Source organism: Triturus cristatus, chromosome 1_1, assembly GCF_964204655.1.
Source record: "Triturus cristatus chromosome 1_1, aTriCri1.1, whole genome shotgun sequence".
NCBI classification, from domain to species: domain Eukaryota; kingdom Metazoa; phylum Chordata; class Amphibia; order Caudata; family Salamandridae; genus Triturus; species Triturus cristatus.
In genome coordinates, this window is record NC_140579.1 from 654,066,992 (window position 1) to 654,211,170 (window position 144,179).

A 144,179-nucleotide genomic window follows, 5' to 3' on the forward strand; every position below is an offset into this window, starting at 1 on the left:
CTTTTTAGCTTGGACCTTCGGCACTGTGTGCGCACAGGACGGGAGGATTACCTCCTCCCCTCTAGGAGCATCTAAAACGAAAGCCGGGGGCCAATCTGCCTTCGCCAACAGAATATCATAGGAAGTGGTCAGATTATCCTAAAAAAAACCTTGAATTGTACGTTGTATGTCACCTTCAATTTGAATGACTATATTATACAGTCTATCAGGTGGAGACACCCGAGTATCAGCAGTTTCAATATTCACGAATATATCAGTTGCTGTCGCCACCAGATATGGACGCAGTGCTAGTCGCACTACTGTAACTTCCGCCGCGCTGTCTAGCAGCGTTAGTGCCCATGTCAGGTTCTGAAGCTGCGTCCGTACCATCTGAGGCATACCTCGCTGTCAGCGCAGCAACTTTCTTCTTTTGAAACGGGGGTCTTTGACACGCAGATTCGTCCTGCTTGCCTTTGTCGTCAGACTGGCGGGGCTGCTCACGACTTTGGGCACCCCTTCCTTTCCCACGGTCTCCGCCACCGGATTGTGAAGCCGATGTTTCCTGTGAAGAACGAGGAGAGCGTTGTTCAGAAACCTGAAACCTATCAGGTGACTTAATACGAGATCGATCGCGCAGATCATATGTGCGTTCGGTAGACGACTGTACCGGTGAGGCAGGACGTGACCCCTGTTTCTGTTGCTGTTTCCCCTGTTTCTTAGCTCTCCAACTTTGCTTTGGAAAGTTGGGGCGTTCGTCTTTTGTAGACGAGCTCACCTTAGTTTGCTGTACTATATCAGGAATGATCACAGTCGGTTTCACACCCAAGGCACTACGACCCACGGTCCTATATGCCTTCGTAATTACTTTAGCGAACTCTTTGGGCTTGTCGGCGTCATCCACGCGGTCCATCATATTTGCAACTTGGAACTGCATGGCATCTCCTTTGAGGTTGCCCATCACCATGGAGCATACCACATCGAAGCTGTCGACAAGCCTCATTCCCAATTCAATAGCAGCCTCCGCACCATGATTCTCCTGAACCTTTTTGATGACGGATGGTAGTACAGACATAGACGGAGTGCCATAGCACTTCGAATAGGTCGCGGCAAAGACCTTACCCCAGTTGTCACAATCGGCCATATCCGGGACCAGGTCTTTAGGCAAAGTAATGGTGAGCATCCTGTGCTTCTCCACAGGAGTGGTATTTGGGAAAACCGCTTCCAGCTGGTCAAATTTCTCAGCAACCCAATAAGGAAATTCATCCTTACTTTGCGGGCGCTTGCCGACCACCGAATTAACCATAACAGGACTAATAACCACCGCGTGGTGGTCCGTAGGTTGTCCCGCAACAGCAGGTGCCCCCACCTGCACATTGCGTGACACGTACTGCACTAAAGCCATATGTACTGTGACCAGGGCTGTGTGTAGTACCCGCAACTCAGCCACCGTGAGATAGCGGGGATGAGGCGTAAAGCCGGCCAGCACCGGCCATGTGGCCCCTGCAATAGACAACGGGCCCATTCTCGCCGGTGCAACCGCATGGGGAAGGGTGCCATTAAACCAAATAGTATGCTGCCAGGCAGAGATTGGAATTTCTTGTGTCCTATATGGGGTATAGACCGCAGGCGGCTGTGTGGCTGTATCGGTGTGAAACGTATCATCGTCATCCACCGCCGGAAAAGTCTCCCATGAGTAAAACAACTCATAAGGGTAAGACGCATCAGCGCTCACCACAAAAATAACAGCCATCCCATCATCTGGCACCCCATACGTCGTCAAATGACTGCGCAGAGGCGCACGACTATGCGCGGCTATATCAACCGCCATTAGGACACACTAAAGAGTATCAACGATATCAACAGTAGCACTGGGGATCAGAAAAAATAACCTTTTAAACAGAGACACAGTAAAGTTTAAAGAGTTTATTTTATAAACCTCGTGTCCTAAGATGCAGCAGTTTGGCTAACATAAGCCAACAAACAATTAAAATCAAAACCATCAGCATAGTTACAATACCATAGAAAATGAAAGGAGTAATCATACTAAAATGACAGTGGATCTAAGCCACCTTCCTTTCGCTAGCAAACTAATATTATTATTATTAGACTAGTAAAAGGTCTCTAGGCTTGAATGGGGAACCCCATACCGTAAAGATCAGCTCAGTGAGATCACATCACAGGATCAGCTAGGTTCTGCTCCTGGTAAAGCTCTTCTTCTGAATGTAATGAAAACATGTAACACTGCAATATTAAAAACACCCGACTTTCAGGATTTGCAGCTGAGTGCGTGTTATGGCTAAATAGTGGGCCGATCAACCTGAACCCAACAACATGCACCGTCTAGCGACCCAGACTGTTTCTTTACACTGTGTACAGACCAAGGTCGCTGCTCACTGTTTGGGATGTGAACAACAGACAGTTCTCATGTGAAGCAAAGTCGAGCAAGCATTTCTCGAATTAATAACATGTGACTACAGTGTCGTGTGCAAAAGCAGCAAAAGCAGCAAGATGGCTTTCTAACATCTAACGCGGTTGTGCTAACGTAGCATTGTACATATATAGATAACGATCTTCACTACAACACTACCCCAGCAAGACCCATTACACTACACAAACACCACTGCAATACCCTAAAACCCTAAAACACTCCCCCTACACTACACAAACACCACTGCACTACCTGAAACCCTAAAACACTACCCCCAGCATGACCCCCTAAACTACACAAACACCACTGCACTACCCTATACCCTTAAACACTACACCAGCACGACTCCCTACACTACCCAAACATCACTGCACTACCTTAAACCCTAAAACACTACCCCCATTGCTTTCCCCTACACTACCCAAACACCACTGCACTACCGCAATCCCTAAAACACTACCTCAGCACGACTCCCTACACTACACAAGCACCACTGCACTACCCTAAACCCTAAAAAACTACCCCAGCATGACACCCTACACTACCCAAACATATCTGCACTACCCTAAACCCTAAAACACTACCACCACCACGACTCCCAAAACTACCCAAACACCACTGCACTACGCTAAACCCTAAAACACTACTCCCAGCACAACCCCCAACACTACCCAAACACCACCTCACTACCGTAATCCCTAAAACACTACCCCAGCACGACCCCCTACACTACACAAGCACCACTGCGCTACCCTAAACCCTAAAAAACGATCCCAAGCACGACACCCTACACTACCCAAACATATCGGCACTACCCTAAACCCTAAAACACTACCACCACCACGACTCCCAAAACTACCCAAACACCACTCCACTACCCTAAACCCTAAATCTACCCCCAGCACAACCCCATACACTACATGAACACCACTGCACTACCCTAAACCCTAAAACACTACTCCCAGTACAACCCCCAACACTACACAAACACCACTGTACTGCACAAAACCCTAACACACAACCCCCAGCACGACACCCTACACAACACAAACACAACTGCACTACCCTAAACCCTAAAACACTACCCCCAGCATTACCCCCTTCACTATCCAAACACAACTGCACTACCCTAAACCCTAAAACACTATCCCTAGTACAACCCCCTACACTACCCAAACACCACTGCACTACCATAAACCCTAAAACACGACCCCCTAAACTACCCAAACACCACTGCACTACCCTAAACCCTAAAACACTGCCCCCAGCACGACCCCCTACACAACACAAACACCACTGCACTACCCTAAACCCTAAAACACTACCCCCAGCATGACCCCTTCACTATCCAAACACAACTGCACTACCCTAAACCCTAAAACACTATCTCTAGTACAACACCCTACACTACCCAAACACCACTAAACTACCCGAAAGCCTAAAACACTACCCCCAACACAACCCCCTACACTGTACAAACACCACTGCAATACCCTAAACCCTAAAACTATCCCCAGCATGACCCCATACACTACCCAAACACCACTGCATTACCCTAAACCCTAAAACACTACCCCCACCATGACCCCCTTCACTATCCAAACACAACTGCACTACCCTAAACCCCAAAACACTATCCCTAGTACAACCCCCTACACTACCCAAACACCACTGCACTACCATAAACCCTAAAACACGACCACCTAAACTACCCAAACACCACTGCACTACCCTAAACCCTAAAACATTACCCCCAGCACAACCCCCTACACAACACAAACACCACTGCACTACCCTAATCCCTAAAACACTACCCCCAGCATGACCCCCTTCACTATCCAAACACAACTGCACTACCCTAAACCCTAAAACACTATCTCTAGTACAACACCCTACACTACCCAAACACCACTACACTACCCGAAACCCTAAAACACTACCCCCAACACAACCCCCTACACTGTACAAACACCACTGCACTACCCTAAACCCTAAAACTATCCCCAGCATGACCTCATACACTACGCAAACACCACTGCACTACCCTAAACCCTAAAACACTACCCCAGCAAGACCCATTACACTACACAAACACCACTGCAATACCCTAAACCCTAAAACACTATCTCTAGTACAACACCCTACACTACCCAAACACCACTGCACTACCCGAAACCCTAAAACACTACCCCCAGCACGACCACCTAAACTACACAAACACCACTACACTACCTTATACCATTAAACACTACCCCAGCACCACTCCCTATACTACCCAAACATCACTGCACTACCCTAAACTCTAAAACACTACACCAGCACGACCCCCTACACTACACAAGCACCAATGCACTACCCTAAACCCTAAAAAACTACCCCCAGCATGATGCCCTACACTAACCAAACATATCTGCACTACCCTAAACCCTAAAACACTACCACCGCCACGACTCCCAAAACTATCCAAACACCACAGCACTACCCTAAACCCTAAAACACTATCCCTAGTACAACCCCCTACACTACCCAAACACCACTGCACTACCATAAACCCTAAAACACGACCCCCTAAACTACCCAAACACCACTGCACTACCCTAAACCCTAAAACACTACCCCCAGCACGACCCCCTACACAACACAAACACCACTGCACTTCCCTAAACCCTAAAACACTACCCCCAGCATGACCCCCTTCACTATCCAAACACAACTGCACTACCCTAAACCCTAAAACACTATCTCTAGTACAATACCCTACACTACCCAAACACCACTACACTACCCGAAACCTTAAAACACTACCCCCAACACAACCCCCTACACTGTACAAACACCACTGCACTACCCTAAATCCTAAAACTATCCCCAGCATGACCACATACACTACGCAAACACCACTGCACTACCCTAAACCCTAAAACACTACCCCAGCAAGACCCATTACACTACACAAACACCACTGCAATACCCTAAAACCCTAAAACACTACCCCTACACTACACAAACACCACTGCACTACCCGAAACCCTAAAACACTACCCCCAGCACGACCACCTAAACGACACAAACACCACTGCACTACCTTATACCCTTAAACACTACCCCAGCACCACTCCCTACACTACCCAAACATCACTGCACTACCCTAAACTCTAAAACACTACACCAGCATGACCCCCTACACTACACAAGCACCAATGCACTACCCTAAACCCTAAAAAACTACCCCCAGCACGACGCCCTACACTAACCAAACATATCTGCACTACCCTAAACCCTAAAACACTACCACCACCACGACTCCCAAAACTATCCAAACACCACTGCACTACCCTAAACCCTAAAACACTACTCCCAGAACATCCCCATACACTACACAAACATCACTGCACTACCCTAAAACACTACCCCCAGCACGACCCCCTACACAACACAAACACAACTGCACTACCCTAAACCCTAAAACACTACCCCCAGCATGACCCCCTTCACTATCCAAACACAACTGCACTACCTAAACCCTAAAACACTATCCCTAGTATAACCCCCTACACTACCCAAACACCACTGCAGTACCCTAAACCCTAAAACACGATCCCATAAACTACCCAAACACCACTGCACTACCCTATACCCTAAATCTACCCCCAGCACGACGCCCTAAACTACACAAACACCAGTGCACTACCCTATACCCTAAATCTACCCCCAGCAAGACCCCCTACACTACACAAGCACCACTGCACTACGCTAAACCCTAAAACACTACCACCACCATGACTCCCAACACTACCCAAACACCACTGCACTACCCTAAACCCTAAATCTACCCCCAGCACAACCCCATACACTACCCAAACACCACTGCACTACCCTAAACCCTAAAACACGATCCCCTAAACTACCCAAACACCACTGCACTACCCTATACCCTAAATCTACCCCCAGCACGACGCCCTAAACTACACAAACACCAGTGCACTACCCTATACCCTAAATCTACCCCCAGCAAGACCCCCTACACTACACAAGCACCACTGCACTACGCTAAACCCTAAAACACTACCACCACCATGACTCCCAACACTACCCAAACACCACTGCACTACCCTAAACCCTAAATCTACCCCCAGCACAACCCCATACACTACACAAACATCACTGCACTACCCTAAACCCTAAAACAAACTCCCAGCACAACCACCAACACTACACAAACACCACTGCACTACCCTAAAACACTATCCCCAGCACGACCCCTACACAACACAAACACCACTGCACTACCCTAAACCCTAAAACACTACCCCCAGCATGACCCCCTTCACTATCCAAACACAACTGCACTACCCTAAACCCTAAAACACTATCCCTACTACAACACCCTACACTACCCAAACACCACTGCTCTCCGCTAAACCCTAAAACACGACCCCCTACACTACACAAACACCACTGCACTACCCGAAACCCTAAAACACTACCCCCAACACAACCCCCTACACTGTACAAACACCACTGCACTACCCTAAACCCTAAAACTATCCCCAGCATGACCCCATACACTACTCAAACACCACTGCACTACCCTAAACCCTAAAACACTACCCCCACCTTGACCCCCTTCACTATCCAAACACAACTGCACTACCCTAAACCCTAAAACACTATCCCTAGTACAACCCCCTACACTACCCAAACACCACTGCACTACCATAAACCCTAAAACCCGACCCCTTAAACTACCCAAACACCACTGCACTACCCTAAAACACTACCCCCAGCACGACCCCCTACACAACTCAAACACCACTGCACTACCCTAAACCCTAAAACACTACCCCCAGCATGACCCCCTTCACTATCCAAACACAACTGCACTACCCTAAACCCTAAAACACTATCTCTAGTACAACACCCTACACTACCCAAACTCCACTACACTACCCGAAACCCTAAAACACTACCCCCAACACAACCCCAATACTGTACAAACACCACTGCACTACCCTAAACCCTAAAACTATCCCCAGCATGACCCCATACACTACGCAAACACCACTGCACTATCCTAAACCCTAAAACACTACCCCAGCAAGACCCATTACACTACACAAACACCACCGCAATACCCTAAAACCCTAAAACACTACCCCTACACTACACAAACACCACTGCACTACCCGAAACCCTAAAACACTACCCCCAGCACGACCACCTAAACTACACAAACACCACTGCACTACCTTATACCCTTAAACACTACCCCAGCACCACTACCTACACTACCCAATCATCACTGCACTACCCTAAACTCTAAAACACTACACCAGCACGACCCCCTACACTACACAAGCACCAATGCACTACCCTAAACCCTAAAAAACTACCCACGGCACGACGCCCTACACTAACCAAACATATCTGCACTACTCTAAACCCTAAAACACTACCACCACCACAACTCCCAAAACTATCCAAACACCGCTGCACTACCCTAAACCCTAGAACACTATCCCTAGTACAACCCCCTACACTACCCAAACACCACTGCACTACCATAAACCCTAAAACACGACCCCCTAAACTACCAAAACACCACTGCACTACCCTAAACCCTAAAACACTACCCCCAGCACGACCCCCTACACAACAAAAACACCACTGCACTTCCCTAAACCCCAAAACACAACCCCCAGCATGACCCCCTTCACTATCCAAACACAACTGCACTACCCTAAACCCTAAAACACTATCTCTAGTACAACACCCTACACTACCCAAACACCACCACACTACCCGAAACCCTAAAACACTATCTCTAGCACAACACCCTACACTACCCAAACACCACCACACTACCCGAAACCCTAAAACACTACCCCCAACACAACCCCCTATGCTGTAAAAACACCACTGCACTACCCTAAACCCTAAAACTATCCCCAGCATGACCCCATACACTACGCAAACACCACTGCACTACCCTAAACCCTAAAACACTACCCCAGCAAGACCCATTACACTACACAAACACCACTGCACTACCTTATACCCTTAAACACTACCCCAGCACCACTCCCTACACTACCCAAACATCACTGCACTACCCTAAACTCTAAAACACTACACTAGCACGACCCCATACACTACAAAAGCACCTATGCACTACCCTAAACCCTAAAACACTACCCCCAGCACGACCCCCTACACAACACAAACACCACTGCACTACCCTAAACCCTAAAACACTACCCCTAGCTTGACCCCCTACACTACCCAAACACGACTGCACTACCCTAAACCCTAAAACATTACCCTTAGCATGACCCTCTACACTACACAAACACCACTGCACTACCCTAAACCCTACATCTATCCCAGCACAACTTCCTACACTACACAAACACCACTGCACTACCTTAAACCCTAAAACACTACCCCAGCACAACCCCCGACATTACACAAACACCACTGTACTACCCTAAACCCTAAAACACTACCCCCACCATGACCCCCTTCACTATCCAAACACAACTGCACTACCCTAAACCCCAAAACACTATCCCTAGTACAACCCCCTACACTACCCAAACACCACTGCACTACCATAAACCCTAAAACACGACCACCTAAACTACCCAAACACCACTGCACTACCCTAAACCCTAAAACATTACCCCCAGCACAACCCCCTACACAACACAAACACCACTGCACTACCCTAATCCCTAAAACACTACCCCCACCATGACCCCCTTCACTATCCAAACACAACTGCACTACCCTAAACCCTAAAACACTATCCCTAGTACAACACCCTACACTACTCAAACACCACTGCACTACGCTAAACCCTAAAACACGACCCCCTACACTACACAAACACCACTGCACTACCCTAAAGCCTGAAACACTACCCCCAACACAACGCCCTACACTGCACAAACACCACTGCGCTACCCTAAACCCTAAAACTATCCCCAGCATGACCCCATACACTACCCAAACACCACTGCACTACCCTAAACCCTAAAACACTACCCCAGCAAGACCTATTACACTACACAAACAACACTGCACTACCCGAAACCCTAAAACACTACCCCCAGCACGACCCCCTAAGCTTCACAAACACCACTGCGCTACCCTAAACCCTAAAACTATCCCCAGCATGACCCCATACACTACCCAAACACCACTGCACTACCCTAAACCCTAAAACACTACCCCAGCAAGACCCATTACACTACACAAACACCACTGCAATTCCCTAAAACCCTAAAACACTACCCCTACACTACACAAACACCACTGCACTACCCAAAACCCTACAACACTATCCCAGCACGACTCCCTACACTACCCAAACATCACTGCACTACCCTAAGCCCTAAAACACTACCCCCATTGCTATCCCCTATACTACCCAAACACCACTGCACTACCGTAATCCCTAAAACACTACCCCAGCAAGACCCCCTAGACTACACAAGCACCACTGCAGTACCCTAAACCCTAAAAAACTACCCCAGCACGACACCCTACACTGCCCAAACATATCTGCACTACCCTAAACCCTAAATCTACTCCCAGCACAACCCCCAACAATACACATACATCACTGCACTACCCTAAACCCTAAAACACTACCGCCAGCACAACCCCCCACACAACACAAACACAACTGCACTACACTAAACCCTAAAACACTACCCCCAGCATGACCCCCTTCACAATCTAAACACAACTGCACTACCCTAAATCGTTAAATACTATCCCTAGTACAACCCCCTACACTAGCCAAACACCACTGCACTACCCTAAACCCTAAAACATGACCCCTAAATTACTCAAACACCACTGCACTACCCTAAACCCTAAATCTACCCCCAGCACGACCCCCTAAACTACACAAACACCACTGCACTACCCTATACCCTAAATCTATCCCCAGCACAACCCCATACACTACATGAACACCACTGCACTACCCTAAACCCTAAAACGCTACTCCCAGCACAACCTCCAACACTACACAAACATCACTGCACTACCCTAAACCCTTAAACACGACCCCCAGCACGACCCCCTACACAACACAAACACAACTGCACTACCCTAAACCCTAAAACACTACCCCCAGCATTACCCCCTTCACTATCCAAACACAACTGCACTACCCTAAACCCTAAAACAGTATCCCTAGTACAACCCCCTACACTACCCAAACACCTCTGCACTACCCTAAACCCTAAAACACAACACCTACATTACACAAACACCACTGCACTACCTGAAACCCTAAAACACTACCCGCTGCACGACCCCTAAACTACACAAACACCACTGCACTACCCTATACCCTTAATCACTACCCCAGCACGACTCCCTACACGACCCAAACATCACTGCACTACCCTAAAATACTACCCCCATTGCTATCCCTTACACTACCCAAACACCACTGCACTACCGTTATCCCTAAAACACTACCCCCAGCACGACCCCCTACACTACACAAGCACCACTGCACTACGCTAAACCCTAAAACACTACCACCACCACGACTCCCAACACTACCCAAACACCACTGCACTACCCTAAACCGTAAATCTACCCCCAGCACAACCCCATACACTACACGAACACCACTGCACTACCCTAAACCCTAAAACACTACTCCCAGCACAACCCCCAATACTACACAAACACCACTGCACTACCCTAAACCCTAAAACACTACCCCCAGCACGACCCCCTATACAACACAAACACAACTGCACTACCCTAAACCATAAAACACTACCCCCAGCATGACCCCATTCATAATCCAAACACAACTACACTACCCTAAACCCTAAAACACTATCCCTAGTACAACCCCCTACACTACCCAAACACCACTGCACTACCCTAAACAGTAAAACACTACCCCCAGCACGACCCCCTACACAACACAAACACAACTGAACGACCCTATACCCTAAAACACTACCCCCAGCATGACCCCCTTCACTACCCAAACCCAACTGCACTACCCTAAACCCTAAAACACTACCCCAAGCATGACCCCTACACTGCACAAACACCACTTCACTACCCTACACCCTAAAACACTACCCCAGCGCTAACCCCTACACTACAGAAACACCACTACACTACCATAAACCCTAAAACACTTTCCCCAGGACGAACCCATACACTACATAAACACCACTGCACTATGCTAAACCCCAAAACACTACCCAAAGCATGACCCCCTACACTACCCAAACACCACTGCACTACCCTAAACCTTAAAACACTACCTCCATCATGGCCCCATACACTACACAAACACGACCGCACTACCCTAAACCTTAAAACACTACCTCCATCATGGCCCCATACACTACACAAACACGACTGCACTGCCCTAAACCTTAAAACACTATCCCCAGCATGACCCCCTACACTACATTAACGCCACTGCACTACCCTAAACCTTAAAACACTACCTCCATCATGGCCCCATATACTACACAAATACGACTGTACTACCCTAAACCCTAAAACACTACCCCCAGCATGACCCCCTACACTACACAAAGACAACTGCACTACCCTAAACCCAAAATCTATTCCCAGCATGACCCCCTACACTACACAAACACCACTGCACTACCTTAAACCCTAAAACCCTACCCCAAGCACGACCCCATACACTACACAAACACCACTGTACTACCCTAAACCCTAAAACACTACCCCCAACACAACCCCCTTCACTATCCAAACACAACTGCACTACCCTAAACCCAAAAACACTCTCCTCAGTATGACCCCTTACACTACACAAACACCACTGCTCTACCCTAAACCCTAAAATACGACCCCTACACTACACAAACACCACTGCACTACCCTAAACCCTAAAACACTACCCCCATCACGGCCCCCTACACTACCCAAACACAACTCTACTACCGGAAACCCTTAATCTAACCCCAGCATGACCCCCTACAGTACACAAACACCACTGCACTACCCTAAACCCTAAAACACTACCCCAAGCATGACCCCTACACTACACAAACACCACTGTATTACCCTACACCCTAAAACACTACCCCACCGCTAACCCCTACACTACACAAACACCACTACACTACCATAAACCCTAAAACACTTCCAACAGCTCGACCCCCTACACTACACAAACACCACTGCACTACCCTAAACCCCAAAACACTACCCCCAGCACGACCCCCTACACTACCAAAACACTACTGAACTACCCTAAACCCTAAAATATGACCCCCTACACTACACAAACACAACTGCACTACCCTAAACCCTAAAATACTACCCGCAGCATGACCCCCTACACTACCCAAACACCAATGCACTACCCTAAACCCTAAATCTACCACCAGCATGACCCCCTACACTACACAGACACCACTGCACTACCCTAAACCCTAAAACATTACCCCCAGCATGAACCCCTGAACTACCCACACACCACTGCACTTCCATATTGCACTACCCTAAACCCTAAACCACTATACCCAGCATGACCCCGTGCACTATCCAAACACCACTGCACTACCCTAAACCCTAAAACAATACCCCAGCACGACACACTGCACTACCCAAAAACCACTGCACTACCCAAAACCCTAAAGCACTACCCCAGCACGACCCCCTACAATACACAAACACCACTGCGCTACCCTAAACCCTAAATCTACCCCAGCATGACCCCCTACACTACCCAAACACCACTGCACTACACTAAACCATAAATCTACCCCCAGCATGACCCCCTACACTACCCAAACACCACTGCACTATCCTAATCCCTAAAACACTACCCCAAGCAAGACACCCCACACTACACAAGCACCACTGCACTACCCTAAACCCTAAAACACCACCCCAAGAATGACACCCAACACTACCCAAACACCACTGCACAACCCTAAACCCTAAATCTACCCCCAGCACAACCCCCTACACTACACGAACACCACAGCACTCCCCTAAACCCTAAATCTACCCCCAGCACGACCCCCTAAACTACACAAACACCACTGCACTACCCTATACCCTAAATCTATCCCCAGCACAACCCCCAACACTACACGAACACCACTGCACTACCCTAAACCCTTAAACACGACCCCCTACACAACACAAACACAACTGCACTACCCTAAACCCTAAAACACTACCCCCAGCATTACCCCCTTCACTATCCAAACACAACTGCACTACCCTAAACCCTAAAACACTATCCCTAGTCCAACCCCCTACACTACCCAAACACCTCTGCACTACCCTAAACCCTAAAACACAACACCTACATTACACAAACACCACTGCACTACCCGAAACCCTAAAACACTACCCGCTGCACGACCCCTAAACTACACAAACACCACTGCACTACCCTATACCCTTAATCACTACCCCAGTACGACTCCCTACACGACCCAAACATCACTGCACTACTCTAAACCCTAAAATACTACCCCCATTGCTATCCCTTACACTACCCAAACACCACTGCACTACCGTTATCCCTAAAACACTGCCCCCAGCACGACCCCCTACACTACACAAGCACCACTGCTCTACGCTAAACCCTAAAACACTACCACCACCACAACTCCCAACACTACCCAAACACCACTGCACTACCCTAAACCCTAAATCTACCCCCAGCACAACCCCATACACTACACGAACACCACTGCACTACCGTAAACCCTAAAACACTACTCCCAGCACAACCCCCAATACTACACAAACACCACTGCACTACCCTAAACCCTAAAACACTACCCCCAGCACGACCCCCTATACAACACAAACACAACTGCACTACCCTAAACCATAAAACACTACCCCCAGCATGACCCCCTTCATAATCCAAACACAACTACACTACCCTAAACCCTAAAACACTATCCTTAGTACAACCCCCTACACTACCCAAACACCACTGCACTACCCTAAACAGTAAAACACTACCCCCAGCACGACCCCCTACACTACCAAAACACTACTGAACTACCCTAAACCCTAAAATATGACCCCCTACACTACACAAACACAACTGCACTACCCTAAACCCTAAAATACTACCCGCAGCATGACCCCCTACACTACCCAAACACCAATGCACTACCCTAAACCCTAAATCTACCACCAGCATGACCCCCTACACTACACAGACACCACTGAACTACCCTAAACCCTAAAACATTACCCCCAGCATGAACCCCTGAACTACCCACACACCACTGCACTTCCATATTGCACTACCCTAAACCCTAAACCACTATACCCAGCATGACCCCGTGCACTATCCAAACACCACTGCACTACCCTAAACCCTAAAACAATACCCCAGCACGACACACTGCACTACCCAAAAACCACTGCACTACCCAAAACCCTAAAGCACTACCCCCAGCACGACCCCCTACAATACACAAACACCACTGCGCTACCCTAAACCCTAAATCTACCCCCAGCATGACCCCCTACACTACCCAAACACCACTGCACTACACTAAACCATAAATCTACCCCCAGCATGACCCCCTACACTACCCAAACACCACTGCACTATCCTAATCCCTAAAACACTACCCCAAGCAAGACACCCCACACTACACAAGCACCACTGCACTACCCTAAACCCTAAAACACCACCCCAAGAATGACACCCAACACTACCCAAACACCACTGCACAACCCTAAACCCTAAATCCACCCCCAGCACAACCCCCTACACTACACGAACACCACAGCACTCCCCTAAACCCTAAATCTACCCCCAGCACGACCCCCTAAACTACACAAACACCACTGCACTACCCTATACCCTAAATCTATCCCCAGCACAACCCCATACACTACATGAACACCACTGCACTACCCTAAACCCTAAAACGCTACTCCCAGCACAACCCCCAACACTACACAAACACAACTGCACTACCCTAAACCCTTAAACACGACCCCCTACACAACACAAACACAACTGCACTACCCTAAACCCTAAAACACTACCCCCAGCATTACCCCCTTCACTATCCAAACACAACTGCACTACCCTAAACCCTAAAACACTATCCCTAGTACAACCCCCTACACTACCCAAACACCTCTGCACTACCCTAAACCCTAAAACACAACACCTACATTACACAAACACCACTGCACTACCCGAAACCCTAAAACACTACCCGCTGCACGACCCCTAAACTACACAAACACCACTGCACTACCCTATACCCTTAATCACTACCCCAGTACGACTCCCTACACGACCCAAACATCACTGCACTACTCTAAACCCTAAAATACTACCCCCATTGCTATCCCTTACACTACCCAAACACCACTGCACTACCGTTATCCCTAAAACACTGCCCCCAGCACGACCCCCTACACTACACAAGCACCACTGCACTACGCTAAACCCTAAAACACTACCACCACCACGACTCCCAACACTACCCAAACACCACTGCACTACCCTAAACCCTAAATCTACCCCCAGCACAACCCCATACACTACACGAACACCACTGCACTACCGTAAACCCTAAAACACTACTCCCAGCACAACCCCCAATACTACACAAACACCACTGCACTACCCTAAACCCTAAAACACTACCCCCAGCACGACCCACTATACAACACAAACACAACTGCACTACCCTAAACCATAAAACACTACCCCCAGCATGACCCCCTTCATAATCCAAACACAACTACACTACCCTAAACCCTAAAACACTATCCTTAGTACAACCCCCTACACTACCCAAACACCACTGCACTACCCTAAACAGTAAAACACTACCCCCAGCACGACCCCCTACACAAAACAAACACAACTGAACGACCCTAAACCCTAAAACACTACCCCCAGCATGACCCCCTATACTACACAAACACCACTGCACTACCCTAAACCCTAAAACACTACCCCAAGCATGACCCCTACAGTACACAAACACCTCTGCACTACCCTACACCCTAAAAACTAACCCCAGCGCTAACCCCTACACTACACAAACACCACTTCACTACCATAAACCCTAAAACACTTCCAACAGCACGATCCCCTACACTACACAAACACGACTACACTACCCTAAACCCAAAAACACTACCCCAGCACAACCGCCTACACTACTCAAACATCACTGAACTACCCTAAACCCTAAAATATGACCACCTACGCTACACAAAAACAACTGCACTACCCTAAAACCTGAAATACTACCCGCAGCACGGCCCCCTACACTACCCAAACACCAATGCACTACCCTAAACCCTACCACACTACCCCCAGCATGACACCCAACACTACCCAAACACCACTGCACATCCCTAAACCCTAAATCTACCCCAGCACAACCCCCTACAGTACACGAACACCACTGCACTACCCTAAACTCTAAAACACTACCCCCAGCACGACCCCCTACAGTACACAAACACCACTGCACTACCCTAAACCCTAAAACACTACCCCCAGCACAACCCCCTACATTACACAAACACCACTGCACTACCCTAAGCTCTAAAACACTACCCCCAGCACGACCTCCTACACTGCTCAAACACCACTGTACTACCCTAAACCCTAAAACACTACCCCCAGCATGAACTCTTCACTACCCAAACACAACTGCACTACTCTAAACCCTAAAGCTACCCCCAGCATGACCCCCTACACTATACAAACACCACTGCACTACCCTAAACCCTAAAACACTACCCCAAGCATGAACCCTATACTACACAAACACCACTGCACTACCCTACGCCATAAATCACTACCCAGCGCTGACCACTACACTACACAAACACCACTACACTACCATAAACCCTAAAACACTTCCCCTAGCACGACCCCCTACACTACACAAACACCACTGCACTACCCTAAACTTTAAAACACGACCCCCTACACTACACAAACGCCACTGCACTACCTTATACCCTAAAACACTACCCCCTACACTACACAAACACCACTGCAGTACCCTTAACCCTAAAACACTACCCCAGCATGGTCCCTTACACTACACAAACAGCACTGCACTACCCTAAACCCTTAAACACTACCCCCAGCATGTCCTCCTTCACTACACAAACACAACTGCACTGCCTTAAACCCTAAAACACTACCCCCAGCATGACCCCCTTCACTACATAAAGACCACTGCACTACCCTAAACCCAAAATCTATCCCCATCATGACCCCCTACACTACACAAACACCACTGCACTACCTTAAACTCTAAAACACTACCCTCAAGCACGACCCCCTACACTACACAAACACCACTGTGCTACCCTAAACCCTAAAACACTTCCCCCAGCACGACCCCCTTCATTACCCAAACACAACTGCACTACCCTAAACCCAAAAACACTATCACCATCATGACCCCCTACACTGCACAAACACCACTGCTCTACCTTAGACCCTAAAACACTACCCCCAGCACGACCCCCTATACTACACAAACACCACTGCACTACCCTAGACCCTAAAACACTACCCCCTACACTACACAATCACCACTGCACTAACCTAAACCCTAAAACACTACCCCCAGCATGACCCCCTATACTACACAAACACCACTACACTACCCTAGACCCTAAAACACTAACCCCTACACTACACAATCACCACTGCACTAACCTAAACCCTAAAACAGTCCCCCAGCACGACCTCCTTCACTACACCATCACCACTGCACTGCCTTAAACCCTAAAACACTACCCCCAGTATGCCCCCTACACCACACAAACACCACTACACTACCCTAAATCTATCCCCAGCATGACCCCCTACACTATACAAACACCACAGCACTACATTAAACCCTAAAACTTTACCCCTAGCACAACCCCCTACACTACACAAACACTATTGCACCACCCTGAACCCTAAAACTCGACCACCTACACTACTCAAACATCACTGCACTACCCTCAACCCTAAAACTCTACCCCCAGCATGACCCCCTACACTACACAAACACCACAGCACTACCCTAAACTCTGAAACCACTACACCCATACTACACAAACACCACTGCACTACCCTAAGCTCTAAAACACTACCCCGTTCACGACCCCCTACACTACGCAAACACCACTGCACTACCCTAAACCCTTAAACACTACCCCAGCACAACCCCTACACCACCCAAACATCACTGCACTACACTAAACCCTAAAACACTACCCCCAGCACTACCTCCTACACTACCCAAACACCACTGCACTACCCTAAACCCTAAAACACTACCCCCAGCACGACCCCCTACACTACACAAACACCACTGCGCTACCCTAAACCCTAAAACATTACCTCTAGCACGACCCCCTACACTACCCAAACACCACTGCACTACCCAAAACCCTACATCTACCCACAGCACAACCCCCTACACTACACAAACACCACTGCACTACCCTACACCCTTAAACACTACTCCCAGCATGACCCCCTACACTACACAAACACCACTGCACTACCCTAAACCCTAAAACACTAACCCTAGCACGACCCTCTACACTACCCAAACAACACTGCACTACCCTAAACCCTAAAACACTTACCCCAGCACGACCCCCTATACCACACAAACACCACTGCACTACCCTAAACCCTAAAACACTACCCCAGAACGACCCCCAATACTACAGACACACCACTGCACTACCCTAAACCCTAAAACACTACCCTCTGCTGTACCCCCTTCACTACCCTAAACCCTAACACACTACCCCCAGCATGACCCCCTATACTACACAAACACCACTGCACTGCCCAACTGCACTACCTTAAATCCTAAAAGACTACCCCAGCATGACCCCCTACACACCACAAAGACCACTGCACTTCCCTAATCCCTACAACACGAACCCCTACACTACACAAACACCACAGCACTACCCTGACCCCAAAAACACTACCCCCAGCAGTACCCCTACACTACCCAAACACAACTGCAATACCCTAAACCCTAAAACACTACCCCCAGCAAGACCCACTACACTACACAAACACCACTGAACTACCCTACTGCACTACCCTAAACCCAAAAAGACTAGCCCCAGCATGCACCTCTACACTACCCAACACCACTGCACTACCCTGAACCATAAAACACTACCCCCAGCACGACCTCCTTCACTACACAAACACCACTGCACTGCCGAAAACCCTAAAACACTATCCCCAGCACGAGCCCCTTCACTACCCAAACACAACTGCACTACCCTAAACCCAAAATCTATCCCCAGCATGACCCCCTACACAACACAAACACCACTGCAATACCTTAAACCCTAAAACACTACCCCCAGCAAGACGCCCTACTGTACACAAACACCACTGCACTACCCTAAACCCTAAAACACTACCCCAGTACGACCCCCTACACTACAAAAACACCACAGCACTACCCCAATCCCTACAACACGACCCCCTACACTACACAAACACCACTGCACAATACTAAACCATAAAACACTACCCCCAGCACAACCCCCTACATTACCCAAACTCCACTGCACTTCCCTAACCCCTACAACACTACCCCCTACACTACACAAACACCACTGCACAATCCTAAACCCTAAAACACTACCCTCAGCATGACACCCTACACTACACAAACACCACTGCACTACCCTAAACCCTAAAACATTACCCCCAATATGACCCCCTACACTACCCGAACACCACGGCACTTCACTAAACCCTAAATCTACCCCCACACACACCCCTACACTTCCCAAACAACACTCACTACCCTAAACCCTGAAACACTACTCCCAGCATGACGCCCTACACTAACCAAACACCACTGCAATGCACTGCCCTAAACCCGAAAACACTATCCACACAGCAAAACCCCCTATACTTCCCAAACACCACTACACTACCCTAAACCAAAAAACATGACCCCTACACTACACAAACACCACTGCACTACCCTAAACCCTAAAACACTACCCCAGCAGGACCCTCTACACTACCCAAACACCACTGCACTACCCTAAACCCTAAATCTACCCTCAGCATGACCCCCTACACTACACAACCACCACTGCACTGCCCTAAACCCAAAAACACTACCCCAGCACGATCCCCTACACTACACAAAAACCACTGCACTACTCTAAACCCTAAAACACAAGCCCCAGCATGACCCTAAACCCTTAAGCACTACCCCCAGCACGACCCCTACACTACCCAAACATCACTGCACTACCCTACACCCTAAAACACTACCACAGCACAAACCCCTACACTACACAAACACCACTGCACTACTCTAAACCATGTAACACTAGCCCCAGGACGACCCCCTACATTACCCAAAGACCACTGCACTTCCCTAATCCCTACAACACGACCCACTACACTACAAAAACACCACTGTACAATCCTAAACCCAAAAACACTACCCCAGCATGACCGCCTACACTAAACAAATACCACTGCACTACCCTAAACCCTGAAACACTACCCCAGCATGACACCCTACACTAGCCAAACACCACTGCAATGCACTGCCCTAAACCTGAAAACACTACCCACAGCACAACCCCCGACACTACTCAAACACCACTGCACTACCCTAAACCCTAAAACACTACCCCCAGCATGAGCCCCTATACTACCCAAACACCACTGCACTACACTACACTCTAAAACACTACCCCAGCACAAACTCCAACACTGCACAAACACCACTGCACTACCCTAAACCCTAAAACACTACCACCAGCACAACCTCAATACACTACCCAAACACCACTGCACTACCCTAAACCATACAACAAGACCCCCCACACTACACAAACACCACTGCACTATCCTAAACCCTAAACCCTACCCCCAGTGTGACCCCCTACACTACCCACAAATCACGGCACTACCCTAAGCCCTAAAACCCTACCCCCAGCACAACCTCCTTCACTACACAAACACCACTGCACTGCCTTAAACCCTAAAACACTACCCCCAGCATGACCCCCTACACTACACAAAAACAACTGCACTACCCTAAACCCAAAATCTCTCCCCAGCATCACCCCCTACACTACACAAACACCACTGCAATACCTTAAACCCTAAAACACTACCCCAAGCACGATCCCCTACACTACACAAACACCACTGTACTACCCTAAACCCTAAAACACTACCCCCAGCACGAGCCCCTTCACTACTCAAACACAACTGTACTACCCAAAACCCAAAAACACTATCCCAAGTACGACCCCCTACACTACCCAAACACCACTGCACTACCCTAAACCCTAAAAAACGACCCCCTACACTACCCAAACACCACTGCACTACCCTAAACCCTAAAACACTACCCTCTGCACGACTCCCTATACTACACAAACACCACTGCACTACCCGAAACCCTAAAGCACTACCCCCAGCACGATACCCTACAGTATGCAAACACCACTGCACTACCCTAAACCCCAAAACACGACCCCAGCATGACCCCCTGCAGTACCCAAACACCACTGCACTACACTAAACCCTAAAGCACTACCCCCAGCACAACCCCCTACAGTACACAAACACCACTGCGCTACCATAAACCCTAAATCTCCCCCAGAATGACCCCCTATACTTCCCAAACACCACTGCACTACCCTAAACCCTAAAACACTACCCCCAGCACGAACCCGTACACTACACAAACACCACTGCACTACCCTAAACCCTTAAACACTACCCCCAGCACAACCCCTACACCACTCACACATCACTGCACTATCCTAATCCCTAAAACACTAACCCAAGCACGACCCCCTACACTACACAAGCACCACTGCACTACCCTAAACCCTAAATCTACCCCTAGAACAACCCCCTACACTACACGAACACCACTGCACTACCCTAAACCCTAAAACACTACCCCCAGCACGAACCCGTACACTACACAAACACCACTGCACTACCCTAAACCCTTAAACACTACCCCCAGCACAACCCCTACACCACTCACACATCACTGCACTACCCTAAACTCTAAAACACTACCCCCAGCACTACCCCTAACTACCCAAACACCAATGCACTACCTTAAACCCTAAAACACTACCCCAGCACGACCCCCTAAACTACCCAAACACCACTGCCCTACCCTAAACCCTAAATCTACCCTCAGCATGACCCCCTACACTACACAAACACCACTGCATAATCCTAAACCCAAAAACACTACCCCAGCACGACCCCCTACACTACCCAAACACCACGGCACTACCCTAAACCCTGAAACACTACCCCCAGCATGATGCCCTACACTACCAAAACAATACTGCAATGCACTGCCCTAAACCCGAACAAACCACCCCCAGCACAACCCCCTACACTACTCAAACACCACTGCACTACCCTAAACCCTAAAACACTACCCCCAGGATGACCCCCTATAGTACCTAAACACCACTGCACTACCCAACACTATAAAACACTACCACAACACAAACTCCTACACTACAAAAACCCCACTGCACTACCCTAAACTCTAAAACTCTACCTCCAGGACAACCACCATACACTACCCAAACACAACTGCACTACCCTAAACCATAAAACACGACCCCCTACACTACACAAACACCACTGCACTACCCTAAACCCTAAAACACTACCCCAGCACAATCCCCTACACTACACAAACACCACTGCACTACCCTAAACCCTAAAACACCACCCCCTACACTAGACAAACACCACTGCACTACCCTAAAACACTACCCACAGCATGACCCCCTACAATACACAAACACCACAGCACTACCCTAAACTCTTAAGCACTACCCCAGCACAACCCCCTACACTACCCAACCATCACTGCACTACCCTAATTTCTAAAACACTACCCCCAGCACGACCCCCTACACTACACAAACAACACTGCACTACCCTAAACCCTAAAACATTATCTCCAGCATGACCCCCTCCACTACTCAAACACCACAACACTACCCTAAACCCTGAAACACTACCCCCAGCATGATGCCCTACACTACCCAAACAATACTGCAATGCACTGCACTAAACCCGAAAACACTACCACCAACACATCCCCCTACACTACTCAAACACCACTGCACTACCCTAAACCCTAAAACACTACCCCCAGGACGACCCCCTATAGTACCCAAACACCACTGCCCTATCCTACACTCTACAACACTACCACAGCACAAACTCCTACACTACACAAACACCACGGCACTACCCTAAACCCTAAAACACTACCCCCAGCACAACCTCCATACACTACCCAAACACCACTGCACTACCCTAAACCATAAAACACAACCCCCTACACTACACAAACACCACTGCACTATCCTAAACCCTAAAACATTACCCCCAGCACAATCCCCTACACTACACAAACACCACTGCACTACCCTAAACCCTAAAACACTACCCCCTACACTACACAAACACCACTGCACTACCCTAAAACACTACCCACAGCATGATCCCCTACAATACACAAACACCACAGCACTACCCTAAACTCTTAAGCACTACTCCCAGCACAACCCCCTACACAACCCAAACATCACTGCACTACCCTAATTCCTAAAACACTACCCCCAGCACTACCTCCTACACTACCCAAACACCACTGCACTACCCTAAACCCTGAAACACTACCCCAGCACGACTCCCTACACTACCCAAACACCACTGTACAACCCTAAACCCTAAAACACTACCCCCTACACTATACAAACACCACTGTACTACCCTAAACACTAAAACACGACTCCCTACACTACACAAACACCACTGCACTATCCTAAAGCCTAAAATACTACATCCAGCATGACCCCCTACACTACACAAACACCACTGCAATACCCTAATCCCTAAAACACTACCCCAGCACGACCCAATACACTACACAAACATGACTGCACTACCATAAACCCTAAAACACTACCCCAGCACTACCCCCAACACTACCCAAACACCACTGCACTATCCTAATCCCTAAAACACAACCCCCAGCACGACCCCTACACTACACAAACAGCACTGCACTACCCTACACCCTAAGACACTACCCCCAGCATGACCCCCTACACTTCCCAAACTCCAATGCACTACCCTAGACCCTAACACATGACCCCTACACTACACAAACACCACTGCACTACCATAAACCCTAAAACACTATCCACAGCATGACCCCCTACACTACACAAACACCACTGCACTATCCTAAACCCTAAAACACTACCCCCAGCACAACGCCCTAGACTCCACAAACACCACTGCACTGCCTTAAACCCTGAAACACTACCCCCAGCTCGACCCACTTCACTACCCATACACAACTGCACTACCTTAACCAAAAAACACTATCACCAGCAGGACCCCCTACACTACTCAAACACCACTGCTCTACCCTAAACCCTAAAACACGACCCCCTACACTACACAAACACCACTGCACTGCCCTAAACCCTAAAACTCTATGCCCAGCATGACCCCATACACTACACAAACACCACTTCACTACCCTAACCTTAAAACACTACCCCTACACTACACAATCACCACTGCACTACCCTAAACCCTAAAACACTATCCCCAGAACGACCCCCTACTGGTTACGGAAAGCCAGAGGATTTCAATCGAGGTCCCGAAGGATGCGGAATCGGGCATTCTAAAGATTCGGGAACCCACTATATCGTTAATTTTTACTTAATTGGACGCTTGATTCTTACTAAGAAGGGACGCGCATTTGCTACCCATCGACACAAGACCAGTATTCTATTTTGACATACTCACTATCTATTGACTCTGAATAGTTATCCCTGAACTCTCAAGCAAGAATCACATAAACAGATGTTTTGTCTCCAACGCCCTGAAGAAGTCCCAAGTGGACGAAACGCGTCGGCTGCTCTGGCTGCTCTTAAATATCATTTTAACATATGAAAAATAAAGAAGATTCTTTTGAAAAAGAAAAATTGGATGTATATGGACTGATTTTGATCTACTTTGAGATTGTGGTGCGCCTTTTGCTGTCTATGTTCCTATCTTGCCCCAGAGGTTGGGGAGGTATTGTGTTAGCGGGTACCAGTCGAGAGCGCACACAGAGGGTGAATCTGAACTTATCACCTATTAACACAGAGGGGAACTGATAATCCGGTGCTGTCCAAGAGGGTTACCGCTAGCTCCGTTCCTTCTAAATTTACACAAACACCACTACACTTCCATAAACCCTAAAACTCTATCCAATCACTACCCCCAACATTACCCAAACACCACTGAACTATCCTAAACCCTAAAACACTACCCCCAGCACGACCCCCTACACTACCCAAACACGACTGCACTACCCTAAACCCTAAAACACTACCCTCTGCACGACTCCCTACACTACACAAACACTACTGCACTACCCGAAACCCTAAAGCACTACCCCCAGCACAACACCCTACAGTACACAAACACCACTGCACTACCCTAAACCCTAAAACACTACCCCAGCATGACCCCCTGCAGTACCCAAACACCACTGCACTACACAAAACCCTAAAGCACTACCCCCAGCACGACCCCCTACAGTACACAAACACCACTGCGCTACCATAAACCCTAAATCTCCACCAGCTTGACCCCCTACACTACCCAAACACCACTGCACTATCCTAATCCCTAAAACACTAACCCAAGCACGACCCCCTACCTACACAAGCACCACTGCACTAACCTAAACCCTAAATCTACCCCCAGCACAACCCCCTACAATACACAAACACCACTGCACTACCCTAAACCCTTAAACACTACCCCAGCACAACCCCTACACCACTCACACATTACTGCACTACCCTAAACCCTAGAACACTACCCCAGTACTACCCCTACACTACCCAAACACCACTGCACTACCCTTAACCCTAAAACAATACCCCTAGCACGACCCCTACACTACCCAAACACCACTGCACTACCCTCAACCCTACATCTATCCCAGCACAACCCCCTACACTACACGAACACCACTGCACTACCCTAAACCCTAAAGCACTACCCCCAGCACAAACCCGTACACTACACAAACACCACTGCACTACCCTAAACCCTTAAACACTACCCAGCACAACCCCTACACCACCCACATACCACTGCACTACCCTAAACCCTAAAACATTACCCCTAGCACGACCCCCTACACCACCCAAACACCACTGCACTACTCTAAACTCTACATCTACCCCAGCACAACCCCCTACACTACACAAACACCACTGCACTACCCTACACCCTAAACACTATCCCCAGCATGACCCCCTACACTACACTAACACCACTGCACTACCCTAAACCCTAAAACACTACCCCTAGCACAACCCCCTACACTACCCAAACACCATTGCACTACCCTAAACCGTAAAACACGACCCCCAGCACGACCCCATACACTACACAAAGACCACTGCACTACCCCAAACCTTAAAACATTTCCCCTAGCACAACCCCGTACACTACCCAAACACCACTGCACTACCCTAAACCATACATCTACCCCCAGCACACCCCTACACAACATAAACACCACTGTACTACCCTACACCCTAAAAGACTACCCCCAGCATGACCCCCTACCTACACAAGCACCACTGCACTACCCTTAACCCTAAATCTACCCCCAGCACAACCCCCTACAATACACAAACACCACTGCACTACCCTAAACCCTTAAACACTACCCCAGTACAACCCCTACACCACCCACACATTACTGCACTACCCTAAACCCTAGAACACTACCCCAGTACTACCCCTACACTACCCAAACACCACTTCACTACCCTAAACCCTAAAACATGACCCCTAGCACGACCCCCTACACTACCCAAACACCACTGCACTACCCTAAACCCTACATCTATCCCAGCACAACTTCCTACACTACACGAACACCACTGCACTACCCTAAACCCTAAAACACTACCCCAGCACAAACCCGTACACTACACAAACACCACTGCACTACCCTAAACCCTTAAACACTACCCAGCACAACCCCTACACCACCCACACACCACTGCACTACCCTAAACCCTAAAACATTACCCCTAGCACGACCCCCTACACCACCCAAACACTACTGCACTACCCTAAACCCTACATCTAGCCCAGCACAACCCCCTACACTACACAAACACCACTGCACTACCCTACACCCTAAACACTATCCCCAGCATGACCCCCTACACTACACTAACACCACTGCACTACCCTAAACCCTAAAACACTACCCCTAGCACAACCCCCTACACTACCCAAACACCATTGCACTACCCTAAACCGTAAAACACTACCCCCAGCACCACCCCCTACACTACACAAAGACCACTGCACTACCCCAAACCCTAAAACATTTCCCCTAGCACAACCCTGTACACTACCCAAACACCACTGCACTACCCTAAACCATACATCTACCCCCAGCACAACCCCCTACACTACATAAACACCACTGCACTACCCTACACCCTAAAAGACTACCCCCAGCATGACCCCCTACACTACACAAACACCACTGCACTACCCCACACCCTAAAACACTACCCCAGCACGACCCCTATACCACACAAACACCACTGCATTACCCTGAACCCTAAAACACTACCAGTAGCACGGCCCCTACACTACACAAACACCAATGCACTAACCTGAACCCTAAAACACTACCCCCAGGACTACCCCTACACTACCCATACACCAGTGCACTACCCTAAACCCTAAAACACTACCCCAGAACTACCGCAATACTACACTAACACAGCTGCATTACCCTAAACCTTAAAATACTACCCCCAGCAGTACCCTCTGCTCTTCCCTAAACCCTAACACACTACGCCCAGCATGACCCCTACACTACACAAACACCACGGCACTACCCTGAACACTAAAGCACTACCCCCAGCAGTACCCCCTACACTACCTAAACACAACTGCAATACCCTAAACCCTAAAACACTACCCCCAGCATGACCCGCTACACTACACAAACACCACTTCACTACCCTACTGCACTACCCTAAACCCTAAAAGACTACCCCAGGATGACCCCCTACACTACCCAAACACCACTGCACTACCCTGAACCCCAAAACACTATCCCAGCACTACCCCCTGCACTAACCTAAACCCTAAAACACAATCCCCAGCACGACCACTACACTACACAAACACCACTCACTACCCTAAACCCTAAAACACTATCCCCAGGACTACCCCCATTACTACACAAACACCACTGTACTGCCATAAACCCGAAATCACTACCCCCAGCAGTACCCCCCACACTACCCAACCCCACTGCACTACCCTAAACTATAAAACACTACCCCCAGCTTGACCCCCTACACTACACAAACACGACGGCACTACCCTAAACTCTAAAATACAACGGCCAGCAGTACCCCCTGCACTACCCAAACACAATTGCACTACCCTAAACCCTAAAACACTACAACTAGCACAAACCCCTATACTACCCAAACACCACTGCAATACCCTAAACCCTAAAATATTACCCCTAGCATGACCCCCTACACTACCCAAACACAACTGCACTACCCTAAACCCTACGTCTACCCCCAGCACAACCCCTACACTACACAAACACCACTGCACTACCCTAAACCCTAAAACATTACCCCCAGAATGACCCCCTATACTACACATACACCAATGTACTACCCTAAACCCTAAAACACTAACCCCAGTAAAACCCCTTCACTACCCAAACACAACTGCACTATCCTAAACCCCAAAACACTACCCCCAGCATGACCCCCTACAGTACCCAAACACCACTGTACTACACTAAACCCTAAAACACGATTCCCTACACTAAAGGAACACCACTGTACTACCCTAAAACCTAACACAGTACCTCTGGCACGACCCCGTACACTACACAAACACTACTGCACTACCCTAAACCCTAAAACACTACCCCTACACTGCACAAACAGCACTGCACTACCCTAAACCTTAAAACACTACCCCCAGCATGACCCCCTACACTTCCCAAACTCCAATACACTACCCTATACCCTAACAGATGACCCCCTACACTACACAAATACCACTGCACTACCATAAACCATAAACCACTACCCCCAGCACTACCCCTACACTACCAAAAAACCACTGCACTACCCTTAACCCTAAAACACTATCCCCAGGACTACCCCCAATACTACACAAACACCACTGTACTGCCATAAACCCTAAATCACTACCCCCAGCAGTACCCCCTACACTACCCAACCCGACTGCACTACCCTAAACTATAAAACACTACCCCCAGCTTGACCCCCTACACTACACAAACACGACGGCACTACCCTAAACTAAAAAAATACAATGGCCAGCAGTACCCCCTACACTACCCAAACACAACTGCACTACCCTAAACCCTACATCTACCCCCAGCACAACCCCTACACTACACAAACACCACTGCACTACCCAAAACCCTAAAACACTACCCCCAGAATGACCCCCTACACTACACATACACCAATGTACTACCCTAAACCCTAAAACACTAACCCCAGCAAAACCCCTTCACTACCCAAACACAACTGCACTACCCTAAACCCCAAAACACTACCCCCAGCATGACCCCCTACAATACCCAAACACCACTGTACTACACTAAACCCTAAAACACGACCCCTACACTACAGAAACACCACTGTACTACCCTAAAACCTAACACAGTACCTCTGGCATGACCCCGTACACTACACAAACACCACTGCACTACCCTAAACCCTAAAACACTACCCCCTCCACTATACAAGCACCACTGTACTACTCTAAACCCTAAAACACGACTCCCTACACTACACAAACACCACTGCACTACCCTAAAGCCTAAGACACTACACCCAGCATGACCCCCTACACTACACAAACACCACTGCACTACCCTAATCCCTAAAACACTACCCCCAGCACGACCCAATACACTACACAAATATGACTGCACTACCATAAACCCTAAAACACTACCCAGCACTACCCCAACACTACCCAATCACCACTGCACTATCCTAATCGCTAAAACACAACCCCCAGCACGACCCCTACACTGCACAAACAGCACTGCACTACACTAAACCTTAAAACACTACCCCCAGCATGACCCCCTACACTTCCCAAACTCCAATACACTACCCTATACCCTAACAGATGACCCCCTACACTACACAAACACCACTGCACTACCATAAACCATAAACCACTACCCCCAGCACTACCCCTACACTACCAAAAAACCACTGCACTACCCTTAACCCTAAAACACTATCCCCAGGACTACCCCCAATACTACACAAACACCACTGTACTGCCATAAACCCTAAATCACTACCCCCAGCAGTACCCCTACACTACCAAAAAACCACTGCACTACCCTTAACCCTAAAACACTATCCCCAGGACTACCCCCAACACTACCCAATCACCACTGCACTATCCTAATCGCTAAAACACAACCCCCAGCACGACCCCTACACTGCACAAACAGCACTGCACTACCCTAAACCTTAAAACACTACCCCCAGCATGACCCCCTACACTTCCCAAACTCCAATACACTACCCTATACCCTAACAGATGACCCCCTACACTACACAAACACCACTGCACTACCATAAACCATAAACCACTACCCCCAGCACTACCCCTACACTACCAAAAAACCACTGCACTACCCTTAACCCTAAAACACTATCCCCAGGACTACCCCCAATACTACACAAACACCACTGTACTGCCATAAACCCTAAATCACTACCCCCAGCAGTACCCCCTACACTACCCAACCCGACTGCACTACCCTAAACTATAAAACACTACCCCCAGCTTGACCCCCTACACTACACAAACACGACGGCACTACCCTAAACTAAAAAAATACAATGGCCAGCAGTACCCCCTACACTACCCAAACACAACTGCACTACCCTAAACCCTACATCTACCCCCAGCACAACCCCTACACTACACAAACACCACTGCACTACCCAAAACCCTAAAACACTACCCCCAGAATGACCCCCTACACTACACATACACCAATGTACTACCCTAAACCCTAAAACACTAACCCCAGCACAACCCCTTCACTACCCAAACACAACTGCACTACCCTAAACCCCAAAACACTACCCCCAGCATGACCCCCTACAATACCCAAACACCACTGTACTACACTAAACCCTAAAACACGACCCCCTACACTACAGAAACACCACTGTACTACCCTAAAACCTAACACAGTGCCTCTGGCATGACCCCGTACACTACACAAACACCACTGCACTACCCTAAACCCTAAAACACTACCCCCTCCACTATACAAGCACCACTGTACTACTCTAAACCCCAAAACACGACTCCCTACACTACACAAACACCACTGCACTACCCTAAAGCCTAAGACACTACACCCAGCATGACCCCCTACACTACACAAACACCACTGCACTACCCTAATCCCTAAAACACTACCCCCAGCACGACCCAATACACTACACAAACATGACTGCACTACCATAAACCCTAAAACACTACCCAGCACTACCCCAACACTACCCAATCACCACTGCACTATCCTAATCGCTAAAACACAACCCCCAGCACGACCCCTACACTGCACAAACAGCACTGCACTACCCTAAACCTTAAAACACTACCCCAGCATGACCCCCTACACTTCCCATACTCCAATACACTACCCTATACCCTAACAGATGACCCCCTACACTACACAAACACCACTGCACTACCATAAACCATAAACCACTACCCCCAGCACTACCCCTACACTACCAAAAAACCACTGCACTACCCTTAACCCTAAAACACTATCCCCAGGACTACCCCCAATACTACACAAACACCACTGTACTGCCATAAACCCTAAATCACTACCCCCAGCAGTACCCCTACACTACCAAAAAACCACTGCACTACCCTTAACCCTAAAACACTATCCCCAGGACTACCCCCAACACTACCCAATCACCACTGCACTATCCTAATCGCTAAAACACAACCCCCAGCACGACCCCTACACTGCACAAACAGCACTGCACTACCCTAAACCTTAAAACACTACCCCCAGCATGACCCCCTACACTTCCCAAACTCCAATACACTACCCTATACCCTAACAGATGACCCCCTACACTACACAAACACCACTGCACTACCATAAACCATAAACCACTACCCCCAGCACTACCCCTACACTACCAAAAAACCACTGCACTACCCTAAACCCTAAAACACTACCCCCAGCACAACCTCCATACACTACTCAAACACCACTGCACTACCCTAAACCATAAAACACAACCCCCTACACTACACAAACACCACTGCACTATCCTAAACCCTAAAACATTACCCCCAGCACAATCCCCTACACTACACAAACACCACTGCACTACCCTAAACCCTAAAACACTACCCCCTACACTACACAAACACCACTGCACTACCCTAAAACACTACCCACAGCATGATCCCCTACAATACACAAACACCACAGCACTACCCTAAACTCTTAAGCACTACCCCCAGCACAACCCCCTACACAACCCAAACATCACTGCACTACCCTAATTCCTAAAACACTACCCCCAGCACTACCTCCTACACTACCCAAACACCACTGCACTACCCTAATCCCTAAAATACTACCCCAGCACGACTCCCTACACTACCCAAACACCACTGTACAACCCTAAACCCTAAAACACTACCTCCTACACTATACAAACACCACTGTACTACCCTAAACCCTAAAACACGACTCCCTACACTACACAAACACCACTGCACTATCCTAAAGCCTAAAATACTACATCCAGCATGACCCCCTACACTACACAAACACCACTGCAATACCCTAATCCCTAAAACACTACCCCAGCACGACCCAATACACTACACAAACATGACTGCACTACCATAAACCCTAAAACACTACCCCAGCACTACCCCCAACACTACCCAAACACCACTGCACTATCCTAATCCCTAAAACACAACCCCCAGCACGACCCCTACACTACACAAACAGCACTGCACTACCCTAAACCCTAAAACACTACCCCCAGCATGACCCCCTACACTTCCCAAACTCCAATGCACTACCCTATACCCTAACACATGACCCCTACACTACACAAACACCACTGCACTACCATAAACCCTAAAACACTATCCACAGCATGACCCCCTACACTACACAAACACCACTGCACTATCCTAAACCCTAAAACACTACCCCCAGCACAACCCTCTAGACTCCACAAACACCACTGCACTGCATTAAACCCTGAAACACTACCCCCAGCTCGACCCACTTCACTACCCATACACAACTGCACTACCTTAACCAAAAAACACTATCACCAGCAGGACCCCCTACACTACTCAAACACCACTGCTCTACCCTAAACCCTAAAACACGACCCCCTACACTACACAAACACCACTGCACTGCCCTAAACCCTAAAACTCTATGCCCAGCATGACCCCATACACTACACAAACACCACTTCACTACCCTAACCTTAAAACACTACCCCTACACTACACAATCACCACTGCACTACCCTAAACCCTAAAACACTATCCCCAGAACGACCCCCTACTTTACACAAACACCACTACACTTCCATAAACCCTAAAACTCTATCCAATCACTACCCCCAACATTACCCAAACACCACTGAACTATCCTAAACCCTAAAACACTACCCCCAGCACGACCCCCTACACTACACAAACACCACTGCACTACCCGAAACCCTAAAGCACTACCCCCAGCACGACACCCTACAGTACACAAACACCACTGCACTACCCTAAACCCTAAAACACTACCCCAGCATGACCCCCTGCAGTACCCAAACACCACTGCACTACACAAAACCCTAAAGCACTACCCCCAGCACGACCCCCTACAGTACACAAACACCACTGCGCTACCATAAACCCTAAATCTCCACCAGCATGACCCCCTACACTTCCCAAACACCACTGTACTACCCTAAACCCTACATCTACCCCCAGCTTGACCCCCTACACTACCCAAATACCACTGCACTATCCTAATCCCTAAAACACTAACCCAAGCATGACCCCCTACCTACACAAGCACCACTGCACTAACCTAAACCCTAAATCTACCCCCAGCACAACCCCCTACAATACACAAACACCACTGCACTACCCTAAACCCTTAAACACTACCCCAGCACAACCCCTACACCACTCACACATTACTGCACTACCCTAAACCCTAGAACACTACCCCAGTACTACCCCTACACTACCCAAACACCACTGCACTACCCTTAACCCTAAAACATTACCCCTAGCACGACCCCCTACACTACCCAAACACCACTGCACTACCCTCAACCCTACATCTATCCCAGCACAACCCCCTACACTACACGAACACCACTGCACTACCCTAAACCCTAAAACACTACCCCCAGCACAAACCCGTACACTACACAAACACCACTGCACTACCCTAAACCCTTAAACACTACCCAGCACAACCCCTACACCACCCACATACCACTGCACTACCCTAAACCCTAAAACATTACCCCTAGCACGACCCCCTACACCACACAAACACCACTGCACTACCCTACACCCTAAACACTATCCCCAGCATGACCCCCTACACTACACTAACACCACTGCACTACCCTAAACCCTAAAACACTACCCCTAGCACAACCCCCTACACTGCCCCAAACACCATTGCACTACCCTAAACCGTAAAACACGACCCCCAGCACGACTCCCTACACTACACAAAGACCACTGCACTACCCCAAACCTTAAAACATTTCCCCTAGCACAACCCCGTACACTACCCAAACACCACTGCACTACCCTAAACCATACATCTACCCCCAGCACAACCCCCTACACTACATAAACACCACTGCACTACCCTACACCCTAAAAGACTACCCCCAGCATGACCCCCTACCTACACAAGCACCACTGCACTACCCTTAACCCTAAATCTACCCCCAGCACAACCCCCTACAATACTCAAACACCACTGCACTACCCTAAACCCTTAAACACTACCCCAGCACAACCCCTACACCACCCACACATTACTGCACTACCCTAAACCCTAGAACACTACCCCAGTACTACCCCTACACTACCCAAACACCACTGCACTACCCTAAACCCTAAAACATTACCCCTAGCACGACCCCCTACACTACCCAAACACCACTGCACTACCCTAAACCCTACATCTATCCCAGCACAACTTCCTACACTACACGAACACCACTGCACTACCCTAAACCCTAAAACACTACCCCAGCACAAACCCGTACACTACACAAACACCACTGCACTACCCTAAACCCTTAAACACTACCCAGCACAACCCCTACACCACCCACACACCACTGCACTACCCTAAACCCTAAAACATTACCCCTAGCACGACCCCCTACACCACCCAAATACCACTGCACTACCCTAAACCCTACATCTAGCCCAGCACAACCCCCTACACTACAGAAACACCACTGCACTACCCTACACCCTAAACACTATCCCCAGCATGACCCCCTACACTACACTAACACCACTGCACTACCCTAAACCCTAAAACACTACCCCTAGCACAACCCCCTACACTACCCAAACACCATTGCACTACCCTAAACCGTAAAACACTACCCCCAGCACCACCCCCTACACTACACAAAGACCACTGCACTACCCCAAACCCTAAAACATTTCCCCTAGCACAACCCTGTACACTACCCAAACACCACTGCACTACCCTAAACCATACATCTACCCCCAGCACAACCCCCTACACTACATAAACACCACTGCACTACCCTACACCCTAAAAGACTACCCCCAGCATGACCCCCTACACTACACAAACACCACTGCACTACCCTACACCCTAAAACACTACCCCAGCACGACCCCTATACCACACAAACACCACTGCATTACCCTGAACCCTAAAACACTACCAGTAGCACGGCCCCTACACTACACAAACACCAATGCACTTACCTGAACCCTAAAACACTACCCCCAGGACTACCCCTACACTACCCATACACCAGTGCACTACCCTAAACCCTAAAACACTACCCCAGAACTACCGCAATACTACACTAACACAGCTGCATTACCCTAAACCTTAAAATACTACCCCCAGCAGTACCCTCTGCTCTTCCCTAAACCCTAACACACTACGCCCAGCATGACCCCTACACTACACAAACACCACGGCACTACCCTGAACACTAAAGCACTACCCCCAGCAGTACCCCCTACACTACCTAAACACAACTGCAATACCCTAAACCCTAAAACACTACCCCCAGCATGACCCGCTACACTACACAAACACCACTTCACTACCCTACTGCACTACCCTAAATCCTAAAAGACTACCCCAGGATGACCCCCTACACTACCCAAACACCACTGCACTACCCAGAATCCCAAAACACTATCCCAGCACTATCCCCTGCACTAACCTAAACCCTAAAACACAATGCCCAGCACGACCACTACACTACACAAACACCACTCACTACCCTAAACCCTAAAACACTATCCCCAGGACTACCCCCATTACTACACAAACACCACTGTACTGCCATAAACCCTAAATCACTACCCCCAGCAGTACCCCCTACACTACCCAACCCCACTGCACTACCCTAAAATATAAAACACTACCCCCAGCTTGACCCCCTACACTGCACAAACACGACGGCACTACCCTAAACTCTAAAATACAACGGCCAGCAGTACCCACTGCACTACCCAAACACAATTGCACTACCCTAAACCCTAAAACACTACAACTAGCACAAACCCCTATACTACCCAAACACCACTGCAATACCCTAAACCCTAAAATATTACCCCTAGCATGACCCCCTACACTACCCAAACACAACTGCACTACCCTAAACCCTACGTCTACCCCCAGCACAACCCCTACACTACACAAACACCACTGCACTACCCTAAACCCTAAAACATTACCCCCAGAATGACCCCCTACACTACACATACACCAATGTACTACCCTAAACCCTAAAACACTAACCCCAGTACAACCCCTTCACTACCCAAACACAACTGCACTACCCTAAACCCCAAAACACTACCCCCAGCATGACCCCCTACAGTACCCAAACACCACTGTACTACACTAAACCCTAAAACACGATTCCCTACACTAAAGGAACACCACTGTACTACCCTAAAACCTAACACAGTACCTCTGGCAAGACCCCGTACACTACACAAACACCACTGCACTACCCTAAACCCTAAAACACTACCCCTACACTATGCAAACACCACTGTACTACTCTAAACCCTAAAACACGACTCCCTACACTACACAAACACCACTGCACTACCCTAAAGCCTAAGACACTACACCCAGCAAGCATGACCCCCTACACTACACAAACACCACTGCACTACCTAATCCCTAAAACACTATCCCCAGCACGACCCAATACACTACACAAACACGACTGCATTACCATAAACCCTAAAACACTACCCAGCACTACCCCAACACTACCCAATCACCACTGCACTATCCTAATCGCTAAAACACAACCCCCAGCACGACCCCTACACTGCACAAACAGCACTGCACTACCCTAAACCTTAAAACACTACCCCCAGCATGACCCCCTACACTTCCCAAACTCCAATACACTACCCTATACCCTAACAGATGACCCCCTACACTACACAAACACCACTGCACTACCATAAACCATAAACCACTACCCCCAGCACTACCCCTACACTACCAAAAAACCACTGCACTACCCTTAACCCTAAAACACCATCCGCAGGACTACCACCAATACTACACAAACACCACTGTACTGCCATAAACCCTAAATCACTACCCCCAGCAGTACCCCCTACACTACCCAACCCGACTGCACTACCCTAAACTATAAAACACTACCCCCAGCTTGACCCCCTACACTACACAAACACGACGGCACTACCCTAAACTAAAAAAATACAATGGCCAGCAGTACCCCCTACACTACCCAAACACAACTGCACTACCCTAAACCCTACATCTACCCCCAGCACAACCCCTACACTACACAAACACCACTGCACTACCCAAAACCCTAAAACACTACCCCCAGAATGACCCCCTACACTACACATACACCAATGTACTACCCTAAACCCTAAAACACTAACCCCAGCACAACCCCTTCACTACCCAAACACAACTGCACTACCCTAAACCCCAAAACACTACCCCCAGCATGACCCCCTACAGTACCCAAACACCACTGTACTACACTAAACCCTAAAACACGACCCCCTACACTACAGAAACACCACTGTACTACCCTAAAACCTAACACAGTACCTCTGGCATGACCCCGTACACTACACAAACACCACTGCACTACCCTAAACCCTAAAACACTACCCCCTCCACTATACAAGCACCACTGTACTACTCTAAACCCTAAAACACGACTCCCTACACTACACAAAAACCACTGCACTACCCTAAAGCCTAGGACACTACACCCAGCATGACCCCCTACACTACACAAACACCACTGCACTACCCTAATCCCTAAAACACTACCCCCAGCATGACCCCCTACAGTACCCAAACACCACTGTACTACACTAAACCCTAAACACGATTCCCTACACTAAAGGAACACCACTGTACTACCCTAAAACCTAACACAGTACCTCTGGCACGACCCCGTACACTACACAAACACCACTGCACTACCCTAAACCCTAAAACACTACCCCTACACTATGCAAACACCACTGTACTACTCTAAACCCTAAAACACGACTCCCTACACTACACAAACACCACTGCACTACCCTAAAGCCTAAGACACTACACCCAGCAAGCATGACCCCCTACACTACACAAACACCACTGCACTACCCTAATCCCTAAAACACTATCCCCAGCACGACCCAATACACTACACAAACACGACTGCATTACCATAAACCCTAAAACACTACCCAGCACTACCCCAACACTACCCAATCACCACTGCACTATCCTAATCGCTAAAACACAACCCCCAGCACGACCCCTACACTGCACAAACAGCACTGCACTACCCTAAACCTTAAAACACTACCCCCAGCATGACCCCCTACACTTCCCAAACTCCAATACACTACCCTATACCCTAACAGATGACCCCCTACACTACACAAACACCACTGCACTACCATAAACCATAAACCACTACCCCCAGCACTACCCCTACACTACCAAAAAACCACTGCACTACCCTTAACCCTAAAACACCATCCGCAGGACTACCACCAATACTACACAAAAACCACTGTACTGCCATAAACCCTAAATCACTACCCCCAGCAGTACCCCCTACAGTACCCAACCCGACTGCACTACACTAAACTATAAAACACTACCCCCAGCTTGACCCCCTACACTACACAAACACGACGGCACTACCCTAAACTAAAAAAATACAATGGCCAGCAGTACCCCCTACACTACCCAAACACAACTGCACTACCCTAAACCCTACATCTACCCCCAGCACAACCCCTACACTACACAAACACCACTGCACTACCCAAAACCCTAAAACACTACCCCTAGAATGACCCCCTACACTACACATACACCAATGTACTACCCTAAACCCTAAAACACTAACCCCAGCACAACCCCTTCACTACCCAAACACAACTGCACTACCCTAAACCCCAAAACACTACCCCCAGCATGACCCCCTACAGTACCCAAACACCACTGTACTACACTAAACCCTAAAACACGACCCCCTACACTACAGAAACACCACTGTACTACCCTAAAACCTAACACAGTACCTCTGGCATGACCCCGTACACTACACAAACACCACTGCACTACCCTAAACCCTAAAACACTACCCCCTCCACTATACAAGCACCACTGTACTACTCTAAACCCTAAAACACGACTCCCTACACTACACAAAAACCACTGCACTACCCTAAAGCCTAAGACACTACACCCAGCATGACCCCCTACACTACACAAACACCACTGCACTACCCTAATCCCTAAAACACTACCCCCAGCACGACCCAATACACTACACAAACATGACTGCACTACCATAAACCCTAAAACACTACCCCAGCACTACCCCAACACTACCCAAACACCACTGCACTATCCTAATCCCTAAAACACAACCCCCAGCACGACCCCCTACACTGCACAAACAGCACTGCACTACCCTAAACCCTAAAACACTACCCCCAGCATTACCCCCTACACTTCCCAAACTCCAATGCACTACCCTATACCCTAACAGATGACCCCCTACACTACACAAACACCACTGCACTGCCATAAACCATAAACCACTACCCCCAGCACTACCCCTACACTACCCCAAAACCACTGCACTACCCTTAACCTTAAAACACTATCCCCAGGACTACCCCCAATACTACACAAACACCACTGTACTGCCATAAACCCTAAATCACTACCCCCAGCAGTACCCCCTACACTAACCAACCCCACTGCACTACCCTAAACTATAAAACACTACCCCCAGCTTGACCCCCTACACTACACAAACACGACGGCACTACCCTAAACTCTAAAATACAACGGCCAGCAGTACCCCCTACACTACCCAAACACAACTGCACTACCCTAAACCCTAAAACACTACCCCTAGCACGAACCCCTACACTACCCAAACACCACTGCAATACCCTAAACCCTACAATATTACCCCTAGCATGACCCCCTACACTACCCAAACACCACTGCACTACCCTAAACCCTACATCTACCCCCAGCACAACCCCTACACTACACAAACACCACTGCACTACCCTAAACCCTAAAACACTACCCCCAGAATGACCCCCTACACTACACATACACCAATGTACTACCCTAACCCCTAAAACACTAACCCCAGCACAACCCCTTCAATACCCAAACACAACTGCACTACCCTAAACCCCAAAACACTACCCCCAGCATGACCCCCTACAGTACCCAAACACCACTGTACTACACTAAACCCTAAAACACGACCCCCTACACTACAGAAACACCACTGTACTACCCTAAAACCTAACACAGTACCTCTGGCACGACCCCGTACACTACACAAACACCACTGCACTACCCTAAACCCTAAAACACTACCCCCTACACTATACAAACACCATTATACTACTCTAAACCCTAAAACACGACTCCCTACACTACACAAACAGCACTGCACTACCCTAAAGCCTAAGAGACTACACCCAGCATGACCCCCTACACTACACAAACACCACTGCACTAGCCTAATCCCTAAAACACTACCCCCAGCACGACCCAATACACTACACAAACACGACTGCACTACCATAAACCCTAAAACACTAACCCAACACTACCCCCAACACTACCCAAACACCACTGCACTATCCTAATCCCTAAAACACAACCCCCAGCACGACCCCCTACACTGCACAAACAGCACTGCACTACCCTAAACCCTAAAACACTACCCCCAGCATGACCCCCTACACTTCCCAAACTCCAATGCACTACCCTATACCCTAACACATGACCCCCTACACTACAAAAACACCACTGCACTACCATAAACCCTAAAACACTATCCACTGCATGACCCCCCCACTACACAAACACCACTGCACTACCCTAAACCCTAAAACACTACCCCCAGCACAACCCCCTAGACTACACAAACACCACTGCACTGCCTTAAACCCTAAAACACTACCCCCAGCTCTTCCCACTTCACTACCCATACACAACTGCACTACCTTTACCAAAAAACACTACTACCAGCAGGACACCCTACACTACCCAAACACCAGTGCACTACCCTAAACCCTAAAACACGAAACCCCCCCACTACACAAACACCACTGCACTGCCCTCAACCCTAAAAATCTATCCCCAGCATGACCCCATACACTACACAAACACCACTTCACTACCCTAACCCTAAAACACTACCCCCTACACTACACAAACACCACTGCACTACCCTAAACCCTAAAACACTATCCCCAGAATGACCCCCTACTTTACACAAACACTACTACCCTTCCATAAGCCCTAAAACTCTATCCAAGCACTACCCCCAACACTACCCAAACACCACTTAACTATCCTAAACCCTAAAACACTACCCCCAGCACGACCCCCTACACTACACAAACACCACTGCACTATCCTAAACCCTAAAACACTACCCCCAGCACGACCCCCTACTCTACCCAAACACCACTGCACTACCCTAAACCCTAAAACACTATGCTCTGCACGACTCCCTACACTACACAAACACCACTGCACTACCCAAAACCCTAAAGCACTACCCCCAGCACGACACCCTACAGTACACAAACACCACTGTACTACCCTAAACCCTAAAACACTACCCCAGCATGACCCCCTGCAGTACCCAAACACCACTGCACTACACGAAACCCTAAAGCACTACCCCAGCACGACCCCCTACAGTACACAAACACCACTGCGCTATCATAAACCCTAAATCTCCCCCAGCATGACCCCCTACACTTCCCAAACACCACTGCACTACCCTAAACCCTTATTCTACCCCCAGCATGACCCCCTACACTACCCAAACACCACTGCACAATCCTAGTCCCTAAAACACTAACCCAAGCAAAACCCCCTACACTACACAAGCACCACTGCACTACCCTAACCCTTAAAACACTACCCCCAGCACGACACCCAACACCACCCAAACACCACTGCATACCGTAAACCCTAAATCTACCCCAGCACAACCCCCTACACTACACGAACACCACTGCACTACCCTAAAACCTAAAACAATACCCCCAGCACGAACCCGTACACTACACAAACACCACTGCACTACCCTAAACCCTTAAACACTATCCCAGCACAACCCCTACACCACCCACACATCACTGCACTACCCTAAAACACTACCCCCAGCACTACCCCTACACTACCCAAACACCACTGCACTACCCTAAACCCTAAAACACTACCCCAGCATGACCCCCTAACCTACCCAAACACCACTGCACTAAACCCTACAACTACCCCCAGCACAACCCCCTACACTACACAAACACCACTGCACTACCCTACACCCTAAAACACTACCCCCAGCATGACCCCTACACAACACAAACACCACTGCACTATCCTAAACCTTATAACACTACCCCTAGCACGACCCCCTACACTACACAAAAACCACTGCACTACCCTATACCCTAAAACAATACCCCCAGCATGAACCCGTACACTACACAAACACCACTGAACTACCTAAACCCTTAAACACTACCCCAGCACAACCCCTACACCACCCACACATCACTGCACTACCCTAAAACACTACCCCCAGCACTACCCCTACACTACCCAAACACCACTGCACTACCCTAAACCCTAAAACACTACCCCCAGCATGACCCCCTACACTACCCAAACACCACTGCACTACCCTAAACCATACATCTACCCCAGCACAACCCCCTACACTACACAAACACCACTGCACTACCCTACACCCTAAAACACTACCCCCAGCATGACACCCAATACTACACTAACACTACTGCACTACCCTAAACCCTAAAACACTACCCCTAGCACAACCCCCTACACTACCCAAACACCATTGCACTATCCAAAACCCTAAAACACTACCCCCAGCCCGACCCCCTACACTACACAAAGACCACTGCACTACCCTAAACCCTAAAACATTTCCCCTAGCATGACACCTACACTAACCAAACACCACTGCACTACCCTAAACCCTACATCTACCGCCAGCACAACCCACTACACTACACAAACACCACTGCGCTACCCTACACCCATAAAGACTACCCCCAGCATGACCCCCTACACTACACAAACACCACTGCACTACCCTAAACCCTAAAACACTACCCCCTACACTACACAAACACCACTGCACTACCCTACACCCTAAAACACTACCCCCAGCATGACACCCTATACTACACTGACACTACTGCACTACCCTAAACCCTAAAACACTACCCCTAGCACAACCCCCTACACTACCTAAACACCATTGCACTATCCAAAACCCTAAAACACTACCCCCAGCACGACCCCCCACCACTACACAAAGACCACTGCACTACCCTAAACCCTAAAACATTTCCCCTAGCACGACCCCCTACACTAACCAAACACCACTGCACTACCCTAAACCCTACATCTACCGCCAGCACAACCCACTACACTACACAAACACCACTGCGCTACCCTACACCCTTAAAGACTACCCCCAGCATGACCCCCTACACTACACAAACACCACTGCACTACCCTACACCCTAAAAAACACTACTCCAGCACGACCCCTATACCGCACAAACACCACTACATTACCCTAAACCCTAAAACACTACTAGCAGCACGGCCCCTACACTACACAAACACCAATGCACTAACCTGAACCCTAAAACACTACACCCAGGACTACCCCTACACTACCCATACACCACTGCACTACCCTAAACCCTAAAACACTACACCAGAACTACCGCAATACTACACAAACATCACTGCACTACCCTAAACCCTAAAACACTACCCCCAGCAGTACCCTCTGCACTTCCCTAAACCCTAACACATTACCCCCAGGACTACCCCTACACTACCCATACACGACTGCGCTACCCTAAACCCTAAAACACTACACCAGAACTACCGCAATACTACACAAACACCACTGCACTACCCTAAACCCCAAAACACTACCCCCAGCAGTACCCTCTGCACTTCCCTAAACCCTAACACACTACCCCCAGCATGACCCCTACACTACACAAACACAACAGCACTACCCTGAACCCTAAAACACTACCCCCAGCAGTACCCCCTGCACTACCTAAACACAACTGCAATACCCTAAACCCTAAAACACTACCCTCAGCATGACCCGCTACACTACACAAACACCACTGCACTACCCTAAACCCTTAAACACTACCCCAGGAAAACCCCTACACCACCCACACATCACTGCACTACCCTAAAACACTACCCCCAGCACTACCCCTACACTACCCAAACACCACTGCACTACCCTAAACCCTAAAACACTACCCCAGCACGACCCCCTACACTACCCAAACACCACTGCACTACCCTAAACCCTACATCTACCCCCAGCACAACCCCCTACACTACACAAACACCACGGCGCTGCCCTACACCCTAAAACACTACCCCTAGCATGACCCCTACACTACACAAACACCACTGCACTATCCTAAACCCTATAACACTACCCCTAGCACGACCCCCTACACTACCCAAACACCACTTCACTACCCTAAACCCTAAAACATTACCCCTAGCACGACCCCCTACACTACCCAAACACCACTGCACTACCCTACACCCTAAAACACTACCCCCAGCATGACACCCTACACTACACTAACACCACTGCACTACCCTAAACCCTAAAACACTACCCCTAGCACAACCCCCTACACTACCCAAACACCATTGCACTACCCTAAACCCTAAAGCACTACCCCCAGCACGACCCCCTACACTAGACAAAGACCACTGCACTACCCTAAACCCTAAAACATTTCCCCTAGCACGACCTTCTACACTACCCAAACACCACTGCACTACCCTAAACCCTACATCTACCGCCAGCACAACCCCCTACACTACACAAACACCATTGCGCTACCCTACACCCTAAAAGACTACCCCCAGCATGACACCCTACACTACACAAACACCACTGCATTACCCTAAACCCTAAAACACTACCAGCAGCACAGCCCCGACACTACACAAACACCAATGCACTAACCTGAACCCTAAAACACTACCCCCAGGACTACCTCTACACTACCCATACACCACTGCACTACCCTAAACCCTAAAACACTACCCCCAGCAGTACCCTCTGCACTTCCCTAAACCCTAACATACTACCCCCAGGATGACCCCTACACTACACAAATACCACAGCACATCCCTGAACCCTAAAACACTACCCCCAGCAGTACCCCCTGCACTACCTAAACACAACTGCAATACCCTAAACCCTAAAACACTACCCCCAGCATGACCCGCTACTCTACACAAACACCACTGCACTACCCTACTGCACTACCCTAAACCCTAAAAGACTACCCAGAACTACCGCAATACTACCCAAACACCACTGCACTACCCTGAACCCTAAAACACTACCCCCAGCACGACCCCCTGCGCTAACCTAAACCCTAAAACACAATCCCCAGCACGACCACTACACTACACAAACACCACTGCACTACCCTAAACCCTAAAACACTACCCCGGCACAATCCCATACACTACCCAAACACCACTGCACTACCCTAAACCATGAACCACTACCCCCAGCACTACCCTTACACTACCCAAAAACCACTGCACTACCCTTAACCCTAAAACACTACCCCCAGAACTACCCCCAATACTACACAAACACCATTGTACTGCCCTAAACCCTAAATCCCTACCCCCAGCAGTACCCCCTTCACTACCCAACCCCACTGCACTACCCTAAACTATAAAACACAACCCCCAGCTTGACCCCGCACCCTACACATACATGACGGCACTACCCTAAACTCTAAAACACAACCCCCAGCAGTACCCCCTACACTACCCAAACACAACTGCACTACCCTAAACCCTAAAACACTACCACTAGCACGACCCCCTACACTACCCAAACACCACTGCACTACCCTAAACCCTACATCTACCCCCAGCATAACCCCCTACACTACACAAACACCACTGCACTACCCTACACCCTAAAACACTACCCCCAGCATGACCCCCTACACTACACTAACACCACTGCACTACCATTAAACCCTAAAACACTACCCCTAGCACGACCCCCTACACTACCCAAACACCATTGCACTACCCTAAACCCTAAAACACTACCCTCAGCACGACCCCTACACTACACAAAGACCACTGCACTACCCTAAACCCTAAAACATTACCCCTAGCACGACCCCCTACACTACCCAAACACCACTGCACTACCCTAAACCCTACATCCACCCCAAGCACAACCCCCTACACTACACAAACACCACTGCACTACCCTACACCCTAAAAGACTACCCCAGAATGACCCCCTTCACTACACAAACACCACTGCACTACCCTACACCCTACAACACTACCCCCAGCACGACCCCTATACCGCTCAACCACCACTGCATTACCCTAAACCCTTAAACAATACCAGCAGCACGGCCCCTACACTACACAAACACCACTTGCACTAACCTGAACCATAAAACACTACCCCCAGGACTACCCCTACAGTACCCATACACCACTGCACTACCCTAAACCCTAAAACACTACCCCAGAACTACCGCAATACTACACAAACACCACTGCACTACCCTAAACCCTAAAACACTACCCCCAGCAGTACCCTCTGCACTTCCCTAAACACCACGGCACTACCCTGAACCCTAAAACACTACCCCCAACAGTACCCCCTGCACTACCTAAACACAACTAAAACACTATCCCCAGCACAACCCCCTACACTAGCCAAACACTACTGCACTACCCTAAACCCTAATACACGACCCCCTAGACTACACAAACACCACTGCTCTACCCTAAACCCTACATCTACCACCAGCACGACCCCCTACACTACACAAACACCACTGCACTACCCTTAAACCTAAAACACTACCACCATCACACCCCCCTACACTACACTAACACTACTGCACTGCCCTAAACTCTAAAACACTTTCACCAGCACGATCCCCCTACACTACCCAAACACCACTGCACCGTCCTAAACCTAAAACACTACCACTGGCACGACCCCCTACACTACCCAAACACCACTGTACTATCCTAGACCCTAAATCTACCCCAGTATGCCCCCTACACTGCACAAACACCACTGCACTACCCTAAATCCTAAAACACTACACCAGCACATCCCCCTACACTACACAAACACCACGGCGCTACCCTAAAGCCTAAAACACTACCCCCAGCGTGACTCCCTACACTACCCAAACACCACTGCACTACCCATAGCCCTAAAACACTACCCCAGTGAGACCCCCTACAATACACATACACCACTGCACTTCCCTATACTCTAAATCTACCCCCAGCATGACCCCTACACTACCCAAACACCACTACACTACCCTAAACGGTAAAACACTATCCCCAGCACAACCCCCTACAATACCCAAATACCACTGCACTGCCCCAAACCCTAAAACAATACCCCGGCACGACACCCTACACTACACAAACACAACTTCACTACCCTAAACCCTAAAACACTACCCTCAGCACGACCCCCTACACTACCAAAATACCACTGCACTGCCCTTAACCATAAAACACTATCCCCAGCATTACCCCTTACACTACCCACACACCACTGCACTGCCCTAAACCCTAAAACCCTACCTGCTGCACGACCCTCTACACTACCCAAACACCACTGCTTTACCTTAAACCCTATATTTGCCCCAGCATGACCCCCTACACTACAAAAACATACCTGCACTACCGTAAACCCTAAAACACTATCCCCAGCATGGTCCCATACACTACACAAACAGCACTGACTACCCTAAACCCTTAAACACAACCGCCAGCATGACCTCCTACACTACCCAAACATCACTGCACTACCCTAAACCCTAAAGTACTACCCCTAGCACGACCTCCTTCATTACACAAACACCACTGCACTGCCTTAAACCCTAAAACACAACCCCCAGCATGACCCCCTTCACTATATAAAGACCACTGCACTACCCTAAACCCAAAATCTATCCCCATTATGACCCACTACACTACACAAACACCACTGCACTACCTTAAACTCTAAAACACTACCCCAAGCACGACCCCCTACACTACACAAACACCATTGTGCTACCCTAAACCCTAAAACACTACCCCCAGAACGACCCCCTTCATTACCCAAACACAACTGCACTACCCTAATCCCAAAAACACTACCACCATCACGACCCCCCACACTACCCAAACACCACTGCACTACCCTTATCCCTAAAACATGACCCCCTACACTACACAAACACCACTGCACTACCCTAAACCCTAAAACACTAGCCCAGCACAGCCCCCTACACTACAAAAACACCACTGCACTACCCTAAACCCTAAAACACTACCCCTACACTACACAATCACCACTGCACTAACCTAAACCCTAAAACACTCCCCCAGCACGCCCACCTTCACTACACCATCACCACTGCACTGCCTTAAACGTTAAAACACTACCCCCACACCACACAAACACCACTGCACTACCCAAAACCCTAAATATATCCCCAGCATGACCCCTTACACTACACAAACACCACTGCACTACCTTAAACCCTAAAACATTACCCTAGCATGACCACCTACACTACACAAACAACACTGCACTACACTAAACCCTAAAACACAACCCCCTACACTACACAGACATCACTGCACTACCCTCAACCTGAAAACTCAACCCCAAGCATGACCCCCTACACTACACAAACAGCACGGCACTACCCTAAACCCTAAACCACTACACCCACACTACACAAACACCACTGCACCACCCTAAACCCTAAAACACTACCACTAGCACTACCCGCTACACTACCCAAACACCACTGCACTATCCTAAACCCTAAAACATTACCCCCAGCACAACCCCCTACACTACACAAAGACCACTGCACTGACCTAAACCCTAAAACATTACCTCTAGCATGACCCCCTACACTACCCAAACACCACTGCAATACCCTAAACCCTACATCTACCCCCAGCACAACCCCCTACACCACACAAACACCACTGCACTACCCTAGACCCCAAAACTCTACCCCCAGCATGGACCCCTACACTACACAAACACCACTGCACTACCCTAAATCCTAAAACACTACCCCTAGCACGACCCCCTACACTACCCAAACACCACTGTACTACCCTAAACCCTAAAACACTTACCCCAGCACGACCCCCTCTACCACACAAACACCACTGCACTACCCTAAACCCTAAAACACTACCCCAGCACGACCCCTCTATTACACAAATACCACTGCACTACCCTAAACCCTAAAACACTACCCCCAGCACGACTGCCTACACTACCCAAACACCACTGCACTACCCTAAACCCTAATACACTACCCCCAGCACTACCCCTACACTACCCAAAACCATAAAACGCTAGCCCAGAACTACTCCCAGTTTTACAAAAACACCACTGCACTACCCTAAACCCTAAAACACTACCCCAGCACGACCCACTACACTTCACAAAGACAACTGCACTACCCTAAACCCAAAATCTATCCCCAGCATGACCCCCTACACTACACAAACACCACTGCAATACATTAAACCCTAAAACACTTCCCCAAGCCCCACCCCTACACTACAAAAACACCACTGCACTACCCTAAACCCAAAAACACTACCCCCAGCAAGACTCCCTACACTTCTCAAACACCAATGCACTACCCTAAACCCTTAAACACTACCCCCAGCACAACCACTACACCAACCAAACATCACTGCACTACCCTAAACCCTAAAACACTACCCCCATCACGACCCCCTACACTATACAAAGACCACTGCACTACCCTACACCCTAAAACATTACCACTAGCATGATCCCCTATACTACCCAAACACCACTGCACTACCCTAAACCCTACATCTACCCCAGCACAATCCCCTACACTACACCAACACCACTGCACTTCCCTAAACCCTAAAACAATACCGCCAGCACGATGTCTTCACTACGCAAACACCACTGCACTGCACTGCCATAAACTCAAAAACACTACCCCCAGCACGACCCCTACACTACTCAAACAATCCTGCACTACCTTAAACCCTAAAACACTACCCCCAGCAAGACCCCCTACAGTACATAAACACCACTGCACTACCATAAACCCTAAAACACTACCCCCAGCATGACCCCGTACACTACCCAAACACCACTGCACTACCTTACACTATAAAACACTACACTAGCACGAACCCCTACACTTCACAATCACCACTGCACTACCCTAAACCCTAAAAAACTACCCCTGCATTATCCCCTACACTATACAAACACCAGGTGAGATCACTATCACTACAGGTATAGGTGGGAGATCACTATCACTGCAGATATAGGTGTGAGATATCTATCACTGTAGATATTGGTGTGAGATCACCATCACTGTGGATATAGGTGTGAAATCACTATCACTGCAAATATAGGTGTGAGATCACTATCACTGCAGATATAGGTTTAAGATCACCATTATTACAGGTAGGTGTGAGATCACTATCACTGTAGATATAGGTGTGAGGCACCATCACTGAAAATATATAGGTATAAGATCACCATTACTTCAGATATAGGCCTGAGATCACTATCACTGCAGATACAGTTATGAGATCACCATCACTGCAGATATAAGTGTGAGAGCAGCATCTCTACAGATACAGGTGTGAGATCACCTTCCCTGCAGAGATATGTGTCAGATCACTATCATTGCAGATATAGGTGTGAGATCACCATCACTGCAGATATAGGTGTGAGATCACTATTACTGCAGATATTGGTTTGAGATCACTATCACTGCAGATATAGGGGTGAGATCACTATCACTGCAGATATTACTTCAGATATTGGAGTGAAATCACTTGCACTGCAGATATAGGTAAGATCACTATTACTGCAGATGTAGGTGTAAGATCACCATCACTGTAGATATAGGTGTGAGATCTCTATCACCATAGATATTGGTGTGAGATCATCATCACTGCCGATATTGGTTTGAGATCAATCTCACTGCAGATATAGGTGTGAGATCACTATCACTGCATATATAGGTGTGATATCATTATTACTGCAGATAAAGGTGTGAGATCACTATCACTGCAGATATGGGTGTGAGATCACCATTACTGCAGATATAGTTGTGAGATCACTATCACTGCAGATATAGGTGTGAGATCACTATCACTGCAGATATAGGTGTGAGATATCTATCACTGTAGATATTGGTGTGAGATCACCATCACTGTGGATATAGGTGTGAGATCACTATCACTGCAGATATAGGTGTGAGATCACTATCACTACAGATATAGGTTTAAGATCACCATTATTACAGGTAGGTGTGAGAATACTATCACTGCAGATATAGGTGTGAGACACCATCACTGAAAATATATAGGTGTAAGATCACCATTACTTCAGATATAGGCCTGAGATCACTATCACTGCAGATACAGGTATGAGATCACCATCACTGCAGATATAAGTGTGAGATATCTGTCGCTGTAGATATTGGTGTGAGATCATCATCACAGCCGATATTAGTTTGAGATCACTATCACTGCAGATATAGGTTTAAGATCACCATTATTACAGGCAGGTGTGAGATCACTATCACGGCAGATATAGGTGTGAGACACCATCACTGCAGATATAGGTGGGAGATTAGTATCACTGCAGATATGGGTGTGAGATCACCTTCACTGCATATATATGTGCGAGATCACTATCACTGCAGATATTGGTGTGAGATCACTATCACTACAGATATAGGTGTGAGATATCTATCACTGTAGATATTGGTGTTAGATCATCATCACAGCCGATATTAGTTTGAGATCACTGTCACTGCAGATATAGGTGTGGGATCACTATCACTGCATATATAGATGTGAGATCACCATCACTGCAGATGTAGGTGTGAGATCTCTATCACTGTAGATATTGGTGTGAGATCATCATCACAGCAGATATAGGTGTGAGATCTCTATCACTGTAGATATTGGTGTGAGATCATCCTCACAGCCGATATTAGTTTGAGATCACTATCACTGCAGATATAGGTGTGAGATCACTATCACTGCATATATAGGTGTGAGATCACCATCACTGCAGATGTAGGTGTGAGATCACTATCACTGCAGATATAGGTGTGATATCACCATTACTGCAGATAAAGGTGTGAGATCACTATCACTGCAGATATGGGTGTGATATCACCATTACTGCAGATATAGTTGTGAGATCACTATCACTGCAGATATAGGTGTGAGATCATTATCACTGCAGATATAGGTGAGAGATCACTATCACTGCAGATATTGGTGTGAGATCAATATCACTGCAAATAGGTTTGAGATCTCTATCACTGTAGATATTGGAGTGAGATCACTATCACTGTATATATATATATAGGTGTGAGATTGCCATCACTGCAGAAATTACTTCAGATATAGGTGTGAGATCACTATCACTGCAGATATAGGTGAGATCACCATCACTACAGATATAGGTGTGAGATCACAATAACTGCACATATGGGTTTGAGATCAGTATCTCTGCAGATATAGGTGTGAGATCACTATCACTGTAGATATGGGTGTGAGATCACCATCACTGCAGATATTAGTGTGAGATCACTATCACTGCAGATATAGGTGTGAGAACTCTATCACTGTAGATATTAGTGTGAGATCATCGTCACTGTAGATATTCATGTGAGATCACTATCACTGCATGCATATGTGTGAGATAACTGTCACTGCAGATATAGGTTTAAGATCACCATTATTACAGGTAGGTGTGAGATCTCTATCACTGTAGATATTGGTGTTGGATCATCATCACAGCCGATATTAGTTTGAGATCACTATCACTGCAGATACAGGTGTGAGATCACCATCACTGCATATATAGGTGTGAGGTCACCATCACTGCAGATATTGGTGTGAGATGACTATCACTGCAGATATAGGTGTGAGATCACTATCACTGCAAACGTAGGTGAGATCACCATCAATGCAGATATAGGTGTGAGATCACTATCACTGCAGATATAGGTGTGAGATCACTATCACTGCAGGTATAGGTGTGAGATCACCACCACTGCAGATATTGGTGTGAGATCACAATCACTGCACATATAGGTGTGAGATCACTATATCTGCCGATAGATGTGTGAGATATCTTTCACCTTAGGAATTAGTGTGAAATCACCTTCTCTGCACATATAGGTGTGAGATCACTATCACTGCAGATATAGGTTTAAGATCACCATTATTACAGGTAGGTGCGAGATCACTATAACTGCAGATATAGGTGTGAGACACCATCAATGCAGATATAAATGTAAGATCACCATTACTTCAGATATAGGTGTGAGATCACTATCACTGCAGATGTAGGTGTCAGATCAATACCGCTGCAGGTATAGGTGTGAGATCACCATCACTGCAGATATAAGTGTGAGATCAGTATCTCTACAGATACAGGTGTGAGATCACTTTAACTGCAGATATAGTTGTGCGATCACCATCACTGCAGGTGTAGGTGTGAGATCACTATCACTGCAGCGGTGTGACATCACCATTACTGCAGATAAAGGTGTGAGATCACTATCACTGCAGATATGGGTGTGAGATCACCATTACTGCAGATATAGTTGTGAGATCACTATTACTGCAGATATAGGTGTGAGATAACTATCACTGCAGATATTGGTGTGAGATCATCATCACTGCTGATATTGGTGTGAGATCATCATCACTGCAGATATTGGTTTGAGATCACTATCACTGCAGATATAGGTGTGCGATCACCATCACTGCAGATGTAGGTGTGAGATCACTATCACTGCAGATATAGGTATGAGATCACCATTACTGCAGATAAAGGTCTGAGATCACTATCACTGCAGATATGGTTGTGAGATCACCATTACTGCAGATATAGTTGTGAGATCACTATTACTGCAGATATTGGTGTGAGATAACTATCACTGCAGATATTGGTGTGAGATCACTATCACTGTAGATATAGGTGTGAAATCACTATCACTACAGATATTACTTTAGATATAGGTGTGAGACCACTATCACTGCAGGTATAGGTGTGAGATCACTATCACTGCAGATATAGGTTGTGAGAACACCATCACTGCAGATATTGATGTGAGATCATCATCACTGCAGATATAGGTGTGAGATCACTATCACTACAGGTATAGGTGGGAGATCACTATCACTGCAGATATAGGTGTGAGATATCTATCACTGTAGATATTGGTGTGAGATCACCATCACTGTGGATATTGGTTTGAGATCACTATCACTGCAGATATAGGTGTGAGATCACTATCACTGCAGATATAGGTTTAAGATCACCATTATTACAAGTAGGTGTGAGATCACTATCACTGCAGATATAGGTGTGAGACACCATCACTGAAAATATATAGGTATAAGATCACCATTACTTCAGATATAGGCCTGAGATCACTATCACTGCAGATACAGTTATGAGATCACCATCACTGCAGATATAAGTGTGAGAGCAGTATCTCTACAGATACAGGTGTGAGATCACCTTCCCTGCAGAGATATGTGTGAGATCACTATCACTGCAGATATAGGTGTGAGATCACCATCACTGCAGATATAGGTGTGAGATCACTATCACTGCAGATATTGGTGTGAGATCACTATCACTGCAGATATAGGGGTGATATCACTATCACTGCAGATATTACTTCAGATATTGGAGTGAAATCACTTGCACTGCAGATATAGGTAAGATCACTATTACTGCAGATATAGCTGTGAGATCACTATCACTGCAGATATAGGTGTGAGATCACCATCACTGCAGATATAGGTGTGAGACCACTATAACTGCAGATTGAGGTGTGAGATCACAATTACTTCAGATATAGGTGTGAGATCACTATCACTGCAGATACAGGTGTGAGTTCACTCTCACTGCAGATATAGGTGTGAGATCACCATCACAACAGATATAGGGGTGAGATCAGTATCATGCAGATATAGGGGTGATATCACTATCACTGAAAATATTGGTGTGAGATCACCATCACTGCAGATATATGTATGAGATCACTATCACTTCAGATATAGGTGTGAGATCACTATCTCTGCAGATATAGGTGAGATCACCATGACTGCAGATATAGGTGTGAGATCACTATCACTGTAGATATAGGTGTGAGATCACTATCTCTGCAGATATAGGTGAGATCACCATGACTGCAGATATAGGTGTGAGATCACTATCACTGCAGGTATAGGTGTGAGCTCACTATCACTGCAGATATAGGTGAGATCACCAAAATTAGAGATATAGGTTTGAGATTACTATCACTGCAGATATAGGTGTGAGATCTCTAGGACTGTAGACAATGGTGTGAGATCAGCATTACTGTAGATATAGGTTTGAGATCACTATCACAGCAGATATTACTTCAGATAGAGGTGTGAGATCACTATCACTGCAGATATAGGTGTGAGATCACTATCACTGCAGATATTGGTGTGAGATCACTATCACTGCAGATATAGTTGTGAAATATCTATCACTGTAGATATTGGTTTGAGATCACTATCACTGCAGATATAGGTGTAAGATCACTATCACTGCAGATATAGGTGTGAGATCACTATCACTGCAGATACAGGAATGAGATCACTGTCACTGCAGATATAAGTGTGAGATCAGTATCTCTGCAGATACAGGTGTGAGATCACTATCACTGCAGATATAAGTGTGATATCACTATCATTGCAGATATTGGGATGAGATCACTATCACTGAAGATATTACTTCAGATATAGGAGTGAGATCACTATCACTGCAGATACAGGTATGAGATAACTGTCACTGCAGAATTAGAGGTGAGATCACTATCACTGCAGATATTGGTGTGAGATCATCATCACAGCCGATATTAGTTTGAGATCACTATCACTGCAGATATAGGGGTGAGATCACTATCACTGCATATATAGGTGTGAGATCACCATCACTGCAGATGTAGGTCTGAGATCACTATCACTGCAGATATAGGTGTGATATCACCATTACTGCAGATAAAGGTGTGAGATCACTATCACTGCAAATAGGTTTGTGATCTCTATCACTGTTGATTTTGGAGTGAGATCACTATCACTGTAGATATAGGTGTGAGATCGCTATCACTGCAGAAATTACTTCAGATACAGGTGTGAGATCACTATCACTGCAGATATAGGTGAGATCACCATCACTACATATATAGGTGTGAGATCACAATAACTGCACATATAGGTTTGAGATCACTATCTCTGCAGATATAGGTGTGAGATCACTATCACTAAAGATATAGGTGTGAGAACACCACCACTGTAGATATTGGTGTGAGATCACTATCACTGCATGTATATGTGTGAGATCACTATCACTGCAGATATAGGTTTAAGATCACCATTATTACAGGTAGGTGTGAGATCCATATCACTGCAGATATGGGTGTGAGACACCATCACTGCAGATATAGGTTTGAGATCACCATTACTTCAGATGTAGGTCTGAGATCACTATCACTGCAGATACAGGTGTGATATCACCATCACTGCATATATAGGTGTGAGGTCACCATCACTGCAGATATTGGTGTGAGATGACTATCACTGCAGATATAGGTGTGAGATAACTATCACTGAAAATATAGGTGAGATCACCATCAATGCAGATATAGGTGTGAGATCACTATGACTGTAGATATAGGTGTGAGATCACTTTCACTGCAGGTATTAGTGTGAGATCACCAACACTGCTGATATGGGTGTGAGATAACAATTACTGCAGATATAGGTGTGAGATCCCTATCACTGCTGATAGATGTGTGAGATATCCTTCACTGTAGGAATTATTGTGAAATCACTATCACTGCAGATATACGTGTGAGATCACCATCACTGCAGATATAGGTGTGAGATCACTATCACTGCAGATATTGGTGTGAAATCACTATCACTGCAGATATAGGGGTGAGATCAAAATCACTGCAGATATTACTTTAGATATAGGAGTGAGATCACAAACACTGCTGATATAGGTGAGATCACCATGACCGCATATATAGGTGTGAGATCTCTATCACTGTGGATATTGTTGTGAGATCATCATCTCTGCAGATATTGGTTTGAGATCACCATCACTGCAGATATATGTGTGCGATTACCATCACTGCAGATGTAGGTGTGAGATCACTATCACTGCAGATATAGGTGTGAGATCACCATTACTGCATATAAAGGTTTGAGATCACTATTACTGCAGATATAGGTGTGAAATAACTATCACTGCAGATATTGGTGTGAGATCACTATCACTGCAGAGATAGGTGTGAGATCACTATCACTGCAGATATTACTTCAGATATAGGTGCGAGATCACTATCACTACAGATATAGCTGAGATCACAATCACTGCAGATATAGGTGTGAGATCTCTATCTTTGCAGATATTGGTGTGAGATCACTATCACTGCAGATACAGGTGTGAGACACCATCACTGAAAATATATAGGTATAAGATCACCATTACTTCAGATATAGGCCTGAGATCACTATCACTGCAGATACAGTTATGAGATCACCATCACTGCAGATATAAGTGTGAGAGCAGTATCTCTACAGATACAGGTGTGAGATCACCTTCCCTGCAGAGATATGTGTGAGATCACTATCACTGCAGATATAGGTGTGAGATCACCATCACTGCAGATATAGGTGTGATATCACTATCACTGCAGATATTGGTGTGAGATCACTATCACTGCAGATATAGGGGTGAGATCACTATCACTGCAGATATTACTTCAGATATTGGAGTGAAATCACTTGCACTGCAGATATAGGTAAGATCGATATTACTGCAGATATGGGTGTAAGATCACCATCACTGTATATATAGGTGTGAGATCTCTATCACCATAGATATTGGTGTGAGATCATCATCACTGCCGATATTGGTTTGAGATCACTATCACTGCAGATATAGGTGTGAGATCAATATAACTGCAGATATAGGTGTGATATCATTATTACTGCAGATAAAGGTGTGAGATCACAATCACTGCAGATATGGGTGTGAGATCACCATTACTGCAGATATAGTTGTGAGATCACTATCCCTGCAGATATAGGTGTGAGATCACTATCACTGCAGATATAGGTGTGAGATATCTATCACTGTAGATATTGGTGTGAGATCACCATCACTGTGGATATAGGTGTGAGATCACCATCACTGTGGATATAGTTGTGAGATCACTATCACTGCAGATATAGGTGTGAGATCACCATCAATGCAGATATTGATGTGAGATCATCGTCACTACAGAGATTGATGTGAGATCATCATTACTGCAGATATAGGTTTGAGATCACTATCACTGCAGATATAGGTGTGAGATATCTATCACTGTAGATATTGGTTTGAGATCACCATCACTGTGGATATAGGTGTGAGATCACTATCACTGCGGATAATACTTCAGATATAGGTGTGAGATCACTATCACTGCAGATATAGGTACGAGATCACCATCACTGCATATATAAGTGTGAGATCTCTATCGCTGTAGATATTGGTGTGAGATCATCATCACAGCCGATATTAGTTTGAGATCACTATCACTGCAGATATAGGTGTGAGACACCATCACTGAAAATATATAGGTGTAAGATCACCATTACTTCAGATATAGGCCTGAGATCACTATCACTGCAGATATAGGTGTGAGACACCATCACTGAAAATATATAGGTGTAAGATCACCATTACTTCAGATATAGGCCTGAGATCACTATCACTGCAGATACAGGTACGAGATCACCATCACTGCATATATAAGTGTGAGATCTCTATCGCTGTAGATATTGGTGTGAGATCATCATCACAGCCGATATTAGTTTGAGATCACTATCACTGCAGATATAGGTTTAAGATCACCATTATTACAGGCAGGTGTGAGATCACTATCACTGCAGATATAGGTGTGAGACACCAACACTGCAGATAGAGGTGGGAGATTAGTATCACTGAGGATATGGGTGTGAGATCACCTTCACTGCAGATATAGGTGCGAGATCAGTTTCACTGCAGATATTGGTGTGAGATCACTATCACTGCAGATATAGGTGTGAGATATCTATCACTGTAGATGTTGGTGTTAGATCATCATCACAGCCGATATTAGTTTGAGATCACTATCACTGCATATATAGGTGTGAGATCACTGTCACTGCATATATAGGTGTGAGATCACCATCACTGCAGATGTAGGTGTGAGATCTCAATCACTGTAGATATTGGTGTGAGATCATCATCACAGCAGATATAGATGTGAAATCTCTATCACTGTAGATATTGGTGTGAGATCATCCTCACAGCCGATATTAGTTTGAGATCACTATTATTGCAGATATAGGTGTGAGATCACTATCACTGCATATATAGGTGTGAGATCACCATCACTGCAGATGTAGGTGTGAGATCACTATCACTGCAGATATAGGTGTGAGATCACCATTACTGCAGATAATGGTGTGAGATCACTATCACTGCAGATATGGGTGTGATATCACCATTACTGCAGATATAGTTGTGAGAACATTATCACTGCAGATATAGGTGTGAGATCATTATCACTGCAGATATAGGTGTGATATCACTATCACTGCAGATATTGGTGTGAGATCAATATCACTGCAAATAGGTTTGAGATAACCATCACTGCAGATGTAGGTGTGAGATCACCATTACTGCAGATAAAGGTGTGAGATCACTATCACTGCAAATAGGTTTGTGATCTCTATCACTGTTGATTTTGGAGTGAGATCACTATCACTGTAGATATAGGTGTGAGATCGCTATCACTGCAGAAATTACTTCAGATACAGGTGTGAGATCACTATCACTGCAGATATAGGTGAGATCACCATCACTACAGATATAGGTGTGAGATCACAATAACTGCACATATAGGTTTGAGATCACTATCTCTGCAGATATAGGTGTGAGATCACTATCACTAAAGATATAGGTGTGAGAACACCACCACTGTAGATATTGGTGTGAGATCACTATCACTGCATGTATATGTGTGAGATCACTATCACTGCAGATATAGGTTTAAGATCACCATTATTACAGGTAGGTGTGAGATCCATATCACTGCAGATATGGGTGTGAGACACCATCACTGCAGATATAGGTTTGAGATCACCATTACTTCAGATGTAGGTCTGAGATCACTATCACTGCAGATACAGGTGTGATATCACCATCACTGCATATATAGGTGTGAGGTCACCATCACTGCAGATATTGGTGTGAGATGACTATCACTGCAGATATAGGTGTGAGATAACTATCACTGAAAATATAGGTGAGATCACCATCAATGCAGATATAGGTGTGAGATCACTATGACTGTAGATATAGGTGTGAGATCACTTTCACTGCAGGTATTAGTGTGAGATCACCAACACTGCTGATATGGGTGTGAGATAACAATTACTGCAGATATAGGTGTGAGATCCCTATCACTGCTGATAGATGTGTGAGATATCCTTCACTGTAGGAATTATTGTGAAATCACTATCACTGCAGATATACGTGTGAGATCACCATCACTGCAGATATAGGTGTGAGATCACTATCACTGCAGATATTGGTGTGAAATCACTATCACTGCAGATATAGGGGTGAGATCAAAATCACTGCAGATATTACTTTAGATATAGGAGTGAGATCACAAACACTGCTGATATAGGTGAGATCACCATGACCGCATATATAGGTGTGAGATCTCTATCACTGTGGATATTGTTGTGAGATCATCATCTCTGCAGATATTGGTTTGAGATCACCATCACTGCAGATATATGTGTGCGATTACCATCACTGCAGATGTAGGTGTGAGATCACTATCACTGCAGATATAGGTGTGAGATCACCATTACTGCATATAAAGGTTTGAGATCACTATTACTGCAGATATAGGTGTGAAATAACTATCACTGCAGATATTGGTGTGAGATCACTATCACTGCAGAGATAGGTGTGAGATCACTATCACTGCAGATATTACTTCAGATATAGGTGCGAGATCACTATCACTACAGATATAGCTGAGATCACAATCACTGCAGATATAGGTGTGAGATCTCTATCTTTGCAGATATTGGTGTGAGATCACTATCACTGCAGATACAGGTGTGAGACACCATCACTGAAAATATATAGGTATAAGATCACCATTACTTCAGATATAGGCCTGAGATCACTATCACTGCAGATACAGTTATGAGATCACCATCACTGCAGATATAAGTGTGAGAGCAGTATCTCTACAGATACAGGTGTGAGATCACCTTCCCTGCAGAGATATGTGTGAGATCACTATCACTGCAGATATAGGTGTGAGATCACCATCACTGCAGATATAGGTGTGATATCACTATCACTGCAGATATTGGTGTGAGATCACTATCACTGCAGATATAGAGGTGAGATCACTATCACTGCAGATATTACTTCAGATATTGGAGTGAAATCACTTGCACTGCAGATATAGGTAAGATCGATATTACTGCAGATATGGGTGTAAGATCACCATCACTGTATATATAGGTGTGAGATCTCTATCACCATAGATATTGGTGTGAGATCATCATCACTGCCGATATTGGTTTGAGATCACTATCACTGCAGATATAGGTGTGAGATCAATATAACTGCAGATATAGGTGTGATATCATTATTACTGCAGATAAAGGTGTGAGATCACAATCACTGCAGATATGGGTGTGAGATCACCATTACTGCAGATATAGTTGTGAGATCACTATCCCTGCAGATATAGGTGTGAGATCACTATCACTGCAGATATAGGTGTGAGATATCTATCACTGTAGATATTGGTGTGAGATCACCATCACTGTGGATATAGGTGTGAGATCACCATCACTGTGGATATAGTTGTGAGATCACTATCACTGCAGATATAGGTGTGAGATCACCATCAATGCAGATATTGATGTGAGATCATCGTCACTACAGAGATTGATGTGAGATCATCATTACTGCAGATATAGGTTTGAGATCACTATCACTGCAGATATAGGTGTGAGATATCTATCACTGTAGATATTGGTTTGAGATCACCATCACTGTGGATATAGGTGTGAGATCACTATCACTGCGGATAATACTTCAGATATAGGTGTGAGATCACTATCACTGCAGATATAGGTACGAGATCACCATCACTGCATATATAAGTGTGAGATCTCTATCGCTGTAGATATTGGTGTGAGATCATCATCACAGCCGATATTAGTTTGAGATCACTATCACTGCAGATATAGGTGTGAGACACCATCACTGAAAATATATAGGTGTAAGATCACCATTACTTCAGATATAGGCCTGAGATCACTATCACTGCAGATATAGGTGTGAGACACCATCACTGAAAATATATAGGTGTAAGATCACCATTACTTCAGATATAGGCCTGAGATCACTATCACTGCAGATACAGGTACGAGATCACCATCACTGCATATATAAGTGTGAGATCTCTATCGCTGTAGATATTGGTGTGAGATCATCATCACAGCCGATATTAGTTTGAGATCACTATCACTGCAGATATAGGTTTAAGATCACCATTATTACAGGCAGGTGTGAGATCACTATCACTGCAGATATAGGTGTGAGACACCAACACTGCAGATAGAGGTGGGAGATTAGTATCACTGAGGATATGGGTGTGAGATCACCTTCACTGCAGATATAGGTGCGAGATCAGTTTCACTGCAGATATTGGTGTGAGATCACTATCACTGCAGATATAGGTGTGAGATATCTATCACTGTAGATGTTGGTGTTAGATCATCATCACAGCCGATATTAGTTTGAGATCACTATCACTGCATATATAGGTGTGAGATCACTGTCACTGCATATATAGGTGTGAGATCACCATCACTGCAGATGCAGGTGTGAGATCTCAATCACTGTAGATATTGGTGTGAGATCATCATCACAGCAGATATAGATGTGAAATCTCTATCACTGTAGATATTGGTGTGAGATCATCCTCACAGCCGATATTAGTTTGAGATCACTATTATTGCAGATATAGGTGTGAGATCACTATCACTGCATATATAGGTGTGAGATCACCATCACTGCAGATGTAGGTGTGAGATCACTATCACTGCAGATATAGGTGTGAGATCACCATTACTGCAGATAATGGTGTGAGATCACTATCACTGCAGATATGGGTGTGATATCACCATTACTGCAGATATAGTTGTGAGAACATTATCACTGCAGATATAGGTGTGAGATCATTATCACTGCAGATATAGGTGTGATATCACTATCACTGCAGATATTGGTGTGAGATCAATATCACTGCAAATAGGTTTGAGATAACCATCACTGCAGATGTAGGTGTGAGATCACTATCACTGCAGATATGGGTGTGATATCACCATTACTGCAGATATAGTTGTGAGATCACTATCACTGCAGATATAGGTGTGAGATCATTATCACTGCAGATATAGGTGTGATATCACTATCACTGCAGATATTGGTGTGAGATCACTATCACTGCATATATAGGTGTGAGATCACCATCACTGCAAATGTAGGTGTGAGATCACTATTACTGCAGATATAGGTGTGATATCACCATTACTGCAGATAAAGGTGTGAGATCACTATCACTGCAGATATGGGTGTGATATCACCATTACTGCAGATATAGTTGTGAAATCACTATCACTGCAGATATAGGTGTGAGATCAATATCACTGCAGATATAGGTGTGATATCACTATCACTGCAGATATATGTGTGAGATCACTATCACTGCAGATATAGGTTTAAGGTCACCATTATTACAAGTAGGTGTGAGATCACTATCACTGCAGATATAGGTGTGAGACACCATCACTGAAAATATATAGGTATAAGATCACCATTACCTCAGATATAGGCCTGAGATCACTATCACTGCAGATATAGGTGTGATATCACTATCATTGCAGATATTGGGGTGAGATCACTATCACTGAAAATATTACTTCAGATATAGGAGTGAGATCACTATCACTGCAGATACAGGTATGTGATCACTGTCACTGCAGAATTAGAGGTGAGATCACTATCACTGCAGATATTGGTGTGAGATCATCATCACAGCCGATATTAGTTTGAGATCACTATCACTGCAGATATAGGGGTGAAATCACTATCACTGCATATATAGGTGTTTGATCACCATCACTGCAGATGTAGGTGTGAGATCACTATCACAGCAGATATAGGTGTGATATCACCATTACTGCAGATAAAGGTGTGAGATCACTATCACTGCAAATAGGTTTGAGATCTCTATCACTGTTGATTTTGGAGTGAGATCACTATCACTGTAGATATAGGTGTGAGATCGCTATCACTGCAGATATTACTTCAGATACAGGTGTGAGATCACTATCACTGCATATATAGGTGAGATCACCATCACTACAGATATAGGTGTGAGATCACAATAACTGCACATATAGGTTTGAGATCACTATCTCTGCATATATAGGTGTGAGATCACTATCACTGTAGATATAGGTGTGAGATCACCACCACTGTAGATATTGGTATAAGATCACTATCACTGCATGTATATGTGTGAGATCACTATCACTGCAGATATAGGTTTAGGATCACCATTATTACAGGTAGGTGTGAGATCCCTATCACTGCAGATATAGGTGTGAGACACCATCACTGCAGATATAGGTTTGAGATCACCATTACTTCAGATGTAGGTTTGAGATCACTATCATTGCAGATACAGGTGTGATATCACCATCACTGCATATATAGGTGTGAGGTCACCATCACTGCAGATATTGGTGTGAGATAACTATCACTGCAGATATAAGTGTGAGATCACTATCACTGAAAATATATGTGAGATCACCATCAATGCAGATATAGGTGTGAGATCACTATGTCTGTAGATATAGGTGTGAGATCACTATCACTGCAGGTATTAGTGTGAGATCACCAACACTGCCGATATTGGTGTGAGATCACAATTACTGCAGATATAGTTGTGAGATCCCTATCACTGCTGATAGATGTGTGAGATATCCTTCACTGTAGGAATTATTGTGAAATCACTATCACTGCAGATATACGTGTGAGATCACAATCACTGCAGATATAGGTGTGAGATCACTATCACTGCAGATATTGGTGTGAAATCACTATCACTGCAGATATAGGGGTGAGATCAAAATCACTGCAGATATTACTTTAGATATAGTAGTGAGATCACAAACACTGCTGATATAGGGGAGATCACCATTACTGCATATATAGGTGTGAGATCTCTATCACTGTGGATATTGTTGTGAGATCATCATCTCTGCAGATATTGGTTTGAGATCACCATCACTGCAGATCTATGTGTGCGATTACCATCACTGCAGATGTAGGTGTGAGATCACTATCACTGCAGATATAGGTGTGAGATCACCATTACTGCAGATAAAGGTTTGAGATCACTATTACTGCAGATATAGGTGTGAAATAACTATCACTGCAGATATTGGTGTGAGGTGACTATCACTGCAGAGATAGGTGTGAGATCACTATCGCTGCAGATATTACTTCAGATATAGGTGCGAGATCACTATCACTGCAGATATAGCTGAGATCACAATCACTGCAGATATAGGTGTGAGATCTCTATCTTTGCAGATATTGGCGTGAGATCACTATCACTGCAGATATAGGTGTGAGACACCATCACTGAAAATATATAGGTATAAAATCACCATTACTTCAGATATAGGCCTGAGATCACTATCACTGCAGATACAGTTATGAGATCACCATCACTGCAGATATAAGTGTGAGAGCAGTATCTCTACAGATACAGGTGTGAGATCACCTTCCCTGCAGAGATATGTGTGAGATCACTATCACTGCAGATATAGGTGTGAGATCACCATCACTGCAGATAAAGGTGTGAGATCACTATCACTGCAGATATTGGTGTGAGATCACTATCACTGCAGATATAGGGGTGAGATCACTATCACTGCAGATATTACTTCAGATATTGGAGTGAAATCACTTGCACTGCAGATATAGGTAAGATCACTATTACTGCAGATATAGCTGTGAGATCACTATCACTGCAGATATAGGTGTGGGATCACCATCACTGCAGATATAGGTGTGATATCACTAACACTGCAGGTATAGGGGTGAGATCACTATCACTGCAGATATTACTTCAGATATAGGAGTGAAATTACTATCACCGCAGATATTGGTGTGAAATCAATATCACTGCAAATAGGTTTGAGATCTCCATCACTGTAGATATTGGAGTGAGATCACTATCACTGTATATATATATAGGTGTGAGATTGCAATCACTGCAGATATTACTTCAGATATAGGTCTGAGATCACTATCACTGCAGATATAGGTGAGATCACCATCACTACAGATATAGGTGTGAGATCACAATAACTGCTCATATAGGTTTGAGATCAGTATCTCTGCAGATATAGGTGTGAGATCACTATCACTGTAGATATAGGTGTGATATCACCATTACTGCAGATAAAGGTGTGAGATCACTATCACTGCAAATAGGTTTGTGATCTCTATCACTGTTGATTTTGGAGTGAGATCACTATCACTGTAGATATAGGTGTGAGATCGCTATCACTGCAGAAAAAACTTCAGATACAGGTGTGAGATCACTATCACTGCAGATATAGGTGAGATCACCATCACTACAGATATAGGTGTGAGATCACAATAACTGCACATATAGGTTTGAGATCACTATCTCTGCAGATATAGGTGTGAGATCACTATCACTAAAGATATAGGTGTGAGAACAGCACCACTGTAGATATTGTTGTTAGATTACTATCACTGCATGTATATGTGTGAGATCACTATCACTGCAGATATAGGTTTAAGATCACCATTATTACAGGTAGGTGTGAGATCCCTATCACTGCAGATATGGGTGTGAGACACCATCACTGCAGATATAGGTTTGAGATCACCATTACTTCAGATGTAGGTCTGAGATCACTATCACTGCAGATACAGGTGTGATATCACCATCACTGCATATATAGGTGTGAGGTCATCATCACTGCAGATATTGGTGTGATATGACTATCACTGCAGATATAGGTGTGAGATAACTATCACTGAAAATATAGGTGAGATCACCATCAATGCAGATATAGGTGTGAGATCACTATGACTGTAGATATAGGTGTGAGATCACTTTCACTGCAGGTATTAGTGTGAGATCACCAACACTGCTGATATGGGTGTGAGATCACAATTACTGCAGATATAGGTGTGAAATCCCTATCACTGCTGATAGATGTGTGAGATATCCTTCACTGTAGGAATTATTGTGAAATCACTATCACTGCAGATATACGTGTGAGATCACCATCACTGCAGATATAGGTGTGAGATCACTATCACTGCAGATATTGGTGTGAAATCACTATCACTGCAGATATAGGGGTGAGATCAAAATCACTGCAGATATTACTTTAGATATAGGAGTGAGATCACAAACACTGCTGATATAGGTGAGATCACCATGACCGCATATATAGGTGTGAGATCTCTATCACTGTGGATATTGTTGTGAGATCATCATCTCTGCAGATATTGGTTTGAGATCACCATCACTGCAGATATATGTGTGCGATTACCATCACTGCAGATGTAGGTGTGAGATCACTATCACTGCAGATATAGGTGTGAGATCACCATTACTGCATATAAAGGTTTGAGATCACTAATACTGCAGATATAGGTGTGAAATAACTATCACTGCAGATATTGGTGTGAGATCACTATCACTGCAGAGATAGGTGTGAGACACTATCACTGCAGATATTACTTCAGATATAGGTGCGAGATCACTATCACTGCAGATATAGCTGAGATCACAATCACTGCATATATAGGTGCGAGATCTCTATCTTTGCAGATATTGGCGTGAGATCACTATCACTGCAGATATAGGTGTGAGACACCATCACTGAAAATATATAGGTATAAGATCACCATTACTTCAGATATAGGCCTGAGATCACTATCACTGCAGATACAGTTATGAGATCACCATCACTGCAGATATAAGTGTGAGAGCAGTATCTCTACAGATACAGGTGTGAGATCACCTTCCCTGCAGAGATATGTGTGAGATCACTATCACTGCAGATATAGGTGTGAGATCACCATCACTGCAGATATATGTGTGATATCACTATCACTGCAGATATTGGTGTGAGATCACTATCACTGCAGATATAGGGGTGAGATCACTATCACTGCAGATATTACTTCAGATATTGGAGTGAAATCACTTGCACTGCAGATATAGGTAAGATCACTATTACTGCAGATATGGGTGTAAGATCACCATCACTGTATATATAGGTGTGAGATCTCTATCACCATAGACATTGGTGTGAGATCATCATCACTGCCGATATTGGTTTGAGATCACTATCACTGCAGATATAGGTGTGAGATCACTATCACTGCATATATAGGTGTGAAATCACCATCACTGCAGATGTAGGTGTGAGATCAATATAACTGCAGATATAGGTGTGATATCATTATTACTGCAGATAAAGGTGTGAGATCACAATCACTGCAGATATGGGTGTGAGATCACCATTACTGCAGATATAGTTGTGAGATCACTATCACTGCAGATATAGGTGTGAGATCCCTATCACTGCAGATATAGGTGTGAGATATCTATCACTGTAGATATTGGTGTGAGATCACATCACTGTGGATATAGGTGTGAGATCACCATCACTGTGGATATAGTTGTGAGATCACTATCACTGCAGATATAGGTGTGAGATCACCATCAATGCAGATATTGATGTGAGATCATCGTCACTACAGATATTGATGTGAGATCATCATTACTGCAGATATAGGTGTGAGATCACTATCACTGCAGATATAGGTGTGAGATATCTATCACTGTAGATATTGGTTTGAGATCACCATCACTGTGGATATAGGTGTGAGATCACTATCACTGCGGATAATACTTCAGATATAGGTGTGAGATCACTATCACTGCAGATATAGGTACGAGATCACCATCACTGCATATATAAGTGTGAGATCTCTATCGCTGTAGATATTGGTGTGAGATCATCATCACAGCTGATATTAGTTTGAGATCACTATCACTGCAGATATAGGTTTAAGATCACCATTATTACAGGCAGGTGTGAGATCACTATCACTGCAGATATAGGTGTGAGACACCAACACTGCAGATAGAGGTGGGAGATTAGTATCACTGAGGATATGGGTGTGAGATCACCTTCACTGCAGATATAGGTGCGAGGTCACTTTCACTGCAGATATTGGTGTGAGATCACTATCACTGCAGATATAGGTGTGAGATATCTATCACTGTAGATGTTGGTGTTAGATCATCATCACAGCCGATATTAGTTTGAGATCACTATCACTGCATATATAGGTGTGAGATCACTGTCACTGCATATATAGGTGTGAGATCACCATCACTGCAGATGTAGGTGTGAGATCTCAATCACTGTAGATATTGGTGTGAGATCATCATCACAGCAGATATAGATGTGAAATCTCTATCACTGTAGATATTGGTGTGAGATCATCCTCACAGCCGATATTAGTTTGAGATCACTATCACTGCAGATATAGGTGTGAGATTACTATCACTGCATATATAGGTGTGAGATCACCATCACTGCAGATGTAGGTGTGAGATCACTATCACTGCAGATATAGGTGTGAGATCACCATTAATGCAGATAATGGCGTGAGATCACTATCACTGCAGATATGGGTGTGATATCACCATTACTGCAGATATAGTTGTGAGAACATTATCACTGCAGATATAGGTGTGAGATCATTATCACTGCAGATATAGGTGTGATATCACTATCACTGCGGATATTGGTGTGAGATCAATATCACTGCAAATAGGTTTGAGATAACCATCACTGAAGATGTAGGTGTGAGATCACTATCACTGCAGATATGGGTGTGATATCACCATTACTGCAGATATAGTTGTGAGATCACTATCACTGCAGATATAGGTGTGAGATCATTATCACTGCAGATATAGGTGTGATATCACTATCACTGCAGATATTGGTGTGAGATCACTATCACTGCATATATAGGTGTGAGATCACCATCACTGCAAATGTAGGTGTGAGATCACTATCACTGCAGATATAGGTGTGATATCACCATTACTGCAGATAAAGGTGTAAGATCACTATCACTGCAGATATGGGTGTGATATCACCATTACTGCAGATATAGTTGTGAAATCACTATCAGTGCAGATATAGGTGTGAGATCAATATCACTGCAGATATAGGTGTGATATCACTATCACTGCAGATATATGTGTGAGATCACTATCACTGCAGATATAGGTTTAAGGTCACCATTATTACAAGTAGGTGTGAGATCACTATCACTGCAGATATAGGTGTGAGACACCATCACTGAAAATATATAGGTATAAGATCACCATTACCTCAGGTATAGGCCTGAGATCACTATCACTGCAGATATAGGTGTGATATCACTATCATTGCAGATATTGGGGTGAGATCGCTATCACTGAAAATATTACTTCAGATATAGGAGTGAGATCACTATCACTGCAGATACAGGTATGTGATCACTGTCACTGCAGAATTAGAGGTGAGATCACTATCACTGCAGATATTGGTGTGAGATCATCATCACAGCCGATATTAGTTTGAGATCACTATCACTGCAGATATAGGGGTGAGATCACTATCACTGCATATATAGGTGTTTGATCACCATCACTGCAGATGTAGGTGTGAGATCACTATCACAGCAGATATAGGTGTGATATCACCATTACTGCAGATAAAGGTGTGAGATCACTATCACTGCAAATAGGTTTGAGATCTCTATCACTGTTGATTTTGGAGTGAGATCACTATCACTGTAGATATAGGTGTGAGATCGCTATCACTGCAGATATTACTTCAGATACAGGTGTGAGATCACTATCACTGCATATATAGGTGAGATCACCATCACTACAGATATAGGTGTGAGATCACAATAACTGCACATATAGGTTTGAGATCACTATCTCTGCATATATAGGTGTGAGATCACTATCACTGTAGATATAGGTGTGAGATCACCACCACTGTAGATATTGGTATAAGATCACTATCACTGCATGTATATGTGTGAGATCACTATCACTGCAGATATAGGTTTAAGATCACCATTATTACAGGTAGGTGTGAGATCCCTATCACTGCAGATATAGGTGTGAGACACCATCACTGCAGATATAGGTTTGAGATCACCATTACTTCAGATGTAGGTTTGAGATCACTATCATTGCAGATACAGGTGTGATATCACCATCACTGCATATATAGGTGTGAGGTCACCATCACTGCAGATATTGGTGTGAGATAACTATCACTGCAGATATAGGTGTGAGATCACTATCACTGAAAATATATGTGAGATCACCATCAATGCAGATATAGGTGTGACATCACTATGTCTGTAGATATAGGTGTGAGATCACTATCACTGCAGGTATTAGTGTGAGATCACCAACACTGCCGATATTGGTGTGAGATCACAATTACTGCAGATATAGTTGTGAGATCCCTATCACTGCTGATAGATGTGTGAGATATCCTTCACTGTAGGAATTATTGTGAAATCACTATCACTGCAGATATACGTGTGAGATCACCATCACTGCAGATATAGGTGTGAGATCACTATCACTGCAGATATTGGTGTGAAATCACTATCACTGCAGATATAGGGGTGAGATCAAAATCACTGCAGATATTACTTTAGATATAGGAGTGAGATCACAAACACTGCTGATATAGGTGAGATCACCATGACCGCATATATAGGTGTGAGATCTCTATCACTGTGGATATTGTTGTGAGATCATCATCTCTGCAGATATTGGTTTGAGATCACCATCACTGCAGATATATGTGTGCGATTACCATCACTGCAGATGTAGGTGTGAGATCACTATCACTGCAGATATAGGTGTGAGATCACCATTACTGCATATAAAGGTTTGAGATCACTATTACTGCAGATATAGGTGTGAAATAACTATCACTGCAGATATTGGTGTGAGATCACTATCACTGCAGATATAGGTGCGAGATCACTATCACTGCAGATATAGGTGAGATCACAATCACTGCAGATATAGGTGTGAGATCTCTATCTTTGCAGATATTGGCGTGAGATCACTATCACTGCAGATATAGGTGTGAGACACCATCACTGAAAATATATAGGTATAAGATCACCATTACTTCAGATATAGGCCTGAGATCACTATCACTGCAGATACAGTTATGAGATCACCATCACTGCAGATATAAGTGTGAGAGCAGTATCTCTACAGATACAGGTGTGAGATCACCTTCCCTGCAGAGATATGTGTGAGATCACTATCACTGCAGATATAGGTGTGAGATCACCATCACTGCAGATATAGGTGTGATATCACTATCACTGCAGATATTGGTGTGAGATCACTATCACTGCAGATATAGGGGTGAGATCACTATCACTGCAGATATTACTTCAGATATTGGAGTGAAATCACTTGCACTGCAGATATAGGTAAGATCACTATTACTGCAGATATGGGTGTAAGATCACCATCACTGTATATATAGGTGTGAGATCTCTATCACCATAGATATTTGTGTGAGATCATCATCACTGCCGATATTGGTTTGAGATCACTATCACTGCAGATATAGGTGTGAGATCACTATCACTGCATATATAGGTGTGAAATCACCATCACTGCAGATGTAGGTGTGAGATCAATATAACTGCAGACATAGGTGTGATATCATTATTACTGCAGATAAAGGTGTGAGATCACAATCACTGCAGATATGGGTGTGAGATCACCATTACTGCAGATATAGTTGTGAGATCACTATCACTGCAGATATAGGTGTGAGATCCCTATCACTGCAGATATAGGTGTGAGATATCTATCACTGTAGATATTGGTGTGAGATCACCATCACTGTGGATATAGGTGTGAGATCACCATCACTGTGGATATAGTTGTGAGATCACTATCACTGCAGATATAGGTGTGAGATCACCATCAATGCATATATTGATGTGAGATCATCGTCACTACAGATATTGATGTGAGATCATCATTACTGCAGATATAGGTGTGAGATCACTATCACTGCAGATATAGGTGTGAGATATCTATCACTGTAGATATTGGTTTGAGATCACCATCACTGTGGATATAGGTGTGAGATCACTATCACTGCGGATAATACTTCAGATATAGGTGTGAGATCACTATCACTGCAGATATAGGTACGAGATCACCATCACTGCATATATAAGTGTGAGATCTCTATCGCTGTAGATATTGATGTGAGATCATCATCACAGCCGATATTAGTTTGAGATCACTATCACTGCAGATATAGGTTTAAGATCACCATTATTACAGGCAGGTGTGAGATCACTATCACTGCAGATATAGGTGTGAGACACCATCACTGAAAATATATAGGTGTAAGATCACCATTACTTCAGATATAGGCCTGAGATCACTATCACTGCAGATACAGGTACGAGATCACCATCACTGCATATATAAGTGTGAGATCTCTATCGCTGTAGATATTGGTGTGAGATCATCATCACAGCCGATATTAGTTTGAGATCACTATCACTGCAGATATAGGTTTAAGATCACCATTATTACAGGCAGGTGTGAGATCACTATCGCTGCAGATATAGGTGTGAGACACCAACACTGCAGATAGAGGTGGGAGATTAGTATCACTGAGGATATGGGTGTGAGATCACCTTCACTGCAGATATAGGTGCGAGATCACTTTCACTGCATATATAGGTGTGAGATCACTGTCACTGCATATATAGGTGTGAGATCACCATCACTGCAGATGTAGGTGTGAGATCTCAATCACTGAAGATATTGATGTGAGATCATCATCACAGCAGATATAGATGTGAAATCTCTATCACTGTAGATATTGGTGTGAGATCATCCTCACAGCCGATATTAGTTTGAGATCACTATCACTGCAGATATAGGTGTGAGATCACTATCACTGCATATATAGGTGTGAGATCATCATCACTGCAGATGTAGGTGTGAGATCACTATCACTGCAGATATAGGTGTGATATCACCATTACTGCAGATAATGGTGTGAGATCACTATCACTGCAGATATGGGTGTGATATCACCATTACTGCAGATATAGTTGTGAGAACACTATCACTGCAGATATAGGTGTGAGATCATTATCACTGCAGATATAGGTGTGATATCACTATCACTGCAGATATTGGTGTGAGATCAATATCACTGCAAATAGGTTTGAGATAACCATCACTGCAGATGTAGGTGTGAGATCACTATCACTGCAGATATGGGTGTGATATCACCATTACTGCAGATATAGTTGTGAGATCACTATCACTGCAGATATAGGTGTGAGATCATTATCACTGCAGATATAGGTGTGATATCACTATCACTGCAGAAATTGGTGTGAGATCACTATCACTGCATATATAGGTGTGAGATCACCATCACTGCAAATGTAGGTGTGAGATCACTATCCCTGCAGATATAGGTGTGATATCACCATTACTGCAGATAAAGGTGTGAGATCACTATCACTGCAGATATGGGTGTGATATCACCATTACTGCAGATATAGTTGTGAAATCACTATCACTGCAGATATAGGTGTGAGATCAATATCACTGCAGATATAGGTGTGATATCACTATCACTGCAGATATATGTGTGAGATCACTATCACTGCAGATATAGGTTTAAGATCACCATTATTACAAGTAGGTGTGAGATCACTATCACTGCAGATATAGGTGTGAGACACCATCACTGAAAATATATAGGTATAAGATCACCATTACCTCAGATATAGGCCTGAGATCACTATCACTGCAGATATAGGTATGATATCACTATCATTGCAGATATTGGGGTGAGATCACTATCACTGAAAACATTACTTCAGATATAGGAGTGAGATCACTATCACTGCAGATACAGGTATGTGATCACTGTCACTGCAGAATTAGAGGTGAGATCACTATCACTGCAGATATTGGTGTGAGATCATCATCACAGCCGATATTAGTTTGAGATCACTATCACTGCAGATATAGGGGTGAGATCACTATCACTGCATATATAGGTGTTTGATCACCATCACTGCAGATGTAGGTGTGAGATCACTATCACAGCAGATATAGGTGTGATATCACCATTACTGCAGATAAAGGTGTGAGATCACTATCACTGCAAATAGGTTTGAGATCTCTATCACTGTTGATTTTGGAGTGAGATCACTATCACTGTAGATATAGGTGTGAGATCGCTATCACTGCAGATATTACTTCAGATACAGGTGTGAGATCACTATCACTGCATATATAGGTGAGATCACCATCACTACAGATATAGGTGTGAGATCACAATAACTGCACATATAGGTTTGAGATCACTCTCTCTGCATATATAGGTGTGAGATCACTATCACTGTAGATATAGGTGTGAGATCACCACCACTGTAGATATTGGTGTAAGATCACTATCACTGCATGTATATGTGTGAGATCACTATCACTGCAGATATAGGTTTAAGATCACCATTATTACAGGTAGGTGTGAGATCCCTATCACTGCAGATATAGGTGTGAGACACCATCACTGCAGATATAGGTTTGAGATCACCATTACTTCAGATGTAGGTTTGAGATCACTATCATTGCAGATACAGGTGTGATATCACCATCACTGCATATATAGGTGTGAGGTCACCATCACTGCAGATATTGGTGTGAGATAACTATCACTGCAGATATAGGTGTGAGATCACTATCACTGAAAATATAGGTGAGATCATCACCAATGCAGATATAGGTGTGAGATCACTATGTCTGTAGATATAGGTGTGAGATCACTATCACTGCAGGTATTAGTGTGAGATCACCAACACTGCCGATATTGGTGTGAGATCACAATTACTGCAGATATAGTTGTGAGATCCCTATCACTGCTGATAGATGTGTGAGATATCCTTCACTGTAGGAATTATTGTGAAATCACTATCACTGCAGATATACGTGTGAGATCACCATCACTGCAGATATAGGTGTGAGATCACTATCACTGCAGATATTGGTGTGAAATCACTATCACTGCAGATATAGGGGTGAGATCAAAATCACTGCAGATATTACTTTAGATATAGGAGTGAGATCACAAACACTGCTGATATAGGGGAGATCACCATTGCTGCATATATAGGTGTGAGATCTCTATCACTGTGGATATTGTTGTGAGATCATCATCTCTGCAGATATTGGTTTGAGATCACCATCACTGCAGATATATGTGTGCGATTACCATCACTGCAGATGTAGGTGTGAGATCACTATCACTGCAGATATAGGTGTGAGATCACCATTACTGCAGATAAAGGTTTGAGATCACTATTACTGCAGATATAGGTGTGAAATAACTATCACTGCAGATATTGGTGTGGGATGACTATCACTGCAGAGATAGGTGTGAGATCACTATCACTGCAGATGTTACTTCAGATATAGGTGCGAGATCACTATCACTGCAGATATAGCTGAGATCACAATCACTGCAGATATAGGTGTGAGATCTCTATCTTTGCAGATATTGGCGTGAGATCACTATCACTGCAGATATAGGTGTGAGACACCATCACTGAAAATATATAGGTATAAGATCACCATTACTTCAGATATAGGCCTGAGATCACTATCACTGCAGATACAGTTATGAGATCACCATCACTGCAGATATAAGTGTGAGAGCAGTATCTCTACAGATACAGGTGTGAGATCACCTTCCCTGCAGAGATATGTGTGAGATCACTATCACTGCAGATATAGGTGTGAGATCACCATCACTGCAGATATAGGTGTGAGATCACTATCACTGCAGATATTGGTGTGAGATCACTATCACTGCAGATATAGGGGTGAGATCACTATCACTGCAGATATTACTTCAGATATTGGAGTGAAATCACTTGCACTGCATATATAGGTAAGATCACTATTACTGCAGATATAGCTGTGAGATCACTATCACTGCAGATATAGGTGTGAGATCACCATCACTGCAGATATAGGTGTGAGACCACTATAACTGCAGATTGAGGTGTGAGATCACAATTACTTCAGATATAGGTGTGAGATCACTATCACTGCAGATACAGGTGTGAGTTCACTCTCACTGCAGATATAGGTGTGAGATCACCATCACAACAGATATAGGGGTGAGATCATTATCATGCAGATATAGGGGTGATATCACTATCACTGAAAATATTGGTGTGAGATCACAATCACTGCAGATATATGTATGAGATCACTATCACTTCAGATATAGGTGTGAGAGCTCTTTCACTGTAGATATTGCTGTGAGATCACTATCACTGTAGATATAGGTGTGAGATCACTATCTCTGCAGATATAGGTGAGATCACCATGACTGCAGATATAGGTGTAAGATCACTATAACTGCAGATATAGGTGTGAGATTACCTTCATTGCAGATATAGGTGTGAGGTCACCATCACTGCAGATGTAGGTGGGAGATCTCTATCACTGTAGATATTGGTGTGAAATCACCATCACTGTAGATATTGGTGTGAGATCACTATCACTGCAGGTATAGGTGTGAGCTCACTATCACTGCAGATATAGGTGAGATCACCAAAATTAGAGATATAGGTTTGAGATTACTATCACTGCAGATATAGGTGTGAGATCTCTAGGACTGTAGACAATGGTGTGAGATCAGCATTACTGTAGATATAGGTTTGAGATCACTATCACAGCAGATATTACTTCAGATAGAGGTGTGAGATCACTATCACTGCAGATATAGGTGTGAGATCACTATCACTGCAGATATTGGTGTGAGATCACTATCACTGCAGATACAGTTGTGAAATATCTATCACTGTAGATATTGGTTTGAGATCACTATCACTGCAGATATAGGTGTAAGATCACTATCACTGCAGATATAGGTGTGAGATCACTATCACTGCAGATAAAGGTGTGATATAACTATTACTGCATATATTGGTGTGAGATCAATATAACTGCAAATAGGTTTGAGATCTCTATCACTGTAGATATTGGAGTGAGATCACTATCACTGTAAATATAGGTGTGAGGTCGCTATCACTGCAGATATTACTTCAGATATAGGTGTGAGATCACTATCACTGCATATATAGGTGAGATCACCATCACTACAGATATAGGTGTGAGATCACTATAACTGCACATATAGGTTTGAGATCACTATCTCTGCAGATATAGGTGTGAGATCCCTATCACTGCAGAAATAATTGTGCGATCACGATCACTGCAGATATTGGTGTGAGATCGCTATCACTGCAGATATAGGTGTGAAATCTCTATCACTGTAGATATTGGTGTGAGATCACCATCACTGTAGATATTGGTGTGAGATCACTATCACTGCATGTATAGGTGTGAGATCACTATCACTGCAGATATTAGTGTGAGATGACTATCACTGCAGATATAGGTGTGAGATCACTATCACTGCAAATATAGGTGTGAGATCACCACCACTGCCGATATTGGCGTGAGATCACAATCACTGCAGATATAGGTGTGAGATCACTATCACTGCTGAAAGATGTGTGAGATATCCTTCACTGTAGGAATTAGTGTGAAATCACCATCGCTGCACATATAGGTGTGAGATCACTATCACTGCCGATATAGGTTTAAGATCACCATTATTACAGGCAGGTGTGAGACCACTATTACTGCAGATGTAGGTGTTAGACACCATCAATGCAGATATAAATGTAAGATCACCATTACTTTAGATATAGGTGTGAGATCACTATCACTGCAGATATAGGTGTCAGATCACTATCGCTGCAGATATAGGTGTGAGATCTCTATCACTGCAGATACAGGTATGAGATCACCATCGCTGCAGATATAAGTGTGAGATCAGTATCTCTGCAGATACAGGTGTGAGATCACCTTCACTGCAGATATAGGTGTTTGATCACCATCACTGCAGATGTAGGTGTGAGATCACTATCACTGAAGATATAGGTGTTGGATCACCATTACTGCATATAAAGGTGTGAGATCACTATCACTGCAGATATGGGTGTGAGATCACCATTCTTGCTGATATTGTTGTGAGATCACTATTACTGCAGATATATGTGTGAGATAACTATCACTGCAGATATTGGTGTGAGATCACTATCACTGCAGATATAGGTGTGAGATCACTATCACTACAGATATTACTTCAGATATAGGTTTGAGATCACTATCACTGCACATATAGGTGAGATCACAATCACTGCAGATATATGTGTGAGATCACCATTACTTCAGATATAGGTGGGAGATGACTATCACTGCATATATTGGTGTGACATCACTATCACTGCAGACACAGGTGTGAGATGTCTATCATTGTAGATATTGGCATGAGATCAGTATCACTGCAGATATAGGTTTGAGACACCATCACTGCAACTATAGGTGTGAGATCACCATTACTTCATATATAAGTGTGTGATCATTAGCATTATAGATATACGTGAGATCAACATCACTGCATATATAGGTGTGGTATGACTATCACTGCAGATATAGGTGTCAGATCACTATCACTGCAGATATAGGTGTCAGATCACCATCACTCCAGATATTGATGTGAGATCATCATCACTGCAGATTTTGGTGTGAGATCACTATCACTGCAGTATAGGTGTGAGATCACTATCACTGCAGATATAGGTGTGAGAACACCATCACTGCTGATATTGATGTGAGATCATCATCACTGCAGATTTCGGTGTGAGATCCCTATCACTACAGATATAGGGGTGAGATCACTATCACAGCAAATAGGTTTGAGATCTCTATCACTGTAGATATTGGTGTGAGATCACTATCACTGTAGATATAGGTGTGCGATCACTATCACTGCAGATATTACTTCAGATATAGGTGTGAGAACACTATCACTGCAGATATAGGTGAGATCACCATCACTACCAATATAGGTGTGAGCTCACTATCACTGCAGATATAGGTGTGAGATCACTATTATTGTACATATAGGTGTGAGATCACCATTGCTACAGACATAGGAGTGAGATCACTATCACTGTAGATATTGGTGTGAGATCACCATCACTGTGGATATATGTGTGAGATCACTTTCATTGTAGCTATAGGTGTGAGATCACTATCACTGCAGATATTACTATAGAAATAGGAGTGAAATCACTATCACTGCAGATATAGGTGAGATAACTATCACTGCAGATATAGGTGTGATATCACTATCACTGCAGATATAGGTGTGAGATCACTATTACTGCAGATATAGGTGTGAGATCAGTAACATTGCCTATATAGGTGTGAGATCACCATTACTACAGATATAGGTGTGAGATAACTATCACTACAGATATAGGTGAGATCACTATCACTGCAGATATAGGTGTGACATCAACATCACTGCGGATATAGGTATGAGATCACTATCACTGCAGATATAGTTGTGATATCAACATCACTGTAGATACTGGTGTGAGATAATTATCTCTGCAGATGTAGGTGTGAGATCACTATCACCTCAGATATAATGGTGGAATCACTATCACTGTAGCTATTGCTTCAGAGATAGGTGTGATATCACTATCACTGCAGGTATGGGAGTGAGATCACCAGTGCTGCAGATGTACGTGTGCGATCACTATCACTGCAGACATAGGTGTGAGATCACTATCACTGTAGATTTTGGTGTGAGATCACCATCGCTGCATATATTGGTGTGAGATCACTATCACTGCAGATATACGTGTAAGATCGCTATCACTGCAGATTGAGGTGTGAGATCACAATTATTTCAGATATGGGAGTGAGATCACTATCACTGCAGATATGGGTATGAGTTCACTATTACTGCAGACATTACTTCAGATATACGTGTGAGATCACTCTCACTGCAGATATAGGTGTGATCACCATCACTGCAGATATAGGTGTGAGATCACTATAACTGCAGATTGAGGTGTGAGATCACAATTACTTCAGATATAGGTGTGAGATCACTATCACTACAGATACAGGTATGATACAGGTGTGAGTTCACTCTCACTGCAGATATAGGTGTGAGATTACCATCACGACAGATGTAGGGGTGAGATCACTATCATGCAGATATAGGAGTGGTATCACTATCACTTCAAATATTGGTGTGAGATCACCATCACTGCAGATATATGTATGAGATCACTATCATTGCAGATATAGTTGTGAGATCACTATTGCTGCAGATATATGTGTGAGATAACTATCACTGCAGATATTGTTGTGAGATCACTATCACTGCAGATATAGGTGTGAGATCACTATCACTACAGATATTACTTCAGATAGGTGTGAGATCACCATTACTTCAGATATAGGTGGGAGATGACTATCACTGCATATATTGGTGTGACATCACTATCACTGCAGATACAGGTGTGAGATCTCTATCATTGTAGATATTGGCGTGAGATCACTATCACTGCAGATATAGGTGTGAGACACCATCACTCACAGTTTGCTGCTATTTTGCTATTTGGCCAGCGGTGTTTCTGCTCGCTGCTCCCACCCACATACCCGCACTATAAAAATTATCGGAGACTTCTTGCACAATTCCCCTATCTCATCGCTGTGGTGACTTCTGCGGGGGTTGGAGGGCTGTTCTATTCCTTTAGGGGCCATCTTGCCGGTTAGCGCTGGTTAGCGCTCTAGCTTTCCGGCACCAAGGCGCATTTAATGCGCGCTGAATGGACGCGCAGCGGGAGCGCCTAAGGAAAGCCCGTCTGCACCCTTCAGCATCCCGAAAGCGACCGGCGTCGGACATGAAACTCTGCTGCCTCAGGAATCTACAGTACATTTTACCTATTCTAGTGAGCTTCTTAGAGGCCTGGATGTGGCGGCCTGTCGCCGATCTCACACTCTGGATGTGGCAGTGATGCATTTGGGGGCCTGTAGTGTCTGTGGTTTTCAATTGGGGGGGGGACCGTGCCCTTTTATCCAACGAGGACTGTAGTCCTAATGAGCGGGCTAAACCTGTGCAGCTCTCTGCAGCGCTGATAAATGTCCGCTCACTTAAGAAACATCATGTGGACGTCTTTGGGCTGCTGGAGGATGGCTCACTAGATATGCTGTTCCTTACAGAGACCTGGCTCGACTCTACTTCTGACCCCTTAGTTGCACTGGCTACTCCTGTGGGTTATAGGATTCTAAGAGTCGATCGCCAGGGGGCATGGGGTGGTGGAGTTGCTGTTATATACAAAGATTTCTGGGATCTTCGTTTGGGAGACTCCACGGCTTGGGTCGGCTGCGAGGTGCTTGATTTTAGAGCCCGTTTGTCAGCCCATTTTACTCTTGGTGTCTCCTTGATCTACCGGCCCCCTGGACTTGCTGGTCCTTTTCTTCAGGCTTGGGGAGATGCGATTACTTCTAGGGCTTCCAGGTTCTCCCACTATTTGGTGTTGGGCGATCTGAACTTTCATATGGATCTACCCGAGGATAGGGAGGTGATTGAACTGTGAGAAAATTCTATTTTCGATCGTGATCGAATCGACCCGCCATTTTGTGCTCCGCCACCATTTTGTGTTGCCTTCACTCAGGCAGCACGGCGAACAAAGTCTATTCTGCTTTTTCTGCAGCTTCGTGTCAAATAAGCCTTCTGCCTCTATTTGCAAAGCTGGTGTTAGGACTGGCCAAGTACACTAATCCCTGTCTGATTTTTCTAATCCCCGTCTCAACTATCTGTTGGTTCACACTATTCTCCTCTGACTTTATCTTATCGTCTGGCCTTCGCTGTCCTCTGCTAGCATTCTCTCATTTCACAACTGTCCTCCAACACACACAAACGTATTTCGCCACCTGCAAGTTAGTTGCAGACCTGTTAATGAATTAGTTCGAGGGAGGGGTGACAAACACAGTTGGAGGAGAGGTTTCTTCGAGTCATCTGATACTTTGTTTTCAAACCTTTCCTATTGGTTCTGTCCTGTTTTCCAACTTTTCTTATTGGCTCTTTCTTATATGTTCTGGGTGTGTATTTGGTTAATGTATATTTCACATATGTATATAAGATTGTGCGCCACGGAGTGAAGTGGCAGTCTCCTGAGAACCTACCTTATGTACTTCTGGGATAACTGTACTAGCTGCAGCTAATAAATCCGATCTTCTAAAGCCTAACAGAGTGTCCTGTGTCTCTGTGTAGCTGAGCAGGAGAACCCCGGAGATTAAGGCGTACCCTGCGCCGCCAGGCCCAAAAGGTTCTGGTTCTTCAACTGGCGCCCAATGTGGGGCGGCTTCAGTGGTACCGGTTCTGCCTGAAGGTCGTGAGGAACCCCGCAAGAAAATTCCGGAGGATTCGCGAGCCACGTCAAGCGACCCCTGTATGTCGAAAGTGGTCCGAAGGTCTTTTGCAGCGTGGTTACTCCTTCCTGACGGCTACTGACGACTGCTGCCCTGACTGCCGCCCTGCCTTGGCCCTTCCTTTGGTGATGTATGGTAAGGCGAGACGATAGACGGGCCTCTGTTGGCGTGAGAAGACGTCCTTAGTTAAGTATTTGGTGGGTCGCTCCCACAATTTTGTTTCTTGGTTGCTTTGATCCTTTGGTTCTTAGATTCGACTATTGCAATAGCCGAAGCCGAGGGGTAAGTGCATTTGTGCTGCGTAAACTGAGTTTTACCCCCTTGAAGTTTGTGAACAGTCCGGTAAAATCACGAGATGCCTGGTCTGACTAAGTTTGGAAAACTTTGTTGCTTTGGTTGTACTAGGGATTCCCGGCTTGAGGACTCTTGTCCGATTCCTTCGGTTGGAACTCCCACATATGAGCTCTATTCAAAACATGGTATTGGCCCCATTGCCTTTAACGAGGCATGGACCCGATACATGAAGAAAGATGGTGTTCTAAAATGGCCAGAAAATGGTAGCTTTGAGCCTGATGTGCTAGATAATTTGGAAGCAGTCTTATTCAAAAGAAAAGCCCGGCCTGCAATGTTTGACTCTTTCCGCCTTTGGCGTAAGGAAGCCAAACAGAAAGAAATTAAGCAAACAAAACGAGATAGAAAAGCACAGGGTATGACAATTATACAGGCTGCCCAACGATTTAAAGACGATGAAATTGATAATGCGATGGAAATCTCTGAGAGACAGCATCGTATGGCGATAGATAAATGCTATCCGGTGTTGCCTGTTTCCCCTTCCGAAAACAAGAGAGATTTAGAAGAAGATCCCTTAATGTCTCACTTATTGAGATTGCCTCCGCCTTATGCGCAAGGTGCCAATACACCCCAGTTGTTACAGCCTGTTCAGTCGCCAGCGGTACCTCCGCCTGTTCCGGCTCTTCCGCATTTGCCTCCTCCAGTATTGCCGCCTCTGTCAGTTTTACCATTAACTTCGACTTCTTTGCCCTCATCTCCTGATCTTCGATCTCCTTTGCCTTCTGCACCTCCTGCAATTATCGGTTCCCCTTCTGTTAGCTCGCCTAATACCTTGTCCCCTATTCTCATGTCCAATTCTCCGTCTATGCGTAAGCGACTCACGGACACTGTCACCGGTATCCTATCTCCTTTCTTTGAAGCTTTAAATGTGTCTCCGGCTTTTGCTCAAAGACAATCTCGTAGTCAGTTCCCAGATTCTGAAGAACGAGAGAGATTGGAATCTCTCGCACGAAAATGGATCAAAAAGGGTCCCCAATACAGTGTACTCGATATTATGCCTACCTTCTCACAATGGAATGCACCCACGCAAAGATATGTTTTCGATGTAATGTGTGATACTCTCATTAAAGAATGGGAGGATGTGAATTTAAACTCGGTTCCACAGGGCCTGCTAGATGTTCAGGCTGACTTTGATAAAGGACTTATTGTGGGTTCCAAAGTTGAAAATTCTGTAAGGACACTTATTTCCTTTAGAAATTTATTATCCTCTCAGACTTGCCTTGATTCCGATCCGTCGGTTAGACTGACACTGAAAAATTATCCCATGAGAGAGGTTCCTCCAGTATGGAAGGAAGAGGTTGCAGCAGTAGGTGCTAATCCAGCTATTCCCGCTCATTTTCAGCGTATATGGGTACATGTCCCCTGGAAGAGATCTGAAGTTTTGGCCCTTAAACAGACTCTACCAGATCCTCGTAAAAACCCTGCGGGTTATTATATAGAATTATCACAGACATTTGACGCTTGCATCATGAACCTAGCTGATATCGATATGTTGATGGGAAATGTAGTTCCACAGACAATATGGGCTAGGATTCGTAAAGAGAATCACGCACAGGAATTAGGTGCTAATTGGGATGTTATAACTGCCACAGATAGAGACCAAGTGGGTGGTGCAAAGCCTAACGCTTTGATTTCAGAACTCCCTGGTAGGATTATTACATTAATGAAAACGATGATGCCTGCATTGAGAGATAATTGGGATAAATTAGCGGCATGCAAACAAAAGAAAGATGAAAGTGTCTCTGATTTCTTTACTCGTTTCGAGGAGACATTTATTGATCACAGTGGTCAAGATATGGCTACAGAGGGTGGACAGCGATTATTTGTGGACAAATTTGTATTTAATTTGCTTCCCGAGCTGTCACACAAATTGAAAGATTCAGAAAGTTCATGGGCTGTTTCTTCCTCTGCCCAGATATTGGCTACTGCACAATATTATGAAAACAGAGATAAAGAAGAAAAAGAAAAGCAAGAGAAAAAGACAAAAGATTTAAAAACGAAGGTTCTCTTGCAACAAGCTTATCCTCCTCGCTATGCTCAGCCTCAGTTTCAACAGCCTCTGCAGGTTCAGAGGTTGTATCAAAAACCTGAGCCATATATTCTGCGACCTTTGTTAGGAGTCAGGACCTAATCAATGTGCCTATTGTAGAGAAGAAGGTCAGTTTAAGAATAGTTGTCCGGTTTTATTGCAGTGCAATGGAGCATTATCTGCTCCACGAGGTCGTGCTGGCCTCCAGTCAGCAAACAGAGGTAGAGGTCGAGGTGTGTTGACTCAAGAACAGCGTGCCCTTCCTTCTCCCAATCCCATGAATTACTTTGATCAGCAAAATGTTAGGTCTACACAGTACTACAATGAAGACCATTATATTAAAAACGGAAATGAAAGTCTTCATGCTAACTAGGACAGCCATGGACAAAGTAAGGGAGTTGTGTCAGTTCCAGTAGATCAGAATGGACCTTATGTTAACGTCACTACAATGGGTGTTTTAGAGCCATTTCTTCTAGATACTGGGGCGATGAGAAGTTCTATCATTCATTCTAAACTCCCTGGGGCACCTTTGTCTGGCTTAACGAATGTATCTGTAGGATTTTCTGGCGCCCCTGTTCGTAATCCGGTTTCTTGCCCTCTGCCTATTTCAATTGGCCCTTATGATTTGGAAGCTCCACTTCTTTTGCCGAATGGATGCGGTGAGAATCTGTTGGGTTTGAACTTATTGAAAAGGATGCATGCTGCGATGTATTGTTCTCTTTCTGGTGTACATCTTACTTTAGGACAGAAACTGATTTCTCCAATATATTTGTCCAAAGATCAGTTTCCACCTGAATTGCTTTCTCTTCCGGCAACGCTTTGGGCCACGGGTCTGAACGATGTGGGTTGTCTTGAAATTCCACCTTATGTTGTCACTCTCAAGACTAATGTTGAATTGCCGCGTATTCCGAAGTATAGAATTTCCACTGAAGGTGAAAAAGCGCTTTTGGAAATCATTCATGATTTGATTCAGAAGGGTGTGGTTGAAGAAACGAGAGGAAACACATGCAATAGTCCTATTCTTCCTGTTCTTAAATGCACTGATCCTTCTCAGCCACCTGTATATCGTTTCGTAATTGATCTTCGGGAAGTAAACAAAATTATCGATGTCAAGAATGCCTTCTTTAGCATTCTCATTGCAGAAGAGAGTAGGGACATTTTTGGCTTCTCTCTTGGAGGCCAAAGCTTCCGGTTCAAGCGCGCACCTCAGGGCTATTGTGAAAGTCCCTCCATTTACAGCCAAGCTTTAAAATGTCATCTTGATACTTTTCATTTGCCGTCTGGTGCTGCTCTTATACAATACATGGATGACTTGTTAATCGCTGCTGATTCAGAAGATATTTGCAAAAATGTGACTGTGGCATTGTTACGCCATTTGTTTAATCTGAATCACAAGGTTTCACCTTCCAAACTACAATATGTCCGTCGAGAGGTTACCTATTTGGGTCATCTCCTATCAAAGGAGGGACGACGATTAACACCAGAACGAATTCAGGCGATTACGCAAATGTCTATGCCATCCACACAAAGGGAGATACGTGCCTTTCTGGGTATTACTTCTTACTGTAGGCAGTGGATCCCTAACTTCTCTCTGTTGGCCAAGCCTTTGTTGGCACTCACCTTGAAAGATACACCTCAGCCTCTTCCTTGGACTGATGAGTGCCAAAGTAGTTTTATCGATTTACGTACTGCTCTGTATTCCGCTCTTGTACTACCTGATTACAATAAGCCTTTTACGCTCTATGTTCATGAGAGAGAGGGTTGTGCGTTGTCAGTTTTAACTCAGCAATTTGGAGACAAACAGCGGCCATGCGCTTATTTTTCGGCTACATTAGATCCCGTAGCTAAAGCATTGCCTAGCTGTCTCAAAGCGACAGCAGCAGCAGCAATTTCTATTCGACAGTCTGCTTGATAGGTGCTAGATAATACTCTCATTGTCATGGTACCACATGCAGTGGATACTTTACTAAACAAAACGAAAACGCAGCATCTTACGAGTGCTCGTCTAACTGGATACGAGCTGACGCTTTTGGCTAGTCACGTACACATCAAACGATGTAATACCCTAAATCCAGCTACTCTGTTGCCCCTTCCAGATGAGAAAGGTGTTGAGGAGCAACATGATTGTTTCTTCCGTACTGAGGAAGAGACAAAAGGTAGAATTGACTTGAAAGATACGCCGCTAGAGAATCCGGATGGAACTCTATGGGTAGATGGTTCTTGTTTTAAGATGCCTAATGGTGATACAGTTTCAGCCTATGCTGTAACTACTTTACATACAGTTGTGGAAACAGCCCGTATCAGACACAACTCAGCTCAAGCAGCAGAACTGATAGCATTAACGAGAGCATGTGTGTTGTCAAAAGGAAAAAGAGTGAACGTGTACACCGACAGTCAATACGCCTTTGGTGTTGCGTTCAATTTTGGGCGTCTTTGGAAAGAGAGGGGATTCCTTACTTCACATGGCACTAAAATACAACATGGTCAGTTGGTGACTGATCTTCTTGAGTCACTTGCCTTGCCCACCCAAATAGCAATTGTGAAGTGTAGTGCGCACAAAAAGATTACAGATGATGTGATGTTGGCCGAGGAAATGCATTTGCAGACGAAGTAGCGAAAAAGACAGTGAGAGACGCTACAAGTCGAATGTATGTGGCGGGTCCTGCGAATTGGGTCAGAGAAAGAGGAATGTATGAGAATACAGTAGAAAGTGTAAAGTCGATTCAGAAAGAGGCTACAGAGAAGGAATTGAGTAAGTGGAAAGAAAGTATGGGAATGTTAGATGAGATGGGTTGTTGGGTGGAATTATCTGAACACCAACGTTGGCTGTTACCAGATGCCTATGTACTCCCAGTGGTTACTCTGGCACATGGTCCAGCCCACTTAAGTACAAAAGGTATATGCAAGCTTTTGGCTCCAGTGTGGCAAAATGAAGGAATCCCAAAATGCGCAGACAATGCAGTGAAACATTGTATTGTTTGTTTAATGTACAATCCGGGAAAGGGAACCCCAACTCCAGCAGGTCACTTTGCTCCTCCGACATATCCATTTGAGGTGTTGCAAATCGATTATATTCATATGGAGCAATGCAGCAACCTCAAATATGTTCTGGTGGTAGTATGCACCTATTCAAGATGGATAGAAGCATACCCTCTAAAAGACAACACAGCCTTATCCACAGCTAAAGCTCTATTAAAAGATTTTTTCCCCAGGTTTGGTTTGCCGCGCGTTGTCTGGAGTGACAATGGGAGCGAATTTGTGGGCCAAGTCATGCAAAAAGTCTGTGCGGGTCTTGGTATCAAGCAAAAGTTCCATGCGGCAAATCATCCACAGTCAGCAGGTTTAGTAGAATGCTACAACGGTACACTAAAGCTAAAACTAGCGAAAATTCAAGCTAGTACAGGACTTAATTGGCCCGATGCTTTGCCACTGGCTCTCCTGTCCACCAGAACTGCTGTGCACTCTCGTTTGGGACTTAGCCCTTACGAAGTGGTCTTTGGGCGCCCAGCTAATGTATGGGGAGTCCCTCGCCCTAAGAAATACTCAGACTTGCCATATCCAATGTTGATTGACTACTTGCATGAACTTACAACTAAATTGCGTGTTCTCCATCAACAGGTTCAGAGTGCTTTACCAGAGGCTTCCATCCACAGATCCAGGTCATTCCATCCGACCAGGTGACTGGGTCTGTACAAAGAATTTCCAAAGGACGAGAAATTTGGAGCCCAGGTGGAGAGAGCCTCGTTTAGTAGTTTTAACAACGAGAACAGCAGTCAAGGTCGAAGGAAAGAAGAATTGGATTCACGGCGTGCATTGTAAGAAAGTGCCTTTGCCTCTACCCTTCGATCAATGGGTGCGTAGGGGCATTGGTGACTCTGAGAGTGAGAAGGTTCCACAATTCGTACCTTTTAGCGATGCACGCCTGAATGGGACACTGTCTGAGAAAGAGGACGACGACATTCTGCAGGAAGCGATAACACCACACCGTCGCTTGGATACGACAAATCCACGGACATTGTTCCGAGACCAAACCGTACCTGATAAAGAATATTATAATCTGAGACCTAGACCAAAGAACACTTAAGATTTTTCTCTCTCCTATGTAGTATTCTATCCCGGTTGCAGGGTCACGGTAGGAGTCTTGATTGTGACCTGAGTAGTGGCAATAGGCCTGCAGGACTTGCAGTGTCATAGGACGGCAGATAATCATAATTAAGTGATCGAGGAAGATTGTCGTGAGCATCCATTTAGAAAGATGCAAACTACACTAGGCAAAAGAGAGAGAAAGGATGAAATGAAGAAAGAATCCTGTAGATTAATGTACAGTCGTTTTAGTATAACCTTATGTATTATTATATTATTGTGTATCCTTCTGGCGTCTATAAGTTGGATTATTTATGCTCTGCAGCAAAAAGTTGTCTCTCCTTCTTCCTCTTCGTCTTCTTCTACTGCCTCTCCACATCTATTTCATACCCTTCCTCAACATGAACTCATTAGAAGAACTGAATATTATAACAATTCCTTTGTCCAGTTATTACATCAACACCAGTTAGTGGTCAATACAACTGACTGTTGGGTGTGTGGACTTATGCCACATACCACAGAAAAAGGAATGCCATATTTAGTTCTCCCGTTTTCTTATGAGGGTTCTGCTTGGGCTTATTTTGTCATCTTCTCCAATGCCTACCAAAGCAAATTCAAACGATCCGTTAGTTCATATATTGGTGGTCCAGATTTTAGTCATAGCTCATCGATAAAGGGAATGGTAGCTATGGCTAAAATCATGGAAAATAGTAAGATTTCCATTGACGAAAGGAAAGCGTATACAAACTGGAACGTCACCCATTATGCCACTAGCCTTAGTGATAAGGTTAAACAAAGAAAATCTCCACCAATTTGGACTATTCCTCATCAGGGATATTTCTGTCTGCAAATAAATGATCGGTCTTCTGACACCATACAAAGAAACAACTGTTCCCACACATACGTCTACTCCTCTCAGAACTCGCCTCCTCTAGTGCCATCTCACATATTTTATCTGCCACAATATGGCTTACACGTGGTTGCCAACTGGTTTTTCTGGTACCTGCTATATAGCTTTACTTCTTCCCCCTACATACACCGCTTCTGCAAACTATCATCGAAACAGATATGGCAGAGGGATTATTGATTCAAAAGACACAGCAGGACAAGAGGGAGAAGATTTCCTCAAAGGATTTCTTCCTTTTTGGGGTCCAATGGCCAACAGCAGAAATATAAGGCAACTGGTCCGTGTCGTAGAAACCACAATAGACATCACTGTAGGAGCCTTAAATAATATCACGGCAGAACTACAGGCGGATAGACTTATGACCTTACAAAACCGAGTTGCCTTAGATTTTGTTCTTGCGGATCGTGGTGGAGAATGCAAATTGATCGGGTCAAGTTGCTGTATTTTCATACCTAATGACGCTCCAACAGTATACCAAGCTATCTCTAAATTGCATATAATCTCTGAGTCGATTCATCAGGACGAAGGAGATTGGTAATTTTCGGAGTAGTTTTGGGGACTACTGTCCAAATGGGGTTGGAAAGCGTTGACATTCCTTGGAATAGTTTTGACCATTATTTTCTCTTGTTGCCTTTGTATGCACTGTGGTCCCGCCATCTGCGACCTTTGTGCTACTATGTACATCCCTAAACCCGAATCACAAAGAGCAGAGAACATAAGAATGATGTTACAGCAACAGCTTGATGACCTCATGGCCATCGACATTGACTCAGATTAACATTAGGCCTGGGCGTAGTTCGCGAAGTAGCACTTCGCGAAGCTACGCAAAGTGAAGTTCGCACTACGCGAGCTACGCGTAGCACTTCGCGAACTGCGTAGTACCTTGTTCGCACTGTGCCAGATGTCGTTTTCAATGATTGCACAGTGCGGACAAGCAACCGGCACTGTGCAATCATTGAAAATGGCATCTTGCACAGTGCGAGCTGTAGTTTTCTGCTGCTCGAGTAGATTTTTACTCGAGCTTCAGCTCTCTCAACGCGAACTGGTAGTTTCTCAACGCGAGCGGTCGCGAGCATACGCGACCACTCGCAATGAGAAACCTGACCTCCTCGCGTTGGGAATCTCGCCGGGAGGTTTATTTTCCATGCTCGCGATCGCCAACTTGAAGTTGCTAATCGCGAACAAGGAAAAAGTCTCGCCGGGATGTCATTTTGCTTGCTCACGGTCGCCAACTTGACGTTGAGGACCGCGAGCAAGCAAAAAATGACCGCAGCACTACGCAACACTACGCTACGCGTGTTCGCACTGTGCTACGTGCAGTTCGCGTAGTGTGAAGTAGCGCGAACTTCGCAAACTACGCGAGCGTAGCGTAGTGCTTCGCCCAAGCTTAATTAACATGAGTCTATCTTGCCTGAGTTCTGGCAAAAGGAGGGTCTGAAAAAATTCGATTTTCGATCGTGATCGAATCGACCCGCCATTTTGTGCTCCGCCACCATTTTGTGTTGCCTTCACTCAGGCAGCACGGCAAACAAAGTTTATTCTGCTTTTTTTGCAGCTTCGTGTCAAATAAGCCTTCTGCCTCTATTTGCAAAGCTGGTGTTAGGACTGGCCGAGTACACTAATCCCTGTCTGGTTTTTCTAATCCCCGTCTCAACTATCTGTTGGTTCACACTATTCTCCTCTGACTTTATCTTATCGTCTGGCCTTCGCTGTCCTCTGCTAGCATTCTATCGTTTCACAACTGTCCTCCAACACACACAAACGTATCTCGCCACCTGCAAGTTAGTTGCAGACCAGTTAATGAATTAGTTCGAGGGAGGGGTGACAAACACAGTTGGAGGAGAGGTTTCTTCGAGTCATCTGATACTTTGTTTTCAAACCTTTCCTATTGGTTCTGTCCTGTTTTCCAACTTTTCTTATTGGCTCTTTCTTATATGTTCTGGGTGTGTATTTGGTTAATGTATATTTCACACATGTGGTATATAAGATTGTGCGCCACGGAGTGAAGTGGCAGTCTCCTGAGAACCTACCTTGTGTACTTCTGGGATAACTGTACTAGCTGCAGCTAATAAATCCGATCTTCTAACGCCTAACAGAGAGTCCCGTGTCTCTGTGTAGCTGAGCAGGAAAACCCCGGAGATTAAGGCGTACCCTGCGCCGCCAGGCACAAAAGGTTCTGGTTCTTCACCTGCTGGACACTCTTCACACTGTTCAACTTAGCCAGCACGTCGGCCTTCCCACTCATCGGGCCGGACATATTCTGGACCCCATCTCTTGTAACTTTCCTATTCTTGTAAGGGATCCCCTCCCAGTGACTTGGTCAGACCATTTTATATCCTATTTTTCTTGGACTGTCTCCAAGGCTGAGACCCGGGTGCATTTTTACCAGAAGCCTGCTTTTGGGAAATTGGATCCTTTGGAACTCGTACAAGCCTTGGATACCGCCAGGCCTGTTCTGTCTGGGGGTCTGGAGGTGTGCCTGTCAGGGTTTACGGGCTGGGTCTCCAGAGCAGTGAATTCGATTGCCTCTCTACGACCTATTAGACCGGCCAGAGCTATGCCCTCCAAACCATGGTTTGCACCTGCTCTTAAAGCGATTAAACATGAGTGTAACATTTTGGAGCGGGCGTGGCGCCGGAGTGGCTACTGCCCTGTGGCTAAAACAAAACTTAGAGCAATGCAAAGAACCTATTATGTCGCCAATTCTACGGCGAAAGGTCATTTTTTTGCGGCTCGCATTGACGCTGCCAGGAACAACTCTAAAGACATTTTTGCCATAGTGCAGAGTTTCACCTCCCCGCTGGCTCTCTTTTGATTGGTGTAACACTCTATCAGGGTTCTTTAGAGATAAAATCAAGGCCATTCAGGCCTCGTTCTCTTCAGGCAAGGGCGTTCATGGAGGGCCGCTGGCTTCCCAAGCCGTGCCCCCCTCTGGCACGCTGTCTGCCTTTAGACCAGTTCACCCGCTGGAAACTCTTAAAATTCTTAGAGGTCTGAAATCTGGTTCTCCGGCCGATGCCTGCCCGGCCAGGCTTCTGGCCGCTGTAGCTGAGAGTATCCACCTTGAAGTCAATTTGATTATTAATCTGTCTCTACAGTCTATGGCTGTTCCTCAGGGCTGGAAGCAGGCGAAGATTCTTCCCCTCCTTAAAAAGCCCTCTTTGGATCCACTTAACCCAGGCAATTATTGGCCCATCTCTCTTTTGCCAGCTATAGCCAAAGTCTGTGAGAAGGTAGTTCATAAGCAATTGACAGAATTTGTGGAGACCGAGGCTCTTTTGCACTCAGCTCAATCAGGGTTTCGTGCTGCCCACAGCACTGAGACGGTCTTGGTTGAGGTTGTGGAGGCCATTCGGGCGTGCCTTGATGCCGGGGGTAGGGCAGCTCTGATTTTGCTTGACCTCTCGGCGGCTTTCGATACTGTCCCACACGATCTTCTCTTGGCCCGCCTCACTGAGATTGGTGTGTCAGGGGCTGTATGGGGCTGGCTTAGGTCTTTTTTTGGAGGAGCGGGCTGAGCAGATCTGGCTCCCTCCTTTCTATTCCTCTCTTCATACGGTCACCACGGGTGTTCCGCAGGGCTCCTCCCTTAGCCCTTTGCTTTTTAACATTTATGCCACGCCTTTGATCCATCTGGCTGAAGCTCTCGGGGCTAAGGTATTGGCTTATGCGGATGACACACAGCTGCTGTTCACCTGGGATAAAGCTTCTAATTCGGTCCTTGCGGCGCAACAGTGCCTTCGTTCCATCTTCACTTGGCTGGCGGACGCTCAGCTTAAGTGTAATGAGCAAAAATCGGAGATCCTGCTTTTTGGCAAATTTCCGGCCGACTTTCGTGAACAGCTGTGGCCACAGGAGTTTCCACTTCCCCTGTCTGAGGGACAGCCCGCTAAGAACTTGGGTGTCTGGTTCGAGGAGAATCTTTCCACTCATATTAGGAAAACGGCTGGCTGCTGCTTTGGTCTTATAAAAACCCTCAGGAATTTTTTTCCTCTGCTCCCGCAGGCAGCCAGAGAAACGATCACCTGTGCTTTGATTCTCTCTCGGCTGGATTTCGCCAATGCCCTATATGCGGGGGTCCCTGGGTACCTGATTAAAAACCTGCAGGTGGTCCAGAACACGGCGGCCAGATTTCTCCTGGGCATCTCGTCAAGGAAGAGTGTCACCTCTCACCTGCACTCTCTTCACTGGCTACCCATGGCGGCCAGGATCAAGTTTAAACTATTGGTCCTGGCCCATCGAGCTCTCCATGGTCAGGGTCCCCTTTATCTCCAGAGGCGTTTTTCCTTTATGTCCCCTCGCGGGCCTTACGCTCTTCGTCCCTCTGTCTTGCTTCTGTTCCGGGCTTCAAATTAAAGAGGGTCGTGGGCTGTTCGCTGGTGGTTAAAGCCAGCAAGGCCTGGAATGCTCTTTCTTCTGATCTTCGCCTTACTCAAGAGCTTGCAGCATTCAAAAGGAAACTCAAAACACATCTCTTTGCGTGATTGGCTCTCCTCTCCCCTCGGGTTTCGCGCCGGGACACTTACGAGTAGCCGAGCGCGTTACAAGTGGACATAACATAAATACCATAACATCATTGTAGATATTGGCGTGAGATCACTCTCACTGCAGATATAGGTGTGAGACACCATTACTGCAAATATAGGTGTGAGATCACCATTACTTCAGATATAAGTGTGTGATCACTAGCATTATAGATATACGTGAGATCAACATCACTGCATATATAGGTGCGGTATGACTATCACTGCAGATATAGGTGTCAGATCACTATCACTGCAGATATAGGTGTCAGATCACCATCACTGCAGATATTGATGTGAGATCATCATCACTGCAGATTTTGGTGTGAGATCACTATCACTGCAGGTATAGGTGTGAGATCACTATCACTGCAAATATAGGTGAGACCATCATCAATGCAGATATAGGTGTGAGATCACTATCACTGCATATATAGATGTGAGATCCCTATCACTGCATGTATAGGTGTGAGATCACCACCACTGCCGATATTGGTGTGAGATCACAATCACTGCAGATATAGGTGTGAGATCACTATCACTGCCGATATATGTGTGAGATATCCTTCACTGTAGGAATTAGTGTGAAATCACCATCGCTGCAAATATAGGTGTGAGATCTCTATCACTGCAGATATAGGATTAAGATCACCATTATTACAGGCAGGTGTGAGTTCACTATCACTGCAGATATAGGTGTGAGACACCATCAATGTAGATATAAATGTAAGATCACTATTACTTCAGATATAGGTGTGAGATCACTATCACTGCAGATATAGGTGTCAGATCACTATCACTGCAGATATAGGTGTGAGTTCTCTATCACTGCAGATACAGGTATGAGATCACCATCACTGCAGATATAGTTGTTAGATCACTATCACTGCAGATATTGTTGTGAGATCACTATCACTGCAGATATAGGTGTGAGATCACTATCACTAAAGATATTACTTCAGATATAGGTGTGAGATCACTATCACTGCAGATAAAGGTGAGATCACAATCACCGCAGATATAGGTGTGAGATCACCATTACTTCAGACGTAGGTGGGAGATGACTATCACTGCATATATTGGTGTGACATCACTATCACTGCAGATACAGGTGTGAGATCTCTATCATTGTAGAAATAGGCGTAAGATCACTATCACTGCAGACATAGGTGTGAGACACCATCACTGCAAATATAGGTGTGAGATCACCATTACTTCAGATATAAGTGTGTGATCACTAGCATTATAGATATACGTGAGATCAACATCACTGCATATATAGGTGTGGTAAAACTATCACTGCAGATATAGGTGTGAGATCACCATCACTGCAGATATTGATGTGAGATCATCATCACTACAGATTTCGGTGTGAGATCACTATCACTGCAGGTATAGGTGTGAGATAACTATCACTGCAGATATAGGTGTGAGAACACCATCACTGCAGATATTGATGTGAGATCATCATCACTGCAGATATAGGTGTGAGATCACTATCACTGCAGATATAGGTGTGAGATATCTAACACTGTAGATATTGGTGTGAGATCACCATCACTGTGGATATAGGTTTGAGATCACTTTCACTGCAGATATAGGTGTAGGATCACTATCACTGCAGATAAAGGTTTAAGAGCACCATTATTACAGGTAGGTGTGAGATCACTATCACTCCAGATATAGCTGTGAGACTCCATCACTGAAAATATATAGGTATAAGATCATCATTACTTCAGATATAGGCCTGAGATCACTATCACTGCAGATACAGGAATGAGATCACCATAACTCCAGATATAAGTGTGAGATCAGTATCTCTGCAGATACAGGTGTGAGACCACCTTCACTGCAGACATAGGTGTGAGATCACTATCACTGCAGATATAGGTGTGAGCTCACTATCACTGCAGATATAGGGGTGAGATCACTTTCACTACAGATAATACTTCAGATATAGGTGTGGGATCACTATCACTGCAAATATAGGTGAGATCACCATCACTGCAGATATAAGTGTGAGATCACTATTACTGCAGATATAGGTGTGAGATCACTATCACTGCAGATATAGGTTTGAGATCACCATCACTGCAGATATAGGTGTGAAATCACTATTACTGCAGATATATGTGTGAGATAACTATCACTGCAGGTATTGGTGTGAGATCACTATCACTGCAGATATAGGTGTGAGATCACTATCACTGCAGATATTACTATAGAAATAGGAGTGGAATCACTATCACTGCAGATATAGGTGAGATAACTATCACTGCAGATATAGGTGTGATATCACTATCACTGCAGATATAGGTGTGAGATCACTATTACTGCCGATATAGGTGTGAGATCAGTAATACTGCCTATATAGGTGTGAGATCACCATTACTTCAGATAGAGGTGTGAGATAACTATCACTACAGATATAGGTGAGATCACTATCACTGCAGATATTGTTGTGACATCAACATCACTGCGGATATAGGTATGAGATCACTATCACTGCAGATATAGTTGTGATATCAACATCACTGTAGATATTGGTGTGAGAACACTATCTCTGCAGGTGTAGGTGTGAGATCACTATCACTGCCGATAGATGTGTGAGATATCCTTCACTGTAGGAATTAGTGTGAAATCACCATCGCTGCACATATAGGTGTGAGATCTCTATCACTGCAGATATAGGTTTAAGATCACCATTATTACAGGCAGGTGTGAGTTCACTATCACTGCAGATATAGGTGTGAGACACCATCAATGTAGATATAAATGTAAGATCACTATTACTTCAGATATAGGTGTGAGATCACTATCACTGCAGATATAGGTGTCAGATCACTATCACTGCAGATATAGGTGTGAGATCTCTATCACTGCAGATACAGGTATGAGATCACCATCACTGCAGATATAGTTGTTAGATCACTATCACTGCAGATATTGTTGTGAGATCACTATCACTGCAGATATAGGTGTGAGATCACTATTACTAAAGATATTACTTCAGATATAGGTGTGAGATCACTATCACTGCAGATAAAGGTGAGATCACAATCACCGCAGATATAGGTGTGAGATCACCATTACTTCAGACGTAGGTGGGAGATGACTATCACTGCATATATTGGTGTGACATCACTATCACTGCAGATACAGGTGTGAGATCTCTATCATTGTAGAAATTGGCGTAAGATCACTATCACTGCAGACATAGGTGTGAGACACCATCACTGCAAATATAGGTGTGAGATCACCATTACTTCAGATATAAGTGTGTGATCACTAGCATTATAGATATACGTGAGATCAACATCACTGCATATATAGGTGTGGTAAAACTATCACTGCAGATATAGGTGTGAGATCACCATCACTGCAGATATTGATGTGAGATCATCATCACTACAGATTTCGGTGTGAGATCACTATCACTGCAGGTATAGGTGTGAGATAACTATCACTGCAGATATAGGTGTGTGAACACCATCACTGCAGATATTGATGTGAGATCATCATCACTGCAGATATAGGTGTGAGATCACCATCAATGCAGATATTGATGTGAGATCATCATCACTGCAGATATAGGTGTGAGATCACTATCACTGCAGATATAGGTGTGAGATATCTAACACTGTAGATATTGGTGTGAGATCACCATCACTGTGGATATAGGTGTGAGATCACTTTCACTGCAGATATAGGTGTAGGATCACTATCACTGCAGATAAAGGTTTAAGAGCACCATTATTACAGGTAGGTGTGAGATCACTATCACTCCAGATATAGCTGTGAGACTCCATCACTGAAAATATATAGGTATAAGATCATCATTACTTCAGATATAGGCCTGAGATCACTATCACTGCAGATACAGGAATGAGATCACCATAACTCCAGATATAAGTGTGAGATCAGTATCTCTGCAGATACAGGTGTGAGACCACCTTCACTGCAGACATAGGTGTGAGATCACTATCACTGCAGATATAGGTGTGAGCTCACTATCACTGCAGATATAGGGGTGAGATCACTATAGATAATACATCAGATATATAGTGAAATCAGTAGCACTGCAGACATAGGTGAGATCACCATTACTGCAGATATAGGTGTGAGATCACCATCACTGCAGATATAGGTGTGAGATCTCTATCACTGTAGATATTGGTGTGAGATCATCATCACTGCTGATATTGGTTTGAGATCACCATTACTGCATATAAAGGTGTGAGATCACTATCACTGCAGATATGGGTGTGAGATCACCATTACTGCAGACATAGTTGTGAGATCACTATCACTGCAGATATAGGTGTGAGATCATTATCACTGCAGATATAGGTGTGATATCACCATCACTGCAGATATAGGTGTGATATCACTATCACTGCAGATATTGGTGTGAGATCACTATCGCTGCAGATATAGGGGTGAGATCACTATCACTGCAGATATTACTTCATATATAGGAGTGAGATCACTAACACTGCTGATATTGGTGAGATCACCATTACTGCAGATATAAGAGTGAGATCAGTATCAATGCAGATATAGGTGTGAGATCTCTATCACAGTAGATATTGGTGTGAGATCATCATTTATTTATTTATTTATTTAACTTATATAGCGCGTTATAACCACCGGGGTCTCTAAGCGCTGTTTGTCCAGATTACGTAGTGAGGTATGGCATTCACTTGATCCCAGCAATGCGCCTAGGGTCTGCTCCATGCTTGCTTAAAAAGTACAGTTTTTAACTTTTTCCTGAAGGATAGCAAATTGCATTCCTTCCTAAGTTCTGGGGCCAGTTTGTTCCACAAAGCTGGGAGTGTGTTGGAGAAAGCACGTCCCCCCACCGCGGCCAGTTTGAAACGGGATTGGGACAAGAGGGTAGCGTCCGACGAGCGCAAAGTCCTGCCCGGTATATATGGGAGTAGGCGGGATTTCAAATATCTTGGTGCTTTACCATACAGCGCCTTGTGTACGATGCACAATCCTTTAAATACAACCCTCTGCCGAATCGGGAGCCAATGTAGCTCCTGCATCAGGGGGGAAGAGTGGGCAGTCCTGGGTTTCTTATAGATCAACCTGGCTGCATCATTCATAACCCCCTGTAGTTTATCCAGCAACCGCTGGGGTAAACCTATATACAGGGAGTTCCCGTAGTCCAGCCTAGCCAGGATTGTGGCTGAGACCACGTGTCTCAAAGTAGAGAATGAAAGTAATGCAGAGATCTTCCTTAATTGTCGTATCAGGCCTATACAAGTACCCACTACCGTAGTGACTTGTTTTTTCATGGATAGTTTGTCATCCACATATAGGCCCAGACTTTTGATTGCAGTCGCCGGTTTCGGTGGCACACCCAGCTCCACAGGCCAAAATTTCTCGCTCCAGGGGTTGCCCGAGATGGAAATGGGCAACACTTCCGTCTTATCCGGGTTGATTTTTAAGGAGTTCTCGGACATCCAGTTAACCGTGGCTTTGAGTATGTCCTGTAACCTGGTGGACGCTCCCGGGCCATCATCCAGCCGGATGATTATCTGGGTATCATCGGCGTAGTTGTATACTAGGCAGTCCATCCTATTCAGGAGTGCGATTAATGGCTGCAGGTAAATATTAAAGAGTAGGGGTGACAGGGCAGATCCCTGTGGAACCCCGCAGGTGATGGGAGCAGAGGTGGAAAGTAAGTCCCCCAACTGTACTCTTTGTGTCCTGCCCTGCAGGAATGATGTAAGCCATGCATGTGCTGTACCCCTGATACCAAAAGATCTCAACCGCGACAAAAGCTGTTCATGACACACGGTATCAAAAGCCGCAGAGAGATCCAGTAGTACCAGGGCGCTCGGTGTTTTTACATCAACCCGAGTTCTCAATTCATCCAGGATTGATAGCATGACTAATTCCGTGCTATGGTTAGCACGGAACCCTGCCTGATTGGACTCCAGCAGGTTGTTGCTCTCTAGATGACCTGAGAGTAATGTTAACACATGCTGCTCAATCACCTTAGCCAGGAAAGGCAACTGGGAGATGGGTCGAAAGTTCTTCAAACACTTCGTGTCCGATCCAGGTTTTTTTAGTAGAGGAATCAGGCGAGCCTCTTTAAAAGCTAGAGGGACCTGTCCTGTGCGAAGGGAGGTGTTCAGCAAATGCAAAACCTCATCCTCAATTCCTGGCAATGCCAACTTGAACACATCAGGAGGGCATGGATCCACCAGGGAACCCGATTTGACTCGGTTAATGATCGTAAATAGTTCTTGTTTTGAAATTGGGGAGAACTCAACTAGTGGTGAAATATCTGGCGGGACAGTGAGGTCCGGTGGGTAAGGACATTCGAGGGGTGTAGTTGCAGCAATTTCTCCCAGAATATCGGAGATCTTATTCACGAAGAAATCCTGGAACCTCTGGCAATCCTCCTGGGTGAACTCAGTACTTTGCTCTTTATTTATCCTGAGCTCCGCCAGGACCCGGAAGATTTCCTTCTGTGGATTTCTAGCTGCAACTATTCTTTCCTCAAAGAAAGCAGCCTTCCTAGTTTGGATGGCTAGTTTGTAATTCGCTAAGGATGAAATGTATTCTTTCTTGGCAATGGCGTCATACTCTTTGCGCCATGCCCGTTCTTTCTTCCTCACCCCCCGTTTCATATCCCGTAGGGAGTCATTGTACCAAGGGGCCCCAGCTCCTCTCTCCACCTTCTTCACCCTACGAAGGGGTGCCACCAAATCAATGGCGCTCCCCAGTTTATGCTGAAGGTGACCACAGAGGGCATCAATGTTAGCATCCTGCTCCTTTACTGAAGGAGACTGTTCCAGGAGGTAGACCATTTTTTCCCCATCAAAGTTTCTCCACTTCCGGGCCATTTTCCAACCTTCCCCAGGTTTGGACAAATGGCCACTCAATAAAATTCTACCCTTTATTAAAAAGTGGTCAGACCAGGCACAAGGCAAGATCTCTGTAGAACCCTGGGTTGGCATGGTGGTCCAGACTAGATCAAGCATATGTCCCTTCTCATGTGTCGGAGATAGCCTCCTCGATCTGTAGTGCTTGTCCCTCTTTGGGGGATTTTTCCCAATAGTAGTTAAAGTCCCCAACAACAACCATTTTGTCATATCTCGAGCGCAGATCCTGAACCAATCTAGTAAAAAGAACCGGAAAATCAGGCGACGCCCAAGGCGGTCGGTACACCACCAAAAACACCACACATACCGCCCCCCACCTGAGCTTTACCCCCATGACCTCTGCTCCCCCTAGGGTTTCGGAAAGAAACCTTTCGGCGCGGAGACGTGCCTGATAGAGGAGAGCTACTCCACCTCCTTTCTTAGCTCCCCCCCTATTGAAATGGAGTGCCAGATAATTATCTGGTAGGGCCGCCACTAAGTCCGGCGATGAGCAATCCTCCAGCCATGTTTCGGTGAGCGCAAGGGCATCTAGCTCCCCGTCTTCCAGAAGTGAAAAGACCTCCAACTTATGGCCCTGCAAAGAGCGCGTGTTCAGCAGGCCATAGTTTAGAGTATGAGTATTAGAGTCGCGCTGCCGCGCTCTTGTGCTCTTGGGTGAAATCAGCAGGCCCTCCCGAGCCAGCAGATGTATACAGTCCTGATCAAGACGGGACTTACCCATATTAAGCTCCAATAGTTCACCTCTGGAGTAGGGCAAATTTGGACCAGGGGTTCTGGCCCCGGGTCCCGGATGGTCACTGATGGGCAAAGATGGGCTCGCCTCTGGCGAGCCTCCGGCGCGCCTATGGCGCGCCCGCTGCGCGTCACCGCTGCGCGTCATCATGGGGGCGTTTAAATAGCACCCAATCGTGCTATGTCTGCAGCAGCAGCTAGAGCGCCAACAAAGATGGCGTCTCTTGCCGGCACTTCCCCTCCCAAGATGGCGCCTAACCCCCAGTCCAGCTAACGGGCCGCCAAACAGCGGTGCAGATAACAACAAATTTTAGATGCAGGTATGTCCTAAGAAGCCCCCTAATTGCAGCCAAGCCAAGCCAGAAATGAATTTTGCATTTAAAACGCGCTAAAAATAAAACGCACAGAACCGCGCTTCAAGCGCCGAGCATGTGGTACAATTTAAAAATCAATTTCAAGATCCACGATTGGAATTAATTATAGGCAAGTAAATGGCAGTAATCATGAAATAGCAAGCACAGCAGCAGGGAGTCAGAGGATGCTTCGCCTACACTAGCGCTTACCATCATCACTGCAGATATTGGTTTGAGATCACTATCCCTGCAGATATAGGTGTACGATCATCATCACTGGAGATGTAGGTGTGAGATTACTATCACTGCAGATATAGGTGTGAGATCTCTAGGACTGTAAATATTGGTGTGAGATCACCATTACTGTAGATATAGGTTTGAGATCACTATCACAGCAGATATTACTTCAGATATAAGTGTGAGATCACTATCACTGCAGATATAGGTGTGAGATCACTATCGCTGCAGATATTGGTGTGATATCACTATCACTGCAGATATAGGTGTGAGATCACTTTCACTACAGATAATACTTCAGATATAGGTGTGGGATCACTATCACTGCAAATATAGGTGAGATCACCATCACTGCAGATATAAGTGTGAGATCACTATTACTGCAGATATAGGTGTGAGATAACTATCACTGCAGATATAGGTTTGAGATCACCATCACTGCAGATATAGGTGTGAAATCACTATTACTGCAGATATATGTGTGAGATAACTATCACTGCAGATATTGGTGTGAGATCACTATCACTGCAGAGATAGGTTTGAGATCACTATCACTACAGATATTACTTCAGATATAGGTGTGAGATCACTATCACTGCAGATATAGGTGAGATGACAATCACTGCAGATATAGGGGTGAGATCACCATTACTTCAGATATAGGTGGGAGATGACTATCACTACATATATTGGTGTGACATCACTATCACTGCAGATAAAGGTGTGAGATCTCTATCATTGTAGATATTGGTGTGAGATCACTACGTCTGCAGATATAGGTGTGAGACACCATCACTGCAACTATAGGTGTGAGATCACCATTACTTCATATATAAGTGTGTAATCATTAGCATTATAGATATACGTGAGATCAACATCACTGCATATATAGGTGTGGTATGACTATCACTGCAGATTTCGGTGTGAGATCACCATCACTGCAGGTATAGGTGTGAGTGCACTATCACTGCAGATATAGGTGTGAGAACACCATCACTGCAGATATTGATGTGAGATCATCATCACTGCAGATTTTGGTGTGAGATCACTATCACAACAGATATAGGGGTGAGATCACTATCACAGCAAATAGGTTCGAGATCTCTATCACTGTAGATATTGGTGTGAGATCACTATCACTGTAGATATAGGTGTGAGATCACTATCACTGCAGATATTACTTCAGATATAGGTGTGAGCTCACTATCACTGCAGATATAGGTTTGAGATCATTAATATTGTAGATATAGGTGTGAGATCACCATTGCTACAGATATAGGAGTGAGATCACTATCACTGTAGATATTGGTGTGAGATCACCATCACTGTGGATATATGTGTGAGATCACTATCATTGTAGCTATAGGTGTGAGATCACTATCACTGCAGATATTACTATAGAAATAGGAGTGGAATCACTATCACTGCAGATATAGGTGAGATAACTATCACTGCAGATATAGGTGTGATATCACTATCACTGCAGATATAGGTGTGAGATCACTATTACTGCAGATATAGGTGTGAGATCAGTAATACTGCCTATATAGGTGTGAGATCACCATTACTTCAGATAGAGGTGTGAGATAACTATCACTACAGATATAGGTGAGATCACTATCACTGCAGATATTGTTGTGACATCAACATCACTGCGGATATAGGTATGAGATCACTATCACTGCAGATATAGTTGTGATATCAACATCACTGTAGATATTGGTGTGAGAACACTATCTCTGCAGATGTAGGTGTGAGATCACTATCACATCAGATATAATGGTGGAATCACTATCATTGTAGATATTGCTTCAGAGATAGGTGTGATATCACTATCACTGCAGGTATGGGAGTGAGATCACCAATAATGCAGATGTACGTGTGAGATCACATCACTGCACACATAGGTGTGAGATCACTATCACTGTAGATGTTGGTGTGAGATCACCATCACTGCATATATTGGTTTGAGATCACTATCACTGCAGATACACGTTTAAGATCGCTATCACTGCAGATTGAGGTGTGAGATCACAATTATTTCAGATATGGGAGTGAGATCACTATCACTGCAGATATGGGTGTGAGTTCACTATCACTGCAGATATTACTTCAGATATATGTGTGAGATCACTATCACTGCAGATATAGGTGAGATCACCATCACTGCAGATATAGGTGTGAGATCACTATAACTGCAGATTGAAGTGTGAGATCACAATTACTTCAGATATAGGTGTGAGATCACTATCACTGCAGATACAGGTGTGAGTTCACCATCACTGCAGATATATGTATGAGATCACTATCACTGCAGATATAGGTGTGAGATCTCTTTCACTGTAGATATTGTTGTGAGATCACTATCACTGTAGATATATGCGTGAGATCACTATCTCTGCAGATATAGGTGGGATCACCATGACTGCAGATATAGGTGTAAGATCACTATAACTGCAGATATAGGTGTGAGATTACCTTCATTGCAGATATAGGTGTGAGGTCACCATCACTGCAGATATAGGTGGGAGATCTCTATCACTGTAGATATTGGTGTGAGATCACCATCACTGTAGATATTGGTGTGAGATCACTATCACTGCAGGTATAGGTGTGAGCTCACTATCACTGCAAATATTGGTGTGAGATCACCATCACTGCAGATATATGTATGAGATCACTATCACTGCAGATATAGGTGTGAGATCTCTTTCACTGTAGATATTGTTGTGAGATCACTATCACTGTAGATATATGCGTGAGATCACTATCTCTGCAGATATAGGTGAGATCACCATGACTGCAGATATAGGTGTAAGATCACTATAACTGCAGATATAGGTGTGAGATTACCTTCATTGCAGATATAGGTGTGAGGTCACTATCACTGCAGATATAGGTGGGAGATCTCTATCACTGTAGATATTGGTGTGAGATCACCATCACTGTAGATATTGGTGTGAGATCACTATCACTGCAGGTATAGGTGTGAGCTCACTATCACTGCAGATATAGGTGAGATCACCAAAACTGCAGATATAGGTGTGAGATTACTATCACTGCAGATATAGGTGTGAGATCTCTAGGACTGTGGACAATGGTGTGAGATCAGCATTACTGTAGATATAGGTTTGAGATCACTATCACAGCAGATATTACTTCAGATATAGGTGTGAGATCACTATCACTGCAGATATAGGTGTGAGATCACTATCACTGCAGATATTGGTGTGAGATCACTATCACTGCAGATATAGTTGTGAACTCTCTATCACTGTAGATATTGGTTTGAGATCACTATCACTGCAGATATGAGTGTGAGACCACCATTACTGCAGATATAGGTGTAAGATCACTATCACTGCAGATATAGGTGTGAGATCACTATCACTGCAGATAAAGGCGTGATATCACTATTACTGCAGATATTGGTGTGAGATCAATATCACTGAGAATAGGTTTGAGCTTTCTATCACTGTAGATATTGGAGTGAGATCACTATCACTGTAAATATAGGTGTGAGGTCGCTATCACTGCAGATATTACTTTAGATATAGGTGTGAGGTCACTATCACTGCAGATATAGGTGAGATCACCATCACTACAGATATAGGTGTGAGATCACTATAAATGCACATATAGGTTTGAGATCACTATCTCTGCAGATATAGGTGTGAGATCCCTATCACTGCAGAAATAGGTGTGAGATTACCATCACTGCAGATATTGGTGTGAGATCGCTATCACTGCAGATAGAGGTGTGAAATCTCTATCACTGTAGATAGATGTGTGAGATATCCTTCACTGTAGGAATTAGTGTGAAATCACCATCGCTGCACAAATAGGTGTGAGATCACTGTATATATTGGTGTGAGATCACTATCACTGCAGGTATAGGTGTGAGCTCACTATCACTGCAGATATAGGTGAGATCACCATCACTACAGATATAGGTGTGTGATCACTATAACTGCACATATAGGTTTGAGATCACTATCACTGCAGATATAGGTGTGAGATCACTATCACTGCCGATAGATGTGTGAGATATCCTTCACTGTAGGAATTAGTGTGAAATCACCATTGCTGCACATATAGGTGTGAGATCACTATCACTGCAGACATAGGTTTAAGATCGCCATTATTACACGCAGGTGTGAGATCACTATCACTGCAGATATAAGTGTGAGACACCATCAACGCAGATATAAATGTAAGATCACCATTACTTCAGATATAGGTGTGAGATCACTATCACTGCAGGTATAGGTGTCAGATCACTATCGCTGCAGATATAGGTGTGAGATCTCTATCACTGCAGATACAGGTATGAGAACACCATTACTTCAGATATAGGTGTGATATCACTATCACTGCAGATATAGGTGCCAGATCACTATCGCTGCAGATATAGGTGTGAGATCTCAATCACTGCAGATACAGCTATGAGATCACCATCACTGCAGATATAGTTTTGAGATCACTATTACTCCAGATATAGGTGTGAGATTACCATTACTGCAGATATTACTTCAGATATAGGTGTGAAATCACTATCACTGCAGATATAGGTGAGATCACAATCACTGCAGATATAGGTGTGAGATCACCATTACTTCAGATATAGGTGGGTGATGACTATCACTGCATATATTGGTGTGACATCACTATCACTGCAGATACAGGAGTGAGATCTCTACCATTGTAGATATTGGCGTGAGATCACTATCACTGCAGATATAGGTGTGAGACACCATCACTGCAAATATAGGTGTGAGATCACCATTACTTCAGATATAAGTGTGTGGTCACTAGCATTATAGATATACGTGAGATCAACATCACTGCATATATAAGTGTGGTATGACTATCACTACAGATATAGGTGTCAGATCACTATCACTGCAGATATAGGTGTCAGATTACCATCAATGCAGATATTGATGTGAGATCATCATCACTGCAGATATTGATGTGAGATCATCATCACTGCAGATATAGGTGTGAGATCGCTATCACTGCAGATATAGGTGTGAGATCTCTAGGACTGTAAATATTGGTGTGAGATCACCATTACTGTAGATATAGGTTTGAGATCACTATCACTGCAGATATTACTTCGGATATAGCTGTGAGATCACTATCACTGCAGATATAGGTGTGAGATCACTATCACTGCAGATATAGTTGTGAGATCTCTATCACTGTAGATATTGGTTTGAGATCACTATCACTGCATATATAAGTGTGAGATCACTTTAAATACAGATAATACTTCAGATATAGGTGTGAGATAACTATAACTGCAGATATAGGTGTGAGACCACCCTCCTTGCAGATATAGGTGGGAGATCACTATCACTGCAGATATGAGTGTGTGATCACCATTACTGCAGACATAGTTGTGAGATCACTATCACTGCAGATATAGGTGTGAGTTCACTATCACTGCTGATAAAGGTGTGATATCTCTATTGCTGCAAATATTGGTGTGATTTCAATATCACTGCAAATAGGTTTGGATCTCTATCACTGTAGATATTGGAGCGAGATCACTATCACTGTAAATATAGGTGTGAGATCGCTATGACTGCAGATAATACTTCGGATATAGGTGTGAGATCACTATCACTGCAGATATAGGTGAGATCAGCATCACTACATATATAGGTGTGAGATCACTATAACTGCACATATAGGTTTGAGATCACTATCTCTGCAGATATAGGTATGAGATCACTATCACTGCAGATATAGGTGTATCATCACTTTCACTGCAGATATTGATGTGAGATCATCATCACTGCCGATATAGGTGGGAGATCACTATCACTGCAGGTATAGGTGTGAGATCACTATCACTGCTGATATAGGTGTGAGAACACCATCACTGCAGACATTGATGTGAGATCATCATCACTGCCGATATAGGTGGGAGATCACTATCACTGCTGATATAGGTGTGAGAACACCATCACTGCAGATATTGATGTGAGATCACCATCACTGTGGATATAGGTCTGAGATCACTATCACTGCAGATATAGGCGTGAGATCACTATCACTGCAGATATAGTTTTAAGATCACCATTATTACAGGTAGGTGTGAGATCACTATCACTGCAGGTATAGGTGTAAGCCACCATCGATGAAAATATATAGGTATAAGATCACCATTACTTCAGACATAGGCCTGAGATGACTATCACTGCAGATACAGGAATGAGATCACCATCACTGCAGATATAAGTGTGAGATCAGTATCTCTGCAGATACAGGTGTGAGATCACCTTCACTGCAGAGATAGGTGTGAAATTACTATCACTGCAGATATAGGTGTGAGATCACCATCACTGCAGATATAGGTGTGAGATCACTATCACTGCAGATATTGGTGTGAGATCACCATCACTGTGGATATAGGTGTGGGATCACTATCACTGCAGATATAGGTGTGAGATCACTATCACTGCAGATATAGGGGTGATGTCACTATCACTGCAGATATTGCTTCAGATATAGGAGGGAAATTACTAGCACTGCAGATATAGGTGAGATCACCATTACTGCAGATATAGGTGTGAGATCACCATCACTGCAGATATAGGTGTGATATCTCTATCACTGCAGATATTAGTGTGAGATCACCATTACTGCAGATATAGGTGTGAGATCACTATCACTGCAGATATAGGTGTGAGATCACTATCACTGCAGATAAAGGTGTGGTATCACTATTACTGCAAATATTGGTGTGAGATCAATATCACTGCAAATAGGTTTGAGATCTCTATCACTATAGATATTGGAACGAGATCACTATCACTGTAAATATAGGTGTGGGATCACTATCACTGCAGATATAGGTGAGATCAGCATCACTACAGATATAGGTGTGAGATCACTATAAGTGCACATATAGGTTTGAGATCTCTATCTCTGCAGATATAGGTGTGAGATCACTATCACTGCAGATATAGGTGTGACATCAACATCACTGCAGATATCGATGTGAGATCATCATCACTGCAGATATAGGTGTGAGATCACTATCACTGCAGGTATAGGTGTGACATCAACATCACTGCAGATATTGATGTGAGATCATCATCACTGCAGATATAGGTGTGATATCACTATCACTGCAGGTATAGGTGTGAGATCACCATCACTGTAAATATTGGAGTGAGATCATTATCACTGCATGTATAGGTGTGAGATCACAATCACTGCAGAAATTGGTGTGAGATGACTATCAATGCAGATATAGGTGTGAGATCACTATAACTGCAGATTGAGGTGTGAGATCACAATTACTTCAGATATAGGTGTGAGATCACTATCACTGCAGATACAGGAGTGAGATCACCATCACTGCAGATACAGGTGTGAGTTCACTATCACTGCAGATATAGGTGTGAGATTACCATCACAACAGATATAGGGGTGAGATCACTATCACTGCAGATATAGGGGTGATATCACTATCACTGCACATATTGGTGTGAGATCACTATCACTGCAGATATTGTTGTGAGATCACTATCACTGCAGATATAGGTGTGAGATCACTATCACTGCAGATATTGGTGTGAGATCACTATCACTGCAGATATAGTTGTGAGATCTCTATCACTGTAGATATTGGTTTGAGATCACTATCACTGCAGATATAAGTGTGAGATCACTTTCAATAAAGATAATACTTCAGATATAGGTGTGGGATCACTATCAGTGCAAATATAGGTGAGATCATCATCACTGCAGATATAAGTGTGAGATCACTATTACTGCAGTTATAGGTGTGAGATAACTATCTCTGCAGATATAGGTTTGAGATCACCATCACTGCAGATATTGATGTGAGATCATCATCACTGCAGATTTCGGTGTGAGATCACTATCACTGCAGGTATAGGTGTGAGATCACTATCACTGCAGATATAGCTGTTAGAACACCCTCTCTGCTTATATGAGTGTGAGATCACCATTACTGCAGATATAGGTGTGAGATAACTATCACTGCAGCTATAGGTGTGATCTCACTATCACTGCAGATAAAGGTGTGATATCACTATTACTGCAAATATTGGTGTGAGATCAATATAACTGAAATAGGTTTGAGATCTCTATCACTGTAGATATTGGAGCAAGATCACTATCACTGTAAATATAGGTGTGAGATCACTATCACTGCAGATATTACTTCAGATATAGGTGTGAGATCACTATAACTGCACATATAGGTTTGAAATCACTATCTCTGCAGATATAGGTGTGAGATCACTATCACTGCAGATTATAGGTGTGAGATCACCATCACTGCAGATATTGGTGTGAGATCACTATCACTGCAGATATAGGTGTGAAATCTCTATCACTGTAGATATTGGTGTGAGATTACCATCACTGTAGATATTGGTGTGAGATCACTATCACTGCATGTATAGGTGTGAGATCACCATCACTGTAGATATTGTTGTGAGATCACGATCACTGTATATATTGGTGTGAGATCACGATCACTGCATGTATAGGTGTGAGATGACTATCACTGCAGATATTGGTTTGAGATGACTATCACTGGAGATATAGGTGTGAGATCACTATTGCTGCAAATATATGTGAGATAACCACCAATGCAGATATAGGTGTAAGATCACTATCACTGCAGATATAGGTATGAGATCACTACCACTGCCGATATTGGTGTGAGATCACAATCACTTCAGATATAGTTGTGAGTTCACTATCACTGCAGATATAGGTGTGAGATCACCATTACTTCAGATATAGGTGCCAGATCACTATCGCTGCAGATATAGTTGTGAGATCTCTATCACTGCAGATACAGGTATGAAGTCACCATCACTGCAGATATAAGTGTGAGATCAGTATCTCTGCAGATATAGGTGTGAGATCACCTTCACTGCAGATATAGGTGTGCGATCACCATTACTGCAGATAAAGGTGTGAGATCACCATTACTGTAGATGAAGGTGTGAGATCACTATCACTGCAGAGATGGGTGTGAGATCACCATTACTGCAGATATAGTTGTGAGATCACTATTGCTGCAGATACATGTGTGAGATAACTATCACTGCAGATATTGGTGTGAGATCACTATCACTACAGATATTACTTCAGATATAGGTGTGAGATCACCATCAATGCAGATATTGATGTGAGATCATCATCACTGCAGATATAGGTGTGAGATCACTATCACTACAGATATAGGTGTGAGATATCTATCACTGTAGATATTGGTGTGAGATCACCGTCACTGTGGATATAGGTGTGAGATCACTATCACTGCAGATATAGGTGTGAGATCACTATCACTGCAGATATAGGTTTAAGATCACCATTATTACAGGTAGGAGTGAGATCACTATTACTCCAGATATAGCTGTGAGACACCATCACTGAAAATATATAGGTATAAGATCACCATTACTTCAGATATAGGCATTAGATCACCATCACTGCAGATATAAGTGTGAGATCAGTATCTCTGCAGATACAGGTGTGAGATCATGATCACTGCAGATATTGGTTTGAGATCACTATTACTGCAGATAAAGGTGTGAGATCACCATTACTGTAGATGAAGGTGTGAGATCACTATCACTGCAGATATGGGTGTGAGATCACCATTACTGCAGATATAGTTGTGAGATCACTATTGCTGCAGATACATGTGTGAGATAACTATCACTGCAGATATTGGTGTGAGATCACTATCACTACAGATATTACTTCAGATATAGGTGTGAGATCACTATCACCGCAGATATAGGTGAGATCACAATCACTGCAGATATAGGTGTGAGTCACCATTACTTCAGATATATGTAGGAGATGACTATCACTGCATATATTGGTGTGACATAACTATCACTGCAGATACAGGTGTGAGATCTCTATCATTGTAGATATTGGTGTGAGATCACTCTCACTGCAGATATAGGTGTGAGACACCATTACAGCAAATATAGGTGTGAGATCACCATTTTTTCAGATATAAGTGTGTGATCACTAGCATTATAGATATACCTGAGCTCAACATCTCTACATATATAGGTGTGGTATGACTATCACTGCAGATATAGGTGTCAGATCACTATCACTGCAGATATAGGTGTGAGATCACCATCAATGCAGATATTGATGTGAGATCATCATCACTGCAGATATAGGTGTGAGATCACTATCACTACAGATATAGGTGTGAGATATCTATCACTGTAGATATTGGTGTGAGATCACCATCACTGTGGATATAGGTGTGCGATCACTATCACTGCAGATATAGGTGTGAGATCACTATCACTGCAGATATAGGTTTAAGATCACCATTATTACAGGTAGGTGTGAGATCACTATTACTCCATATATAGCTGTGAGACACCATCACTGAAAATATATAGGTATAAGATCACCATTACTTCAGATATAGGCCTTAGATCACCATCACTGCAGATATAAGTGTGAGATCAGTATCTCTGCAGATACAAGTGTGAGATCATGATCACTGCAGATATTGGTTTGAGATCACTGCAGATATAGGTGTGCGATCACCATCACTGCAGATGTAGGAGTGAGATCACTATCACTGCAGATCTAGGTGTGAGATCACATTACTGCAGATAAAGGTGTGAGATCACTATCACTGCAGATATGGCTGTGAGATCACCATTACAGCAGATATAGTTGTGATATCACTATTACTGCAGATATAGGTGTGAGATAACTATCACTGCAGATATTGGTGTGAGATCACTATCACTACAGATATTACTTCAGATATAGGCGTGAGATCACTATCACTGCAGATATAGGCGAGATCACAATCACTGCAGATATATGTGTGAGATCACTAGTACTGCAGATATAGGTGTGAGATCACCATTACTTCAGATATAGGTGTGAGATGACTATCACTGCATATATTGGTATGACATCACTATCACTGCAGATACTGGTGTGAGATCACCATTACTTCAGATATAAGTGTGTGATCGCTAGCATTATAGATATACATGAGATCAACATCACTGCATGTATCGGTGTGGTATGACTATCACTGCAGATACAGGTGTCAGAGCACTATCACTGCAGATATTGATGTGAGATCATCACCACTGCAGATATAGGTGTGAGATCACTATCACTGCATGTATAGGTGTGAGATCACTATCACTGCAGATATAGGTGTGTGAACACCATCACTGCAGATATTGATGTGAGATCATCATCACTGCAGATATAGGTGTGAGATCACCATCACTGTAGATATTGATGTGAGATCACCATCACTGCAGATATAGGTGTGAGATCACTATCACTGCAGGTATAGGTGGGAGATCACTATCACTGCAGATATAGGTGTGAGCTATCTATCACGGTAGATATAGGTTTGAGATCACTATCACTGCAGATAGAAGTTTAAGATCACCATTATTACAGGTAGGTGTGATATCACTCTCACTGCAAACATAGGTGTGAGACACCATCACTGAAAATATATAGGTATAAGATCACCATTACTTCAAATGCCTGAGATCACTATCACTGCAGATACAGGAATGAGATCACCATCACTGCAGATATAAGTGTGAGATCAGTATCTCTGCAGATACAGGTGTGAGATCACCTTCACTGCAGATTTAGGTGTGAGATCAGTATCACTGCAGATATAGGTGTGAGATCACCATCACTCTAGATATAGGTGTGTGATCACTATCACTGCAGATATTGGTGTGAGATCACTATCAGTGCAGATATTACTTCAGATATAGGAGTGAAATCACTAGCACTGCAGATATAGGTTAGATCACCATCACTGAAGATATAGGTGTGAGATCACCATCACTGCAGGTATAAGGGTGAGATCACTATTACTGCAGGTATAGGGGTGAGATCACTATCACTGCAGATATTACTTCAGATTTAGGAGTGAAATCACTAGCACTGCAGATATAGGTGAGATCACCATTACTGCAGATATAGGTGTGAGATTGCCATCACTGCAGAGATAGGTGTGAGATAACTATCACTGCAGATATTGGTGTGAGATCACTATCACTGCAGATATAGGGTTGACACCTCTATCACTGTAGATATTGGTTTGAGATCATCATCAGCGCAGATATTGGTTTGAGATCACTATCACTGCAGATATAGGTGTGCGATCACCATCACTGCAGATGTAGGTGTGAGATCAATATCACTGCAGATATAGGTGTGAGATCACCATTCCTGCAGATAAAGGTGTGAGATCACTATCACTGCAGATATGGGTGTGAGATCACCATTACTGCAGATATAGTTGTGAGATCACTATTACTGCAGATATAGGTGTGAGATAACTATCACTGCAGATATTGGTGTGAGATCACTATCACTACAGATATTACTTCAGATATAGGCGTGAGATCACTATCACTGCAGAAATAGGTAAGATCACAATCACTGCAGATATAAGTGTGAGATCACTATTACTGCAGATATAAGTATGAGATCACCATTACTTCACATATAGGTGTGAGATGACTATCACTGCATATATTGGTATGACATCACTATAACTGCAGATACAGGTGTGAGATCTCTATCATTGTAGATATTGGCATGAGATCACTATCACTGCAGATATAGGTGTGAGACACCATCACTGCAAATATAGGTGTGAGATCACCATTGCTTCAGATGTAAGTGTGTGATCACTAGCATTATAGATATACCTGAGCTCAACATCTCTACATATATAGGTGTGGTATGACTATCACTGCAGATATAGGTGTGAGATCACCATCAATGCAGCTATTGATGTGAGATCATCATCACTGCAGATATTGATGTGAGATCATCATCACTGCAGATGTAGGTGTGAGATCACTATCACTACAGATATAGGTGTGAGATATCTATCACTGTAGATATTGGTGTGAGATCACCATCACTGTGGATATAGGTGTGAGATCACTATCACTGCAGATATAGGTGTGAGATCACTATCACTGCAGATATAGGTTTAAGATCACCATCACTGCAGATATAAGTGTGAGATCAGTATCTCTGCAGATACAGGTGTGAGATCATGATCACTGCAGATATTGGTTTGAGATAACTATCGCTGCAGATATAGGTGTGCGATCACCATCACTGCAGATGTAGGAGTGAGATCACCATTACTGCAGATAAAGGTGTGAGATCACTATCACTGCAGATATGGGTGTGAGATCACCATTACAGCAGATATAGTTGTGATATCACTATTACTGCAGATATAGTTGTGAGATAACTATCACTGCAGATATAGGCGTGAGATCACTTTCACTGCAGATATAGGTGAGATCACAATCACTGCAGATATAAGTGTGAGATCACTATTACTGCAGATATAGGTGTGAGATCACCATTACTTCAGATATAGGTGTGAGATGACTATCACTGCATATATTGGTATGCCATCACTATCACTGCAGATACAGGTGTGAGATCTATATCATTGTAGATATTGGCGTGAGATCACTATCACTGCAGATATAGGTGTGGGACACCATCACTGCAAATATAGGTGTGAGATCACTATCACTGCATGTATAGGTGTGAGATCACTATCACTGCAGATATAGGTGTGAAAACACCATCACTGCAGATATTGATGTGAGATCATCATCACTGCAGATATAGGTGTGAGATCACCATCACTGTAGATATTGATGTGAGATCATCATCACTGCAGATATAGGTGTGAGATCACTATCACTGCAGGTATAGGTGGGAGATCACTATCACTGCAGATATAGGTGTGAGATATCTATCACTGTAGATATTGGTGTGAGATCACATCACTGTGGATATAGGTTTGAGATCACTATCACTGCAGATATAATTTTAAGATCACCATTATTACAGGTAGGTGTGATATCACTATCACTGCAAACATAGGTGTGAGACACCATCACTGAAAATATATAGGTATAAGATCACCATTACTTCAAATTGCCTGAGATCACTATCACTGCAGATATAGGAATGAGATCACCATCACTGCAGATATAGGTTTGAGATGACTATCGGTGCATATATTGGCGTGAGATCACTATCACTGCAGATACACGAATGAGATCGCCATCACTGCAGATATAAGTGTGAGATCAGTATCTCTGCAGATACAGGTGTGAGATCACCTTCACTGCAGATTTAGGTGTCAGATCAGTATCACTGCAGATATAGGTGTGAGATCACCATCACTCCAGATATAGGTGTGTGATCACTATCACTGCAGATATTGGTGTGAGATCACTATCAGTGCAGATATAGGGGTGAGACCTCTATCACTGTAGATATTGGTTTGAGATCATCATCAACGCAGATTTTGGTTTGAGACCACTATCACTGCAGATATAGGTGTGCGATCACCATCACTGCAGATGTAGGTATGAGATCAATATCACTGCAGATATTACTTCAGATTTAAGAGTGAAATTACTAGCACTGCAGATATAGGTGAGATCACCATTACTGCAGATATAGGTGTGAGATTGCCATCACTGCAGATATAGGTGTGAGATAACTATCACTGCAGATATTGGTGTGAGATCACTATCACTGCAGATATAGGGGTGAGACCTCTATCACTGTAGATATTGGTTTGAGATCATCATCAGCACAGATATTGGTTTGAGATCACTATCACTGCAGATATAGGTGTGCGATCACCATCACTGCAGATGTAGGTATGAGATCAATATCACTGCAGATATAGGTGTGAGATCACCATTACTGCAGATAAAGGTGTGAGATCACTATCACTGCAGATATGGGTGTGAGATCACCATTACTGCAGATATAGTTGTGAGATCACTATTACTGCAGATATAGGTGTGAGATAACTATCACTGCAGATATTGGTGTGAGATCACTATCACTACAGATATTACTTCAGATATAGGCGTGAGATCACTATCACTGCAGAAATAGGTAAGATCACAATCACTGCATATATAAGTGTGAGATCACTATTACTGCAGATATAAGTATGAGATCACCATTACTTCACATATAGGTGTGAGATGACTATCACTGCATATATTGGTATGACATCACTATAACTGCAGATACAGGTGTGAGATCTCTATCATTGTAGATATTGGCATGAGATCACTATCACTGCAGATATAGGTGTGAGACACCATCACTGCAAATATAGGTGTGAGATCACCATTGCTTCAGATGTAAGTGTGTGATCACTAGCATTATAGATATACCTGAGCTCAACATCACTCCATATATAGGTGTGGTATGACTATCACTGCAGATATAGGTATCAGATCACTATCACTGCAGATATAGGTGTGAGATCACCATCAATGCAGATATTGATGTGAGATCCTCATCACTGCAGATATAGGTGTGAGATCACTATCACTGCAGATATAGGTGTAAGATATCTATCACTGTAGATATTGGTGTGAGATCACCATCACTGCGGATATAGGTGTGAGATCACTATCCCTGCAGATATAGGTTTAAGATCACCATTAGTACAGGTAGGTGGGAGATCACTATTACTCCAGATATAGCTGTGAGTCACCATCACTGAACATATATAGGTATAAGATATCCATTACTTCACATGTAGGCCTTAGATCGCTATCACTGCAAAAACACGAATGAGATCACCATGACTGCAGATATAAGTGTGAGATCAGTATCTCTGCAGATACAGGTGTGAGATCATCATCACTGCAGATATTGGTTTGAGATCACTATCACTGCAGATATAGGTGCGCGATCACCATCACTGCAGATGTAGGAGTGAGATCACTATCACTGCAGATATAGGTGTGAGATCACCATTACTGCAGATAAAGGTGTGAGATCACTATCACTGCAGATATGGGTGTGAGATCACCATTACAGCAGATATAGTTGTGATATCACTATTACTGCAGATATAGATGTGAGATAACTATCACTGCAGATATAGGCGTGAGATCACTATCACTGCAGATATAGGTGAGATCATAATCACTGCAGATATAAGTGTGAGATCACTATTACTGCAGATATAGGTGTGAGATCACCATTACTTCAGATATAGGTGTGAGATGACTATCACTGCATATATTGGTATGGCAAAAACCAAAGGAAATGATGGACGGAGTGTTGAACATTGCAAGCACTCACCCCCAGTCAACTGATCTGGGTTTAATCCATCACCGTTCTTTAGCCCACTCTGCCACCCCAGTTCAGACATGGCCATATGCAAATCAGTCTGACCCTGTGCCTGATGAGAACAGTCCAGCCCGAACTGCCAAGCCATGTCTTCCCTGGACCGGAAACAAGCTTCCTAGGACCGGTTTCTGGCATTTCAGCCGTCTTCAGCCAGGCTTGCTTGAATCCAGTGGCAAAGTGAGCAAGGGACTCACGTCTGAGCATACTCTGCCAACTTATGGCGAACAAAGCAAAAACCAAAGGAAATGATGGACGGAGTGTTGAACATTGCAAGCACTCACCCCCAGTCAACTGATCTGGGTTTAATCCATCACCGTTCTTTAGCCCACTCTGCCACCCCAGTTCAGACATGGCCATATGCAAATCAGTCTGACCCTGTGCCTCATGGGAACAGTCCAGCCCGAACTGGCAAGCCATGTCTTCCCTGGACCGGAAACAAGCTTCCTAGGACTGGTTTCTGGCATTTCAGCCGTCTTCAGCCAGGCTTGCTTGAATCCAGTGGCAAAGTGAGCAAGGGACTCACGTCTGAGCATACCCTGCCAACTTATGGCGAACAAAGCAAAAACCAAAGGAAATGATGGACGGAGGATTGAACATTGCAAGCACTCACCCCCAGTCAACTGATCTGGGTTTAATCCATCACCGTTCTTTAGCCCACTCTGCCACCCCAGTTCAGACATGGCCATATGCAAATCAGTCTGACCCTGTGCCTCATGGGAACAGTCCAGCCCGAACTGCCAAGCCAGGTCTTCCCTGGACCGGAAACAAGCTTTCTAGGACTGGTTTCTGGCATTTCAGCCGTCTTCAGCCAGGCTTGCTTGAATCCAGTGGCAAAGTGAGCAAGGGACTCACGTCTGAGCATACCCTGCCAACTTATGGCGAACAAAGCAAAAACCAAAGGAAATGATGGACGGAGTGTTGAACATTGCAAGCACTCACCCCCAGTCAACTGATCTGGGTTTAATCCATCACCGTTCTTTAGCCCACTCTGCCACCACAGTTCAGACATGGCCATATGCAAATCAGTCTGACCCTGTGCCTTATGGGAACAGTCCAGCCCGAACTGCCAAGCCATGCCTTCCCTGGACCGGAAACAAGCTTCCTAGGACCGGTTTCTGGCATTTCAGCCGTCTTCAGCCAGGCTTGCTTGAATCCAGTGGCAAAGTGAGCAAGGGACTCACGTCTGAGCATACCCTGCCAACTTATGGCGAACAAAGTAGTACAAAAGGGGGTTTGTTTTTGTGCACGCTCACTCTACTTATTGAATCACACTAAGGGAACTATACAGGTCAGTGCGGTCTCTGTGCCCGCCGTTGTCTGGAACCACAAATTTATAAAATCACCATTACTTCAGATATAGCCCTGAGATCACTATCACTGCAAAAACACGAATGAGATCACCATCATTGGAGATATAAGTGCGAGATCAGTATCTCTGCAGATACAGGTGTGAGATCACTATCACTGCAGATATAGGTGTGAGATTAGTATCAGTGTAGATATAGGTGTGAGATCACTATCACTGCAGATATAGGTGGGAGCTCTCTATCACTGTAGATATTGGTGTGAGATCACTATCACTGCAGATATTGTTGTGAGATTAGTATCAGTGTAGATATAGGTGTGAGATCACTATCACTGCAGATATAGGTGGGAGCTCTCTATCACTGTAGATATTGGTGTGAGATCACCATCGCTGTAGACATTGGTGTGAGATCACTATCACTGCAGGTGTAGGTGTGAGCTCACTATCACTGCAGATATAGGTGAGATCACCATGACTGCAGATGTAGGTGTGAGATCACTATAACTGCAGATATAGGTGTGAGATTACTTTCATTGCAGATACAAGTGTGAGGTCACCGTCACTGCAGATATTGGTGTGAGATGACTATCACTGCAGATGTAGGTGTGAGATCACTATCACTGCAGATATAGGTGTTAGATCACTATCACTGTAGATATTGGTGTGAGATCACCATCACTGTACATATTGTTCTGAGATCAATATCACTGCAGATATAGGTGTGAGATCACTATCACTGCAGATACAGGGGTGAGTTCACCATCACCGCAGATACAGGCATGAGTTCACTATCACTGCAGATATAGGTGTGAGATATCTATCACTGTAGATATTGTTCTGAGATCACTATCACTGCAGATATAGGTTTAAGATCACCATTATTACAGATAGGTGTGAGATCACTATCACTCCAGATATAGCTGTGAGACACCATCACTGAAAATATATAGGTATAAGATCACCATTACTTCAGATATAGGCCTGAGATCACTATCACTGCAAAAACACGAATGAGATCACCATCACTGCAGATATAAGTGTGAGATCAGTATCTCTGCAGACACAGGTGTGAGATCACCTTCACTGTAGATTAAGGTATGAGATCACTATCACTGCAGATATAGGTGTGAGATCACCATCACTGCAGATATAGGTTTGAGATCACTATCACTGCAGATATTGGTGTGAGATGACTATCACTGCAGATATAGGTGTGAGATCACCATCACTGTGGATATAGGTGTGAGATCACTATCACTGCAGATATTGGTGTGAGATCTCTAACACTGTAGATATTGATGTGAGATGACTATCACTGCAGATATAGGTATGAGATCACTATCACTGCAAATATAGGTGAGATCACCATCAATGCAGATATATGTGTGAGATCACTATAACTGCAGATTGAGGTGTGAGATCACCATCTCTGCAGATATAGGTGGGAGCTATCTATCCTGGAAGATATTGGTGTGAGATCACCATCACCTTAGATATTGGTGTGAGATCACTATCACTGCAGATATAGGTGAGAGCTCACTATCACTGCAGATATAGGTGAGATCACCATAACTGCAGATATAGGTGTGAGATTACTATCACTGCAGATATTGGTGTGAGATCTCTAGGACTGTAGATATTGGTGTGAGATCACCATTACTGTAGATATAGGTTTGAGATCACTATCACAGCAGATATTACTTCAGCTATAGGTGTGAGATCACTATCACTGCAGATATAGGTGTGAGATCATTATCACTGCAGATATTGGTGTGAGATCACTATCACTGTAGATATAGTTGTGAGATCTCTATCACTGTAGATATTGGTTTGAGATCACTATCACTGCAGATATAAGTGTGAGATCACTGTAAATACAGATAATACTTCAGATATATGTGTGGGATCACTATCACTGCAGATATAGGTGTGATATTACTATCACTGCAGATATGAGTGTGAGATCACCATTACTGCAGATATAGGTGTGAGATCACTATCACTGCAGATATAGGTGTGAGATCACTATCAATGCTGATAAAGGTGTGATATCACTATTACTGCAAGTATTGGTGTGAGATCAATATCACTGCAAATAGGTTTGAGATCTCTATCACTGTAGATATTGGAGCGAGATCACTATCACTGTAAATATAGGTGTGAGATCACTATCACTGCAGATATTACTTCAGATATAGGTGTGAGATCACTATCACTGCAGATATAGGTGTGATCACCATCACTACAGATATAGGTGTGAGATCACTAAAACTGCACATATAGGTTTAGGATCACTATCTCTGCAGATATAGGTGTGAGATCACTATCACTGCAAATATAGGTGTGACATCACCATCACTGCAGATATTGCAGTGAGATCATCATCTCTGCAGATATAGGTGTGAGATCACTATCACTGCAGGTATTGGTGTGAGATCACTATCACTGCAGATATAGGTGTGAGAACACCATCGCTGCAGATATTGATGTGAGATCACAATCACTGTGGATATAGGTGTGAGATCACTATCACTGCAGATATAGGTGTGAGATCACTATCACTGCAGATATAGGTTTAAGATCACCATTATTACAGGTAGGTGTGAGATCACTATCACTCCAGATATAGCTGTGAGACACCATCACTGAAAATATATAGGTATAGGATCACCATTAGGAGAAGGTTGGTGGAGTGGTGCACTGCTTATTGTTACGAAGATGCAGTGCACCACTCCACCAACCTTCTCCTTCAGTTTTCTGCATAGCAGTTGGCACTCCTCAACGGCGAGTGCTGGAGTTTGTTTTTGCAGTACAAAAGGGGGTGGTGATGGACGGAGCATCAGTACCAATCAAACACTCACACCCAGTCAGCAGATCTGGGTTTGATCCATCACCGTTCTTTAGCCCACTCTGCCACCCCAGTTCAGACATGGCCATATGCAAATCAGTCTGACCCTGTGCCTTATGGGAACACTCAAGCCCGAACTGTCAAGCCATGCCTTCCCTGGACCGGAAACAAGCTTCCTAGGCCCGGTTTCTGGCATTTCAGCCGTCTTCAGCCAGGCTTGCTTGAATCCAGTGGCAAAGTGAGCAAGGGACTCACGTCTGAGCAGACCCTGCCAACTTATGGCGAACAAAGCAGTACAAAAGGGGGTGGTGATGGACGGAGCATCAGAACCAATCAAACACTCACACCCAGTCAACAGATCTGGGTTTGATCCATCACCGTTCTTTAGCCCACTCTGCCACCCCAATTGAGACATGGCCATATGCAAATCAGTCTGACCCTGTGCCTCACGGGAACAGTCCAGCCCGAACTGTCAAGCCATGCCTTCCCTGGACCGGAAACAAGCTTCCTAGGACCGGTTTCTGGCATTTCAGCCGTCTTCAGCCAGGCTTGCTTGAATCCAGTGGCAAAGTGAGCAAGGGACTCACGTCTGAGCATACCCTGCCAACTTATGGCGAACAAAGCAGTACAAAAGGGGGTGGTGATGGATGGAGCATCAGAACCAATCAAACACTCAAACCCAGTCAACAGATCTGGGTTTGATCCATCACCGTTCTTTAGCCCACTCTGCCACCCCAGTTCAGACATGACCATATGCAAATCAGTCTGACCCTGTCCCTCATGGGAACAGTCCAGCCCGAACTGCCAAGCCATGCCTTCCCTGGACCGGAAACAAGCTTCCTAGGACTGGTTTCTGGCATTTCAGCCGTCTTCAGCCAGGCTTGCTTGAATCCAGTGGCAAAGTGAGCAAGGGACTCACGTCTGAGCATACCCTGCCAACTTATGGCGAACAAAGCAAAAACCAAAAGGAAATGATGGACGGAGTGTTGAACATTGCAAGCACTCACCCCCAGTCAACTGATCTGGGTTTAATCCATCACCGTTCTAGGGAGATCTCTATCATTGTAGATATTGGCGTGAGATCACTATCACTAGAGATATAGGTGTGGGACACCATCACTGCAAATATAGGTGTGAAATCACCATTACTTCAGATATAAGTGTGTGATCACTAGCATTTTAGATATACATGAGATCAACATCACTGCTTGTATAGGTGTGGTATGACTATCACTACAGATATAGGTGTTAGATCACCATCACTGCAGATATTGATGTGAGATCATCACCACTGCAGATATAGGTGTGAGATCACTATCACTTCATGGATAGGTGTGAGATCACTATCACTGCAGATATAGGTGTGAGAACACCATCACTGCAGATATTGAGGTGAGATCATCATCACTGCAGAGATAGGTGTGAGATCTCCATCACTGCAGATATTGATGTGAGATCACTATCACTGCAGGTATAGGTGGGAGATCACTATCACTGCAGATATAGGTGTGAGATATCTATCACTGTATATATTGGTGTGAGATCACATCACTGTGGATATAGGTTTGAGATCACTATCACTGCAGATATAAGTTTAAGATCACCATTATTACAGGTAGGTGTGATATCACTATCACTGCAGACATAGGTGTGAGACACCATCACTGAAAATATATAGGTATAAGATCACCATTACTTCAAATGCCTGAGATCACTATCACTGCAGATACAGGAATGAGATCACCATCACTGCAGATATAGGTTTGAGATGACTATCACTGCATATATTGGCCTGAGATCACTATCACTGCAGATACACGAATGAGATCACCATCACTGCAGATATAAATGTGAGATCAGTATCTCTGCAGGTACAGGTGTGAGATCAACTTCACTGCAGATTTAGGTGTGAGATCACTATCACTGCAGATATAGGTGTGAGATCACCATCACTCCAGATATAGGTGTGGGATCACTATCACTGTAGATATTGGTGTGAGATCACTATCACTGCAGATATTGGTGTGAGATCACTGTCACTGCAGATATAGGGGTGAGATCCCTATCACTGCAGATATTACTTCAAATATAGGAGTGAGATCTCTAACACTGCAGATATAGATGTGAGAGCTCTATCACTGTAGATACTGGTGTGAGATCATCATCACTGCAGATATTGGTTTGAGATCACTATCACTGCAGATATAGGTGAGCGAATACCATCACTGCAGATGTAGGTGTGAGATCACTATCACTGCAGATATAGGTGTGAGATCACCATTACTGCAGATAAAGGTGTGAGATCACTATCACTGCAGATATGGGTGTGAGATCACCATTACTGCAGATATAGTTGTGATATCACTATTACTGCAGATATAGGTGTGAGATAACTATCACTGCAGATATTGGTGTGAGATCACTATCACTACAGATATTACTTCAGATATAGGCATGAGATCACTTTCACTGCAGATATAGGCGAGATCACAATCACTGCAGATATAGGTGTGAGATCCCCATTACTTCAGATATAGGTGGGAGATGACTATCACTGCATATATTGGTGTGACATCACTATCACTGCAGATACAGGTGTGAGATCTCTGTCACTGCAGATACAGGTATGAGATCACCATCACTGCAGATATAAGTGTGAGATCAGTATATCTGCAGATACAGGTGTGAGATCACCTTCACTGCAGATTTATGTGTGAGATCACTTTCACTGCAGATATAGGTGTGAGATCACTATCACTGCAGATATTTGCGTGAAATCACTATCACTGCAGATATAGGTGTGAGACACCATCACTGCAAATATAGGTGTGAGATCACCATTACTTCAGATATAAGTGTGTGATCACTAGCATTATAGATATACCTGAGCTCAACAACACTACATATATAGGTGTGGTATGACTATCACTGCAGATATAGGTGTCAGATCACTATCACTGCAGATATTGGTGTGAGATCACCATCAATGCAGATATTGATGTAAGATCATCATCACTGCAGATATTGATGTGAGATCATCATCACTGCAGATATAGGTGTGAGATATATATCACTATAGATATTGGTGTGAGATCACCATCACTGTGGATATAGGTGTGAGATCACTATCACTGCAGATATAGGTGTGAGATCACTATCAATGCAGATATAGGTTTAAGATCACCATTATTACAGGTAGGTATGAGATCACTATCACTCCAGATATAGCTGTGAGACACCATCACTGAAAATATATAGGTATAAGATCACCATTACTTCAGATACAGGCCTGAGATCCCTATCACTGCAAAAACACGAATGAGATCACCATCACTGCAGATATAAGTGTGAGATCAGTATCTATGCAGATACAGGTGTGAGATCACCTTCACTGCAGATTTAGGTGTGAGATCACTATCACTGCAGATATAGGTTTGAGATCATCATCACTGCAGATATAGATGTGAGATCACTATCACTGCAGATATTGGTGTGAGATCACTATCACTGCAGATATAGGGGTGAGATCACTATCACTGCAGATATTACTTCAGATATAGGAGTGAAATCACTGGCACTGAAGATATAGGGGAGATCACCATTACTGCAGACATAGGTGTAAGATTAGCATCACTGCAGATATAGGTGTGAGATAACTATCACTGCAGATATTACTTCAGAGATAGGAGTGAAATCACTAGCACTGCAGATATAGGGGAGATCACCATCACTGCAAATATTGGTTTGAGATCACAATCACTGCAGATATAGGTGTGCGATCACCATCACTGCAGATGTAGGTGTGACATCACTATCACTGCAGATATAGGTGTGATATCACCATTACTGCAGATAAAGGTGTGAGATCACTATCACTGGAGATATAGGTTTAAGATCACCATTATAACAGGCAGGTGTGAGATCACTATCACTGCAGATATAGGTGCAAGATCAGTATCTCTGCAGATACAGGTGTGAGATCACCTTCACTGCAGATATAAGTGTGTGATCACTAGCATTATAGATATACATGAGATCAACATCACTGCTTGTATAGGTGTGGTATGACTATCACTGCAGATATAGGTGTCAGAGCACTATCACTGCAGATATAGGTGTTAGATCACCATCACTGCAGATATTAATGTGAGATCATCACAACTGCAGATATAGGTGTGAGATCACCATCACTTCATGTATAGGTGTGAGATCACTATCACTGCAGATATAGGTGTGAGAACACCATCACTGCAGATATTGATGTGAGATCATCATCACTGCAGATATAGGTGTGAGATCACCATCACTACAGATATTGATGTGAGATTATCATCACTGCAGATATAGGTGTGAGATCACTATCACTGCAGGTATAGGTGGGAGATCACTATCACTGCAGATATAGGTGTGAGATATCTATCACTGTATATATTGGTGTGAGATCACATCACTGTGGATATAGGTTTGAGATCACTATCACTGCAGATATAAGTTTAAGATCACCATTATTACAGGTAGGTGTGATATCACTATCACTGCAGACATAGGTGTGAGACACCATCACCGAAAATATATAGGTATAAGATCACCACTACTTCAAATGCCTGAGATCTCTATCACTGCAGATACAGGAATGAGATCACCATCACTGCAGATATAGGTTTGAGATGACTTTCACTGCATATATTGGCCTGAGATCACTATCACTGCAGATACATGAATGCGATCACCATCACTGCAGATATAAGTGTGAGATCAGTATCTCTGCAGATACAGGTGTGAGATCACCTTCACTGCAGATTTAGGTGTGAGATCACCATCACTCCAGATATAGGTGTGAGATCACTATCACTGCAGATATTGGTGTGAGATCACTATCACTGCAGATATTGGTGTGAGATCACTATCACTGCAGATATTGGTGTGAGATCACTATCAGTGCAGATATAGGGGTGAGATCACTATCGCTACAGATATTACTTCAGATATAGGAGTGAAATCACTAGCACCGCAGATATAGGGGAGATCACCATTACTGCAGATATAGGTGTGAGATTATCATCACTGCAGATATAGGTGTGAGATAACTATCACTGCAGATATTACTTCAGATATAGGAGTGAAATCACTAGCACTGCAGATATAGGGGAGATCACCATCACTGCAAATATTGGTTTGAGCTCACTATCACTGCAGATATAGGTGTGCGATCACCATCACTGCAGATGTAGGTGTGAGATCACTATCACTGCAAATATTGGTTTGAGATCTCTATCACTACAGATATTACTTCAGATATAGGTGTGAGATCACTATCACTGCAGATATAGGTGAGATCGCAATCACTGCAGATATAGGTGTGATATCACCATTACTTCAGATATAGGTGGGCGATGACTATCACTGCATATATTGGTGTGACATCACTATCACTGCAGATACAGGTGTGAGATCTCTATCATTGTAGATATTGGTGTGAGATCACTCTCACTGCAGATATAGGTGTGAGACACCATCACTGCAAATATAGGTGTGAGATCACCATTACTTCAGATATAAGTGTGTGATCACTAGCATTATAGATATACCTGAGCTCAACATCTCTACATATATAGGTGTGTTATGACTATCACTGCAGATATAGGTGTCAGATCACTATCACTGCAAATATAGGTGTGAGTTCACCATCAATGCAGATATTGATGTGAAATCATCATCACTGCAGATATTGATGTGAGATCATCATTACTGCAGATATAGGTGTGATATCACTATCACTGCAGATATAGGTGTGAGATATCTATCACTGTAGATATTGGTGTGAGATCACCATCACTGTGGATATAGGTGTGAGATCACTATCACTGCGGATAATACTTCAGATATAGGTGTGAGATCACTATCACTGCAGATATAGGGGTGCGATCACCATCACTGCAGATGTAGGTGTGAGATCACTATCACTGCAGATATAGGTGTGAGATCACCATTACTGCAGATAAAGGTGTGAGATCACTATCACTGCAGATATAGGTGTGAGATCACTATCACTGCAGATATTGGTGTGAGATCACTATCACTGCAGATATAGGGGTGCGATCACCATCACTGCAGATGTAGGTGTGAGATCACTATCACTGCAGATATAGGTGTGAGATCACCATTACTTCAGATAAAGGTGTGAGATTACTATCACTGCAGATATGGGTGTGAGATCACCATTACTGCAGATATAGTTGTGAGATCACTATTACTGCAGATATCGGTGTGAGATAACGATCACTGCAGATATTGTGTGAGATCACTATCACTACAGATATTACTTCAGATATAGGCGTGAGATCACTATCACTGCAGATATAGGCGAGATCACAATCACTGCATATATAAGTGTGAGATCACTATTACTGCAAATATAAGTGTGAGATCATCATTACTTCAGATATAGGTGTGAGATTACTATCACTGCATATATTGGTATGACATCACTATTACTGCAGATACAGGTGTGAGATCTCTATCATTGTAGATATTGGCATGAGATCACTATCACTGCAGATATAGGTGTGAAACACCATCACTGCAAATATAGGTGTTAGATCACCATTACTTCAGATATAAGTTTGTGATCACTAGCATTATAGATATACCTGAGCTCAACAACACTACATGTATAGGTGTGGTATGACTATCACTGAAGATATAGGTGTCAGATCAATATCACTGCAGATATTGGTGTGAGATCACCATCAATGCAGATATTGATGTGAGATCATCATCACTGCAGATATAGGTGTGAGATCACTATCACTGCAGATATAGGTGTGAGATATCTATCACTGTAGATATTGGTGTGAGATCACCATCACTGTGGATATAGGTGTGAGATCACTATCACTGCGGATATAGGTGTGAGATCACTATCACTGCAGATATAGGTTTAAGATCACCATTATTACAGGTAGGTGTGAGATCACTATCACTCCAGATATAGCTGTGAGATACCATCACTGAAAATATATAGGTATAAGATCACCATTACTTCAGATATAGGCCTGAGATCACTATCACTGCAAAACATGAATGAGATCACCATCACTGCAGATATAAGTGTGAGATCAGTATCTCTGCAGATACAGGTGTGAGATCACCTTCACTGCAGATTTAGGTGTGAGATCACTATCACTGCAGATATAGGTGTGAGATCACCATCACTGCAGATATATATGTGAGATCACTATCACTGCAGATATTGGTGTGAGATCACTATCAGTGCAGATATAGGGGTGAGATCACTGTCACTGCAGATATTACTTCAGATATAGGAGTGAAATCACTAGCACTGCAGATATAGGTGAGATCACCATTACTGCAGATATAGGTGTGAGATTACCATCACTGCAGATATAGGTGTGAGATAACTATCACTGCAGATATTGGTTTGAGATCACTATCACTGCAGATATAGGGGTGAGATAACTATCACTTCAGATATTACTTCAGATATAGGAGTGAGATCACTAACACTGCAGATATAGATTTGAGATCTCTATGACTGTAGATATTGGTGTGAGATCATCATCAATGCAGATATTGGTTTGAGATCACTATCACTGCAGATATAGGTGTGCGATCACCATCACTGCAGATGTAGGTGTGAGATCACTATCACTGCAGATATTGGTGTGAGATCACCATTATTGCAGATAAAGGTGTGAGATCACTATCACTGCAGATATGGGTGTGAGATCACCATTACTGCAGATATAGTTGTGAGATCACTATCACTGCAGATATAGGTTTAAGATCACCATTTTTACAGGCAGGTGTGAGATCACTATCACTGCATATATAGGTGTCAGATCACTATAGCTGCAGATATAGGTGTGAGATCTCTATCACTGCAGATACAGGTATGAGATCACCATCACTGCAGATATAAGTGCGAGATCAGTATCTCTGCAGATACAGGTGTGAGAATACCTTCACTGCAGATATAGGTGTGCAAACACCATCACTGCAGATGTAGGTGTGAGATCACTATCACTGCAGATATAGGTGTGAGATCACCATTACTGCAGATAAAGGTGTGAGATCACGATTACTGTAGATAAAGGTGTGAGATCACTATCACTGCAGATATGGGTCTGAGATCACCATTACTGCAGATATAGTTTTGAGATCACTATTGCTGCAGATACATGTGTGAGATCACTATCACTGCAGATATTGGTGTGAGATCACTATCACTGCAGATATAGGTGTGAGATCACTATCACTGCAGATATAGGTGTGAGATCACTATCACTGCAGATATAGGTTTAAGATCACCATTATTACAGGTAGGTGTGAGATCACTATCACTCCAGATATAGCTGTGAGATACCATCACTGAAAATATATAGGTATAAGATCACCATTACTTCAGATATAGGCCTGAGATCACTATCACTGCAAAACATGAATGAGATCACCATCACTGCAGATATAAGTGTGAGATCAGTATCTCTGCAGATACAGGTGTGAGATCACCTTCACTGCAGATTTAGGTGTGAGATCACTATCACTGCAGATATAGGTGTGAGATCACCATCACTGCAGATATATATGTGAGATCACTATCACTGCAGATATTGGTGTGAGATCACTATCAGTGCAGATATAGGGGTGAGATCACTGTCACTGCAGATATTACTTCAGATATAGGAGTGAAATCACTAGCACTGCAGATATAGGTGAGATCACCATTACTGCAGATATAGGTGTGAGATTACCATCACTGCAGATATAGGTGTGAGATAACTATCACTGCAGATATTGGTTTGAGATCACTATCACTGCAGATATAGGGGTGAGATAACTATCACTTCAGATATTACTTCAGATATAGGAGTGAGATCACTAACACTGCAGATATAGATTTGAGATCTCTATGACTGTAGATATTGGTGTGAGATCATCATCAATGCAGATATTGGTTTGAGATCACTATCACTGCAGATATAGGTGTGCGATCACCATCACTGCAGATGTAGGTGTGAGATCACTATCACTGCAGATATTGGTGTGAGATCACCATTATTGCAGATAAAGGTGTGAGATCACTATCACTGCAGATATGGGTGTGAGATCACCATTACTGCAGATATAGTTGTGAGATCACTATCACTGCAGATATAGGTTTAAGATCACCATTTTTACAGGCAGGTGTGAGATCACTATCACTGCATATATAGGTGTCAGATCACTATAGCTGCAGATATAGGTGTGAGATCTCTATCACTGCAGATACAGGTATGAGATCACCATCACTGCAGATATAAGTGCGAGATCAGTATCTCTGCAGATACAGGTGTGAGAATACCTTCACTGCAGATATAGGTGTGCAAACACCATCACTGCAGATGTAGGTGTGAGATCACTATCACTGCAGATATAGGTGTGAGATCACCATTACTGCAGATAAAGGTGTGAGATCACGATTACTGTAGATAAAGGTGTGAGATCACTATCACTGCAGATATGGGTCTGAGATCACCATTACTGCAGATATAGTTTTGAGATCACTATTGCTGCAGATACATGTGTGAGATCACTATCACTGCAGATATTGGTGTGAGATCACTATCACTGCAGATATAGGTGTGAGATCACTATCACTGCAGATATAGGTGAGATCACAATCACTGGAGATATAGGTGTGAGATCACCATTACTTCAGATATAGGTGGGAGATGACCATCACTGCATATATTGGTGTGGCATCACTATCACTGCAGATACAGGTGTGAGATCTCTATCATAGTAGATATGGGTGTGAGATCACTATCACTGCAGATATAGGTGTGAGACACCATCACTGCAAATATAGGTGTGAGATCACCATTACTTCAGATAAAAGTGTGTGATCACTAGCATTATAGATATACGTGAGATCAACATCACTGCATATATAGGTGCGGTATGACTATCACTGCAGATATAGGTGTCAGATCACTATCACTGCAGATATAGGTGTCAGATCACCATCACTGCAGATATTGATGTGAGATCATCATCACTGCAGATTTTGGTGTGAGATCACTATCACTGCAGATATAGGTGAGATCACAATCACTGGAGATATAGGTGTGAGATCACCATTACTTCAGATATAGGTGGGAGATGACCATCACTGCATATATTGGTGTGGCATCACTATCACTGCAGATACAGGTGTGAGATCTCTATCATAGTAGATATGGGTGTGAGATCACTATCACTGCAGATATAGGTGTGAGACACACATCACTGAAAATATAGGTGTGAGATCACCATTACTTCAGATAAAAGTGTGTGATCACTAGCATTATAGATATACCTGAGCTCAACATCTCTACATATATAGGTGTGGTATGACTATCAGTGCAGATATAGGTGTCAGATCACTATCACTGCAGATATAGGTGTGAGATCACCATCAATGCAGATATTGATGTGAGATCATCATCACTGCAGATATTGATGTGAGATCATCCTTACTGCAGATTTAGGTGTGATATCACCATCACTGCAGATATAGGTGTGAGATATCTATCACTGTAGATATTGGTGTGAGATCACCATCACTGTGGATATAGGTGTGAGATCACTATCACTGCGGATAATACTTCAGATATAGGTGTGAGATCACTTTCACTGCAGATATAGGTGAGATCAGCATCCCTACAGATATCGGTGTGAGATCACTATAACTGCATATATAGGTGTGAGATCACTATCACTGCAGATATTGGTGTGAGATCACTATCAGTGCAGAAATAGGGGTGAGATCACTATCAGTGCAGATATTACTTCAGATATAGGAGTGAAATCACTAACACTGCAGATATAGGTGAGATCACCATTACTACTGATATAGGTGTGAGATTACCATCACTGCAGCTATAGGTGTGAGATAACTATCACTGCAGATATTGGTGTGAGATCACTATCACTGCAGATATAGGGGCGAGATCATTTTCACTGCAGATATTACTTCAGACATAGGAGTGAGATCACTAACACTGCAGATATAGATGTGAGATATCTATCACTGTAGATATATGTGTGAGATCATCATCACTGCAGATATTGGCTTGAGATCACTATCCCTGCAGATATAGGTGTGCGATCACCATCACTTCAGATGTAGGTGTGAGATCACTATCACTGCAGATATAGGTGTGAGATCACCATTACTGCAGATATAGTTGTGAGATCACTATCACTGCAGATATAGGTTTAAGATCACCATTATTACAGGCAGGTGTGAGATCACTATCACTGCAGATATAGGTGTGAGACACCATCAATGCAGATATAAAGGTAATATCACCATTACCTTAGATATAGATATAGGTGTGAGATCACTATCACTGCAGATATAGGTGTCAGATCACTATCGCTGCAGATATAGGTGTGAGATCTCTATCACTGAAGATACAGGTATGAGATCACCATCACTGCAGATATAAGTGCGAGATCAGTATCTCTGCAGATACAGGTGTGAGATCACCTTCACTGCAGATATAGGTGTGCAAACACCATCACTGCAGATGTAGGAGTGAGATCACTATCACTACAGATATAGGTGTGAGATCACTATTACTGCAGATAAAGGTGTGAGATCACCATTACTGCAGATATAGTTGTGAGATCACTATTGCTGCAGATACATGTGTGAGATAACTATCACTGCAGATATTGATGTGAGATCACTATCACTGCAGATATAGGTGTGAGATCACTATCACTACAGATATTACTTCAGATATAGGTGTGAGATCATGATCACTGCAGATATAGGTGAGATCACAATCACTGCAGATATAGGTGTGAGATCACCATTACTTCAGATATAGGTCGGAGATGACTATCACTGCATATATTGGTGTGACATCACTATCACTGTAGATACAGGTGTGAGATCTCTATCATTGTAGATATTGGCGTGAGATCACTATCACTGCAGATATAGGTGTGAGACACCATCACTGCAAATATAGGTGTGAGATCACCATTACCTTAGATATAAGTGTGTGATCACTAGCATTATAGATATACCTGAGCTCAACATCTCTACATATATAGGTGTGGTATGACTATCACTGCACATATAGGTGTCAGATCACTATCACTGCAGATATAGGTGTCAGATCACCATCAATGCAGATATTGATGTGAGATCATCATTACTGCAGATATTGATGTGAGATCATCATTACTGCAGATATAGGTGTGAGATCACTATCACTGCAGATATAGGTGTGAGATATCTATCACTGTAGATATTGGTGTGAGATCACCATCACTGTGGATATAGGTGTGAGATCACTATCACTGCGGATATAGGTGTGAGATCACTATCACTGCAGATATAGGTTTAAGATCACCATTATTACAGGTAGGTTTAAGATCACTATCACTGCAGACATAGGTGTGAGACACCATCACTGAAAATATATAGGTATAAGATCACCACTACTTCAGATATAGGCCTTAGATCACTATCACTGCAAAAACATGAATGAGAGGAGTAGTGACGACAGCTGGGGAAACATGGCATCAGGGTGAGTGGAGTGTCATTGTATGTTATTTCCGAGAATGTATGAGAATTTATTCCGAGAATAGATATTTAGTAATACATGGTTGCATATGTATGGATGCACTATTGGTAGAACGCAATAAGCAGTTGGCTACTTTGTATAGTGGGTTGATGGACGGGAGCCCAGTGAGGGGGTACTATCTTCTGGATCTTCCAGATAGATAGGGTAAGGGTTTCCCATGGGAGGGTGAGGGGTAGGGTGGGGCACAGGGTGGGGTTGCAATGGGAAAAAATAAAAAAAATCCTCATTTTCATCCTTGTTTTAGTTTATGTTCTGAAGAGTTGATATTGCTTTTGTTGTAGTGTTGAAGTGTTACCTTCTTATTTTTTAATTTAGAAAGCTACTGGGTTTATTTTGGATTGCTGGGTATCTGGAATGGGGATGGTGATGTTGATGGTGGGAGTTTTTTTTGTTGTTATGAGTGAGCTGAAGATTATCTCTTGGAATATTAATGGCCTGCGCACTAGCCCTAGGAAAAATAAGATAATGCAATATCTTCACGATTTTGATGCGCCGGTGATTATACTCCTGGAGACTCATTTGACGGAATGTGAGTTGCTCTCTGTGGTTAAAAAGAATAGATGGATCGGCCTTTGTGTAATGACTTCGCAAACAGCACACATTAGGGGTGTAGCAATTCTGTTTAAGAAATCTGTAAATGTGAGATTAGTTTCTAAGATGGTGGATTCAGGGGGTAGATGGGTTATCGTATCTGTTATCATAGCTGGATCTCCTATTACTATAGTAGGATACTATAGCCCTAATTGCGATGACCCTTCAGTCCTGAAAACTATCTTTTCTCACTTGCTTTTGTTCCCAGAGCCAACCATCATAGCAGGAGACTTTAATATTGTTTTAGATCCTATATTGGATAAGTCCCCGACTAATAGAGCTATAGTTTTGTCTAATATGAAACAGTTTGGTTATGTAGACATCTGGAGGGTTAAATCTGGGCAACAAAGAGCTGTTTCATTTCGTAACTATAAGGACCATCATCAGTCGAGAAATGACTATATCTTACTCAGTCAAAAATTGGTTAACTCGACTAAAACCATCTCTTATCTCCCATTTCATCTTTCGGACCACGCAGCAGTTTATTTCGAATTGGGGGGCTTTTTTAAAAGCCTCATGAGAAGCTGGACTTTTGATCGTTCTTTGCTTTCGTCGGTAGAGGTTATTGACTCTCTTAAAATTGAAGTCCAGAATTTTATGGATAATAATATTGGTTCAGCCTCCCCTGAGTGGGTTTGGGATGCATTTAAAGCGTTCTTAAGGGGCCTGATAACGAACAAGGCCACATATAAGAAGAAGATCTATAGAGAATCAGTAGCCTCACTGGAAGCTGAGATGGTTAGAGTGCAAGCAGAAATAGTGTTACACCCGGATGTCCCTGCTAACACTCTACAGGGGTGGCAGAACAAGTTAGATATCCTGAGAGGGGAATTGGGTGCAGTTTTGAATTCACGGGTCCTTGAGAGGTGGGAGGTGAGCAAGTTAGCTCACTTCCAATATGGAGAGGGGGCAGGGAAGTTGTTAGCTTGGAAGGCAAGAACAGACCAGGTTAGAAATAATATAGATTCAGTTATTTCTGGGAGTGTAACATACTCTTCCGATGAAGATATTAGATGAGCATTCCGGGACTTCTTTAGCAACATATATCACGAAGACAAAGTTATTGAGGAAGTCCAAGTGGAAAACTGGTTGAAGGACATATCCCTTCATGAATTGATGTCTGAACAGAGTATCTTTCTGGATCGTGAGATTTCGCAGGAAGAGGTTAGGCGTGCTATTTTAAACTGCAAGAAGGGTAAGGCAACTGGCCCAGACGGTTTGCCATCTGAAATTTATATTGCCCTGGAGACAATAATACTTCCTTTTCTTACAGGTTTGTTGCCTCCCATTTCATGGAATAAAGCTTCCATAACCCTCATATTGAAACCAGGAAAGCCAGCTACCTGTTGCGGCTCATATAGACCGATTTCCATCTTAAATTCTGACTACAAAATCTTTATGTCAATTTTGGCAGATAGGCTGGGAGCAGTAATAACAGGGGTTTTACATCCAGATCAGAAGGGTTTTGTGAGGGGCCGACAGCTATATGAGTTGACATATGATCTTATAGCAGCCATTGATATGGCAACTACAGAGTCTCTCCCACTGGCTGTACTTACATTGGATGCCACCAAGGACTTCGATAGGGTGAATTGGGTGTACCTGTCGAGGGTCCTGGGTAGGTTTAACATCGGGGAGAGATTCCGGGGAGCTGTGAGACTCCTATATCAGAATCCTTCAGCTTCTTTGTTGGTAAACGGAGAATTGTCCATGCCATTTAACATTTCGCGTGGTACGCGTCAGGGCTGCCCTCTTTCCCCCCTCCTATTAGATTTATATATTGAACCTCTCGCTCAACGGTTGAGAGATGAGCGTAATATTAAGCCCTTCACTTCTGGGGGGTGGGGAAAGAAGGTAGCCCTCTATGCGGATGATATTCTCGTATTTTCCTCAGAGCTATATACAGCTTTCCCTTCAGTGATTGCTTTGGCTCTTGATTTTGGTAAAATATCAGGTTATGAGATTAATGCCTCCAAAACTGACATCATGGTTTGGAACGATCCTGAGCCTGTGGCAGGGGCTCAGTTGAGCTCTAGTTTGCGGTATCTAGGCCTTAATATTGTTAAGGATATAAATAAAATTGCATCATTAAACTTTTCTAATGTCGCTAAGGAATGTCGAAGACTTATGAGATCCTGGTCTTCACTTCCTCTATCAATTTTGGGCAGAGTAAACTTAATAAAAATGTCTATTTTGCCAAAAATATCTTTTTTGTTTAATACCATTCCCTTTATGTTTTGAACCCTCTTGGATAAATAAACTTCAGAGTGATATTAGTTCTTTCATTTGGACTGACCATACACCCAGGATTGCCTGGAAAAAACTTAGGCGGCGTAGAGAGAAGGGGGGCTTAGCGGCGCCTGATATACAATTATATGCATGGGCATTTCAACTCTCCCATGTCAGGATGCTGCTAAAAATGCCTACAAATTCTGGAATTGGATGTATGTTTGCAGCATTACTTAGTGGAGAGGGTGTGACCCAGCAGGGTTTTTTGTTTAAATTTGGAGATCCGAAATTTTTAAAAAAAAGTGAAATTGAAGGTGTTGCGAGAAGTGGCAAGAACATGGGGTAAACTTAGGTGTCCTTTAAAGATTGGTTATTTTACAAGTAGGTCACCTCTGTGGAACTCACCGGGTAGCCCAGATTGGCTTTCGGATAGTCTTTCAATACCATTGAGAGAGGCAGGTTTGGAGCTCTGGGGGGACATATTTGTTGAAGGTTTTTTGCTTCCATGGGAGGCTCTGCTATCTAAAATAGGGTCGGGATACTCTAGGTTTAAGTTCCTTCAGATTGCAAGCTGGGCACACTCAAAGATTTCTGCTAGGGGTAGATGTGTGTTAGGAGGAGATAGTAATCTAGTCACGCAGCTATTGGGTAAACCACCAGCCAGAAAGGAGGTCTCACTATGGTATGAACTACTACTAGAAGAGATGGATAGCGAATTCCAACTGCCAGAGTTGTTGTGGGCTTCCACCATTACTAACCAGAACATTGAGAATTTGTGGTTTACATCTTTTAAGATCATGTGGGATATAGTGAAACCTGCTTGGCTTTGAAGAAACCATCTTTTTACCCTACATAGGGCCTACTATTCGCCACAGAAACTTTCAAAATTTTCTAAGGACTCGCTAGTGGCATGCCCTAAATGTGGCTTGTTAGCTGCCTCAGATATACATATGTTCTTGGAGTGTTCCCTTCTGTCCCCCTATTGGAATGCGATAAGTCTATCACTCTCAACTGCTTTGGGTTTTGAAGTCCTGATAACCTCTCCTCTCGTAATTTTTGGAGTTTCACCTGAGGTTTGGGGTCCGGCAAAAAATCTTCTCTTCTACTGCATATTGTTGGCAAGAAGAGAAATTTGTAGAAAATGGAAAGACCCGACTCCACCTACCTTGCTGGACTGGCGCACTTCAGTTTTACAAACCTCTAAAGTTGATTTAATAAGGGATGGTAATCTCAACATGAGAAGCTTTTGGCTTCTGTTGAACTGGGCGTAGGTAGGTGTTTTTTTTTTTCTTTTTTAGTTTTTCCCCCCACGGTCCAATGATTAAGCTGCTTGGGGAACTCTATGTGCTGTATATCCATCAGGGTGTTCTCGATAATTGCAATGGGTATCTGATTATAGCAATATAACCCCTTTTTTCTTATTGGTTGTCTTGGGGAGGTGCTATGGAAATAATGAGACAATACTGAGACGCGATACCCTATCAATAGGTTGGCGACTCTACCAGTTTCTCTGTAATAGTATGTCTCTCTCTTCTTGCGCCTCCATATGGTAACCAAGGGCGAAAAATGAGGACCAGAAGAAAAAAACAAAAAAAAAACATGAATGAGATCACCATCACTGCAGATATAAGTGTGAGGTCAGGATCTCTGCAGATACAGGTGTGAGATCATCATCACTGCAGATATTGGTTTGAGATCACTAACACTGCAGATATAGGTGTGCGATCACCATCACTGCAGATGTAGGAGTGAGATCACTATCACTGCAGATATAGGTGTGAGATCACCATTACTGCAGATACAGGTGTGAGATCACTATCACTGCAGATATGGGTGTGAGATCACCATTACTGCAGATATAGTTGTGATATCACTATTACTGCAGATATAGGTGTGAGATAACTATCACTGCAGATATTGGTATGAGATCACTATCACTACAGATATTACTTCAGATATAGGCGTGAGATCCCTATCACTGCAGATATAGGTGAGATCACAATCACTGCAGATATAAGTGTGAGATCACTTTTACTGCAGATATAGGTGTGAGATCACCATTACTTCAGATATAGGTGTGAGATGACTATCGCTGCATATATTGGTATGACATCTCTATCACTGCAGAAACAGGTGTGAGATCTCTATCATTGTAGATATTGGAGTGAGATCACTATCACTGCAGATATAGGTGTGAGACACCATCACTGCAAATATAGGTGTGAGATCACCATTATTTCAGATATAAGTGTGTGATCACTAGCATTATAGATATACATGAGATCAACATCACTGCATGCATAGGTGTGGTATGACTATCACTGCAGATATAGGTGTCAGAGCACTTTCACTGCAGATATAGGTGTTAGATCACAATCACTGCAGATATTGATGTGAGATCATCACCACTGCAGATATAGGTGTGAGATCACTATCACTTCAGGTATAGGTGTGAGATCACTATCACTGCAGATATAGGTGTGAGAACACCATCACTTCAGATATGGATGTGAGATCATCATCACTGCCGATATAGGTGTGAGATTACCATCACTGCAGATATTGATGTGAAATCATCATCACTGCAGATAAAGGTGTGAGATCTCTATCATTGCAGGTATAGTTGGGAGATCACTATCACTGCAGATATAGGTGTGAGAACACCATCACTGCAGATATTGATGTGAGATCATCATCACTTCAGATATAGGTGTGAGATGACTATCACTGCATATATTGGGATGACATCACTATCACTGCAGA